The sequence below is a fragment of the Vitis riparia genome, chromosome 15 (assembly GCF_004353265.1).
Source record: "Vitis riparia cultivar Riparia Gloire de Montpellier isolate 1030 chromosome 15, EGFV_Vit.rip_1.0, whole genome shotgun sequence".
NCBI classification, from domain to species: Eukaryota; Viridiplantae; Streptophyta; class Magnoliopsida; order Vitales; family Vitaceae; genus Vitis; species Vitis riparia.
In genome coordinates this window covers 2,898,502-3,024,640 of record NC_048445.1, presented here as the reverse complement: position 1 = coordinate 3,024,640, position 126,139 = coordinate 2,898,502, and the positions used below count along the sequence as shown (strand labels likewise).

General features: G+C 33.3%; 9 protein-coding genes across 18 annotated transcripts in view; 4 read left to right on the top strand and 5 right to left on the bottom strand.

The window, feature by feature from the left end:
* Nucleotides 1-30,716: 30,716 nt before the first annotated feature.
* On the top strand, nucleotides 30,717-31,485 carry LOC117932730 (non-specific lipid-transfer protein-like). Its single transcript, XM_034854024.1, has 2 exons — nucleotides 30,717-31,125; nucleotides 31,306-31,485. Exons 1-2 carry the CDS (start codon nucleotides 30,791-30,793, stop codon nucleotides 31,316-31,318), a joined length of 348 nt encoding a protein of 115 aa, XP_034709915.1. The 5' UTR covers nucleotides 30,717-30,790; the 3' UTR covers nucleotides 31,319-31,485.
* A 1,265-nt stretch (nucleotides 31,486-32,750) lies between these two features.
* LOC117932691 (cyclic nucleotide-gated ion channel 1-like) lies at nucleotides 32,751-40,266 on the bottom strand. Its single transcript, XM_034853975.1, is given in 9 exon segments — nucleotides 32,751-33,225; nucleotides 33,227-33,317; nucleotides 33,546-33,943; nucleotides 34,070-34,315; nucleotides 34,551-34,662; nucleotides 34,785-35,092; nucleotides 35,276-35,488; nucleotides 35,642-36,119; nucleotides 40,230-40,266. Coding segments are annotated over 8 exon segments (1,965 nt in total). The 5' UTR covers nucleotides 36,029-36,119; nucleotides 40,230-40,266; the 3' UTR covers nucleotides 32,751-33,015.
* Nucleotides 40,267-40,651: 385 nt separating this feature from the next.
* LOC117932287 (cyclic nucleotide-gated ion channel 1-like) lies at nucleotides 40,652-45,962 on the bottom strand. Its single transcript, XM_034853466.1, has 10 exons — nucleotides 45,840-45,962; nucleotides 45,702-45,748; nucleotides 44,338-44,457; nucleotides 43,485-44,049; nucleotides 43,045-43,251; nucleotides 42,600-42,910; nucleotides 42,407-42,518; nucleotides 41,740-41,976; nucleotides 41,261-41,658; nucleotides 40,652-41,167 (listed from the first exon to the last, which is right to left on the bottom strand). The coding sequence occupies exons 3-10, from the start codon at nucleotides 44,361-44,363 to the stop codon at nucleotides 40,864-40,866; spliced, it is 2,160 nt and encodes a 719-aa protein (XP_034709357.1). The 5' UTR covers nucleotides 44,364-44,457; nucleotides 45,702-45,748; nucleotides 45,840-45,962; the 3' UTR covers nucleotides 40,652-40,863.
* A 5,803-nt stretch (nucleotides 45,963-51,765) lies between these two features.
* LOC117932183 lies at nucleotides 51,766-65,020 on the bottom strand. 3 transcript variants are annotated; one of them, XM_034853288.1, is made up of 10 exons: nucleotides 64,560-65,020; nucleotides 62,323-62,475; nucleotides 61,767-61,928; nucleotides 61,540-61,645; nucleotides 60,813-60,995; nucleotides 59,361-59,526; nucleotides 57,855-58,180; nucleotides 57,169-57,258; nucleotides 56,831-56,904; nucleotides 51,766-52,168 (listed from the first exon to the last, which is right to left on the bottom strand). In XM_034853288.1, the coding sequence occupies exons 2-9, from the start codon at nucleotides 62,335-62,337 to the stop codon at nucleotides 56,837-56,839; spliced, it is 1,116 nt and encodes a 371-aa protein (XP_034709179.1). In that variant the 5' UTR covers nucleotides 62,338-62,475; nucleotides 64,560-65,020; the 3' UTR covers nucleotides 51,766-52,168; nucleotides 56,831-56,836. The 3 variants fall into 3 exon arrangements, with proteins under 3 accessions (XP_034709179.1, XP_034709180.1, XP_034709181.1); XM_034853289.1 differs by lacking the exon at nucleotides 51,766-52,168 and adding an exon at nucleotides 56,457-56,573; XM_034853290.1 differs by lacking the exon at nucleotides 51,766-52,168 and having other exon boundaries at nucleotides 56,605-56,904; nucleotides 61,767-61,919; nucleotides 64,560-65,019.
* A 12,430-nt stretch (nucleotides 65,021-77,450) lies between these two features.
* Nucleotides 77,451-82,688, top strand: LOC117931871 (probable trehalose-phosphate phosphatase D). 5 transcript variants are annotated; one of them, XM_034852942.1, is made up of 12 exons: nucleotides 77,471-77,531; nucleotides 77,881-77,919; nucleotides 77,992-78,180; nucleotides 79,968-80,133; nucleotides 80,479-80,619; nucleotides 80,808-80,879; nucleotides 81,007-81,132; nucleotides 81,272-81,328; nucleotides 81,409-81,522; nucleotides 81,612-81,689; nucleotides 81,796-81,933; nucleotides 82,022-82,688. In XM_034852942.1, exons 4-12 carry the CDS (start codon nucleotides 80,020-80,022, stop codon nucleotides 82,175-82,177), a joined length of 996 nt encoding a protein of 331 aa, XP_034708833.1. In that variant the 5' UTR covers nucleotides 77,471-77,531; nucleotides 77,881-77,919; nucleotides 77,992-78,180; nucleotides 79,968-80,019; the 3' UTR covers nucleotides 82,178-82,688. The 5 variants fall into 5 exon arrangements, with proteins under 5 accessions (XP_034708832.1, XP_034708833.1, XP_034708831.1 ...); XM_034852940.1 differs by lacking the exon at nucleotides 77,992-78,180 and having other exon boundaries at nucleotides 81,409-81,510; XM_034852938.1 differs by lacking the exon at nucleotides 77,992-78,180.
* A 2,326-nt stretch (nucleotides 82,689-85,014) lies between these two features.
* Nucleotides 85,015-90,764, top strand: LOC117932311 (DEAD-box ATP-dependent RNA helicase 31-like). Its single transcript, XM_034853502.1, has 10 exons — nucleotides 85,015-86,325; nucleotides 86,516-86,622; nucleotides 87,045-87,100; nucleotides 87,777-88,001; nucleotides 88,297-88,503; nucleotides 88,584-88,670; nucleotides 88,763-88,858; nucleotides 89,206-89,421; nucleotides 89,713-89,895; nucleotides 90,112-90,764. Exons 1-10 carry the CDS (start codon nucleotides 85,181-85,183, stop codon nucleotides 90,337-90,339), a joined length of 2,550 nt encoding a protein of 849 aa, XP_034709393.1. The 5' UTR covers nucleotides 85,015-85,180; the 3' UTR covers nucleotides 90,340-90,764.
* Nucleotides 90,765-91,460: 696 nt separating this feature from the next.
* On the bottom strand, nucleotides 91,461-109,274 carry LOC117932120. 3 transcript variants are annotated; one of them, XM_034853174.1, is made up of 10 exons: nucleotides 108,308-109,274; nucleotides 99,308-99,496; nucleotides 98,531-98,623; nucleotides 98,235-98,417; nucleotides 98,051-98,153; nucleotides 97,757-97,942; nucleotides 95,458-96,525; nucleotides 94,058-95,343; nucleotides 92,902-93,488; nucleotides 91,461-91,977 (listed from the first exon to the last, which is right to left on the bottom strand). In XM_034853174.1, the coding sequence occupies exons 1-10, from the start codon at nucleotides 108,536-108,538 to the stop codon at nucleotides 91,818-91,820; spliced, it is 4,086 nt and encodes a 1,361-aa protein (XP_034709065.1). In that variant the 5' UTR covers nucleotides 108,539-109,274; the 3' UTR covers nucleotides 91,461-91,817. The 3 variants fall into 3 exon arrangements, with proteins under 3 accessions (XP_034709065.1, XP_034709064.1, XP_034709066.1); XM_034853173.1 differs by having other exon boundaries at nucleotides 94,058-96,525; XM_034853175.1 differs by having other exon boundaries at nucleotides 91,885-91,999; nucleotides 94,058-96,525.
* Nucleotides 109,275-113,909: 4,635 nt separating this feature from the next.
* On the top strand, nucleotides 113,910-123,632 carry LOC117931573 (zinc finger CCCH domain-containing protein 1-like). The gene is made up of 4 exons (XM_034852552.1): nucleotides 113,910-114,070; nucleotides 120,975-121,063; nucleotides 121,169-121,989; nucleotides 123,301-123,632. Exons 2-4 carry the CDS (start codon nucleotides 120,994-120,996, stop codon nucleotides 123,403-123,405), a joined length of 996 nt encoding a protein of 331 aa, XP_034708443.1. The 5' UTR covers nucleotides 113,910-114,070; nucleotides 120,975-120,993; the 3' UTR covers nucleotides 123,406-123,632.
* A 580-nt stretch (nucleotides 123,633-124,212) lies between these two features.
* LOC117931528 (phospholipase A1 PLIP1, chloroplastic) overlaps nucleotides 124,213-126,139 on the bottom strand; it is a 5,604-nt gene continuing 3,677 nt past the window's right edge. For both annotated transcript variants that reach the window (XM_034852493.1, XM_034852492.1), the window contains exons 6-9: nucleotides 125,677-126,139; nucleotides 125,472-125,531; nucleotides 124,974-125,390; nucleotides 124,213-124,791 (exon numbers count right to left, since the gene is read on the bottom strand). The exon at nucleotides 125,677-126,139 is cut by the window's right edge and continues 65 nt beyond it. In XM_034852493.1, the coding sequence (XP_034708384.1) occupies nucleotides 124,381-124,791; nucleotides 124,974-125,390; nucleotides 125,472-125,531; nucleotides 125,677-126,139 (1,351 nt within the window). In that variant the 3' untranslated portion in view covers nucleotides 124,213-124,380. The remainder of the gene's footprint in view (nucleotides 124,792-124,973; nucleotides 125,391-125,471; nucleotides 125,532-125,676) is intronic.

Sequence of the window (126,139 nt, the reverse complement as noted above, 5' to 3'; positions counted from 1 at the left end):
CATCCAAATATTTTCATTTCTTTTATATCTTAAATAAATAAAAATTACATTTTAGTATTGAAAGTGTGACAAATGTGCAGTATGACTTATTTTTATTATTTTTGGGGTTTTTTCAACATATATTTGAGTTTTGATGATTAATTTTTATTTTATTGATACTTTTTTTTATCAAATTTCTTAATATATCTATAAAATCTAATTAATGATATTAAATTTCATCCTTGGTTCCCATTGAGAATTCACAGCTTCTTTACTAGTCATCCAATTGAGAGCATGTATCCCATCATTGAAGCGAGAGGTGGAAATAATAGATTGATATAAATGTGTTTGTTTCCCGAGATAATAAAAAATAAAATTAAGAAATATGGAATAAAGTGTGGATATAAATGGTTGTTCGAAGTAAAATTACGGTCACAATAAAATGGTTCTTTCGAATACCCACCCCACCCCTAATAGAATGAGTTTAGAATAAAGATAAACAAGTTTATAGTAAATTTGTAAAAAAAATTTAGACCCAAGACAAGTCTAGACCCGAATGTGACTTTATTTTATTTTATATCGCCTAAATCATGTATAAAGTCAAATGGAAAAGTATTCTAGCTTTTTAAAAACTTTTTTAACATATATAAAATATCACTTTCCATAAAAACAAATTTTAGATATTTATAATATTTAGTTATTTATAACTTGTGTTTAATTTTTATAAAATTTAAAATTTAAATTGGGCAAGTGAGAATTTCCTATACCTACTACATTAGGATGAGAATAAATATAAATAGATGAGATGTAATGAAAGGGTTAAAATATTGATAAATACAGTAAATATAAATATATTGATACTTGAATTGCGAATATATCGATAAATATTTTGTCAAAATTATGTGAAAATTATTTAAAAATTATAAAAATATTTAGAATTTAAAAAAAAAATGATAAAATAAGTAAAAATGTACATATTAAAGTTATTGCATTGGAAAGATATCATTTGTAGCAATGGGTTATTGTGCTTTTATCTTGTGACATGAGTAGCAATTTGAAATTGAAAAGGTCTACTGACATCGGTGTGTGTGATTTACATGATGGAAGACATTATTCACTCCATCCTTCCCAGAAGTTGACGCCACCCCCGCTTTGGATTTTGCCTAAGTTTGTATGTAAATACATTAGTTATATTACTCTGTAATTTATTTTTTCAATTACGTAATCCTTCTACTTTTTTTTCTTCACTTCAATATATTAATAATGATGTTTAAAAATTATAAACCAGTAATTATACTTTTTTGTTAAAATATTATAAGCCACTCCTAATAGCTATTACAAAATAGCAAACAATAAGAAAAAAAAAAAACAGAATAAGAACACATAGATTTATTTGAGGAAAAATCACAAAGAAAATTCACTATATCAAAAATAGATACAAAAAAAGGAGAGATATGAACCCTAAAGGGAAAAAAATCAAGAAGGAAATTCACTATATCAAAAATAGATAAAAAAAAATGATAAAATTCACTATATCAAAAATAGATACAAAAAAGAGAGAGGTACGAAGGATTACCACATAGAACCCATACTCATAATTTTAGTAATTCGGATCACCAAACTCTAACAATAGCCAACATTTGTTATATAATTTTTTTTTCATTTTTTTTTTTTGGCTTTAATTAGATTACCTTTGAATTGACTTAGAAAAAAAAACATTATTCATTGAAAATTAATGAAAATATTTAATAATAAATCATGCTCTTAAAAATTTTAAATAAAAATTGAAACTTATTGTGTCTGTTGTATTGAATATATTTTTATAATTTAACTTTTTATGTCCTTCTAATAAATACCTAAATTTAATAATCCTGAATTTTTATTCTAAAAAAAATAAATAAAAGGTTATTTGCATAAAATCACATCAACCCACTAGACACAAATCAGCCTCCATAACACCCCAAGATAAGCTTTAGGGGTAAAATAGTAAATTATAAATTAATTAATTAACTAATTAAACTCATTAAAGTAAAAGAGTCATTTTACAATTAATAATCTTTGGTATAAATTAAAATTTTCTCTTTGTCTTCTTTATTTAGAAAACTCTATTAACAAAAAAAATCAGAGAATTGAAGAACGTAAAGTTAAAGGTTTAAAGGTCTAAAGTTTAAAATTCAGATTTTTTTTCAAATAAGATTCTAACCCTAAATTAATATATTATATTCATTAGATGGTTTTGAACACATTAAATATTTTTTAGAAAATTTTAATTTAGATTAGGGTTAGTTTAGTTAATTTATTTTAAGATCAAAAAATTGAAATTATGAATATAGGTTGTTTCATTAATAAAAATAAGAAAATTCAAAATTTGTTTAAATGAATAGATCTAAACAATGAAATATTAAAAATCAAATGAGTAAATAAATATATAATTATATGTGGCTTAAAGGATTGAAAAATAATAAGAAGAAGAATTGCATGTTTCTAGATTTTGAATTTGAGACACTATGGTGGGGTGAAAAAAAAAATATTAATATGTGACAGTGAGAGGCAAAAGGTAGTAGTAGAATAAATTAAAATAATAATAATGAGTAGAGTTGGTGGGGGGTTGTTGGAGTTGTTAAAAGTTCACAAGGTATTTTGTTAAGTAAGAAGGGACATTGGGATTAATAATAATAATAATAATAGTAAGAATTATGTGATTTTGATGCTTGTGAGTGACGCACAATAAGACTATTTGGATGTTACGAGATATCGAAAAATAGAGTAATAATAATAGTAATTGTTTTTAATAAAAGTTTTAATTTAGTTTAAGATACAAAAGAAATAAATGGTTATAATAAGATTTGGAAGAAATATGAGTTTATAAAAAATTTGGAAATTCACTAAATTATATTATTATTGTTTAAGAAATTGAAAATAATATTGGGTAGTAATAATATTAGCATGAGAAATTAATTAGGATCCCTAATACACAACAAAATATTTTTAGGATTGTCAATTTTTACCTTTAGATAATTGTGTACGATATTATATTAGGTGATGAGTAAATTCATCAAGCTAAATACTTTAAGTTTTTGATTGCTTCTTCAAGGTAAGGAAAATTAATGCAAATTTTTATAAAAGAAAATATTTTATTTTTATATTGTATTTTGAAATGTGTAAAAATATTATTTTTATCTTTACGCATTGATCAAATATATGTTTTGTATAAAAAGTATATTTGAGAATTTTCTTTGTTTATGAAAAAAATGAAAAATTAACGAGATATGATGTTTTGTTTTATAAGTTTGAATTAATGAAATAAAGTATTTTACTCTAGTTTATATGACCCTAGTCAACATATTATAATTATTGACATTTTCGGCTCTAGTCAACGGGTTATAATAGTTGACCTTATGACCCTAATCAACGGGTATAATTGTTGACATTTGGTTTTGTTCACCTTAACTAGAACAAATTTGAAACTAACTACTCATTTGTGAAGTCCCACCTAATTGCGTACTATTTGTTATTTGATAACCAGAGTAAAGATATTATGAATGTATTTTATTTGATTTTGATGAAAAGTTGTTTTGAAATGGATATGAAAAAGTTTTGTTGAAAAGTTTGAATGTATTAGTATTTTAAACTAAATTTTTTTTATGAAAATAAGTACATATTATATTTCCTATTTATAAACATAATTGAAAACGTTTGATCCATGAAACTATATTAATGTTCTTTATTGGGCTTTGAACTCATTCCTCTTTGTTGATAATCTTTCAAGTAACCTCAGTTCAAGCAATGAGTGATTGTTATGAGGAAAATTTGGCTTTATTAGGACATTTGCTTAAACTCTTTTTATTTTGGACATTGTTTAGATGTTAAAACTTAATTTCTCATTTGAATTATTTTAAGACTAGAGTTATTTGGACAATAACACTTTGATTGAAGTATTAGTCTTTTTAAAGTTGATACATGGAGATTTTAGAATTTTGTCATATTACTCTGAATAGGAATTTGGTAATTGGTAAATTTCCAGTTATAATACGAATGTTTGTGTTGTTTCCACTTTGAGCCTTAGGGCTTGAGGTACGAAATGACCGTCATGCCCTTGGAGTGAGTTTTGGGGTGTGACATCCTTCTTCTTTTATAAAAGATTGTTTTTAATTTAAAATTCCAAACTAATACGCAAAAATTAAAATTTATTATATAATCTATTAAAAAGCATGTATTGAATTATCATTAAATTAAGTAAATAAAATAAAATTAAAGGATTTCAAATGGTTTCTATACAATAAAAAATAAACATTTGTATGGGAAAGAAAAGAGAGACTTGGGTTTAGAAGTTTGTTGTAATGGAAATATTAAAATAAAAAAAAAAAAATACTTTAGAACCTTGCTCACTCAATTTCTCACATATATCATAAACAAATCTCATTTTCAAACTAGCACAATCTTCCACTTTCTTTTTCTACTCAAATTTGGGTTTCACTTTTCATATATTCCACTTCCTCCCTAGACTCCATGAAATCATACTTGCAAGCCTCTTTTTGTGTTAGCAATTTTTGGATCACCTTTTGCTTGAACTTTTGTTATTTCTAAGTTGATCTTGATCAAACATTGCTAGAGGATATGATTGAGGAGATGGATAGAGCAATCGGTTGAACATAAACTATTGGAAGAGAGAGAGAAAGAGTGTGTGTAAAGTGCTTCTCTACCGGTGAAGCCAAATTGACTCAATCGATTCCCCTCTGCCTTATCAAGTTGAACGATGTAAAGTATAGAAATGACCCCGATTTGAGGCATGGAACCTCTAGTAACCTATGTTTAACTTCACATGAAACCTTTTAGAGCAAGTTTAGAAAGAATTAAATCCAGGATTTTATCAAAATCAAGTAATCATCCATTTAAAAAAAAAAAAAAATAGATATTTTAAAGTTCAAAGAATAATGATTTTGGAATATTATTAAGTGCATGAAAAGTTTTGGACTAAAGTGCACTGACAAGTAACAATCTTACAACAAGTCTTAAGTCACTCTAAGTCTTCAGGACAATCTAAATCTTCAAGGTGTTGATCCTTTTTCATGGTTGCTCAAGCTTTCCATAAATTTTCAAAGGTAAACATGAAATGATTAATTTCTCTAAGATTTTTACGAAATTTCTCCAAAATTTTGGCAAATTTTTTATTTTTCAAACCATGGTGGTTCCCAACTAACCCCATTGCCATCCTTAAATAAAATCACATTCCATCCTCACATCCAATGAAGTAAGCTTTCAAAAAAAAAAAAAAAATTCCCTTTCCTTTTAAATGCACTCTAATTAATTGAAAAGAAACATCCCACCATGTATATAGTTTTCCTCAAAAAAAAAAAAAAAAAAAAAGGCTTTATAAATCATTTAAGTTTTCCAAAAAAAGAAAAAATTATACATCATTGAAGTTTTTGAGATAATTAATATAAACCTAATAAAATCTTAGAAGGCAGTCATATTGATTTAATTGTATTTACCCCCATGTATATTTAATTGATACTAAGTTCCTCTTGGTGATCAAAATTTAGTTTCCCATTTGTAGGTCTTCCAAGGAGTGCAAAGTACGGATTGATAATAGGCATTGGAATACTTGGGCTCTTATGCCTTATTGGGCTTTCATGTTGCATCTGCGGCCGAATCCGGACTTATGCACGACGGTGCCACCTCTCGGATACCAACTTTGCAATCTCGATCGGGCCCCTGCCCGCCGTGGTTGTGATGGGCCTCAATGGGCCGACCATCGAATCTTACCCGAAAATAGTGTTGGGTCAGAGTATGCACCTGCCCAAGCCCAGTGATGGCACTTGCCCAATCTGTCTGTCCGAGTACTAGCTACTTTATGTCTGAATTACACGTACGAGATATACTGCAGAAGCAGCAGTTAAACACAAGTTTATTCCATTGTCCATTTTATATAAACAGAAAACCATTTCCCCCATCTCTCTCACTTTCCTAAGAAAATTGCAAGAAAGACGATTGAGTTTTTTTCTGGTTCCTTGAACAAGAAATTGCAGTTTTCTAACTTTGAAGAATCAATTTCCGGCTCATGATTGTGGGCCTTTTTTCTGTCATCAATTCGGTTTTTTTTTTAAAAATTTTTATTCTCTTTGTTTAAAAAGAAGATTCAAGGCTATTTCTTTAACCCTCTCTCATTTTTTTCCTCCAGAAGTTTAATTCAGGCTTGCTTGCTAGCTTTGAAGTTGGGTGCTACATCTTCTTCTTAGTCCTCGATCATCACCAACCAAGTACGAATCTCTCAATTATTTCTTTAGTTTTCTTGCATTTCCCTAAAAAGGAACATAAATTGAACACTCTTTTCTCTCATCTCTTAATCGTTTCTTTAGCTTTCTTGCATTTTCCTGAAAAAGAACATAAACGGATCACTCTTTTCTCTCATCTCTCAATCGTTTCTTTAGTTTTCTTGCATTTCCTTGAAAAAGAACATAAACTGGTCATTTTTTTCTCTCACCCAATAGAATGAAAGAAAAATCCATATATTGTGACTATTGTCACAAAGATATCGGGGTCAGCAACTACAAAGCACACCATAATACTAATCATGCAAGCCATTGTATAAAATATGCAGAAAATGGTTGTATATTAAGGTTTGAGAACAAGTGCAACGTGCAGCTTCATATGGAAGAACGATACCCTTATTCCAGAAAAATGGTCTAAATTAGGTAATTCTATTTGACTTCACTCAAAAATTTATGAATCTTGCTCATGTTCAATTGATAGCTAAGCATAGTTGTGAAAGACGTGCCTAGGCTCCAGGCGGAGCGACGCCACCCTTTGGCGCCTCGCCTGAAGACAAGCGACGCCCCTTCACGAAGGCGTCACTTAGGCGTGACGCGATCCACAGGTGCGCCTTGATCCCCTACCTCTTTCTTCTCCTTCTCCTTCTCATTTTTTTTTTCTTCTTCTTCTCCTTCTCTTTTTCTCCAGCGTCGGGTTGCAGAGGGCAAAGAGAAGCCCTAATTTCTTTTTTTCTTTTTTGGGACCAAAACGACGTCGTTTGGTCCCTATTCTTTTAAAAGAGCATGGTCCATAACGATGTCATTTTGGCACTTTTTATTTTAAAAAGAACAGGCCAAAACAATGCCGTTTTGGAGTCCATTCTTGAAAAATAAAAAATAGGCCAAAATGACATTGTTTTGGCCCTGTTTTCCATTCCAGCCCCCTTTTTTGATTGTTTTCAACCCAATAACTCTTCCAAAATTTGCCCTAACCTCAGTCGTGCAATGGAGAAGTGAATAAGAGGAAAAATATGAGAAAAATAGTGGAAAATAGGAGGAAAAATATATATAAATTAAGGTGCGCCTCACTTCACTAAAGCGTGCGCCTTAGGTGCACCTTGCACCTCAAACTCCAATACTACTTTGTGTCTTGGTGCACCTTGAGCCTTTTAAAACTATGTAGCTAAGATGGGTAAGCATGTTATGTTATGGAAATGTTCTTTTTTTTTTTTTCTTTTTTTATAACAATCTTTGGTGCATATTTGATGGCACTTGAAAGCTTTTTAAAAGAACAAGATAGTGTTAAAAGCGCCATTGTAAATCATTATTATTTTTTGTACTATTCTATTAGATCTAATTGTCCAAGAAAATGAAGAATATCTTAATTGTTTCTTTAGTTTTCTTGCATTTCCCTGAAAATGAACATAAACTGATCACTTTTTTCTCTCATCTCTTAATCATTTCTTTAGTTTTCTTGCATTTTTGAAAAAGAACATAAACTGAACACTCTTTTCTCTCATCTCTTAATCGTTTCTTTAGTTTTCTTGCATTTCCCTGAAAAATAACATAAATTGATCATTCTTTTATCTCACCCAACAGAATGAAAGAAAAATCCATATATTGTGACTATTGTCACGAAGATATCAAGGTCAACAACTACCAAGCACACCATAATACTAATCATGCAAGCCATCGTATAAAATGTGGAGAAAATGGTTGTATATTAAGGTTTGAGAACAAGTGCGACATGCAGCTTCATATGGAGAAACGACACCCTTATTCCAGAAAGAGGGTCTAAATTAGGTAATTTTATTTGACTTTACTAAAAAATTTATGAATCTTGCACATGTTCAATAGATAGCTAAGAATAGTTGTGAAAGGCACGCCTAGACTCCAGGTGGAGCGACGCCACCCTTTGGTGCCTCGCTTGAAGGTAAACGACTCCCATTCACGAAGGCGTCACTTAGGCGTGCAAGGTGCGACACGATTCACAAGTGCGCTTCAATCCCCTACCTCTTTCTTCTCTTTTTCTTTTTTTTTTTCTTCTTCTTTTCCTTCTTTTCTTCTCCAACGTCAGGTTGCAGAGGGCAAAGAGAAGCTCTAATTTCTTTTTTTCTTTTTTGGGACCAAAACGACGTTGTTTGGTCCATATTCTTTCAAAAGTGCAGGGTCCAAAACGATGTCGTTTTGGCCCCTTTTATTTTTTAAAAAATAGGCAAAAACGACGTCTTTTTGGAGCCTGTTATTTTAAAATAAAAAATAGGCTAAAATGACACCGTTTTGGCCCTATTTTCCATTCCAACCCCCTTTCTTGGTTGTTTTCAACCCAACAACTTTTCCAAATTTTGCCCTAACCTCAGTCGTGCAGTGGACAAGTGAAGAAGATAAAGAATAAGAGAAAAAATATGAGAAAAATAGCGAAAAAATCGGAGAAAAATAGAGAAATATATATATATATATATATATACATAAATTAGGGTGCGCTTCACTTCACTAAAGCGTGCGTTTTAGGTGCGCCTTGCACCTCAAACTCCAGTACTACTTTATGTCTTGGTGCACCTTGAGCCTTTTAAAACTATGTAGCTAAGATGGGTAAGCATGTTATGTTGTGGAAATGTTCTTTTTTTTCTTTTTTTATAACAATCTTTGGTGCATATTTGATGGCACTTGAAAGCTTTTTAAAAGAACAAGATAGTGTTAAAAGCGCTATTGTAAATCATTATTATTTTTTGTATTATTCCATTAGTTCTAATTGTCCAAGAAAATGAAGAATATCTTAATTGTTTCTTTAGTTTTCTTGCATTTCCCTGAAAATGAACATAAATTGACCACTATTTTCTCTCATCTCTTTATCGTTTCTTTAGTTTTCTTGCAATTTCCTGAAAAAGAACATAAACTGATCACTCTTTTCTCTCATCTCTTAATTGTTTCTTTAGTTTTCTTACATTTCCCTGAAAAAGAACATAAATTGATCATTCTTTTCTCTCACCTAACAGAATGAAAGAAAAATCCATATATTGTGACTATTGTCACGAAGATATCAAGGTCTGCAACTACAAAACACACCATAATACTAATCATGCAAGCCATCGTATAAACTGTGGAGAAAATGGTTGTATATTAAGGTTTGAGAACAAGTGCAACGTGCAACTTCATATAGAAGAACGACACCCTTATTCCAGAAAGAGGGTCTAAATTAGGTAATTTTATTTGACTTTACTCAAAAATTTATGAATTTTGCACATGTTCAATTGATAGCTAAGCATAGTTGTGAAATGCATGCCTAGGCTCCAGCCAGAGCGACGCCACCCTTTGGCGCCTTGCCTGAAGGTAAGCGACGCCCCTTCACGAAGGCATCGCTTAGGCACGCAAGGCATGACGCAATCCACAGGTGTGCCTCGTTCCACTACTTTCTTCTTCTCTTTTTTTTTTTTTCTTCTTTTTCTCATTCTTTTCTTCTCTAGCGTCAAGTTGTAGAGGGCAAAAAAAATCTCTAATTTCTTTTTTTCTTTTTTGGGACCAAAACGACATCGTTTGGTCCCTATTTTTTTAAAAGAGCAAGGTCCAAAATGACGTCGTTTTGGAGCCTGTTATTTTAAAATAAAAAATAAGCCAAAATGACACCGTTTTGGCTATGTTTTCCATTCCAACCCCCTTTTTTGGTTGTTTTCAACTCGAAAACTTTTCCAAATTTTGCCCTAGCCTCAGTCGTGTAGTGAAGAAGACGAAGAAGAAGAAAATGAAAAATATGAGAAAAATAGAGGAAAAATATATATAAATTAGGGTGCGCCTCACTTCACTAAAGCGTGCACTTTAGGTGCGCCTTGCGCCTCAGACTCCAGTACTACTTTGTGTCTTGGTGCACCTTGAGCCTTTTAAAACTATGTAGCTAAGATGTGTAAGCATGTTATGTTGTGGAAATGTTCTTTTTTTTCTTTTCTTTTTTTTAATCTGTTTTTATAACAATCTTCGATGCATATTTGATAGCGCTTGAAAGCTTTTTAAAAGAACAAGATAGTGTTAAAAGCGCCATTGTAAATCATTATTATTTTTTGTATTATTCCATTAGTTCTAATTGTCCAAGAAAATGAAGAATATCTTAATTATTTCATTAGTTTTCTTGCATTTCCCTGAAAATGAACATAAATTGATCACTTTTTTCTCTTATCTCTTAATCGTTTCTTTAGTTTTCTTGCATTTTTCTGAAAAAGAACATAAACTGATCACTTTTTTCTCTCATCTCTTAATCGTTCTTTTAGTTTTCTTGCATTTCCCTAAAAAAGAACATAAACTGATCATTCTTTTCTCTCACCCAACAGAATGAAAGAAAAATCCATATATTGTGACTATTGTCACGAAGATATCAAGGTCAACAACTACAAAGCACACCATAATACTAATCATGCAAGCCATCGTATAAAATGTGGAGAAAATGGTTGTATATTAAGGTTTGAGGACAAGTGTGACGTGCAGCTTCATATGGAGAAACGACACCCTTATTCCAGAAAGAGGGTCTAAATTAGGTAATTGTATTTGACTTCACTCAAAAATTTATGAATCTTGCACATGTTTAATTGATAGCTAAGAATAGTTGTGAAAGACGCACCTAGGCTCCAGACGGAGTGACACCACCCTTTGGCACCTCATGTGAAGACAAGCGACGCCCCTTCACGAAGGCGTAACCTAGGCGCGCAAGGCGCAACGCAATCCATAAGTGCGCTTCGATCCCCTACCTCTTTCTTCTTCTTCTCGTTTTTTTTTTTTTCTTTTCTTTTCTTCTTTTTCTCATTCTCTTCTTCTCTAGCTTCAGGTTGCAGAGGGCAAAGAGAAGCCCTAATTTCTTTTTTTCTTTTTTGGGACCAAAACAACGTCATTTGGTTCATATTCTTTTAAAAGAGCATGGTCCAAAACAATGTCGTTTTGGCCCTTTTTATTTTAAAAAGAACAGGCCAAAACGACACAGTTTTGGAGCCTGTTCTTTTAAAATAAAAAAAATAGGCCAAAATGACGCCATTTTGGACCTATTTTCCATTACAACCCCCTTTTTTGGTTGTTTTCAATCGACAACTCTTCCAAATTTTGCCCTAACCTCAGTCGTGCAGTGGAAAAGTGAAGAAGACGAAGAAGAAGAGGAAAAATATGAGGAAAATAGAGAAAAAATAAGAGAAAAATAGAGGAAAAATATATATAAATTAGGGTGCGCCTCACTTCACTAAAGTGTATGCCTTACGCCTCAAGCTTCAGGATTACTTTGTGTCTTGGTGTGCCTTGAGCCTTTTAAAACTATGTAGCTAAGATGGGTAAGCATGTTATGTTGTGGAAATGTTTTTTTTTTCTTTTTTTTTTAATTTGTTTTTATAACAATCTTCAGTGCATATTTGATGGCACTTGAAAGTTTTTTAAAAGAACAAGATAGTGTTAAAAGCGCCATTGTAAATCATTATACTATTCCATTAGTTCTAATTGTCCAAGAAAATGAAGAGAATATCTATGTTTTGTCACACTTTCTTGGTTCTCAAATCCCAATAGCTTTTTTTTTTTTTTTTCCCATTTTTTGCTTAATTCTTGATCATATAGCTGCAATTTAGCTTACCGCTATTTCTAATGTAAATCTATTGTCCAAGAAAATTAAGAATCTTTGTGTTTTGTCACACCTTCTTTGTTCTCAAATCCCAATGGATTTTTTTTTCCTTTTTTGCTTAATTCTTGATCTTGTAGCTGCAATTTGGCCTACTATTATTGCTAATGTAAATCTATTGCAGATCTTCTGGGCATTATTTTCAATCTTTTTGGAGGTCGTTGCCATTTTTCCCCGGTTTGTTTTGTTCCAGCGAAGTAGAAATGTAGACAATTTGATGTGAAACCGTTGCCATTCTTTCCTAGTTTGTTTTGCTCCAACGAATGATAAATGTGGACAATTTGATGTCACAATATATTTTCTTTCTTGGGAATGTATTTTTCCTTTACTTAGAATGGTGTAACTCTCAGGGAGTAATGAATGTAGCTATACACGCATGCATGCATGCACGACAAAGCATATAAAGGAGAATGCAAGTGAAAAGAAAAATGAATTTGCGAAAATAAAATATTTGCATGGATAAAACTTATGTGCTCCATGGGATTGTGAACAAAAATAGCTTTTTGAATTTGCGATACTATTTGGATTGGTAAGAAAATTAGCCGGAAAAAACATATAATGTATAAACCTAAAATTTGAATCTGCATTACTGTTTGGATTGGTACACATAGGGTTTCCCTTTTTTGGAGTTACAAAAGTCTATTTTGAAAAGAGAGTAATTTTACAATTGAAAACCCTAACCTAACCAAATAGGCTCTTTATTTTCCATTATTCCCCAATTGAAGTCTATTCTTTTAAAATAAAAAACAGGCCAAAACGATGGTGTTTTGACCCTGTTTTCCATTCCAGTCCCTTTTTCTAGTTGTTTTCAACTCGACAACTCTTCCAAATTTTGCCCTAGCCTCAATCGTGCAGTGGAAAAGTGAAGAAGACGAAGAAGAAGAGGAAAAATATGAGGAATAGAGAAAAATGGGAGAAAAATAGATGAAAAATATATATAAATTAGGGTGCACCTTATTTCACTAAAGCGTGCGCCTTATGCCTCAAGTTTCAGGACTACTTTGTGTCTTGGTGCGCCTTGAGCCTTTTAAAACTATGTATCTAAGATGGGTAAACATGTTATGTTGTGGAAATGTTCTTTTTTTTTTCTTTTTTTTTTAAATCTGTTTTTATAACAATCTTTGGTGCATATTTGATGGCGCTTGAAAACTTTTTAAAAGAACAAGATAGTGTTAAAAACGCCATTGTAAATCATTATTATTTTTTATACTATTCCATTAGTTCTAATTGTCCAAGAAAATGAAGAGAATATCTGTGTTTTGTCACACTTTCTTGGTTCTCAAATCCCAATAGTTTTTTTTTTCCTTTTTTGCTTAATTCTTGATCTTGTAGCTGCAATTTGGCCTACTGCTATTGCTAATGTAAACCTATTGTCCAAGAAAATTAAGAATCTTTGTGTTTTTTCACACCTTCTTTGTTCTCAAATCCCAATGGTTTTTTTTTTTTTTTCCTTTTTTTGCTTAATTCTTGATCTTGTAGCTGCAATTTGGGATACTACTATTGCTAATGTAAATCTATTGCAGATCTTCTGAGCATTATTTTCAATCTTTTTGGAGGTCGTTGCCATGCTTCCCCAATTTGTTTTGCTCTAGCGAAGTAGAAATGTGGACAATTTGACCTGAGGCCGTTGCCATCCGTTCCCAATTTGTTTTGCTCCAGCGAATGATAAATGTGGACAATTTGACATCACAATATGTTTTCTTTCTTGGGAATGTATTTTTCCTTTACTTAGAATGGTGTAACTCTCAGGGAGTAAGGAATGTAGCTATATACACATGCATGCATGCACGACAAAGCATATAAATGAGAATGTAAGTGAAAAGAAAAATGAATTTGCGAAAATAAAATGTTTGCATGGATAAAACTTATGTGCTCCATGAGATTGTGAACAAAAATAGCTTTTTGAATCTACGGTACTGTTTGGATTGGTAAGAAAATTAGCCAGAAAAAATGCATAATGTATAAACCAAAAATTTGAATCTACGGTACTGTTTGGATTGGTACACATAAGGTTTCCCTTTTTGGAGTTACAAAAGTCTATTTTGAAAAGAGAGTAATTTTACAATTGAAAACCCTAATCTAACCAAATAGGCCCTTTATTTTCCATTATTCCCCAATTTTCTCAGCAACCAAACGTTGTTACAATTAACTCTAATCAAAACCCTGTCGAATTAGAGATTTTACCAAATCTTCAATTTTTTTGCATCAGAAGCTGAGGTCACCACCTCTGTGCCCTTTCGCTTCCCAAATCCGCCCATCGCCTCCCTCATTGATGCCTCCACCTTTACCACACACTTCACCGACTCTTCCTTATACTTCTCCACATACTTCTCCGCCACCACAGCCACCCCACTTCCATTACCACTTTTTCCCTTCTTTGTCGTCTTCTTTATTTAATCCTACGCCATCCTATCTAGCTCTCTTTCCGCCACCTTCGTCCTCCACTTCTCCAACTTCTTCTCAGCATTGACATGCCTCAGCCTCCGTCCACTCATATCCCTACACGCATCAAAATTATTCGTCTTCTTCTGCCACTTCTTCGTCGCCATCCCACGTAAGAGCGAACAAAAACCACCCTTGCCGCTAGGAAAATGCAGAAGAAGGTGCACCATTGGGAAGATATCGCTTCCCTTATCGGCGACAATTAGGGTTTCGTCATAGATTGATGTGATTGCGAAACCAAACGCTAGAGGTGGACAGAGATCGATGTGATACGGTGGAGATGGCCCTTTATGACGTTGCCGGAGATTGTGGGTGATGTAAGTCAAATGGTTAGAGTTTTTCCATCCAGGAGTTTGTCAAATAGGTGGTAGATCTCCATCATCGGGTATGTTGGGAAGAGGATAAAATTTGACTGGATAAGGGAGACGAATCGAATAAACGAATAATCGAAGCCCTAACTGATCCAATTTAGGGGAGTATTTGGAAATTGGATTATTGAAATCCTATCACAAAAAGAAATCCTATCCATATATAAATCTGGCTCATTGTTCCCCAATTATATATTGGATCTTTTGATTGATTCAAGTATTTCTTAGGTTTGGTCCCGTGAACTTGTTTTGGAGCACATGCTATGACAAAGCAATGAAGTTATTCTTGACATGCCTTAAGGACTTTGCCCATTTTGCCAATTCCAAGGATCAAGATAACAACATTCCACTGGAGAAATGTTTCAAGCAACCTTATAAGTAAGTTTCTTTTTAATTAGCCATAAACTATGCATTCCTTTGCATGTTCTGTCACGCCCCAAAACCCATTTCAAAAGCATGACGGTCATTTCACACCTCAGGCCCAAAGGCTCAAAGCGGAAACGATACAAATATTCATATTGTAATTGGAAATTTACTGATTACCAAATTGTTATTCAGAGTAGTAGGACAAAATTCTAAAATCTCCAAGTATTAACTTTAAAAAAATACTAACACATCAACCAGAGTGTTATTGTCCAAATAACTCTAAATTCAAATAATTTAAACGAGAATTAAATTTTAACATATAAACAATGTCCAAAATAAAGTTTGAACCAAAATCCTAACAAAGAAAAATTTCTCAGCTTAGCCATCATTCCTCGGTCGAACTGAGAGTACCTGAAAAATTATCAACAAAGAGACATGAGCTTAAAGCTCATTAAGGAACATCAATGCAGTTTTATAGATCAAACATTTTTAATTATAATTATAAACATGAGATATAACATATATTCATTTTCATAAAAAACTTTTGAATTCAAAATACTAATACATTCAAACTTTTCAACAAACTTTCTCACATCCATTTCAAAACAATTTCTCATCAAAACCAAATCAAATGCATTCAAAGTATCTTTACTCTAGTTATCAAATTACAAATGATGTCCAATTAGGTGAGACTTCACAAATGAGTGACTAGTTTTCAATTTGTTCTAGTTAAGGTGAATAAAACCAAATGTCAACTATTATAATCCGTTGACTAGGATCATATGGTCAACTATTATAACCCGTTGACTATGGTCATATAATATCAACTATTATAACCCGTTGACTATGGTCATATAATATCAACTATTATAACCCGTTGATTATGGCCGAATATGTCAACATTTATAACCCGTTAACTAGGGTCATAAAAATATCAACAATTATAACACTTTATTTCATTAATTCAAACTTGCAAAACAAAATATTATATCTCTAAAATTTTTCATTTTTCATAAACAAAGAAAATTCTCAAATATACTTTCCATACAAAACACATATTTGATCTATGCGAAAAGATAAAAATAATATTTTTACACATTTCAAAATACAATATAAAAAAGAAATTATTTTCTTTTATAAAAATCTACATTAATTTCCCTTATCTTGAAGAAGCACTCAAAAACTTGAAGTATTTAACTCTTGAAGAATTTTCTCCTCACCTAACATAATATCAAGCACCACATTCATTATTGATTATTTATCTAAATATATAGATTTAACAATTCTAAAAATATTTTATTTAGTTTTTATAATTCTAATTAATTTCCTATATTAACATTATTACCATCCAATATTATTTTCAAGTTCCTAAACAATAATTTATTTCTTTTTTTTTTCTAACTTATCTAAATTAAATCTTTTAAGAATAATTATTTGCATTAAACTATTATTAATATTATTTAAATCTCCTAAACTTAACAAATACCCCATACAATTTATTTTATTTTAATTTATTTATTTATTTATTTATCAACATGTCAAATCCTTCCTACGCATTTTTAATCATTTTTTATTTTTTTTCCCTCTCTAAAGTCAAAACTTTTAACCCCCATACTCACAAATTTTATGTAATTTTCACATCCGAAATTATATAATTTTTTTTTATCTAGATCTATTCATTTGAGTAATTAAATTTTATCGATCTCCATTAATAAATCAAACTATGCTCATAAATTTTTAATCTTTTTAACCTAGAAATTAATTAAACGAACTCTAATCAAAATTGAGATATTCCAAAGAATATCTAAAGTGTTCAAAACTAATTAACGAATATAAAATATTAATTTAAAGATTAAAAATATTACCTAAAAAAAAAAAATCTGAACTTCGAACTCTACACCTCCAAACCTTTAACCCTACGTTCTCAAATCCTTTGATTTTTTGTTAATAGAGTTTTCTAAATAAAGAAGATAAGAGGAAAATCTAATTTATACCTAAGATTTTAATTGTAAAAGGAGTCTTTTACCTTTAATGAGTTTAATTAATTAATTTTTAATTTACTATTTTGCCCCTAAAGTTTATTTTGAGGTGTTACATGTTCAATGAGAAATATTTTCATATTGAATTGTCGAAATGTATATGCTTTGATTAACTCATCTTTGTTGAATCAGTTCTAGGTTACACAGTGGTTAACAGTTGGAGAAAGAAAATTTGAGAATTTTTTATGTGTATGACACTTGGACTACTCCCTACACTTGATGTTTACAATGAATATTGTCTTGCTTAGGTTGTTAAACCAATTTTAACATTGCCACTTTTGTGAGATGTATTGCTATTCCATCCAGTCCTTCACTCTTCCATTCAAGGCAGAATTTAACAAATGTATTGAATCTAGATTTAAGTATTTACCAATATACTTCCATGATGGATGGATCTTAGATGTATCACCTTCAATGATCTAGGCATAACATACTCACCCTGTGTCCCATGTATTCATATTGATCTGGATCATCCCACTGCCATCCTCTAGGATTGGGAGTTTCCCTAGTGAGATGCACATGATAGCATACCTATAAAAATGTTAATAGAAGAACCACAAGTGATCGATTTAAAAGAATTGGCCTGAGTAGTAATTCTTGCATTGATATCAGTATTTTTAGATGTAAAACTGACAAATTTTGTCATGGTTTGGACTACTTGGAATCATTATACATGTTATTCAACAAAAATAGAGATTCTTGTCTCGTGGTGTAATAATCCAAGACTGGTCTTGCAGGATTGAGAACGACAACGTGGAAAACTACTCCATCACTCAAGAGCTTCAACAAGCAGGAGAATTGGACCAAAGCTCTCAAATACACCCTCTGCAATTTGAAGTGGGCTCTTTACTGGTTTGTTGGAAATACAAATTTCCAGCCCCTTTCTGCAATGGTCTCGTCACCTGAAGTTTCAGCTGTAGGCTCTTTGTACACAAAACGCACTGCTGACTCCAAATCCGAAGCTCGGAACTCATCAAACCCATGATACAGAAAAGTACATTGTGAGCAACGCCTGATGTAAATAGAAAAAAACGTAAGTAACAGTTGTCTTGTGGATTCCATGTCTGTCTAAAGAAATGAGTCGTCATTGGAGTCCATATTATTTTTCATGCTGTCTCATATTGTTTCTTTGGACCTTTCAGATAGTGAAAAACAGCAATTGTAGAGAATGTACTCATTTTTCTTAATACATGGAGAGGTCATTTCTATTAGCTCTTTGTATTGTATGTTAAGGCAAGGTATGTTTTCCTTAATTAAACCTGGTTTTTATCGGCTTTTGATGCAAAATGATTGAATATTTGGTGAAGAATTTCTAACTAGATTGAGGATAAAACGATGGCTTAGCTGAGGATGAGACAAATTGAAGGAAGATCAAGTTTAGTCTTACTTCCACACAACAAAATTGGAACCACACAAAATGTTTCATTTTCACAATCAAAAAGGCCCCAAATCTGTTGGTTTTTCAAGTCCAAAAATAGCAGAACATTGAGAATTAGGCAAATGATATGAAGCCTTAGACTCAAATGATATGAAGCCTTAGATTCAAATGCTGTTTTAGACATTGAGAATTTCTGTTGGGCTGCAACTTGGAAAACTTTGAAGAGTTAACAAGAGGGTCAGGTTGGTGTGTGCAAAGTTTGAATGGATTAGAGTCACTGTTTGGTTTAGAAAGTTGTCTTCCTTTCTTATATCTTCGCTTAATTTTTTTTTTTTTATCATAAATTCTTTTTCTTAATCTTATTTATCTAAATAAATTTTAAAGCTTCAACTTTTCTTCATTTTTTACTTTTCATGAATCTTTTATCTTAAATTTATTTCTCTAAATAATTTAAAGATTTTTTTAATATTTTTCTTTAACTTAACTTTTTCTACTGTCAATCTTTTTGTTAATTTTCTTTCACAATTAAGGACTTAAGGTATTTCATTTTATATATTTTTAAAATTTAAAATTTCTGAAATGGTGATAATGAATCAGTGAATATATATATAAACTAAATTAAATTATTTAAAATTATTTCATTTTTCAAATTCTATTTAACATATTATTAAAAATATAAAAACAGGATAATATCCTTATTAATAAGTTTTTTTATATATATTTTATGTAGTAACTAAATATAAAGGAAATATAAATTTGTAAACAAAATTATTAACATTTACAAACATAATAAATACATCCAAATATTTTCATTTCTTTTATATCTTAAATAAATAAAAATTACATTTTAGTATTGAAAGTGTGACAAATGTGCAGTATGACTTATTTTATTATTTTTGGGGTTTTTTCAACATATATTTGAGTTTTGATGATTAATTTTTATTTTATTGATACCTTTTTTATCAAAAATTCTTAATATATCTATAAAATCTAATTAATGATATTAAATTTCATCCTTGGTTTCTATTGAGAATTCACAGCTTCTTTACTAGTCATCCAATTGACAGCATGGATCCCATCATTGAAGCGAGAAAGGTGGAAATAATAGATTGATACAAATGTGTTTGTTTCTCGAGATAATAAAAAATAAAATTAAGAAATATGGAATAAAGTGTGGATATAAATGCTTGTTCGAAATAAAATTAGGGTCACAATAAAACGGTTCTTCTGAACACACACCCCACCCCTAATAGAATGAGTTTAAAATAAAGATAAACAAGTTCATGTAGATTTGCAAAAAAATTTTAAACCCAAGAAAAGTTCAAAGCATAATGTGACTTTATCTTACCTAGATTATGTATAAAGTTAAATGGAAAAGTATTATAGTTTTTTTTAAACTTTTTAACAAATATAAAATATCACTTTCCATAAAAACAAATTTTAGATATTTATAATATTTAGTTATTTATAAATTGTGTTTAATTTTTATAAAATTTAAAATTTAAATTGAGCGAGTGAGAATTTCCTACACCTACTGCATTGGGATGAGAATAAATATAAATAGATGGGATGTGATGCACAGTTGAAATATCGGTAAATACAGTAAATATAAATATATCGATACTTGAATTATGAATATCGGTAGATATTTTGCTAAAATTATGCAAAAATTATTAAAAAAAATCATTAAAATATTTAGCAAAAACTTTTTAAAAAATGATAAATTAGATTACCTTTGAATTGACTTAGAAAAAAAAACATTATTAATTCATTGAAAATATTTAATAATAAATCATGCTCTTAAAAATTTTAAATAAAAATTGAAACTTATTATGTCTGTTGTATTGAATATATTTTTATAATTTAACTTTTTATGTCCTTCTAATAAATGCCTAAATTTAATAATCCTGAATTTTTATTCTAAAAAAATAAATGAAAGGTTATTTGCATAAAATCACATCAACCCACTAGACACAAGTCAGCCTCCATAACACCCCAAAATCAGCTTTAGGGGCAAAATAGTAAATTAAAAATTAATTAATTAATTAATTAAACTCATTAAAGTGAAAGAATCATTTTACAATTAATAATCCTTAGTATAAATTAAATTTTTCTCTTGTCTTCTTTGTTTAGAAAACTCTATTAACAAAAAAAAAAAATCAGAGAATTAGATAACGTAAACTTAAAGGTTTGAAGGTCTAAAGTTTGAAGTTCAGATTTTTTCAAATAAGATTCTAACTCTAGATTAATATATTATATTTGCTGGATAGTTTTGAACACATTAGATATTTTTTAGAAAAATTTAATTTAGATTAGGGTTAGTTTAGTTAATTTATTTTAAGATCAAAAAATTGAAATTATGAATATAAGTTGTTTCATTGATAAAAATAGGGAAATTTGAAATTTTTTTAGATGAATAGATCTAAACAATGAAATATTAAAAATCAAATGAGTAAATAAATATATGATTATATGTGGCTTAAAGGATTGAAAAATAATAAGAAGAAGAATTGCATGTTTCTAGATTTTGAATTTGAGGCACTGTGGTGGGGACAAAAAAAAAACATTAATATGTAATCATGAGAGGCAAAGGGTGGTAGTGGAATAAATTAAAATAATAATAATGAGTAGAGTTTGTGGGGTTGTTGGAGTTGTTAAAAGTTTATGGGGTATTTTGTTAAGTAAGAGGGGACATTGGAATTAATAAGAATAATGATATTAATAATAATAAAATTAATAGTAAGAATTGTGTGATTTGGATGCTTGTGAGTCACGTACAATAGGGTTGTTTGGATATTGTGGGGTATCGAAAAATATAGTAATAATAATAGTAATTGTTTTTAATAAAAGTTTTAATTTAGTTTAAGAATACAAAAGAAATAAATGGTTAGAATAAGATTTGGAAGAAATATGAGTTTATAAAAAATTTGGAAATTCACTAAATTATATTATTATTGTTTAAGAAATTGAAAATAATATTGGGTAATAATAATATTAGCATGAGAAATTAATTAGGATCCCTAATACACAACAAAATATTTTTAGGATTCTCAATTTTTACTTTTAGATAATTGTGTATGATATTATATTAGGTGAGAAGTAAATTCGTCAAGCTAAATACTTTAAGTTTTTTAGCGCTTCTTCAAGATAAGGGAAACTAATGCAGATTTTTATAAAAGAAAATATTTTCTTTTTATATTGTATTTTGAAATGTATAAAAATATTATTTTTATCTTTACGCATTAATCAAATATATATTTCGTATGGAAAGTATATTTGAGAATTTTCTTTGTTTATGAAAAAAAATGAAAAATTAAGGAGATATGATGTTTAGTTTTATAAGTTTGAATTAATGAAATAAAGTATTTTACTCTAGTTTATATAGCCCTAGTCAACGGGTTATAATTGTTGATATTTTCGGCCCTAGTCAACGGGTTATAATAGTTGACCTTATGGCCCTAATCAACGAGTATAATTATTGACATTTGGTTTTGTTCACTTTAACTAGAACAAATTTGAAACCAACTACTCATTATGAAGTCTCACCTAATTTGGCACCATTTATTATTTGATAACCAGAGTAAAGATGTTTTGAATATATTTTATTTGGTTTTGATGAGAAATTGTTTTGAAATGGATATGAAAAAGTTTTGTTGAAAAGTTTGAATGTATTAGTATTTTGAACTCAAAAGTTTTCATGAAAATAAGTATATATTATATCTCCTATTTACAAACATGATTGAAAATGTTTGATCCATGAAACTATATTAATGTTCCTTATTGAGCTTTGAGCTCATTCCTCTTTGTTGATAATCTTTTAAGTAACCTCAGTTCAGGCGAGGAGTGATTGTCGAGAGGAAAATTTGGCTTTATTAGGACATTTGTTTAAACTCTTTTTATTTTGGACATTGTTTAGATTTTAAAACTTAATTCCTCGTTTGAATTATTTTAAGATTGGAGTTATTTGGACAATAACACTTTGGTTGAAGTTTTAGTTTTTTTAAAGTTGATACATGGCGATTTTAGAATTTTGTCCTACTACTCTGAATAGGAATTTGGTAATTGGTAAATTTTCAGTTATAATACGAATGTTTGTGTTGTTTCCACTTTGAGCCTTTGTGTTTGAGGTGTGAAATGACCATCATGCCCTTGGAGTGGGTTTTGGGGTGTGACAGCCTCCTTCTTTTATAGAAGATTGTTTTTAATTTAAAATTCCAAACTAATACACAAAAATTAAAATTTATTATATAATCTATAAAAAAACATGTATTGAATTACCATTAAATTAAGTAAATAAAATAAAATTAAAGGATTTCAAATGGTTTCTATACAATAAAAAATAAACATTTGTATAGGAAAAAGAAAGAGAGACTTGGGTTTAGAAGTTTGTTGTAATGGAAATATTAAAATAAAAAATAATAATATTTTAGAACCTCTTACTCACTCAATTTCTCACATATATCTAAACAAATCTCATTTTCAAACTAGCACAATCTTCCACTTTCTTTTTCTACTCAAATTTGGGTTTCACTTTTCATATATTCCACATCCTCCCTAGACTCTATAAAATCATACTTGCGAGCCTCTTTGTGTGTTAGCAATTTTGGATCACCTTTTGCTTGAACTTTTGTTATTTCCAAGTTGATCTTGATCAAACATTGCTAGAGGATATGATTGAGGAGATGGATAGAGCAATCGGTTGAACATAAACTATTGGAAGAGAGAGAGAAAGAGCGTGTGTAAAGTGCATCTCTACCGGTGAAGCCAAATTGACTCAATCGGTTCCCCTTTGCCTTATCAAGTCGAATGATGTAAAGTATAGAAATGACCCCGATTTGAGGCATGGAACCTCTAGTAACCTATGTTTAACTTCACATTTAAAGCAAGTTTAGAAAGAATTTAATCCATGATTTTATCAAAATCAAGTAATCATCCATTTAAAAAAAAATGAGATATTTTAAAGTTCAAAGAATGATGATTTTGGAATATTGTTAAGTGCATGAAAAGTTTTGGACTAAAGTGCACTGACAAGTAACAATCTTACAACAAGTCTTAAGTCACTCTAGGTGGTGTTTGTTTTTTTGGCTTTTTGCTTGAAAGCAATTTAATTTTAGAATTTAGGTTGTTTGTTTTTTTACTTTTTCATGACTTATTATAAACTTTTTACTAAATAGAAAAAGCCAAAATATGTAACTTTTTCTAAATAGAAAAAATAACATATTAGTTTTTTTTACTTTTTAATACTTAATAGAAATAAAATACTACAAAAACAAACAACCTAATATTTAACACTATTAAGTATTAAGGTTCTATTTAGAATTAAGTAAAAAAACAAACACCACTTCAAGGTATTGATCTTTTTTCATGGTTGCTTAAGCTTTCCGTAAATTTTCAAAGGTAAACATGAAATGATTAATTTCTCCAAGATTTTTGCGAAATTTCTCCAAAATTTTAGCAATTTTTTTATTTTATTTTTCAAACCATGGTGGTTCCCAACTAACCCCATTGCCATCCTTAAATAAAATCACATTCCATCCTCACATCCAATGAAATAAGATTTTTTTTTTTTTTTTTTTTTTAAAAAAATTCCCTTTCCTTTTAAATGCACTCTAATTAATTGAAAAGAAGCATCCCACCATGTATATAGTTTTCCTCAAACAAAAAAAAAAGGCTTTATAAATCATTTAAGTTTTCCAAAAAAAAAAAAATTATACATCATTAAAGTTTTTGAGATAATTAATATAAACCTAATAAAATCTTAGAAGGCAGTCATATTGATTTAATTGTAGTTACCCCATGTATATTTAATTGATACTAAGTTCCTCTTGGTGATCAAAATTTAGTTTCCCATTTGTAGGTCTTCCAAGGAGTGCAAAATACAGACTGATAGGCCCCTGCCTGCCATGGCTGTGATGGGCCTCGATGGGCCGACCATCGAATCTTACCCCAAAACAGTGTTGCGTCAGAGTATGCGCCTGCCCGAGCCCAGTGGTGGCACTTGCCCAATCTGTCTGTACGTTCCAGTACTAGCTACTTTATGTCTGAATTACACGTACGAGATAAACTGCAGAAGTCGCAGTTAAACACAAGTTTAATCCATCGTCCATTTTATATAAACAGAAAACCATCTCCCCCCTCTCTCACTTTCCTAAGAAAATTGCAAGCAAGACAATTGAGTTTTTCTCTGGTTCCTTGATCAAGAAATTGCAGTTTTCTAGCTTTGAAGAATCAACTGCTGGCTCATGATTGTGGGCCTTTATTCTGTCATCAATCCGGTATTTCTTTTTAACTTTTATTCTCTTTGTTTAAAGACAAGATTCATGGCTATTTCTTTAACCCTCTCTCATTTTTTTCCTCCAGAAGTTTAATTCAGGCTTGCTAGCTTTGAAGTTGGGCGCTACATTTTCTTCTTAGTCCTCGATCATCACCAACCAGGTATGAATCTCTTAATTGTTTCTTTAGTTTTCTTGCATTTCCCTGAAAAAGAACACAAGTTGATCACTATTTTCTCTCATCTCTTAATCTTTTTTTAGTTTTCTTGCATTTCCCTAAAAAAGAACATAAACTGATCACTCTTTTCTCTCATCTCTTAATCGTTTCTTTAGTTTTCTTGCATTTCCCTGAAAAAGAACATAAATTGATCACTCTTTTCTCTCACCTACCAGAATGAAAGAAAAATTTGTATATTGTGACTATTGTCACGAAGATATCAAGGTGAGCAACTACAAAGCACACCATAATACTAATAATACAAGCCATCGTATAAAATGTGGAGAAAATGGCTATATATTAAGGTTTGAGAACAAGTGCGACGTGCAGCTTCATATGGAGGAATGACACCCTTATTCCAGAAAGAAAGTCTAAATTAGGTAATTCTATTTGACTTCACTCAAAAATTTATGAATCTTGCACATGTTCAATTGATAGCTAAGCATAGTTGTGAAAGGTGCGCTTAAGGCGTGCCTAATGTCACGGACTTAGTCGTCTCCTAAGCTCGTGCGGCACTTAGACAAGTCAAGACATTTGATCTTGATAAGTCAGCCTTACTCTCAACGCTTAGCTTGCTAGGCTAAGATGCTCACGATTCGAAAGCTTGAGAAGACGTAGTAGGCGACTCTTAAAGAATGAAAGCTTTATTGCTTTCAAATGAAGCTATACAATGCTTAGAAGCTCACTTGCTTGATGCCTTAGCCAAATGAGACCCTCACTTATTTATAGGCACCAATGGAACTCTTTGGAACCTTGAAGGGTTCCTTACAATTCAAGAATATTATAGAACACCCTACACCATTCTATATACTAACCTATGTATAAAAATATACAAGAGACCTCTGGAATTCTCTAAAAAGCTTTGAACTCCTCTCATACTCCTCTCCTGTTTTTAAATTTCTGAAATGGTGATAATGAATCAGTGAATATATATATAAACTAAATTAAATTATTTAAAATTATTTCATTTTTCAAATTCTATTTAACATATTATTAAAAATATAAAAACATGATAATATCCTTATTAATAAGTTTTTTATATATATTTTATGTAGTAACTAAATATAAAGGAAATATAAATTTGCAAACAAAATTATTAACATTTACAAACATAATAAATACATCCAAATATTTTCATTTCTTTTATATCTTAAATAAATAAAAATTACATTTTAGTATTGAAAGTGTGACAAATGTGCAGTATGACTTATTTTATTATTTTTGGGGTTTTTTCAACATTTATTTGAGTTTTGATGATTAATTTTTATTTTATTGATACCTTTTTTATCAAAAATTTTATCAATATTTCTTAATATATCTATAAAATCTAATTAATGATATTAAATTTCATCCTTGGTTCCTATTGAGAATTCACAGCTTCTTTACTAGTCATCCAATTGAGAGCATGGATCCCATCATTGAAGCGAGAGAGGTGGAAATAATAGATCGATATAAATGTGTTTGTTTCCCGAGATAATAAAAAATAAAATTAAGAAATATGGAATAAAGTGTGGATATAAATGCTTGTTCGAAATAAAATTAGGGTCACAATAAAATGGTTCTTCCGAACACCCACCCCACCCCTAATAGAATGAGTTTAAAATAAAGATAAACAAGTTCATGGTAGATTTGCAAAAAAAATTTAAACCCAAGACAAGTTCATAGTAGAATGTGACTTTATCTTATTTTATATTGCCTAGATTATGTATAAAGTTAAATGGAAAAGTATTCTAGTTTTTTTAAAACTTTTTTAACATATATAAAATATCACTTTCCATAAAAACAAATTTTAGATATTTATAATATTTAGTTATTTATGAATTGTGTTTAATTTATATAAATTTAAAATTTAAATTGCCTGAGTGAGAATTTCCTACATGTACTGCATTAGGATGAGAATAAATATAAATAGATGGGATGTGATGCACTGTTGAAATATCGGTAAATACAGTAAATACAAATATATTGATACTTGAATTATGAATATATCGGTAGATATTTTGCTAAAATTATACAAAAATTATTTAAAAATCATAAAAATATTTAGAAAAAACTTTTTAAAAAAATGATACATTAGATTACCTTTGAATTGACTTAGAAAAAAAAACATTATTAATTCATTGAAAATATTTAATAATAAATCATGCTCTTAAAAATTTTAAATAAAAATTGAAACTTATTCTGTCTGTTATATTGAATATATTTTTATAATTTAAATTTTTATGTCCTTCTAATAAATGCCTAAATTTAATAATCCTAAATTTTTATTCTAAAAAACTAAATAAAAGGTTATTTGCATAAAATCACATCAACCCACTAGACACAAGTCAGCCTCCATAACACCCCAAAATAAGCTTTAGGGGCAAAATAGTAAATTACAAATTAATTAATTAATTAATTAATTAAACTCATTAAAGTAAAAGAGTCATTTTACAATTAATAATCCTTGGTATAAATTAAAATTTTCTCTTGTCTTCTTTATTTAGAAAACTCTATTAACAAAAAAAAAAAAAATCAAAGAATTAGATAACGTAGAGTTAAAGGTTTGAAGGTCTAAAGTTTGAAGTTCAATTTTTTTCAAATAAGATTCTAACCCTAAATTAATATATTATATTCGTTAGATAGTTTTGAACACATTAGATATTTTTTAGAAAATTTTAATTTAGATTAGGGTTAGTTTAGTTAATTTATTTTAAGATCAAAAAATTGAAATTATGAATATAAGTTGTTTCATTGATAAAAATAGGGAAATTCGAAATTTTTTTAGATGAATAGATCTAAACAATGAAATATTAAAAATCAAATGAGTAAATAAATATATGATTATATGTGGCTTAAAGGATTGAAAAATAATAAGAAGAAGAATTGCATGTTTCTAGATTTTGAATTTGAGGCACGTGGTGGGGCAAAAAAAAAAATATTAATATGTAACCGTCAGAGGCAAAGTAGTGGAATAAATTAAAATAATAATAATAAGTAGAGTTGGTGGGGTTATTGGAATTATTAAAAGTTCATGGGGTATTTTGGTAAGTAAGAAGGACATTGGGATTAATAAGAATAATGATAATAATGATATTAATAATAATTATAAGTTTGAATTAATGAAATAAAGTATTTTACTCTAGTTTATATGGCCTAGTCAACGGGTTATAATTGTTGACATTTTCAGTCCTAGTCAATGGGTTATAATAGTTGACCTTATGACCCTAATCAACGTGTATGATTGTTGACATTTGGTTTTGTTCACTTTAACTAAAACAAATTTGAAACCAACTACTCATTTGTGAAGTCTCACCTAATTGGGTACCATTTGTTATTTGATAACTAGAGTAAAAATATTTTAAATGTATTTTATTTGGTTTTGATGAGAAATTGTTTTGAAATGGATATGAAAAAGTTTTGTTGAAAAGTTTGAATGTATTAGTATTTTGAACTCAAAAGTTTTCATAAAAATAAGTATATATTATATCTCCTATTTACAAACATGATTGAAAATGTTTGATCTATAAAACCGTATTAATGTTCCTTATTGAGATTTGAGCTCAATTTTCTTTGTTGATAATCTTTCAAGTAACCTCAGTTCAGGCGATGAATGACTGTTATGAGGAAAATTTGGCTTTATTAGGACATTTGTTTAAACTCTCTTTATTTTGGACATTGTTTAGATGTTAAAACTTAATTGTTTCTTTAGTTTTCTTGTATTTCCTTGAAAAAGAACATAAGTTGATCGCTCTTTTCTCTCATCTCTTAATCGTTTCTTTAGTTTTCTTACATTTCCCTGAAAAAGAACATAAACTGATCACTCTTTTCTCTCATCTCTTAATCGTTTCTTTAGTTTTCTTGCATTTCCCTAAAAAAGAACATAAACTGATCACTCTTTTCTCTCACCCAATAGAATGAAAGAAAAATTTGTATATCGCGACTATTGTCACGAAGATATCAAGGTCAACAACTACAAAGCACACCATAATACTAATCATGCAAGCCATCGTATAAAATGTGGATAAAATGTTGTATATTAAGGTTTGAGAACAAGTGCGACGTGCAGCTTCATATGGAGGAACGACACCCTTATTCCAGAAAGAAAGTCTAAATTAGGTAATTCTATTTGACTTCACTCAAAAATTTATGAATCTTGCACATGTTCAATTGATAGCTAAGCATAGTTGTGAAAGGTGCGCCTAAGGCGTGCCTAGTGTCACGGACTTAGTCATCTCCTAAGCTCATGCGGCACTTAGACAAGTCAAGACACTTGATTTTACTAAGTCAGCCTTACTCCCAACGCTTAGCTTGCTAGGCTAAGATACTCACGACTCGAAAGTTTGAGAAGGCGTAGTAGGCGACTCTTAAATAATGGAAGCTTTATTGCTTTTAAAGGAAGCTATACAATGCTTAGAAGCTCACTTGTTTGGTGTCTTGGCCAAATGAGGCTCTCACCTATTTATAGGCACCAATGGAACTCTCTGGAACCTTGGAGGGTTCATTATAATTCAAGAATATTTTAGAACACCCTACACCATTCTATGTACAAGAATATACAAGAGACCTTTGAAATTCTCTAGAAAGCTTTGGACTCCTCTCATGCCTTCCACCATAGTGTACGTAGAGTTGTGTGGACTTCTCTAAGACTACTTCCTACACTTGATATTTACAATGAATATTGTCTTGCTTAGGTTGTTAAACCAATTTTAACATTGCCACTTTGGTGAGATGTATTGCTATTCCATCCCGTCCTTCACTCTTCCTTTCAAGGCAGAATTTAACAAATGTATTGAATCTAGATTTAAGTATTTACCAATATACTTCCATGATGGATGGATCTTAGATGTATCGCCTTCAATGATCTAGGCACAACATACTCACCCTGTGTCCCATGTATTCATATTGATCTGGATAATCCCACTGCCATCCTCTAGAATTGGGAGTTTCCCTAGTGAGATGCACATGAAAAAAATGTTAATAGAAGAACCACAAGTGATCGATTTAAAAGAATTGGCCTGAGTAGTAATTCTAGCATTGATATCAGTATTTTTAGATGTAAAACTGACAAATTTTGTCATGGTTTGGACTCCTTGGAAGTTGGATAAAGAAAAAATTTAATTCATTATACATGTTATTCAACAAATGTCAGCCAAATTCCATGTTCTTTTGTGATGATTACTTCGAGTTCTATTATTTACATGGAGGCCCTACTGACATCGGTGTGTGTGATTTACATGATGGAACGATTAGAAGACATTATTCACTCCATCCTTCCCAGAAGTTGATGCCACCCCCGTCTTGGATTTTGCCTAAGTTTGTATGTAACCATATTCCTTGTTGAATGTAAATACATTACGTATATTACTCTGTAATTTATTTTTTCAATTATGTAATCCTTTTCCTTTTTTTCTTCACTTCAATATATTAATAATGATCTTTAAAAATTATAATCCAGTAATTATACTTTTTTGTTAAATATTATAATAATAATAATAAATAATCATAATCATGGATAGCGGCTTGCTGCATCAAAATCCAAGTATTTCTCTTTTCTATCACATGAGATGCATGATAGGTGTATTCTTTTCCCATCACGGAAAAATGTCTTTCTTCACCATCTCACTGCACAAATCTCCCAAACAGTCCCTTCATTTTCTGGGCAATCATCTCCAGGAAAAGCAGCAAACACCACCCATGGAAAACGCATGATCCTAATGCAATTTCACACTCCACTGCACACCCCTCTATATATATATTTCCTTGTCTCAGTGCCATATCCAGGCTCAGGACTTGGACCTTGATCATCGTATCTCTTTTCTCAATTTGTTTCCATTAACTAACTCACCTGCACATCAGCCATGAGTCGAGTACTGGGATCTCTGATCATGGTGTTGTTAGTTTGGAGCTCAGCCATGGCTGAGCCTTCATGTCCGAGGGTGATTCGGGAGGTTGCCCCCTGCCTTCCATTCTTGCAGGATGACGGTCCTGCCAAGCCATCTAAGCGTTGTTGCGAAGGTGTTACGGAGGTAAATGGAATGGCGAAAGCCAAAAAAGATCGGGTCGCCATTTGTGAGTGCCTTGAGCAGACACTGAATTTTATTGATTACGACCCCAAGCGCATTCCTCTTCTCGGCAAACAATGTGGGTTGACCATCGATCTGCCTCCTACCGGTCAAAATACAAACTGTAGCCAGTAAAATCTCTCCCTCTCCCTCTCCCTCTATTTTTCCATTTGCGTATATATAAGCATGGCATGAAGATACAAATTAATCTCTCTCTCTCTCTCGCTCTCTCGCTCTCTTTCTCTCTCTCTTCCATTTGCATATATGCATGGCATGAAAGATACTAATTAATCTTTTATTTTCTGATGCAGGGTGGCTTATTAAGCATGGGCATGCCTCCAACTACAAAATAAATGCCTTCTCTTAATATTCGTCCTACAAAATTAAGCTTATTATGAGGGAATGATGTAACTTCATATGTATGGTTGTATGAAGGTATACATACCTTCTAGTTAATAATATTTTCTGCAAGACTTGGAATTTTAGATTTACATCCTAATTATAAAATATATCTTATTGAGATATGAAGAGTTTGTCATATCGGTATAAAAAAAAATTTCATATGATATAATGTTTTTCATGCAATCATTACCATAGCCAATATTTTTACCAACTTTAACCATTATCAATGCTTTTATTTCTGCTTTTGAGCATGTGTATAGGACTATTCTACTTTTATATAGAAGTTTTTTTTATTTTAATATAAAAATAAAAAGGTACGTAATATCCCACATTAAATAAGGGAGAAAGAAAGTTTTGACATATATAAGTTCTTTTTAACCTTATAAATGTATTTTAAAATCATAAAGACTCCTTTGAACTCAGGAGTGAACAATAATTGCACGATTATGTGTAGATCATTACAAATGGTATTAAAGTCGATTCCCGACCCCGGTGTAAGAGGCAATTTCATGGGACACAAGAAGAATGTTGTGTCAACATGAGTGGGTGTTTATAATATTTAACATTGGATAGGGAAAAAAGTTCATGGGACACAATAATGACGTTATATCAGTTCCGGACACTATATAAGTATGAGTTTTCTTAACCCTATAAGCCCATTTTATAGCTATGATGGTCTCTTTGAGCCCAAAACAGATAATATTGTCTACATGATTGAGTGTAAGTCATTACAATGTACGTCCAAACAAAACTAAATAAATTATATAATGGACTCATTTGAGACAAAAATATTTATAACATTATTAAAAAAAAAAAACAATGAAAACATACGTTTTTCTAAAAAAATAACTTGTTTTCAAAACAAATTTTCAAAGAATTATTTTCTATTAAAATTTTGTAAAACTTATTTTTTTAAATTAAAAAACTATTTTCTCTTCCAAAGAATAGAAAACTATTTTGAATAATAATTTACTATCAAAGAAATTTTCCTCTTATATGACATTTCATGTATGCTTATTGGCATTATTACTATTTTTTTATGAGAATAAGGTTAATTTCACTTAGTATCCTCAGGTTTAGGCTCTATATACCTTATTTCCGTTAGGTTAAAATTTCATCAAAAACCTACCAATAAGAATGGTAAATGAGGTTTTTGATGAAATTTCATGTTAATAAAAACCAAGTGTATTTAAACCCAAATTTCAGAAGAGGTAAATGAAACAACCCCAAGAGAATAAGATTTTGACCCGAAAACTTATCAAAACTTTGATATAATATAAGTTACCAGTTTTACTGAAAGCTTCAATCCTCTGTAGCATCCCATTCAATGTTTCTATAAGTACCTTTGAAAAGCTTAGAAAGCAAAACTACTGTTAAAAGCACTGCCTATGAGTACACAGCACAAATCCAGTTCTGTTCAAAATGGCAGTAATTCCAGCTGCAAAATGGGCATTCAAAGGGGGGAAATGATGGCTTTTGTGAATAGACTTTTCAGGGGGGTTTCTAATAAACTCATACGGCAAACCCACCTATCACAATTAGCACTACTTTTGCTAAATTACATGATTATGAGCATCTCCTTTGGTAAGTAAAAAAGTTAAGATTACAACTCACAAGCTTCAGATGGTAAGCTGGGGATCACGTGGCTTAGGAGACAGCGGGAACCATGATCTTTGTGGCAATCTGGCTCTGCTACCACCATTGTGCCTCAAGATTCGTAGCATATTGGCAGCAAACCTCGATGCATAATTAGTGGCGCCCAAGGTTGTAGAGGTTCCTACTGCTTTCGACAAAGCATCTCGCAACCTGTCTTCTGCCTCCTGCCTCCTGTAAGGCCTTATTTTGCTTCCTCTTCTGGTAACGCCACCAAGCTGCTTGTATAAAACAGGCAGCCCATGTCCTCCACCCCTGTGAGTAAAACCTGAAAGTAGGAGATTTCAAGCACATCTATCAGGGAGCTGCATCAGTTATTAATAGTGAAACCATGGCTGCTTATGTAGAAATGAATATAGAAATGAAACGATTTTGATTGCCCAAGAGACTCCGGTTTGCTTTTTGAATACTCTCTAAGGCAATATCATGTGATTTGATGAAAAACAAGAGCATTCCTTTGCTGAGTACTAGCCAGAGAGTTTTCTATGGAACGTGCCTGATACTCTGCAGAACCTTCTTTCTGTGAAGAGGATACAAGAAGTGGGAGGAGATCACAGACTTCAAGTCATGAACCGTTAGAGCAGAGGCTTCAACCTCTGTTATGGCACTTACGGTTCTGGCTGAGATGGGGTGAAATGAAGAGGACTGGGACGCCAAGGCCCATGGAAGAAGCTCTTCTCCACAGAAATCACCAGCCTTGAGATAACCTAAGTTGAAGAAGCCAATTCCACCATTTGTGCTTATGCTTGTTAGTTTGCCTCGCCCGATAAAGAGCATTTCATCAATTGGATCCCCCTCACGGACAATGTAGCTACCTTCTGTATAAAGAACTGGCTTGAGGCGATCACAAATTGCATCCAACAGTAGCTCATCAAAGCTTTCAAACACTGGCATCTAATAAATAAATCAAGTGGCATCATAGCTAAAACTCAGACAAATATTAATTGAGTAGCTTTTGAAATATATCAAGAACACACATGAACAAATATATGCATAGACAAAATTTAGGAATGCACTTACTCTCATAAGTAGAGCCAAACGGAGATGCCGCTTTATGTCTCTTCGGAGGTCCTTCGGAAGGTCATTGATAATCCCATTTTCATCAACACCCTTGGTTTTTTTCCATTTGTACTGTCTATACTGCCTAATCCGAATCCTCAGGCCCTCAGGAAGTATGCGGTGGGACATCCACAGCTCAGTGTTTTTCCTTTTCTCTCTTTCCTCTTCAATTCTAGCAGCTATGGATTGTAGATTTTGCAGATATTTCTGTAGCAGTACAAGAAACATGGACTAATGATCTTAACAGAACTCATCCAATCCAGGAATATGACAGATTTAGCTGGCAGGATTCATGGGAAGATGTGAATTGGCTCAAGCAGAAGGAGCTTGAGCAAAGAAAGAGGTATATGCACATTCTGTACCATGTAAATATCTCATTATCTTAAATGATTACATACAAAGATGAAACTGTGAAGATGCAGAATATGAATTCAGTACTTACCTGCATATTGCCAACAAGTAATGAAAATAATATCAATCCAAATATGGAAATAAAGACAGCAAACAGAACCTCTCCAATGAAAGGGCTTGTATCAAGGTTTGAACCCAGAGAACTGTAAAATAAAAATAGACAACAAAAACTACCAAACATTAATTATAATGTTGGAAATGGCACGTGTAATAATTCACCTGAGGAAAACAAAATAGATTATGAAACTCATGTATATGTACAAACCTAATATTTCGCAGACCCCACCAAAAGCAATAAGAAAACTTATATGGAAAATCTCTTGTTTCCACAACCCGAGACTGAAGAGCCTTAATGAATATTCCAAAGTTAAAAACTGTGGAATTTTCAATTCCATCTGGTTCACTAAGAGGGCAAGAAGCATTTAGTAATGCATATTGCTCAGCAAGGTCATTGTGTATTCGGTCTCCTCCACAATATAAATATGAATAACTCACATTATGTGCCCCACACCAATTACGCCAACACTGATCTTGCCTCTCTATAGACAGCAAGTACCAAAAGGCTCCGACCACCTAGAACATCAGATTGATTCAATGATCATAAAATCACAAAGAAACAATCACTAGAAATGGAACTAATAACTTCCCCAAAAGGTTAAGTTTTTAACAAACTAAACAACAATATATAGCAAGCTTACAAAGGGCTAGCCACTAGCATATAGAAATAAGGTTTAAAACAAACAAATTTAAACTCACATGACTGGCTAGCATATAGAAGAAGAGATTGATAGCAGCACCAGCCCATGCCGTTTCAATAAGCATGCCAGAAGTTGTAGTTACTTCTTTATATAGTGGATAGATCCGCACAAGTCTTGGCACTAATTGGGAGAAAATAACAAACTTCAAGAAGTCCTTCCTAATGAATGAAACTGGACTTTTCAATTGTGGGTTGACAATAAAAACTGCTACCTGAACAGATTAAGCAGAGCACATTGAATTGCTAAGCTATCATTTTGCAAAGTAAGCATGTATGAGTGAAAATTAAGAAAATAATTATTATATATATAACCTTTCTTTCGCTTCCCTTTGTTCATGATCCAATGGCTGGAAAATGACACATACCTGTGGGAGGGGTAAAATTGATAGAATGTCGATGACGAAGTAGGGCAAGTATCTTTTCGCTATAACTGAAGAATCATCAATTAATACACCATCTCCAAATACTCGAGAAGAAGGGCCAACAAAACCAGTGCGGAACTGAAAGATAATATGAAGGATGTAGAAGACGTCGATGAGTGTACGAAGAACACAAGCAACAATCTGCAATCGGTCATCCAAATCTAGGCACGTACTATGACGATTAATAACAGGGGCATAAAAGAAAAATGCATCGAGGGAAATTGCAAGCACACAAGAGACTAGAAATATTTTATTCCATGTCTGAAGAAATGATCCCTCTGGATCAAGAATTTTCTTCCTGGACCCTGGATTAACCAGCTCGAAATTCATCTCTTAAAGCTCAGTTGCTATCCAATATAAAGAGTAAACTTGAGATTCACATATGCCTTACTTCCAGCTAGAATGTACCAAAATGAAGGCCCTGCACAGTGCACACAACAACTTCAAACTGAAAATGACCTCACATAATCAAATGCACATGGTAACGACACCATGGGCTAAACTATAAAACAACTAATAAGAGTAACACAGATAATATCATTAAATCAAGAAAATGCTAAAACACATCTTTGTGCAAAAAAGTACTAGAAATTAATATGGCTAAATGAATAAATAAACAAATAATAACACCAAAATAATTCAGACACAACATCAAATATTTCCTGAATTTTGACTCTATAACATCCTCCTACAAACAAGCTCAACTCTTCAATCGTAAGTCTCAAATTTTGAAACCAAACATCAAAGGGTAACTGAGACTTAATGGATTTGGAGAGGTAGCAGGAGATAATATGAAGGAAAAATGCAAAAAGATGAGGGTGTATATGGTTTTTTTCAAGGAGGGAAGATGCACATACACAGCCATTGCTTTGATCAACATTCCCCTCTTTCATCTAATAAACATGGTTTAACATACTACAGCCGTTTCTGTAGATAGCCATTGGAACCCCATCTTCAAACCTCCAAGATTCTCGTCCCTTCATTCAAATATGGATAGGCTCAGGCTTAGGCTCTAACCTTCCCTTCTTCATTTGAAAGTTAGGTAAGGTGGATTCGTCACTGTGCCACATAAGAGGGGAAATTTATGTGTCAGTGCACAATATTGTATTGGGAAAATTATGTTTTTGGCCCAAATGGGCCCAAAAATTAAGCTATGGTTCATATATGTTCCATATTTAAGCCCAACACCCAATGAAAGAGTAGAAATTGAGGGTAAGGATATTGTCTTTAAAAAATCTCTAAAATACCCTAACAAATCACCTTACCTTTCTCATTCTCTCTTTGACTCTTTTGTCCTTCTCTCATCTATTTAACAGTGGAACCAACTTAAATCATTTTTCTTCATCAAATATGAAAGATGGTTAAAAATTATTATTACCAAATGTATTTTCAAAGTGAATAACTTTTAAATACCTCATCAAATATTATTCTTTTTTTCAAACTTACATAATATATAATAAATATTTTTTAAATATATTGAAAACTTACATAATATATAACAAATATTATTCTTTATTTCAAACTTATATTATTTCTCATATATATTAAATAATTTTTAAACACCGTTTAATATTTTGTTTGTTCTAACTTATAAATTAGATATCATCAAATATTATATTTTTTTCAAATTTATAGAACATATAATAAATACTTTTTAAATTCCTCATAAAATATTATTAATTTTTTTTTCTAATTTGCAAATTAAACACATGGTGATTATTATTTTTTCGTAAATAATGTAAACACTCACATGCATATATATATATATATATATATATATATATATATATATATATATATATATATATATATATATATATATATATATATAATATTAATCAAGAAGATAATATTTTTAAGACTAATTTACCAATCTTCCAATAATTTTGAAAGTGTAAATAGGGTAATTGACCGAATTAAGGTCTTCAAAATGTTCAAAATTTCTCAATTCCAAAATTACATAATTGCTCTCCACACTAATCCTAAATATTTTTCAATAAAGATTTAAATATTTAAAACCATTAAAATAAATACTTTCTTATTAAAGCAATTTTTTCAAAATAATAAGGTAAAATCATGAAATCTTCAAAACTATAATTACAACAAATATTTTTAACTTTAAAACTAATTTCATAATTTAAATTAATGATTTTAAAAAATAAAAATGTTATAAAAATAATTTTAGTTTATTTTTAATGCCATTTAAATATGATTTTTTTAATCTCTATTGATAACAATGAAATTATATTTATAAAGGCAAAATAGTAAAAATATATATTTCATTTAGTTTACTTAAAATGAACAATTCAAACATGATTGATTTTAATTTTATTTCCTATGTGTTAATTTTTGTAGAGAATGTCTTAATGACATAGTTTGGTAAAAAAAAAAAAACAAACAAACAAAACTATCAATAATCATCTTAATGTCAAATTCAAGTTGTTTAAAAATCGTACAAAACCTATTAGAAGTCTTGTACACCCTTGTACACTTAACACATTTCCCTTGTACAGTTAGTGTAATATCCTTATACAGTTAATGTAATACCCTTGTACAATGACATAAATTTCATATATCTCTTAATTTATATGTTCATGTAAATGTATTAATCATATTTTCAATGGTTTGGTTGAGAAAATGGTGGATGACTTAGGGTCAATTTTTTTCCCCAAATATCATTATTGGGAAAAATATTAGAATTTTCATGTGAGAGTTAAATAAAGTGCATGACATAGGTGTACAATCATTGGGTGACAAGAAAAATAAAAAAGTAGTTTAAAATCAATTAAAATCATTCACAAATGGTATTTTTGTATACCTTTGTACAATTAGTACATTTCCCTTGTACAAATAGTGTAATACGCTTGTATAATAACACAAATTTTATATCCCTCCTAAGTTATGTGTCCACGTAGGAGTATTTAACCATATTTCCAATTATTTAGTTGAGAAGATGATAGATGATTTAAGGTCAAAAAAAATTTTCTCCAAATATTATTAGTAGGAAAAATATTGGAATTTCCATACGGGAATTAAATAAAGTACATGACATATGTATACAATTCGTGAGTGATAAAAAAAATAAAGGAATGACTCATAATCGATCATTTTTACAAAGGGTAGCCTTGTACACTTAGTACATTTCCCTTGTACAGTTAGTGTAATACAATTGTACAATGGCGCAATAAATAAATAAATAAAATTTATTATTTTTTTATTTCATATAAAAAAAATAGTACTAAACAAGGTTTTCAATTTTCATTTTAAAAAATGGTTTTCATTTTTTAATTAAAAATATTTTCAAAAAGAGAATATAGAAAATAAAAATTATTTTTAAAAATAAAAAATAAAAACTAGAAAAATATTTTAAAACCAAACTCAAATATAATATATATAATTTTTAACTACTTGTTTTCATCTAAAATAAGTAAATATACCTTTCAACCATTTTATATAAGAAAAATTCAATCTCTACTATGTATTGATATAATCCACTTCTAAAGTTTGGTCATATGAAAACATTTTAATTGAGTACTTAAAATAAAAACTTTCCATTCATCCTCTTTCTTTCTTTTTCTTTTTATTATTTTAATAAATTTTCAATTAATTCAAATCATTAAAAAAAATCTTTAATAAACAAATTTATAACATTTCATGTAACTTATTACTAAAAGTCATGTTCAAAAAGTTATTAAAATAAGGAAAAAAAATTAAAAAAAATAAACTTTTTATTTTATAATAGTAAAAAAAAAAAACTTTAAAATACTTTTTAATATAAAAAAATTAAAATAGTGAATATATTTATTTTAAATAGTATTTTAATCATTAAATTATTTACTTCTAAAATGTAAAAGATAAAAATAAATGTAAAATATAATTTTTATTTATTTAAATTAATATTTTTTTTAGAAAGTATTTTCCAAAATAGTCTTTGAATCATTAATATAATTTTTTTTATAATTTAAAAATAAAAAAATAATGTTGATTTTTCAATTATTTATAAAAGAGTTTAAAAAAATAATGAAAAATCCAAAAATGGTTAAATAATAAATAATAGTGGCATGGGAAGGGTAGTAGAATAAAAACAAAAATGAGTCAAGTGGGTATTTTTATCATATCCTTGTAATCAATTATGGGTGTTTGAAGGACTCTTTATTAATTATTAAAGTCAAAAGATCTAAAGCCCAATTCTCTCTATTTTATTCAATCCCTCACTGATCAGGCTTGATAGCATTTAATTATTTAAATTAATTTCTACAGGCATTTTGATATTAATAGGAGTCTTAAATTAAATCAAACACACCAATCTTCAGCCAGGCACCAAACTAAAAAACAAATCACAAACAAACATAAACTCAAAAGCAAACAAATCTGCCATGTTTAATCCAAGATTCAGACAATGATGCTCTGTTTTTTGCTGCTAAAATGGTTTAGGCCTTCAGATTCCAAACCAAGATTTCAAATTGTGAAATTTTCTTTTCTTTTCATCCTCAGTTCTCTAGACCCCAAGCAGAAAGAGAGTAAGCTTTACCACTGTAATTGATGAGGCCGATAAAGGCGCGACTGAGGAGTGAATAACTGATTAGAAATAACTGTACCCGCAAATTGAATGAAATTTGTACTTTCAGTGAATAACTGATTAGAAATAGCAATAGAAATCAAATTTTTGTTCGTATGAAAATCAAAATTCCTTGTCTTTGAAGATATTGTGATTCAACGTGATCAACCCAAATCCTGATGGCCTAACCCACAGTCAGCCCAAACATGCACCGATGAGCTCACGTTCATCTCTGTTAATGAATGGTAGACTTAATTTAAGTACTTCAAGTTGGAACATAGGTTAAGTTGAAAATTAAAATTGTTATTAATTCAAATCGGACTTGGGTTCATCACGAACCCGACCCAACCCGCTTGAGTTGCACCCGCTATAAAAATCACATGAAAAAACCAATGTAACTGGATAAATCCTTAGGAGCTGATGGATTTTACTTGAACTTTTAGGCCATGATGAAAATCATGAAACAAAAAACAAACAGAGCTTTACAGAAAATAGCAGGACTCTGCTCAACATATACTATACACAAAAACCTCTTACACTAAAGCTTCAAGTACAAAGTACAAACAAAGCTTCCACAATCAACACAACTCTCAAAAGACTCACTTCATTACCGACCTGCCGAAGTAAAATCAGGATCAGTGGGCTTCTGAGGCATCAAAGGTGGTAGTCTCTGTGGCAATCGGGTTCTGCGTCCACCATTACGCCGCAGGGCTCGTAGAAGTTTGGCAGCAAACCTTGATGCGAAGACAGTGGCACCGAGGCTTGGAGAGGCACCTACCTCTCTTGATAAAGCATCTTGCAGCCTCTCTTCCGCCTCCTGTAAAGCCTTGTCCTGCTTCCTCCTCCTGTAACGCTGCCAAGCAGCCTGTATAAAGCAGGCTCCCCATGTCCTCCACTGCTGGGAGTAGAACCTGAAAGCAAGCATAGCCCGATTTTTCAGTTTTATGTATCAGTTATCAGCAGTAGTAGACAAGGGAATTTTTTGTTTTTGTTTTGAGGCTTGCCTGAAAGTATACTGGAGCTGCTTGCTGTGGAGACGGTAGAAGAACTGGGAGGCAACGGTTATCAGGTCATTGGACATTAGACCAAAGGCTTCAACCTCAGTTATGGCCTTTACAGTTCTGGTTGAGATGGGGAGATTGGAAGAGGATTTGGATTCCAAGGCCCATGTGAGAAGCTCATCTCCACAGAAGTCACCAGCCTTGAGATAAGTTTCATTGAAGAAGCCAGTTCTTCCACCATTGGTGGTTATAGTCGACAGCTTGCCTCGCATGATGAAGAAGATCTCATCAACAGGATCCCCCTCACGGAGAATGGTGCTGTTTTCTGTATAAAGAACTGGCTTTAGGTGATCACACAGTGCATCCAACAGTTGGCTGTCCATTTTTTCAAACATTGGCACCTAAAGGGAAACAAAGGACTATAAGGCATTGTAGCTGAAATCTAAGACAAAAGTATAAAGGAGATTTAGAAATGAACTTACTCTCATTAGCAGATTCCAGCAGAGATGGCGCCTTACGTCTCTCCTGAGGTCCTTGGGAAGATCTGAAATAAGTTTATGCTCCTGGACACCTCTGGTTTCTTGCCATTTGTATTGTTCATACCGCCTAATCCGCACCCTCAGGGGGTCAGGGAGCAATCGATGAGCCATCCACTGCTCTGCATCCTGCCTTTTTACTCTCATCTCTTCGACTCTAACAGTTGTGGATTGCAGATATTTCTGTAACAGCACACAAACATGCTTTAGTAATCTTAGTACTTTAGCTAAAATTGGTGGGGTTCATGAGAATTAGTGCCTTGGCTCCAGTAGGAGCTAGATGGGGAGAGGAAGGCCAGAGAACAGAAACACCGAGACAACAGAATGATCAAAGACTCTAGATTAGCATATGGGATGGAGTCATGGACATTTTTGTATCTCTGTTGCCAACTGTTAGACCATCCAAAACAACACCCATGACCAATATGGATAAAACTCTGATTTTCTCCAATAAGATATCCATAATTCATCAGTCCATCAGACCATTATACCATCAGGCTGTCGGTTGAAGGGTCTGAATGACAATGCAGACCATGCATACCATCTCAACATCTCATTTGTCGACATACAAATTCAAATTGTGAAGAATGCAGAACAAGAATTCAACAGTTACCTGCATATTTCCAATGAGTAGTGAAAATAAAACCAATCCAAAGATGGAGATAAACACAGCAAAGAAGATCTCCTCGATGAAAGTGCTTGTTTTGAGGTTCTGTCCCAGAGAACTGAAAAATAAGAACAATTGATTCAGCTCCAAGGAAGAATAACCATTAGAGTTAAACGTGATGCAATTCAGTTGCACGAACCTAAGATTTCTCAGACCCCACCAAAAGCAGTAAAAGAATTTATTTTGGAAATCTTTTCTTTCCACCACATGAGATTGAAGAGCATCAAAGAATATTCCAAAGTTAAACGTTGTTGAATTCACAATATCATCAGGGTCGATAAGAGGACAAGCTGCATTTAGACAATCATGAACCTGTGGAGTAATATTATTTCGTCTACTTTCTGCTCCACAGTACAAACCTACAGGATTGAAATGACATGACCGACTTCCCTTTGCCCAGCAGGTATTTTGTCGTTCTATTGCAAACAAGTACCAAAAAGCTCCAACTACCTGGTGCATCAGATTGATGAAACAATCAGAAAATCCATATGATAATTGAAATTCAACTCCATCATAGAAAACTGTCAACAAGGTATTAGTTTCTTGGTAGTGTCAAGGTTAGAGACAATCAAAATCAAACTCACATGACTGGCCAGCATATAGAGGCAGAGATTGAAAACAGCCCCAGCCCATGCGGTTTGAGTAATAATGCCAGAAGTCGTCGTCACTTCTTTATATAGTGGATAAATCCTGAGTAGTCTTGGCACATACTGGGAGAAAATGACAGACTTCAACAAGTCCTTTGTATTCAATGAAACCGGTCCTTTCACTTTGACGATCAGAATAACCAACTGAAGAGATTTAAACAGAAGCCATTGAATTGCATGACAAACAAAAAATAAATGCATCAAAAGCATGCCTCTAGGCTTCATTGAATCATATTTTCATTGTAGAGAATGAGTTTTTCTATTGAAAACAACCAGGGAATTGTGTCAAGGCATATAAATCAAACAAACAAGCATGTATTTCTACATGGATGTGAGGGCTGAGGATCTAAAAAGGCCAAGAAAATGCCACCACATACCTGTGGGAGGGGAAGGATTGAGAGAATATCGATAATGAAGTAGGTGGACAAGTATCTTTTCGCTATAGCTGAAGGGGCTTCAACTAATTCACCCCTCCCAAATACTCTAGAAGAAGGGGCGATAAACCCAGTATGGAACTGAAAGATAATATGAAGAATGTAAAAGATGTCGACAATTGAACGAAGAACACAAGCAATGACCCCCAGTTTCGTGTCCAAATCAAGGCAGGTCTCCTCGCGATGAAGAATTGGGACGTAAAAGAAAAATGGATCCAAGGCAACTGCAAGTACAGTAGAGATGAGGAATACTTTATTCCACTCCTGAAGAAACGAACCCTGGGGGTCAAGAATTTTCTTCCTGGGACTCTTCAATTCTTTTGATGGCTTTCTGGTTCTTGAAGGGAGGCTTAGTGATTTTCTCCAGCTCTGAATCCTTTCAGAAACTGTTGCAAATCCTTCCTGAATCCTCTCAAGAATTCCACTTATAGTTGCTCTAGTTCCTCTCCGGTATGGGGGGAATTGCCCCTCAGAACTCACGGATCTTGCTGGACTCCATTCCTGAAACCTGAACAGAACAATCAAAATTCGTTTCTAGAATCAGTTCAGAACAATGCCCAACAAATAAACAGCACACAGGATGATGTTAAGCATACGGCAGCCTTCTAAATCTCTACTTAAACCCGAAACCAAAGAGATGATCATAACCAACTAAACATCATTTTATTCAGAACACCAGATGAATGAACAGAACCAAAAAGGATAGATGAAATTTTTTTCAGAGAATTGAGCAGATTAGTAGAAGCAAAGTCTACAAAACAGAATGATGCAAGAACCTAAACTCCAACAAACTAACCTTACAAATTTCTGCTTGAAATTCATAACTTAAGCTCAATTCTTGTCCGACACAAAGAGTCAACTTGGGAATCAGGTGCAATTTTTTTTTATCCTGCTAGAAAGTGCTGAGATCATTGCCCTGCAAAACCCACCTTCAAGTTGAAATGGCCTTTCAACATTAAATGCAATGGCAGACTATAAATAGGTTGTTCGAAAGCAAAATAACAAATGTTAATAACACATACGATGGTAGTAATCCTTTTATCCCATGTTTGAATCAATAAGAAGGAACCAGTCAATTCATATAATAATCAATATTGTTGCTCCATGTGGACCAAAAAAATGGGAAAAAACTCAAAAAGTCAATCTGAATAACTTAAAGTGTCAGAGAAAAGGCCAAATGGCCAATGCCTTTATGAAACATACCAACCATCTGTTGTATGAATCTATTAAGAATTTGCTAAAGAAGAAAAGTAAAATTTCAATATATATATATATATATATATGAAATAGAATTTTTTAAGATATTGAGTTGGCCACAGCCACAATTGATGTAATAATGAAAACAAGAGTCAAAGATTCAGACTAAAATTTTAAACCCCCACCATTTCCATGGGCCGATTCAAGGAAACAACCGAGATTTCATATGTAGTTGAAGATAGAAAAAGGAAAAAGCGCATGAAGAAAACAAGATTTAACTTCCTGTTTGGTTGCAGAGAAAACCCAGGAGAAGAAAAGCAGATATTGGGTTTTCATGCACAATTCATGTCAGCAAAATATAATAATGGACCAAAACCAAATTTAATTTTCTGTTTGGCTGCTGAGAAAGCCCGGCATATCAACAAGCAGAGAGGAAAAAGGAACATGACTTGATTCTATTCCTTCAATAATTGAAGCCTGTAACCACTTCTTTTGATTGAAAATATCACTTCAACTAACCCTGCAACCATTTCTTTCTTTAGCCTTTTTAATTTTTAAAAAAAAAAAAATAAACAAAAAACAAAACTCTGGGTAGAAAATAAAATAATGGACGAACAAAACCAAATTTAATTTTCTGTCTAGCTGCTGAGAAAACCCGGGATAAAAACAAGCAGGGAAGGAAAAAGAAAATGATTTGATTCTATTTTTCAATAATTGAAGCCTGCAACCACTTCTTTCAATTAAAAATATCACTTCTAAAACTCAAAGAAAGTAATAAAGCTCTTTAAATTCTTTTAAAAACAAAACTCAAGGTAGAAAATTGATCGGGTGCAAAAACAACAGAACTCTCTGTTTGGTCCCCGAGAAAACTCAGGAAAAATAAATGAAACAGAAGCAAAACAGAGCTTCCAAAAGTTACATGTCTCTTGCGCGTAAAGGGTATCTAGAAAACCAAAACCCCACCTTAACTACGCCCTCGAGCAGAACCTCCGCTTTCTCCAGCTTAGTTCCTGCACTTCTCCCACACTTTCTCAGTTCCCAAACTGAACAACCACTTCAAAAACAAAAAGACCCAGTTGCCGAAATAAAAGGGGGGCGTACCAGTGCATGGTGATCTTCCATGGAAGGTCATACAACTGCGACTACACGGAGAAACTTCGTGGAGAGCCTCCAGTGGCAGTTGTAGGACGTCGTTTAAAGAGAAGAGTGAATGAGTGGTGAGGCTCCGAGAAATTGTATGAATTGTAGAGTGGGCATCCCGGTCCTATTCGATAGGACTTTCTTTGTAGGACCCTCTTCTTCTTTCTTGGCATTTGCCGAAAAATTATAAAAGCTGCCATGAAAGCTGACTTGACTTCTGATCTTTTTCCATTGAAGTGTAAGACTACTTCTACTTCTATTGTTTAGCCAATTAATTTTTAAAAAAAATTAAATTTTGGAAAATATAATTAGATGTAATTTATAATCATCACAAAAATATAATTCAATTGAATTAAATTGTTAAATTATAGATTTACAATTTTAATGATCATAATATAATCCAATGGACTTGCCTAATTATATTCGTTTGGATATATTTTTTTTTTGAAAAAAAAAAAAAGTAATAATTTGTATATAAAATGCTAAATTTATCTTAAAAGATAATAAATTTTTTAAATCGTTTAAAATTTTGAGATATTAAAAAAATTTATCTGTCACAATTTTTAAAAATTTTAAAAATATACAAGATAAATCTTTAATTTTTATATAAGAGTTAACATATTTTATATAAAAAATATATTATTATTTTTAATTTTTAAAATATAAAACAAAAATATATATGTATATTCCAAAAAGGAAATTATTTTCATTTTCTTATATGAAAAAATTATTATTATTATTATTATTTGGCTTCTTCTCCTCAAGTAAAGTTAGTAAAATAATTAAATTAATAATAAAATATGGTTGCTTTGACATCATATTTGATGTATTTTTAAAATAAAAAAAATTGCCTCAAATTTTTTTGAATGGAAAAAATTAAATTAGATAAAAATCAATTTTAAACCTCATTGAAAAACTAAATTTCCATTATACTTATACAATAAATTTAATCCATAAAATGATCGGGCTTAGTTCGGGAGTGAAATTGAAATTAAAGTCACAATTTCTAAAAGATAATATTAATATTATAAAAAATATATATTAAATATTAGAAAAACTTACCACATAAATCAAAATACAATTATTAATATAAGTAATATTTTCTTAATTTTTATATTTAATTATTTTTAAAATTATAAATTTTATCAATAAAATTAATCAAGTATAAATAAATAAAAACTCTTATTAAATTTAAAATAAAAATTTTTGGCCTCTAATAATTGCAACCAAACATACTTTTAAGGCTATGTGAAAAGTAGATTCCGTAAGGCAAGCTTTAATAAAGCAAGCAGGATTCCCTAGGCTGAAAATGTTACAAGATAAGCATCTTCCGGTTTAATCACATGCTATCAACTCCACCACAAAGTGGTGTTCGCCGTTTGATTGATTGATTTTGGAAAGTCTGATTTAGGATTGCATGACGGGGACGGTCGTGATTATGGGAAACATGGGTTATTATCGGAAGCCACATGGCATGGGATCATCAATCATTGGGATCCACAGGTTGATCAAATGTCACTGTTCTAGATAAATAACATAAGAAAAATAAAATCATTAATATGTATATCTCAAGTTCCCAACAACCTCAAGATTTTATATTATAAAATTTAATTTCCACGTATTTTTAAAAAATACAAAATTTAAAAATTAAATTTCTATTGGATAAAATCTAATATCAATGGGTCATTCTCACGTCAATGAAAATGATGCGTGTTGAGCTTCATATTTAAATATATATTTTGATTTGACGTGTAAATTATTGACCAAGTCATTTGATTTTTAATTTTTTGAAACCAATTCCAAAAATCACAATCAAAACGGATTCTTTATAATCTGCTTGATAACGATTTTAGTAAATATTTTTAATTTTTTTAATATTTAAAATTTTTAACCCTTTTAATATGGGAAGCACTTTTAATGCAAAAAATGTTTTTGAAAAAAGAAAATGAATGTTTGATAAAACTTAGGAATTGTTTTTAAAAAATTATTTATAATATTAAAAAATTACTTATAGTGTTTTCTAAATAAATAATTTATAGGTAAAGCTCTTAAAAACACTTTTGAATAAAATACTTTCATAAAAAATATGTTTAGTAAAAACACTATCAAATGCACTTTTAAAATACAGTTGGAAGTTTTCATGCTTAAAACGTTTTCAATGAAAGTGTTTTTAAAAGATTACTTAATGAAGTATTTTTTCATAAAACATTATAAATGATTTTTGAACACTATAAATGATTTTTTAAAAATGTTTCCTAAATTTTATCAAATACTTTATATTTTTTCAAAACATTCTTTTAAGGTAAAAACACTTTTTATAATTGCTGTGAAATGGATTAACATCTTAATCTGCACTTAACAAAAAGACTAAAGACAATATTGATTATCATTTGGGAAAGTCATTTTTTAGCTTATATTGGAGTCATTTCAACTTTAATTGAATGACCCTTTTTTTTACGAACAATTGTGTTTTGGACCCAATTGGACTCACAAATTAAGATTTGGTCCATAAAAGTTGCATAATTGATAGAAATGATATAAAATATGAAGAGACCAATATACTCTTTAAAACTATTTTGAGTATTTTCTACCACAATGTTTGACAAACTTTTTAATCTTAATTTTTTTTTAAATAATTATTCTGAAAATTTATTATTTTTAGAAAACTAATTTTTAAAAAAAATATATTCTAAAAATATGTCATTTAAAAAAAATAACTTTAACATATTTTTAGTTATTTTTTACATACATAATTTTAAATATATATATATTTTCCAAGATGTTTGATTTTTAAATAATAATAATAATAATTTTTTTTTTTGAAAAATTGTGTATTTTTTTCCAAATCACTTAATTAAATTAAATTTTATTGAGGTTTACAAAATGAATAAAATTTAAATTAATGTTTTTCATTTTTTTTTTCATAATCAGGTCATTTTTTGAAAGATAAAAAATTCATATCCTTTTTCTCAATTTTCACATTTTCTTTAGGTTTTTTGCTTAAATGGTCAACTTATATGGACCAAAACTTAATTTTTGGGGCCAACTAGGTTCAAAATACAATTGTCCCTTTAAAAAAAAAATTATTTGAAATCAATTTTGTGTTCAACAATAGTAAAAAATAAATCTAAATTAATGTTTTTATTTTTACATTTATAACAATCATGATTTTATCTTCAAATTCTACCTTTTAATATAAATAAGTGGGTGGGCCAACAAGATAAAAAAAAAAAAAAGTTAGTGATGATAATTTAGATTAAAAAAAAAACATCTACTTTTGATTTGAACGTATGATAAGAAATTAGAAAAATTAAAGTTAATCATATTGTCTAATTGTCTAATTGTCTCATTGTCTAATGGGTTTTCCAATTATGTGTTGGGTAGATAGGGTTCCCACTTTCCACATTTCCCTTTAAGCCTTTGGGCAGGTGGTGAATTTTCTTCTTCTTTTTTTCATTTTTTTTTAATGAAAAAAAAAAAATCAAGCTTTAAGCCTTTTTTTAACTTTTGACATGGTCCACTGGCTGAGCCCCTCCCACCCTCCGAGGCTTGACCTCCTCTTTTGTGAGTCTACGCCAGTACGCCTTCGAGACTTAACCCCGGGTTGGGAGTGTTTAGAAGGATCCGAGAAATAGCTATGATTTTTTAAAATTTTTATTTTCAAAAAAAAATATTATTTAAAAAATAAATATAAAAATATGACATTTCTTTACTATATATTAAGAATATGTTCGAAAGGAAAATGCTAAAAAAAAAATTATATATATATTTGATTGTGTTATGAAAAATATAATAAAAAATAAAAAATAATTAAAATTAATTATAAACTTACATATTTTTAATTTATATAGTCTTTATATCAAAGATTTAAAATAAGTTAAATAAATTTAAAGTACTATATATAATTTATTAATTTAAAATTTATTTTTTTTTTCTTTTATATTTTTCGAGACCCAAACACAAACTTAGTCCGAGGACTCCACACTCTTAGAGCCTATCCATATTAAGGAACCCTTTCCTTGCAAGAAAACATAGAAATTAAAATTATAATATGAATGCAGATAATTATTTTGAGGCATTTTTAGGGTTACCAGTACCTTTTTCCACACGTTAGGGCTGAAATATGCAATCACAACCATAAACTCTTTATAGTCTTCTATCAATTGAGACGACCCCATTACAGGGAAACTCAAAATTCAATGAACTTGAATGCCTTGTGTACTTAGTCCTCGAATATTTATTCATCTTTCAAACTCCATGCCCCAATTTTCATTGTCAATCACAAGTCATCTCAACATCTCAAAATTGAAATCTTGGGCTTTTTAACAAAAGTTTAGGAAAAATCTAACCAATTAGTTTTTTATCACCGTCTTATCGTCTACGATACATTTTTTAAAAAATTAAGAGTGTGTTTGATAGTGATTTTAAGAAGTGTTTTTAGTTTCTTATTTTTGTACTTGAAAAATAAAAAGTTAAAAATATTAAAAACACTTTTTAAAATTATTGTCAAACACACTCTAAGCATGTTTGATGGTGATTTTAGAAAATATTTTTAAACTTTTTTACACTTAAAAAAGTTTATTTTTCAAATATTAAAAAAATTAAAAATACTTATAAAATCGTTATCAAATGCACATTAAGCTTATTGTAAAAACAGATAAAAAAACATGGCATCTGATAGTGATTAAAGTATCATATTTTTATATTTATTTTAATAGTATCTTTAAAAAATATTTAATTAATATAAAAACAATTATGATTATTAAAAATCACACATATAACCTTATTTTAACCTATTAATATATAAAAGACGTGAAAAAGAATTAAAAATTTATAAACTTTAAATCTATTTTTGATATTTTTGTTAATTTTTTTGAAATGATGTGTATTGCATTAGCATGAAAACAACAAAACTTTTACATGACCTGTACACATCTGATAAAGAAAGCTTATAAATGGCCTGTACGCATCTAATGAAGAAAATGAACCCAATCTTGCACTAGGGTTCAAAAAAATATCTAGCTGTCTGGTTTTTCATAGGGATACAGCCATCATGGGGCCATGAGGAGGACGCTCATTCGGATAAGGAACAAGTTCGATTTCGAAGTGATTCTTAGAAAGAAAAACGTTTAAAGTGTGTTTGGTAGTTTTTTTTTTTAATAGATGGAATTACTTATTAAATAATTTAAAAAAAATATATATTATAAATGATTTTTCAAAGTTAAATTTGATTTTTTTAATTTTTAAAATTTTATATTTAAAAATTAAATTCAAAAATAAACGTTTCCTAATTGTACCCTAGGATTTGTGTGGATGGTGTGGGCCTATGTCATGTATTTGTGCCACCTCAAGTCCGGGTTTTCTATAAGAATAGTGTATTTTTTTAGAACGCAAAACATAAAAATAATAATAAATTTATAATATTTTTTAATTTTAAATAAAATTTATCTTTTTAAAAGATAAGTTCAGTATAAAAATTAATTCCTCTTCAAAGCATGAATTCAAACTAAAAAAAGTGAACTCAATCTTTAAAAAAAAAAAAAAGAATGATATCACCTTTTGAAAAGATGAGATGAATGTAAAAAGGGAATTCGTCTTTTCAAAAGAGAAATTTAGTTACAAAAAAAATATCGTCACCGGTAGTTTTGTATTTATTTTTTAAATAATTATATTTGAATAATATTTTTAAAAAGAACATTTTTATTATAAAAAAAAATCCCCTCAAATCCCATCCTATGTACCTGAAAGGGATTTTATTTCGTAACAAATTTTTAGTACATTTTTCTTTTTTTTCATTTTTATTTTCTCATGCTCCTTCAAATTAGTACTCAAATATTATGGATTTTGCAGGAGAAATTAAAATAAGAATAACTGTAGACATCTCCACTGTGAAAAGCAAAAGCGTGACAAAATCAGTCATCACCAAATCATATATTGAAAATCTAGATAAACTGGGCTCGAGAGACCTCTTTCTTACTTAATAAATAGTGCATAGATCTGATTAACAATCAGTTGAGAATCGCCATACACTGTAAGAGGATCAATCTTCATCTCCAAAGCTATACCAGCTTTCTACTTTTCTGGTGAAGATTGGACTGGTTGAGCTGCAAAAATTTTCATAAGCTGTGACCCAGGATTCCCCTAGAAGGGCACTCACAGGGCATACCAGGACTCTGGAAGTAGAGCAACTCTTTTGTGGTAAGTCGCTTCGGGATGAACACATTAGAATACAATTTTATGAGGTTCCATGAGGAGAGCATCTGTGGAAGTCAAATGCATGATTCCGCAACCTGTAAACTATTTGGTATTAATCATGACCCCTCTAGCTGGTATGACGATAAACAACCAAGTCGTCACTTTCATCTACATATATATAGTGCAATCGAGCAAGCAGTCTTTTATGTAGTATCATCAATCAAGCCTACCGCTGATTGCACGGCCATTGATTTTTCAGTTTTAAGAAGGCCCTCCAAACTAGAATTCAGGAAAAATCAATCTAAAAAAAAAAATGATCATAAAATAAAAGAAATAAATTTAAAATAACAATAATTTCTTGACTTTAAATCTTCTTTTTTTTTTTTTTTTTTTTTTTTTTGTTCTAACAAATTTTCTGAAAACTAGACATAGCTTAAAGCTTTTTCAATCTTCCCTTACCGGCCTAGGATTGCTATTGAATCCATCAATGTGGTCATAACCAAAATGAAGTGTTGAGGTAATGCAAGCCGATCTAATGAGCCAAATGTCACGGACTGTTTGTTTGGTGTCCTTGACTGTAGCGAAGTGCTCATCAAGACTAATATGTTGATTAGTTTGAGCTGAATGTAATGAGAATTGCTCTAGGGAAAGGACGTGTATGTGATGTTGGAATGCTTCTTCAAAGTTCAGGCAGGCCGACCCAGTTAAGTTTGGGGAGTTTGTCGCTAGTCAAGGACTTGACAATGAAGAGGAGCTTAGTCATCTCCTACACAAATTGGTCGAGAGCTAGAGTCATTCCCCTGATGAGTCCATGGCAGGACGAAACCAATCAGCATAGTGGCATGAAATGCATAGTGTGCAGGTTGAGCCCCTTTGATTATTGCCCATGGGGTCGTCGCATGGGTCATGTCGCTGCATTGGAACTCTAGGCCCGTGACAAGTTGGTATCAGAGCCCGGTTGCGAAGTGGGCATTGTGAAGGAAGCATGTCGGGGTCCACCGTTAAGGACACTAGTGAGCAAACCCGTTGAAGGGAGACAGAGCCTACTGCACAAGGCAGGGGTAGGAAGGATAAGTCTCATGATGTCGTAGCTAACATGGAGACAAAGTTAGTCAAGGTGGAGCTAGTTATGGCAAACACTCAGGAGGGGTTGGACTTAATCAAGCAAGGCATGGAGAAGGGTATAGAGGATCTTAAGGAACATATCCAAGACTTTCGTGAGGGGATGCTAGTCTCTCAAGTTCAACCAATGTCATATGAGGAGTTTGTGTCCTTCCAAGAGAAAGTCTTGAGCATATTTGCTAGCATGGAGTCAAGGATGGAGGCCTTGACCACCCGAATGGAGTCTCGAGACCAAGAGGTTAGGCAAGAGTTGGCCATTTACAAGGTTGTTATCTCGGCGCGGGTCATGGCCACACGGGAGGCATCTAAGGTGGAGGTGCCGAAGCCACAAGAGTTTAGTGGCAAGCAAGATGCCAAGGAGTTGGAAAACTTCTTATGGCATATGGAGTGATACTTCGAGGCTATCGCACTGACTGATGAGGCGAATAAGGTAAGGACTGTGACCCTCTACCTTACTGACACGGCTACTCTATGGTGGCATCGGAGGTTCATTGATATAGAGAAAGACATTTGCACCATAGAGACAGGAAGACTGTAAAAGGGAAATCAAAAGGCAATTCTACCCTAAAGATGTAGCCTACCTAGCTAGGAAAAACATGAGGCGTCTCAAGCACACAAGCTCGATTCGTGACTATGTCAAGGAGTTCTCTTCGCTCATGCTTGAGATTCCTAATATGACTGAGGATGAGTTGCTATTCAACTTCATGGATAACTTGTAAGGGTGGGCCGAGCAAGAATTAAGGCGTCGAAGTGTTCAAGACTTAGCCACTGCTATGGCAGTAGCGGAGTCTTTGATAGATTATAAGGGAGACTCCTCCAAGATTAAGTGTTCAGAGGATAGCCACGTCACAGGTGGGAGAAACAAGGTTTCGAAAGGCCACAATGCTCCTAGAACGAGATCAGGCAAGACGCCTAGCGTCCGAGAAGGAAGGGGTAAGGCGGAAATGAATGAGTTTACGCCTAAAATCAAATGCTTCCTAGACTATGGTCCACATTGAGCACGAGATTGTCCAAAGAGAAAGGCGCTCGATGCCATGATTGAGGAGAAATAATAAGAAGATGAAGCACATATGGGTTCGATGCAGCTACTGGGTGCCCTCCAAGTCAACCCAAAGCCTAGTACGCTTAAGACCTCCTTACTATCAGGGGTGCAAGTAAAGGAGGCAAAAGGGGAGCGAGCTGAGGTAGCCCACCCACACATAAACTAGGTCACCAAGGGAAAGGTGAACTTGATGGGCAAGAGGAAGCAACACTCCAAGCGCCAAAAGTGCAGGTGCCTACATCCATCTGAGGCCTCACGGGAGAAAGAGGTGAAGGATATCCTGGCTGAATGGGTCACCAGGAGTTAAGGGGTCCCTCCTATGATAGAGTATCTAGTTCGATGGAAAGAACTACCTAAGCGGCAAGCAAACTGGGAACGTGTGGATGCCTTGAGAAAGTTTTGGAAACACATTAAGAGGTTTCAAACTGAGGCAACGACGGGGATGTCGACGACATGGGTGGGGGAGAGTGTCACAAGATGCTCCAAATGACCCTCCCCTATGGGCTTATATAGGGGCAAGAAGCTTCTAAAGACCCCTAGAACCATCTACACTTAGCTATAAGGTGGAAGAGTGTGAAAGCTTCTAGAAAATGCTAGAGATGTCCACACATCTCTACACTTGACTAGGAGACCACTGGAAAAGTGTGGGATGTAATAAAATCTTCCAAAGTCAACTTGTACATACCCTTATACATAGACTAGTGTAGGAACTTTTAGATTATTCTTGATTTGCAAGGAATCCTTCAAGGTTCTAGGGACTTCCTAAGGTGCCTATAAATAAGTAAATGTCTCATTTGGCCAAGGCACCACCAAAATCACTTTCTAACCAAGCAAGCGAGCTTCCAAGCAGTTGGAAAGCATCATTTGAAAGTAATAAAGCTTTCTATTCTTCAAGTGTTGTCTACATGTGCATACTAGCTTACAAGTCATGTGCATCTTAGCCTAGCAAGCCAAGCATCCGGAGTACGGTTGACTTAGCAAGATCAAGTGTCTTAACTTGTCTAAGTGTCGCACGAGCTTAGAAAAAGACTAAGTTCGTGACATAAAAGCCATAATCCTCTTATAAATTTAAGGCAAATGGAGTTGCAGCTTTTCACAACCTAGGGGTCCAAATTTGGGCGAGTTGACCCCTAACCTAAAACGAATTGGATATTTGGATGGGCTTAAACAATTGTTTTTTTTACCTAAAACTCAATTTGGATTCAATTGAAAGTTCTATATTAATCCAAATCAAATGTAATGTTTTTATAATATTTATAATCTATATTATCTTATATAATAATATTCATTATTTTTAGTTATAGTATATCATTTTTTAAAAAAGATATTTACAATTATTTTTATTATTTTATTGTTATCACAATTTTTTAAAAAGAAATATTATAAATCAATTTTGAATCATACAACCTAACCAACACAAATTTAACTTGAATTCACCCCAAGATTAGAGAAATGATGTTAGATTAAACCTGTGTTGAGTACCCAAACTCAACCCTAGTTGAGAGAAATAATGTTTGATTGACTTTGTGTCGAGTATGTTAGATTGGGCTTTTGTTGAACACCTTGGATTAGAAGTCAAATTGAATTCGATTGGATTTAGATTGATCATTTATTAATTTGTGTTGGACTCAAAATAACTACCAATGCAACCAATCTAACCAAGTTGCAACCCTATTTCATACCAATGGTTGAGGACTGATCATTAAAAAAATTTATTGTTAAACGTATGTTACATGAAAATGGAGAATAGTTGAAAATAAATTCCCTGATTTTTTTAGAACAAAAATCTATTTAAAAACTAAAAATTCACACCTTATTTTATGAGGTTTTAAATATTTATTAAAAATAACTTTTATATATAATATTTATTTTCCATAAAACTCCACATTTATACAATTATTTTTTAAAACATTGAAACCAATTAAAACATGTTATCGGAAAACACCATATTTTCAAAATAGTCCTCAAAAGCCTATTTTAGAAACAATTGACTTATTCTGTTCTCAAAAAAAAAAAAAACAAACAAACAAACAAAAACAAAAACAAAAAAGATCTTGAGCACTATTTCTGAACTCTTCTGTTATAGTATTTCCACAAGCTTGTATTGTTCTCCTAGTTTGAAGGAAAAGGAAAATGGTGGAAATCAAGAAAGGAGTATATTTAATTCTTATTTAGGCAATCTATGAAGAAGAAGAAAAATGTCACCATAACAAAAAGGGGAAATAAAATGGAAATGATCCAACCAATTTGAAAAAAGGCAAGCATTTGTTTGAACTTTACAATATGCCTGAGATTTTTGAATAATAATGTCTAACATCCACTGTGTAGAGAAGGCACTACGCATAAAAAAATAAAATAAAATAAATATATGAAAAACCAAGATGATGATAAAAATAAGATAACCAGCCTCCCTGTAGACATGATAATAAAAAGACAACTAAATGAATATTCAAATGGTCTAATTTGTCAATGGCTAGAATCCAGAATTGACAGTAATTAGATGATCAATGGTTCAGTTTTCCCGTCTAGATTTTGCTCTTACATGAACCTTACCCTAGTCTAGTTATTCAAACAGAGAAGGGGTAGGCATCACCTTATTCTAGGACTTCTCCTCATCTGATTGGGCATTTGGCGGCCCTGGGACAGAATCGACAAAGAACTCCTCAACTGGAACAAAATAAAGCAATTACCATAATACCACACATCAAGATCGTGAAGAGAAATTAGCATGCACTCTTAGTATGGCCGGAGTCACTCAATGAGGTTCACCAGATTTTATTTTGTAGTCTCAAAATTCCCTTCTTCTTTTTTTTTAAACTCCTCTTGAATTGCTTATAACCATTCCATTTAGATACAAAATCATGTGTCTTCCCAGATGGAGAATTTGCATTGTGAGAAAGAAAATAGGACAGAGATGCAATTTCAAATTACCTATATCCTCTTGCTCCGGAGAATCAAGCAAAATGTCTGAATCAGAACCCAGAAAGGGAGAACCGGGGTAGTTTCCCAAAGCTCCTAGATCTGCAAACGATTTCACCACAAATCATCAAAACATGAGGTTGCTCATAATGGATTACAAAATAATCCATGCAGCAGCAGTGATATACCATATACCTTCTCATACACAGATTAAGTAGAAGTGTTTTTAGGAAAGTTACCCATCAAGTGCTTCTCCAAGAAGCGCTACAAGTAATTTTTAAGCTTTATAAAAGTGCTTTCTGAATTTCTCTAAACGCCTGATTTTTCTTCAGAAAATTTTTTTATACTAAAAGAAAGCCCAATCAAATAGACTCTAGATATTAACTGTTTCTACACATGTAGGATATCAGGATCATAAATCTATCATGCCACACCAGTATCAAAGCTATTTGTTGTCATAATAAAACCATAAGAATGAATTTGCCACCAATGGGAAAGCAAAGTTGGTACTGTGCTACTAAACATTTTTTGAAGGATTCATATAATATATATACATACACAAAATATAATGGACATCTAATCATTTTACACAAGGGTAAAATGATGCAACATTAATAATGAGTAACATAACTTACATTGCACAAGCATGTAACTGAATATCAGATGGTAGTTTCCATTAAGAACAAGCTAAAAATTACCTCCTAAGTTTGATAAATCTGCTGTTAAATCTGAAAGACTGAAATTCCATGGAATTGGAGCCAAAGCTCTGAGGGAATCTCTAGAATTCCCAGGCCCACCATCTGGAGGAAGCTGCAATCCTACTGAACTGGCCACATCAGATGTAAATGCTGTCTCAAGTGCTGATGCCTCTACTCCCATTCCTGATATATCTGATGCAGTGAAGGGGAAATGGCCACTTGATGCAACTGAAGTAGGACTAACAGGCATCTCTGACATGGATGACATGGCACTGCTAGGTGGAATAACAGGTGCTACATCTGCTGTGCTGGTGTTCCTCACCATACTTCAAAAACGAAAAAAACAATGCCATTAGCAGAACTTCAAGGAAGCAAAACATAAAACATGTTAAGAAAAACCAGGATTACTTTTCCATTAGCAACATTTTGAACATGGACTAGCCAATGTCCCCATAGGATGCAGTTTATAAAGAAGATAACATTTAACAAACGATAACATGGAAAGTTTTTTTTTTTTTTTTTTTTTATTGTACAACATCACAATTTTCTAATTTCTAATGGAAAACCATCATATCAGATTATCTTTTCCATAAGCTGCATGCTTCTTGTTTAATACCAAGGAACATGAGTCACACCTGGAAAGGGAGTCTTAAACAGTCTGATTTATGCATCCCATGTTTACATAATTATTTCAGTGTCCAGCTGACTTTATTCATTACTTAGAAAGACTAATTTATCCATTGAGCTATTGTTGACTGCTACAACTTTGACATACAAATGAGCACTACCCTTTGCATAGGCATTTACAAGCACAAAAGGAAACATGGTTGTTTAGCAGTATTAATGCAGTTGTTAATTGAATGCAGTCACATGCTAGTCACATGCTAGAGTACAAAGATATCTGTATATCAAGAGAGTTGGTAGACTACCAAGCCTTTCCTCTTTCAATCCCCAATTCTCAAGATCCAAAGGGTAACCCCAAGTAAACTCTATCTTTTGTTGCATCCCATTATTATTTGAGTTTTTGTGAGTTCTCTATTTCTGTATTTCATGCATGGAATTGGTGGAACTGGGAAGATTTAGGATCATCCTTGACTTCTAAGTTATGAAGTTTTTAAATAAATAAGGAATCTCTCTCTCATCCCTCTAAATAAGTAGGAATCATATGGTTAATGTGTAAATTTTTTTAATTGACTCTGAATTTGCCACTTTTATCGTCCATAAATAGATCAATAGAAATACATAATCAAAATAGACGTCAGCTGAAAAATATAAATGGAAAGGGGAAGGGAAAGCCTTCATGATTTTGGGGTAAAATATTGTTCATTAAGTGGGTACTCAGAGCATAAGGTGAAGGATGGGTTTATTTCTGCTGCATATTTGTTTTCATCCAACACAACTTGTCTCTCTATGCACCACTAGTTATCTTATAACACAGAATGGTTAGGGCAAAAAACTGGAGCACTTATTAACATACCCTAAGGTCAAGATAGAAAATTTTCTTACTCGTTCCCGGAATTCATCCGCATAGGGTGGAAATTGCCTGGTGCAGGGACTCCATTTACAACATGACAGCTGGATATTCCACAACCCATGGAATCAATATGAGGTTGACCAGGAGCCGGGATAGGAGGTTGTTGAAGTACAGGATATCCCATTGGTAAGTTGTTAACTGCACCGAAAACAAGCAGTCTTAAATAATAATGATAAAAATCATAAAATGATACCAAAATGCCTAATAACCATATTAAATTGGTGATCATCACCAAGAGAGTTCAGCAATACAAAAATTTCATAGATAAGAAACTTATGACAATATGATCAAAGAGCAATGCGTCCATAGTCAAGGAGAGGTTTTATTGATATTCCATAGGCTTAAGGATACACAATTCAATTAAACAAAAAGTAACATCGAACATGAGGTTAACTTATCAAACAGTATAAAGGACTAATACTACAAATTTTCCTCAAAACAAGTTGTCAAAATAACTGCAAACCAAAGATATTTTGCATGCAGGAAAACAAGTGCAAACTTTTAGAACTGGTATCAAGGAGTTTGAGTAATGAAACCATATTGGAATTGAAGGCAACATGTGCAAACTTTTAGGACCAATATGGCTGAGTTGAGTATCAACACCATATTTGAAAATCACCACCAGCTGGCCTGCATAAGTGCATGACACACTTTAAATGGTCCCGAATGAGATTGAATTTCGTAATCACTGATCTATAAATCAAGATTACCTTGTCTAGTCCATAAATTTGCATAACTAATAAGCACTCTATCTCATGAGACATGAAAGCATCCTGCCTACCCTCCCTTGCATGACTAATGAGCACCATATCTCATGAGACATGAAGGCATCCTCCCTACCATCTCTCACAAACTGGAAAAAAATATTAGCATGCAAATGACAACAATTTATAAGAGCATCCAACTGTATTAGAATGTTTTTTACTTCTTTAACTTGGTTAGAATTTTGGAAGAGAGGTTACTGTTGAACCTCCAAAACCCCACAAAGAGATACTAAAAGGGAATATGAAGTTCTGTTATCATTTCTGTTCATCTGGTAAAAATTTTCGTACATGTTAAAAAGAAATTTAGTTCATGGTTTTCTTTTCTTTTGTAGGAAAATAGATAATATATTAAGAGAACAGCACCTAACAATAAGAGGTGCACCCAATGTACACTGGTGGTATACAAAGAGCTCAAAAATTACAAAAAACATCTGATCAAGATAGCCCACAAGAAGACCTATCTATTCACATTTTAAGGCTATCTAAAAAATCAAGATTTTCAAAGTAATTTTCAAATTAAAGTCAACATAGCAATTAGTGTTTTTTTATGATGCTATGGATCATGAAAATAGTTTATATAACAGTGCTCACACAAGCATTGAAATAGTGTAGGTAATTTGAGCTTTTGCATGACTATAAAATTGTAAAGTCAATACTTACCAGGCATGGGATGGATTCCATTCTGTATGGGCGCCAAAGGAACTTTTGGAGACACATGATAATTCGTGAGATGAGCCTGATGCTCAAGCAAATGATTAAACAAAATGATTTGTTTCTTCAATTTTAATCTAATGTAATAGGCCCTGAAAAAATCAGCATTTTCTTCTTCCAACTTCTGCCATACTGAGTTAACAAAGAAAGAAGAGGACATCAGAAAACAATGCTTGCTTGGAAGCATTAGACAAACAAATATCGTATTTATTAGGCAGCTAAGCTTTTCAAAAGACAAGTTTATCCTTTATAAGAAAACAAAGGATAAACTTCTTATCACGTCAAATTTAGTTTTCCATCACATCAAAGAAGACATCAGACAATATCTATATTTTTTATCACATCAAATTTAGTTTCCACTTTATTGACTCTTGGGTCAATTTCATCCAAACACTCTAATAATGGGAAACCAGCCACTAGTTACAAGGCTCCAATAAGATTAGAAGAGTCCTATCACAGTCAGATGCAATGCAACTCCACCCAGTTGGAAAAGTGCTCGTCTTCCTAAGCAAGAGTGAGGAAGAAAGATCGACGAACCATTAATTTAATAACAAACAGAACTTCTTACATGAGCATAGATTTAAAAGAAATGGACGTTATAGTTAACAAATTAACATGATAAAATATGTGGATGTTAATGATTTTGGACTTTATGGAAAGGCCTGCCAATGCCTACCCAAAGTTGTAAATCCAGGATCTATCCTTGCACGACTCAAGAGGGTCTTCACCACTTCATCCCTGTTCATGTACAACTGTAGGCACCGTTCTATCAAATTCTGGACCTGGAGGAAAGTTTTTGCAAAAATTATTAAGCCCGACATAAGAAACAGATTTGTTGAGCTCCCTTATGGAGATCAACACAAAAAAAAAAAATCCATTAGTAGAAAGCAAATAATGTCTTACAAGTTCAATATCTTCACGCGAAACTTTCCTGTTATCATTGCTTGAAATGCATATTGAACCTGAGTCTGCCACAGGAGCCTCTGCTGTGTTGTTCTGGTGGTCACTTTGGGACTCATGTGAAACTTGGGTTGAGGACTGTATTTCCTGTGCACTCTGTGAATCCTATGGAAGGTTTCTTAGTGTTGGTCAAGAACACAAATGCAGATCAACAAACCATTTTAAGAAAAGGTTTTAAAAAATTATGCAAATAATTGCACCATGACTGGGATCAACAAGCAAATCTTAGGAGGGTTTTTTTTTCCCTTTTTTAACCAAGGGGTCACAAATGCTAATCTTCCTAATCACATCATGTGTGTATATGAATATTATAGCCTGATGACATTCCTAAAAATGTTGAGGTCTGAGGATCATGTTCCAACTCAACTAAGTTGTTTTAAGTCCATTCATCAAGGGATAGCATCTAGACTAAATGAGTAACTGACTCCTTAAAACTCAATCATGTGAGAAATAAAAATGCAAAATTTGTACTAAAGACTGGAAAATATCAATGCAGAACCTGTAAGGTCTTCATTACATCTGAATGCAAGTTGAACTCATCTCTCTGTTTAGCTCAGGTATCTCCCAGCTGCAGCTAAGGTTGTCTGATTCACTAAGTTCAAAAGTTTGCATCTAAATCTCTAATACTTCATAAAGTTGAGACAGTTTTCGCCTGGAAATAAATGAATTATGAATATATATATAGCACCATCAGGGGAGAAGCACATGGAAAAGCAAAATATGCAAGTATAAAATTATAAATAGCAAATCACAGTAAAAATCAATCATAAAATTGAAACACAGAAGAACAAAATACTTGTAAGACTAAAATAAAAGTCAACTTTAAAAACCATGCATTTAATTAGAAACTTTTGCAGGACTGAAGGAAATCAATATTATTTGTTTTGCTAATCCTCACCTGAATTCTCTTTGTGAAAAACCAAGTGAAAATTATAAGCAATTAAAAGCCTTTTCCATTTACCTACAACTTGTAGCATGAAATGCATATTTCCTTCATCTATTACAAAAATGCTTCAAAAGTACATAGATGGGTAGATAGGGAGAGAGAGAGAGAGAGAGAGCATTTTAACATGAAAGGCAATAAAAGATAGCAAAATGTGGGAAGGTGATATGCAAGAGAAAGGGTTATCCTGTGATTGACACATATGAGTGTGAGGTCATTCATGTTGGGTAGCTCATCCAATGAAATGTTTTTCACCCAATAAGACCAAGTAACAAGGCTCACTCATGTCGGATAAAAGTCAATTATCAAAACCATTATTATCACTATTCATCTCCTTCATCACAAATAACACTACTATTTCAAGGTGAAGAATCAATTATTTGCACAAAATCCAAGTTGCATAACAATATTTGATGATAATAATTAAATGGAAATCATGCCTAATCTTTCATAAACTCGATACTAAAAAAATTGAGAAATATAATAAAAGAACATAATGCCCCACCCCAATTTAATGCACCATTGGCATCATAAAAGTTATAAAAGGTAATGAAAAAGATGAGGAAAACATTCAGGCTTATGAAAGGAATATTTCATAGCTTTTTAAGTAACAAATCAAGTTTAGAAATTTTGACAAATTCACACACTAATAAGCCTCAGGCTTATGAAAGGAATATTTCATAGCTTTTTTAAGTAACAAATCAACTTTAGAAATTTTAACAAATTCAGACACTAATAAACCAGACGATTAAAATATCTACTGATTAAAACATTCAGGCTTATGAAAGGAATATTTCATGGCTTTTTAAGTAAAAAATCGAATTTAGAAATTTTAACAAATTTAGACACTAATAAACCAAACGAATAAAATACCCAATCAATCACTCTCACATGCTACATAAAAATCACCAATTCACTTTTATAATGAATAAAACATTCAAGCTTATGAAAGGAATATTTCATAGCCTTTTAAGTAACAAATCAAATTTAGAAATTTTAACAAATTCAGACACTAATAAACCAAACGATTAATATACCCAATCAATCATTCTTGCATGCTACACAAAAAATCACCAATTCAACACACCCTATGCTTCATCAACATTGAAAGACAATAATTTAACAAATAAACTGTTGCAAATATATTAAATAATTAGCATTCCAATATCCCAATTAACAAGCACCGTCTCAAGATAATATCTCGCACTAGTTTTAAATATTAGCCAAACATGAACAAATTATAATATAATTAAAATATATTTCCTAATAGAAAAGGGCGTGATGAGATATACCGACTGAAGAGCCTACCTAACTTTTTGCTGCCTGAGAAGAGTAAGGAAGATAAAATATAATATCATATAAAACTCTGTGCTATTTTCGTCACAAATTTTTGAAAATTTGTCTCAACTAACGCAACCATTTCTACTGGCGTCGGTTGAGTGGAAGGTGTTGCTTTCTTTGTTCACAAATTAAGAACGTCTAGGATTCAAATAATTAACTTCTCGGTTGATTGGGTGCTAAGAAATCGGATAAAAAAGAAAGAAAAATAAATAAATTAGTTTTTACGCTGTTTTGCATTTCAAAATTGAAAACTAAATAATTGACTCCACTCAGCTAAATAGTCGCTCAAGGCTCAGATAGTCAAGGTTTTTGCTTGCACGTCTCTCGGAAAAACAAAACTGGCTTCCAAACTCCAAATCTTTAATTCCTTTCATTTTCTTCCGTTTTCTCAGCAAACAAACGGCGGGTAAAATTAAAACACCAAGCGAAAACAAGAATTAACAATAATTTACCTTTCACCGTGCTTCCGAAAATCTCCAAAAACACGCTTCGTTTCGAGGGATTCCAAAACCCTAGCCCTTCAGAGCTTCGGATTCAAAAATAAATAATAACAACAAATGCACAACATGTTCCGAGAATCTAGAAAAGAACACAAATTCGAGGCTCAAAACATCGACAACAGCTACAAATCAAGGAACCGCAAATGAGCATGAAAGCTATATGTATAGCATTGAGGTTTCTGCGATATTTTGCGAGAAATCTGAAGATTCATACATAAAACCAAAGAGGAAAAAAACAGAGATTTCGATTCGGAAGCGTTAGAGTTGAGATCAGAAACGAAAATTTGGATGAATCGAGCGAAATTTGAGTGAAATGGTTGAAAAATTTTCTCTATGCGTTGTGAGATTTGGTGTTACAAAGTGGAGAGAAGCTGAAGAGAAACTGAGAGATAAAAATCTCACCAAACAGACGCCTTCTTTGTTTTTTGCCTTTATACTTTTTATTTTCTCGGAATATGAAAATGAAGGAAAATGAGGTGGTTAAGGACATGTTTGGGTCGTGTGTCCGGAGAATGATTTTTCTAAATTGACAAAGGGCCTACTTTGCCAGCTTTTTTATTGCTTAAATGCCCTTTTGCACTAAAGTTTGGTTTCTATCAAAGTAAAATTTATAATTGTATTGAAAATAACATATTTATACGAGACCATTTTCAGATAAAAAAAAATTATAATTAAAAATGTAAAAGTATTTTTTATAATATTTTTGGAAATTTTCAAATCGTATTTCACATGATTTTGATATTTTGTGGGAATGCATATACTTGTTTTTTAAGATTTTTCTAGATATACATCCTTGTGATTAAACCATTTTTATTTTGGAAATAAAATAAGTTAGCATTTTTAATATAAATTTAAATATAAAAAAATTTTAAATAAATTTTTAAATTTTTAAAATTAATTTTAAAATATTTATTTTAAAAAATACTTCAAAACATTAAGAATACGTTTGGTAATAATTTTAAAAAATGTTTCAAATTTTTATAATATTTAAATGATAAAAATTTTCAAAAAATAAAAATGAAGCGTTTCTTAAAATCATTTAGAAAAGGAAAAAGTCGAATTTGAAATAAGAAAATAGAATGAGTTTTCGGTTCCAAACAAGGCCTTGATTATTGAATCGCATAAAATGGGACAAAAGCGGGGATAACGCCAGAACGTTCTTTTACTGTTTCCAATCCGGTTCGGGTAGCATTAGCCAATAATTTCCCAAAATTACGTGGAAATAGCAAAAAAGTAATGGGCAATACTTTAGACACGGCTCAATCGGCTTGCGGCTCTAGCCTTTCAAGCCGACTTTATTAGTCACAAGACTTTTGTCTTGTACTTTAAATCCAATTCACCACCGTCACCTTTTTAAAAAACAAATATTTAATTCACTATTATTAAATTCACTTTTTCTTCAAAATAATCAATGACTTATAAGATTATAATATTTATTATTTATAGTGTTTAATTTACCATTATTAAATTCACATTTTCCTGGAAATAATCAAAGAAAAGACAAATATTTATAAGATTATAATATTTATTATGTATAACATTTGGGATATTTTTTTCGCACATTATAATATATCCTAATAGTTTTTGCTCAAATCTATAGATTTTTTTAGTGAAGCTAGTACCCACAAAATGCAAAAGGGGAAATGTAAGGACAAATAAATAAAAAGAAATTGTATAATAAAAATAATTTTAAATTTAATAAATTATTTTTATATTATTTCATCCCTCGTGATAAAGATGAGTAATTTTATCACATTTGAGATTTTGTTAACTATTTTCTTTATCTCTCCTATTTGTTAAGAGTGTGTTTCACAATGATTTTAAAAAGTATTTTTAGTCTTTTTAATATTTGAAAATTTTTATCTTTCAAGTATTAAAAACATTATAAATATTTTTTAAAATTATTGTCAAATATACTCTAAGTTTACTCAAGTTACAAATTATTTGATAGAATTTTAAATTAATACTAATTATATACATATATATATATATATATATAGCTTAAGATACATGAGTGAAATCATCCCTACTTATTTTATATAAAATTAATAAAATATATAAATTATGTTTTATATATTATTGAGATGAAGGATTTATTTGGTAATTATATTCAAAAATAAATTTTGATAATAATTATCGAAAATTTTTCTTTAATGTGTTGTAGAATAAAAGTTTATTTAAAAACTTATAATATTTTTAGCATGTTTTTAATATTTTAAAAATTATTTGCATGTTTTATTTTTAATCATTTACATGTTTACATAATTATTTTTTAAAATAATCTTTAAAAAAATGAAAATAACATAAAACAACTTAAAATGTTATGTGAAAGCACTTGATTTTTTTGTTCTTAACAAAAAATAGAAAATAGTTTCGATTATTAAACTTGTTTTTATGATTTTAAATTAAAAATAGTTGTCAAATGTATCATAAATAGCTCGAAAAAATAAATTAATTTTTTAATAAAATATAGTCGTTTTATGTGCTTATAGGAAACCCAAAGAATATTAAGAAAAAAAAAATAAAAAATGATTTTTTTTCATGTTTATCCATACGTCAAGCCTACCAAGAACGTATTAAAAAACGTATAAAAAATGCTAAAAAATATTTTTTTATTTTTTTATGTTTGGTTTTATAATAAAAATAAAGTATATAATTAGTAGGGTATTATTCTATGAAAATTTTATACTTTAGATAATCTTCAAATTTAATTTCATAAGATATATATATATATATATATATATATGACGTGTCAGTAAATCTATTTAACAATCTAACTAAAATCCTATATTCAAAACTCGAATAATTTTCATATTTTTTTAATAATTCTTTGGGATTCCGTAACCACCATCTCATGCTTTTCCACTTAGGATTTAGGATTAATATCCTATAATTTAACCGTGGTAGAAAGAGGTTGTGGCCACGGCGGCGCCACCATCATCAGCACCTTTTTAAAGCATTTAGAATAAAAAAAGAGAATAAAAGAGTTTTTAATTACGGGATCTGAACAAAATGACAAATAATGAATTTGATGCAATCCAAGTTGGCCATTGTTTTATTCACATTCCACACTTGCATCTACCCAAATGATTTAATATTTCTAACTTTATTCTTAAATTGTTTGATTTATTAACTTTATTGTAAATTATGATTTTGAGTAGTGGGGAGAAAATAATTCAAGATTGTAAGTCACCACTTGGGAATATTTTTTTAAAACAATTCTCAAATGATAATTTTTGAACAAATTTCTATTTAAAAAATCAAATATAAAAAATAATATTTTGGGTTTTATTTTTATAAATATTCTATACATTTTCAATTGTTGTTAATATAATTCTAAAAAATAATTAAAATTTGATCCTAAAAATGATGGATACAAATTAGATTGTTTATTTTTTTTGTCAAAAGTCTATGAAACCTATTTTATGAATTTAAAAATAATTTTATATTCTAAAGAATCAAAAATTATTTTTAAAAGTAGTTTTGGAGAGGAGCAAGGGGTTGTTTGGGGTGGCATTACACTTTTGTGTTAGCAAAAGAGAAATAGAGACAAGTTGTTTTTGGTGCTGAGTGATTGAATTTTTTATTTGGAATCATATTTTAAAAGGGTCTTTATTAAATATAAGAATAATTTTAATATATTAAAAGATCGTAATTAAATAAAAATACTGTTTGACAACCATTTTCAAAATTATTTTTTTTTTTCCATAACAAAAAATAAAGGAATTTTTTTTAACAATTCGTATTCAATTGTATATTCAAATATTTATTGTTCACTTTAAACTAGTGTCACAACTTTAAAATATATATATTAGATTAAGAAATACTTATACTTATATAGTGTTTATAAACTTTTTTTTATTTGAATATCACAAAATATTTTAAAATAATATTTTTTTTAGTTATTTTTGAATGTTTTCACTAATTTGTCTGATTGTTAGATATGCAAATCATTTTTAAAACATATTTTTAAATATTAAAAATATGTTAAAAATATTTTAGGTTTCTAAATAAACTTTTATTTTCTAAAACATCATAAATTAGTTTTCAAAAATTATTATTAAAAACAATTGACAATGAGGGGTTTGACACTTTTGGCAACACTCTATATTTTTCGCTACATTTGAAACAAAATATAAAATTATTTTAATTATTAAATAGGTTCAATTATTTTAATATGTAACACAAGCGCAATCTTTCAAATATTTTATATTTCCAATATAAACTCAAATAAAGTAATTATCCATATTAATCATTTTCTTAAATATAAAAGATCCCCCTACATGAAATAAATTACGTAGGAATTTCATAGTGGATTGTTGATGCCTTTGTTTGGCCAAGAATATTGGATACTATTCCAAGTAACAAATTATACGTCACATATATATATATATATACTTTAATTATATTTTTATGAAGGATGATAATAAGGTAGATTTAGGACGGTTACCCAATCCAAATCCCGCACAAGAAAAAAACATTTAAATAATTGTAGTGATTATGAGAATATTCCACACTATTTTTCTTTTAAGGGTTTTTTAACTTTTAAAAGTTTTAATTATATTAACATATTTATCTTTATAAGTCACAATTATAATAAATAAGGCTAAGTAACAATTAAGATTACGAAGTACTAAAGGAAATCATGATAGTAATTAAAATAAACGAGGATAAAAAGTTAAAATATAAATATGAATTATTTTTAACTTATTATATTATTGAATTATTTTATCAAATATATATTAATTTATCTAATGATTTAAATTAAATTATTAAATCATTTTAAGTTATTAATTTGATTTATCACATGCCTGCTTACTTTTACGTCAGTTGATTTGTATCTCAAACCCGTTTTATCGATGAGAGTGTAGAATACGGCAAGTATTAAAAGAAAACCCACGGATTGGATCCTAATTTCTACTTTTAGGCGTCGTCAAATGACATTGGAGGAAGACATTGATAGTTTGATACCATCCCAAAGAATATTACGATACTGGGTACCAAAGATCAAGGGTGAAAAACTTTGGATGCCATACATTACAAAGTTTAGGGCCCACCTTGGAAATCTAAAATGCCTGTCTAGCAGATCCTTGATTGTGAAATGTTATGGATTCTACTGTAGAAATATTGGGAGGACCACACCCCCACAACTAGTGGAGGTCTCTCTCCGCAATTGGGGTTGGAATGACTTTGGAGGTGTTTGGAAAGTGAGAAAAAAAGGAAAGTTATTCTTATACACCGGATGACCCATTTTGATTATTCAAATATTTTCTCCTTCTAGCATATAATTTATTTAATTTGAATATAAGTATACGAAGGAAATCATTTCAGTTTTTTATTATTATTATTATTATTTTATAAAATAGCAATTATTTTATTTAGAAATTATTTAATTTTGGATCCAAAGTCTAAAGAAATGGGTGGATTTCTTGTGAAAATTGGAAAGCTGGCTGGTGAGCCATCACGAGCCAAGAGGCAAACACGCACGTGACACTAATTCAACCCACGTGGTCTTGGATTTATAAAATAAATAAATAAGAAGTAACACCAACCAATCATAGTAAGCCACGTGTGAGACGTTCATTTGTCACACCAACCAATGAGAGCACATCACATCTTGGATGAACGACAAGTCACAATCGGAGGTTGGGGCCACGTGGCAGTCGATAAGCGGCGAATCGTGGAGTAAAAATTAGCCGTTAATTAATCAAAAAATGCCAATGATACTGAAAAGGAACGACTTCCAAAATTCCAAGCCCTAAGTTTGTCTTCACCCTGTGACCCTTTCATGGTCCGATTAACCCGGGTGTACCGTGTGTCTCCTAAATATTTATTATATTGTGGGTGTTTTAGAAAATGTTTTTTTGGTGTGTTTGAAAGCTTCTTTTTTTGTTTTTTGCTTTTAGAAAATGTTTTTAAAATTGTTTTTTTAATAAGGCTTCTCTTTTACGACTTCATCAAGAAAAGCTTTCGGTTTTGAAGCGGACCATAAACTTATAATATTTTGAATTGATTTTTTCTTGGAAAAATTTTTATATATCATAAATTTAGTATAGTTAATAAAAATTAATTTTTTTTCACGGTAATCTATTTGGTCAGAATGAATATTAGTAAATATGATCCTATAAGTAGCAAATGATAAAATAAAATAAATAAAATTCTTTTGATTTATTAGGTGAAAAAATGATATGAAATTGTGTTGGAAATTAAAAAATAATGACATGGAAATTTAAATTCATAAAAAATAGGGTTTGTTTGGTAAGGTTTTAAAAGTAATTCTTAAGAAATAAATTTAAAAACAATCTTTAATTATTTTTTTAAAAATAGAATTTTATTTGAAGTTTAAATATGAAAAATAATTTTTTTAGGCTTACATCCATAAAAGGTAGTATGTGCACTATAAAAAGAAATATTTAAAGTATTTTTATTTTTATTTTTTCCTTTTTTACTCACGATACTATAAAAAATCAATTGAAATTCAAATTATTTTTTAAAACATTTATCCTAAAAAAAAAATTATTTTCTATTAAAAGTTTGTGAAACATTTTTTTAAACTAAAAAATTGCTTTTAAAAATGCTCTAATTATTTAAATTTTATAAAAGTCTTAAAACTTATTTAATAATAATTTTAAAAAATATTTTTAATATTTCTAATATTTACAAATTTTTATTATTAAAGAGTTAAAAAAATTAAAAACACTTTTTAAAATTACTGTCAAACACACTCATAATAAAATAAGTAAATATATAACCATTTAATTATAAACTAAAGACAAAAATATATTGGAGTCGACTATTTCATTTTTAAATTAATTAAAAAAGGAAAATTCAATTTTTGAAAATGAAAGGACTCAAAATATCACAACCTTTTATGCAAAACAGGGTCCGCCAAATGAACGGTTCAGATTGATCCAACACCAAATTCATCACCAATGATCGACCTCCTCTGGTCAATTCATGGTCTTATGGTTTCCCCAAGCCCTCCAAAAGCTCATTTAAGGCTACCTTTTGTTGGTCCCCAAAGAGCAAAATCCACTGTGGCCCCCACCACAATAATTCCCTACTCGATCGACGTGGCAGTCGAACATTGGCCAAAACGAAAAAAGTCAAAAAGGTCAAAAGGGCAAAACAACTCCTCCAATGGAATGCCGCCACGTCACGAGGGTTAGCATGGACTTGGACGTAGAGTATTGTGCAGGCAGTGCAGCCCATTGGATTAAACGTCTAAATCCAACTCCTTAGTATGGAACAAAATTCAAAACAAGTTACTTTGATGAACTGGTCTGCACCTTTGGGAGGGGCCAAGGTGTAGGCCAAAGCCATAAGGGGGAATTATTGGAAGGACCACATGGCATCATATCATCTTCTTCACCTCTCCTCTTCATCTATTTGTCCATACTCCCAAGACTTAATCTCTGTGAGCCACTCGACCCTTGTGTCCACCATTGGACACGCATGTAGGGTAGTCGCCACCTTCAAATCTTAGACTGATTCGTTGGGATGATGTGACTATGTCACTCCGCAACTTCTATTACCATTTTGGTCGGTGTTTAGTTAAATGGCTAGGCCACTTTCGATTAGTCACATTGTTAGGGCCCAAAGTCTTGGTCATGGGTCTCATGTTCTCGACCTCTAAGTTCGAGTTGTTGGGTTGACTTGTGTCGTGTGGGTCGATCTTAAAGTTTGATATAATTTTCGGGTTTTTAAAGATAGTGTCATAAAGAGACTCTATTTGTTTGTTGATTGAAAATAGGTTTTTTTTTTTAAAAAATAAAAATAAATTAATGAGTAATAATTGAAAATATGAAAAATATTTTGAGAACTTTTATATTTCAGTTCATGAAGAATATGTTGAAAAAATCGCTTTGCTTTTAAAAACTATTCCTAAAAAGCTGATTTTTGAAAATGGTGTCAAACCTTTGATTCCGTGCTAAAAAATATGGATGCACCCGAGGCATGGAACGGTTGTTCTCATTGGAGTGGGCTTTTTTGGGCCAAGGTAGGTCAGGCCCAAAACACATGTTACCAAGCTTAGACACAATTTCCAGCCCAATTATTTAACTGAACAGGACCTACCGATTGTCAATGGACTATGGGGGCCAGCAATCATGGCCCCAGTGCGTAGCCCATGGAGATTTGTTTCTCAGGCAGAATCAATTGGGTCAGATTCGAATTAGCAGCCTAGAGCTTGTTCTCATGGGCTCGAATGCCAGTTGGGCTAGGCTTGCTAATAAAACATAACCTTTGAATTTTCATGGTAGGGGGGTCACATCCTTCGTGTTAGGTTGGTTTTGACTCACCACGAAAACATAATCAAGTTCATATATTTTCATAAATTGAAACAATATCAAAACCGATGTAGTTATAGAACCAAACACACCCAATTTGATTTAGAGAACGTTTGACTTGATTTTAGAAAGAGTTGACAGTGATTTTTATTTCAAATGTTAGAATTATTATAAATACTTCCTATAATAATTATTAAATGCATTTTAGAGTGTATTTGGTAGTGATTATAGGAAATGTTTTTAATATTTTTAATACTTGAAAGATAAAAAATTTTAAGCGTTAAAAAGTCTAAAAACACTTTTTAAAATCACTTAAACACATTTTTAGAGTATGTTTGATAATAATTTTAGAAAAAAATTTTAATATTTTTGAATGATAAAAATTTATAGGTATTAAAAATATTATAAATACTTTCTAAAATCACTATTCAACGAACTCTTAGTATGATTTTTCGTTTGATTAAGTTTATTCCATTTGGAGCCAAAATTGGACTCCTATATTTTTTAGAAAAATGAAAACCAATAACCTTATATTTATATTAAGTGACAAATATAAATCAAATAATTTAATAAAAAAAAAGTATAACAATATGATATAAAACATCATAAATAAGATAATTTTATCTAAAACATTACAATCATCGTGTGTTAAAACAAATCTAATTTGAAAGACCTATATAAATCATCGTTCAAGAGTTCCATTGTACATGGACAAATTTGACTTCTGTCAGTAACCCATATATTTTTGTATTAACTTTTAAAATCTCGTTCATACGTGTTTTTTTTACCGGCCTTTAATTAAAAAAAAAAATCACTTTTGCATTTTGAGTGTCTTATACTTTAAGAGTAGCTTTTGGGTTGCAATAAAGCAAACACGAATACATACCGGAATTCAAGTGGCATTCCACTAAAAATCACTAAAAAAATAACCATCGCCTCCTAAAAACAAACCTTTAAAACTATAAGATAAGTGCATGGGAGTATCAATGATTGTACCATTTCCATCTATGCCACTAAACTAAAGACACTTAATTCCTCTAAACCCTTAATGGATAACGACTTTTTATTATTCTAATCACATTCACAATCAAAAAGCAAGATAGGGCCCAAGAAGCCATTAACATTCCACTTATTCCCTAAACGATCTCATTATTGGTGTCGAAAATCGACCATGTGTGATCCTAAGAAGCCACCACATGGAAAGGTTGATAGATTAAAGGGGAGGCGATTAGTTTAATAAAGATTAGGGAGCAAAAAAGGGGGTTTGAGCACTAAATGATTATGCATTGGGTTAAAAAAATTGGCTTGGAGTCTATAATTTTATTGAGGAAAATGTTGGAAGGAGATTGTGGGGGGGTGTTTGGAAAAGTTCTCATTGGCCACTTGGAAACCCAATAGCAATGGTCGGCTACCACACTTTTGAAGAGCCACAATTGGCTTTTTCTCTAAGGAACTAAATAAATTGCATGGCTTTTGCTTTCTAGTGTTGGGGACCCCCTTTTGTTGGAACCAATAATTTTGGTGTTGGAGATCCAAACAACTCATGTTATGGGCCTTATGGCCATTCATTAAAAGGATAATAGTATAAAAATAAACATAAATAAATAAAGGAAAATGCTATTGTGGAGTTCATTAATATGTATTAATATATTTAGTATGTTAATCATTTAAAAAAAATATTAGGGTGTGTTTGGTAATTGTATTCTATAATAGTTTTTTGTTTTCCAAAATAAAAAATAAGAAAATATGTTTAATAATATAATTTTTTTTTCCTACAAATAAAAAACAGACTGTTTTCTAATAACATCTTTTAATTATTTTAAGTTATTTTCACTTATTTTTAAAAATTATTTTTAAAAATAATTATATAAACATATAAAATGATTAAAAATAAAATATTGATCATAAAAAATTATTTTTAAAACATATTTAAAAATACATTAGGTTTTTAAATAAATTTTTATTCTATAAAACATTTTCAAAAATTGTTTTCAAACTGCTTTTAAAAACAATGACTAAATATGCTATTAATGTTATATTTGGTTATTGTTTTACTTATATTTTTTTTTTCTATTTGAGAAATGTGAACTTGATATTTTATATATGCTGTCTTGTTTCTTTTTTCTTTTATTTTTGAATTTGAAACAATGAAGAAGATGGGATGGAAGGGTATTAAGGTAATTTTAAATGTCCTTTTCCTATTTTGAAAATTAAAAAAAATTGTGGGTTGTTCAAATAAAATTCCAACTTTGTTTTCAATTGTATTTTAACCTTTTATAAGTATTAAACACTTTTATTAATTTTAGTTTTATTTTTTATACTAAAAACAAAAAAATTTCAAAATCATTTTTTTAGCTGGAATTTTCAATGAATTGTTTGATAGTTTTTGGAAATTATTTTTTAGGTGGCATTCTTGTTGCTCCTTTGATAGAAAAAAAAAAAAAAAGTTAGAGATTGAATCCCAATTATTAATTCTTCACTTAATTTTTATTTATTTTTTAAAATTTGGGAATAAAAAATGATACTTTTATTTATTTTTTATTTCTCCAATCAAATTTTAAAAATAAAAGGCAAAAATAGGTTATTAAAGGCGACTTTTTTTTTTCATTTTTTTATTTTAAAATAAAAATTTGAAAGTAGAAGTGAAATCAGATTCATCATAACAATTTAATTCATGGAGTAAAATTTACATGATTGTAAATTAATTGGTAGATAATTATTTTGGGTTGCCATTGAGGTGGGCCTAGGCCTTTGCTCCGGCCCACCTAAATTTGGGCCGACAGGACCCGCCAGTAGTGGTTGACAGTCGGCATGATCGGCTGGACAAAAACGGTTTCTGCGGTCAGCCGACTTACCTGTTAACGGTTGCTGCCGAGTTTCTAGAAACTTAAGGTTATTTAGTATTTATTTTTTAGCCACTTAAATATCACCATATCTCTTTGGTGACCCTTAGAAAATCACTATTTTCTCCCATGTGGTTCAATTGAAAGGTTCAAACTGCAAAACTTAAATAAAAAGTATTTTAATATCTTATAAAAAGTGTATAAATAAAAAATGAAAAAGAACGTTTTAATCGAGTTTATTAGTGGTTGTATTTTATATCTATTATTAGAATTAATCAATTATACATTATAGTTAAATACTTATAATTGTTCAATGGATTAGAAAAAATTTCCGATACCGTATCATTTTAAACTAGTTTTGATAGTTTTTATGAAGTCATTGACCTTTAAAGCTGCATATATACCATTAATTTTCAATAATTGATTGAATACATCGATTTATATTAAATAATTTATGACTTCATTTAGAGTCCTAGTTTTCAACCATTGAAATCTATTAAAGGATGATATTCGTTGAATTATGATCGTTGGCTTCTTTAGTTAAATATGTGAAAACAAAACTTTTTATCAAAAATTATTGGTCATGAAATTAACATATTTTATTATTTTTACACTAAACGCCAGTAGACCTGCCTAACAAAATATTCTACTAATTATATAAAATAGGAAAGAAATAATTTCTTTGTTATATTTGGAAAACCAAAATATACATGTAATTCCTTTTAAAGAAAAACTCTAGACCAACTATGAATCATTATTAATTGAATTTTCCTTATATATATATATATATATATATATATTAAAATTATTTTTATTAAAAATTATTTTGATTTCCAAAAATAAATATGTACAAATTCCTTTAAATTTCAAATATTTTGAATTTTGAGGCATCCTTTTAAATGATAAATATATTTTTAAAGTGCTTTACAATAGTGACTTATAAATCCATGGCTTTCCCATTGGTTCATTGTCTTTTTCAATGGAGGGCAATTATTACAAAACCTTTTCAATTATTTTAATTATATAATTAATTAAATACATCCAAAACTTTTTTTAATACCCTACTTTTTTTTTTAATGAAACAACCATTCTAGAAATAAATATTCCCCTTGAAAAGCTTCCCACATTTTCCACAAAAATTGTCATTTTATTGTATTTATTACATTTTCCATTATAAACTTGCCAAATTAGTCATGAACGCCACCAACTTCGTATCAAAGCAATTTAGGCCCTAAAACTATTTACTCAAAGTTAGAAATATTTTTAACAAAATAAATCAAGCATTATACGTTTTCTAAAAATATTAATATTTTATTATTATTTTTTCTAATTTTTCTAATATCTATATATATAAGACAAGTCATAAATTCCATCAACCCTTTGCATAAACCCTAAAATCTAATCAGATTCTTAAAATAATCATAATGAAATCATGTTTTTTTTTTTTGGCCTTTTAAAGCTGAATTATAATAATAATAAAAAAATTATTAAATTAATTTTTAAAATTAAAAATAAGAGACATAGGTGTCATTTTGGCAAATAAGGTAAATTTTGGGGAAGGTTAAAACCTCTTACCATTTCATAAATACCCAAAGTTTAGGGGTAACATGGATTACTGATTTGTAAATATGGAAAATCCAGGCCGTGAATTTCGAGTTTTCCATAATCAATCTCTTACCAGCTCTTTAAATAAACCCTCTTCTTCTTCATTTCCACTTCTTTTCTCCATCTCTCCATAGCTTTTGAAAAAGCTCCATTTTTTCCATTGAAGCCAAAGCCTTTTCTGCGTATTGGTACGTTTTTCTTCCCTACAATTCCTCCTTTTATATACACATACAAACATCTATATCCATTTATGTATATGCATTTGCGTATGAAATCATTTCTCTTTGTGTTATTTCTGTGATCTCCGCCAACTCTTGTAAACCCACTGTTTTCATTTTTATTTTTTATCGAAACCCATTTTCAGAATTCGGTTTTCCGATCACCCATTTCTCGTTTCACTTCAATTTTTGCTGGAATATTTATATTCTGAGATGGTTTTTTTCCTGGAAAATGTCATGGGTTGGTTCTTTCTTGGTGGGTTTTGGTCCTTGTTTGGCTCCGCTCTGCATGCTTTTTTATTCTCCGGTCGTCATGCAGAGACTTCGACGACGACCGCGACAGACCATTGATGATCGGGTGAGCAAGAGAGAGAAAATTTTTTCCTTAATTTTCTCGGTGAGATTTTGCTAACATGAGCCGTGGTGGCAGGATTGCTGGAAATGAATAAATTTTCCGGTGATCGTGATTCGTGAACTCAACGGAGCTGAATCTTGAGAATCTAAATATCTGATTCTGTTTGATTATTTATTTACGTTTTTTAAAACTATTTTACAAAATTTTCAGTGCAATCTTCTTCATAAAATTTGCTGGGTTCCGCCTCCTACTTGATGTGAGTAGGTGAATTATTAGGATTTTTTTAATAATAATTCGAATGCATTATTTTTTTCTTCACGGTGCATGTTAGCAAACATGATGACGTGGCACCTCTAATTAGAAGAAGACAATAATACCATTGCCATGGAATGAGTTTCAACGGTTTTGCTGCCTTCCTGGGAAAGGGTGCTAGAGTCATTGCAAGAGGATTTCCGTTTTCTTTATTTCTATTTTTATTTATATATTTTTTGAGGTTTTCGATTTCCCTTATAATTAAGCTTCTTTGGTGTACGTTTCTTTACGATGCTTTATTTTTTTATATATGAAAAGCACTTTTTATTTCAAATTTAGAAAAAGACAATTTGAGCCATGAAATATAATTGATAATTATTTTTTGTTAAGTTAATAGATTTGAGATTAATTATTAATCATTGATTAGCTTTCTTCATTATGGCTTCTATCATTATCTCGCTTTGTTTGTATTAGTACGGTATCCAATGTTTTATGAAAGTAATATTGTTAGCATTTGTTGATGTCATTTCATCGTATAATTCATTGACCCTAATATTGTCCTTTTCTTTAGCTTCTTTAGTTATGGATCACTAATTCAAAACTAAAAGCTTTATTCTTTTTGATAGTCAAAAAGTAGTTGGATAAAAATATAGTTTTTCCTTTTTTTTTGTTTTCTAAATAGAAAACGACTTTAGAAATGGTAATTCCTAAAAATATCATTATCAAGGTATGTTATAAGAAGGATTTTTTATGGTGACAAGATAAAATTTCTCCTATTTATATCTAATTAATTGGAGCAAGATCTCTCTTACGTACATAAAGAAATTGAAAAAAACATATATTATCCGTCGTTAGCTAACAATAATGCGCATTATACTTGGTTTGAAGCTATAAATAGATGCTAACTACATCGTATTGTATTGTTCACATAATATTTACTATACCCTTCGAGCTAACAAACATTAGAAGGTTATGACTGATATAGATTTTCAAAAACAAAGTTTCAAATCTCATTTTTTAAGCACTAAACCCTAACATAAAACTAGTTTATTTTTATGATAGATCACATCGATCCTTTTCATTTTTGTTGAATCTTTCATTACGTTGAAGAAAATAATGTTTCGTGTTGGCTCATATACAGTATTCTATGTCGCCATATGGTTAACTTTTTTCAATGTATTGAATCCATTCCTAGTTTGATGCTAAAGGCTTTGTTCTTAGCTAGAAAATGATAACTCGGACACGTACTACACGTCTTTTAATTTGTGTGTTGTTTGATTTAGGGAAGATCATAAATGTGTGGCTTGAATGAGGCCTAAGGCTTGTTGTCTTTGTTTCTTAGTCCTCCACCTTTATAATGTGAGTTTCTTGATTGCAACTTGCACATAGTCTTAGATAAGATGATGTTCTTTCTTTTGGTTGGAGGATAAGGTTCTATGTACCTTCTTTTTGGCTCCCATGAAGAAAAGTATTTTAAGTTGCTATCAGTACCGAAAAGCCATGCTTTAAGCTATGATTTTATGAACCTTTTGCATGATTCAGATAATGCTACTCAACTGTCAACTATTAGTATCAAATATGTCAATTAACAAGGCTAGGGTTTGACCAACTAGATTAACAATTTGACATATTGCCTAATCAAAATAACCGGTATTTAGTCAATTTGTGACTGTTTTATTAATGGGGTACGTGACTATGATTAAATTGAATATAGATTGATATTAATGCTCATACGATATTAGATAGTTTAATTAATTAACATGACTCTATGGTGACAAATTGAGCACTTGACCTTGCAGGCTACATACCATTCCAAGAGGAACAAATCCAACTCTTGAGGGATCTATCTCAATGGGGTTTGTACACCTACCATCACAAACTCTGGACATGGACATGGAACCCATCCCAAAAACAAAGTTTGATGAGAGGGAGGATGCGATTTGGGATTCATACAGCTCTTGGATTGTAAGCTCCCCATCATCATTTATGCCTACCTCAAGTAGTACTTAATATTTGTCTAAATTTGACTTCCTTTACTCATTTTCATAATAAAACAAAATACGACAGAATAATTTTTCTTAGTATTTTTTTTATTTCTTTAATACTTTCTTAGAATTAAACATTACTTAGGGGTTAAGGTTTTGTTATAGATATTATCTACGATTTCTCATGCGATCATCGTCTACTAAAACCATCTTCTACACATTCTACTAATTGTAATAAGTTTAGTTGTGTCTGGCCATTTCCTATCTTACATTTTGTTATACCATCATGATGAGATTGGCTTATTCTTTGGTGGCTCATGAGCAGATGGAGCACCCTTCTGCATTGGATGAATTTGAGCAGATGATGAGTGCAATACAGAATAAGAAAATTGTTGTGTTTCTCGATTATGATGGGACTCTCTCAGACATTGTAGAGGATCCTGACAAGGCTTTCATGACTGAAACGGTACCTTTAATACAAAAATTTGCATATCATCACGATAACAATCATGTTAAGCTAGAATTTGGTTTCCTCTAACTATTTAGATCATTGCTCCATTATAATTCAAGTATAGAAAATTTTTAGGGTTATGCTTTTCAACATTAGCCAACAGCTGCAGCCCTACTTATGGAGATATTTGAAATGAATTGCAGATGCGATCAGCGGTTCGTGAAGTGGCTGAATGTTACCCTACCGCCATCATCAGTGGAAGGCGTCGGGAGAAGGTAAATAACACATGATTAATTGATGGAAAAGTCATGTTATATTCATAAACTTAATGCATTTGCTTAAGCATATTAACATTGTTTTGTACTTCTGTTGTTTGTATTATACTGTTTCTCTCAATTCTAGGTTCAGGACTTTGTCAAATTGGACGATATTTACTATGCAGGAAGCCATGGAATGGACATCATCTCTCCAGTATGCTCGAATAGGTTTGGAGGTCAAGAACACCATCGCAGGGTTGTCGATGAAAAGGTCAGATTGATCTTTACTTACATTTAACTCTTATTGACATGCGAAACCCTTGAATTAATACAATTTTCGGAAACAAAGTACTTTCGAAAAATGTTTTCTTATGTTTGATATGCTGATAATAAGTTTCATTTCTTTGTAGGGCAATGAGATTGTCCTCTTCCAACCTGCTGCAGACTTCTTACCTAAAGTTGAAGGGGTAAGAACATTCCCCTATGTGGCATTATTAAAAGAGACCCTACAATGCTTTTGTGTGTTTTCAATTTTTTTTTTTGGCAGATTTTCAGGCTGCTGACTACACGAACCAAGAACATAAAAGGCTCGAGGGTTGAGGACAACAAGTTCTGCGTGTCGGTTCATTTCCGATGCGTCCATCAAAAGGTAATTAGACCGGTATGCTACCCTTGGTGGATGTGTGACTCATAGACTTGAATTTAAGCTTTGTCAAACAGTATCCATTCATATGTGTTAAACTTGATCAGGACACCAACGCCCTTAAAGAAGTGGTAGAATCTGTGCTGGAAGATTATCCAGATTTTCGGGTTACTAGGGGGAAAAAGGTTTAGTAATGATCAGCCATTTCCAATGTGACAAAATTCTAAGCTAGCTATCAGAAAATTTATTTTATTTTATTTTTTTTCTGATTTTCAGAGGTTTTTTGAACAGGTCCTTGAGGTTCGCCCTCTTATAGAATGGGACAAGGGTCATGCCCTTGAGTATCTTCTCGATACGCTTGGTTTTGATAGCTCAGATGTTGTCCCTATATACTTAGGGGATGACCGTACTGATGAAGATGCATTTAAGGTATAGAATCAACAATTATTTCCTAATTTCTTGATCTGCTGTTCTTCAGGATTCATTTTTTATATTCTTCCAATATCAATGCTTCCAGATGATAACAACTCGAGGAGAGGGGTACCCGATTATTGTTTCGTCCGTCCCCAAAGAGACAAAGGCTTCCCACTCGCTGCGCGACACCAAGGAGGTGATGCAGTTCCTTCAAAATCTTGCAAGGTGGAGCACCAACTCTTCGCTGGGAAATTCATGAGTTTCAACTTAGTCCAGAAAGGATATAGGTTAGAGCTGCCTGTAGGGCTGGTGGACATGAGCTAATACAGAAGTAGTTCAGTAATTTTAACCTTCTCTTTTTCAGAACTTTGGGGAAGTAGGGGACATTGTCCCTCCATGTTCTAATGGTGACACATTTTTTTCTGTGGTCACTAGTAGACTGAAACTTTGGGGAACTTGGGAGATGAAAACTGAACAAAAACTTTAACTTTAGACTTTTGAGTATTTACAGAATCATGAAAAGGAAAGAAAGAATAGAGAAAATGGGGGAGAGGGAAAGGTACAGGGCCTTTTGTTTTTTGAGGGGTGGCCTCCATTTTTCTCCCCATACAGGACTTGGTTATAATTTCTTCAAGGACTGCTGCTTTGTTTCTGAACTACTAATTATTCTGTATTTTTTTTTTCATGGGAATCATTTTATTTCTCTGTGATGTATGGCTCATTCGTCTGGAAAATTGACTTGTTTCTGGGGCCTGAAGTTGTGCTTTCAATGGAGCTGTAAGCTCAAGAATTTTTGGTGGCCATGCTATATGTTCATGTTTAGTTTTAAAAAGTATTAAGGAAGAAAAAATTCTTTTTATGTTTAGATATTATAGAAAAAGATAAAAAAAAAATTATTGAAGAAAATAAAACAAAAGAGCAATAAAAAAAATGGTATAGCATAGGATGAAAAAAAAAATTATAGAACTTGATGTATAATTCATTATTTTTTGAGTTTATGAGACTAAAAGTATTCAAGGAGGGAACTCCTTCCCCTTGGAAACGCCTTAATATATAGAAAAGTATATATACATGTGGATGTGAAACGACTCATGCATTTGCATCGATCATAGTTTAATTAGATTCAATCTTAGTTGATCAATTTATAACAAATATAGATTGAAAGTAGTCTTGACTAACTAAATATGAACCAAATGGTGACCTTTGGTTTTTGATGCCACTTGAGAACTAGAACCATGCTAGGTTCATAGTCTTGTATTAAAGCTGAAAGGACTTAATTTTCTTATTGAGGTGGAAGAATGCTCTACATTACAACTTTTTCAAACATCAATGGTAAATGCTAGGTTCACAGTCTAGCTCAGACATTGTCCCTATATACTTATGAGAGAAGTGATAAATTATTGTACTGGTTAATTTGATTATGATAATTCATATTATTAAATTGCAATCTCATGTCATATTAGTAAACATCTCTTGGAAGTTGTGTTGTTTGAAATGCTAAATGTCTCTTTCAACTTAATCAATAGTAACTTCCATAATTATTAGTTTGATACTATTTCTTTATTGGGTATTTTTCTCCATCCACTCTTAACAAATCAATCTCTTTCTTACACACACTCTTTCTCTTTCTCTAGGAGCTAGAAGCGAGAGTATATAGGAATAACAATTATTATCACAATCATCTCAATTTTGTTACTTTACTCACCGTTAACCCGTAATAACATTGTCCACTACAATCACCGTTAGGTTTCTGTCATATAAGATCTGACCTCCCTCTTTTTCTCTTTTTACTTAGAAACGAGAGTACATAGGAATAACAATTATTATCACAATCATCTTAATTTTATTACTTTACTCACCATTAACCTGTGATGATGTTATCCACTACAATCACCGTTAGGTTTCTGTTATGTAAGTTCTGACCTTTCTCTTTTTCTCTTTTTACTTAGAAAGGAGAGTACATAGGAATAACAATTATTATCACAATTATTTCAATTTCGTTGCTTTACTTACTATTAACCCGTGATGATGTTATCCCCTACAATCATCGTTAGGTTTTTGTCATGTAAGCTCTGACCTCTCTCTTTTTTCTTCTTTTACTTTTGTCTCCAATATTGTGGAAGAAGGAAAAGAATAGGGGTCTTCTCCTCGCTCTTCTCTTATAAAGGTCTCCTCTCAAGTATCCTCCTTTTTTTTCTTTTTTCCTAATTAATCATTCTCTTATAGAATCTATTTTATACCATTACTAAAATTAAATTTTATACTTTCATAGTTATTCCATTTTTGTTTTTAAAATAAATTTTGAGGTTCATGAGTTTTTGAATAAAGTTCTATATTATTTATTTATTTATTTTAACATTAACTTTGTTTTTCCTTCCTTGAACCAAACAAAGGAAAATAAATTCTTTAATAATTTTTTTTTCCATCAATTTTTCATGGACAACCAAAGAAAATAAAAAATTTATATTTTCTTCCTTATCTTTTTCATTTTTTCTTCTACCACTAACATGGATTAAAGGCAAATCGAAAATAAGAAATTAATCTCTAAACATATTAACCATCCCAAAGATGGGAACCTTTATTTGTATATTTTCCAAATCAACCAATCAAGAAGAGATCTCCAAATCAAGTAAGAAACTTTGGAAATATTTTTTTTAACTTTTACAAACCATTGTTCTTAGCATAAGATGAATAATGTTAAAGAAAAATGATTGAAAAATTGAATTGATAATTTTATACCTTATATATATATATATATATATATATATTATAAAATTAAGAATATTTGTATTGTAAATTTAGTGAGATAAAACATTTAGACAAAATCATTTGATTTTGTACAACATTATTCATCAATCACTCAAATCCTCACATGGGAGAGGAAGGGAACATTGGATTGGATTTGAGTAATTCGACTTGTTTGATGGACCTTTGGGCCAACACCTGGCCCATAGACCCACCATTCAAGAGGGCTTAGGCTCAAATCCAACTTCTTTTGACTACACAACCCATCAAATGAGGCTTTTAAGATGTCTTTCTGAAAAGATAAATACGACGTCGTTCCATGTGCATTATATCACTTTTCCTCTTTCCCCTTAAACCCTCTCCGTGGCCGTGGCAGTCACACGACTACCTTAAACCCTAAACCCTATCCTCTCTACTCCATTCCCTCACCAAAGCCTCCGGCAAACCTTCAACTCTGGTCACATTCACCATATAAGCCAACCGGAAAACGGGAAAATCCGGCACTGGTGACTCTGCCATGCCTGTGAAAATCCTCCCACCATTCCGTTTCCTCAATCCTTGTCTTCCGGTGTCTCGTTTCCAATCCATGAACCTCAAACCCGCCAACCAATATTCTCGGACATTGCCCATTTTCGGTCGGGTTTTCCCATTTAAGCTTAAATACCTAGGGCTTGCTCCGCCGCCGAGTCACCACTTCGGTCCCCGGAGGCTCTCGACTCGCTCATCCCGACCAAGACCAAGTTCCACATCCGGATTCAGAGGAGAGGTTAAGGTTTCGAAGAGTCTCATGGAGGACGAGGCTGAACTCAGTGACTGGGTCAGCGGGTTGAAGGATGACTCGTTTCGTACTCGCTTTAACGACGATGACTCGGAGGGAGAGCGCGGTACAGGTAGAAGTGGTAGAGATTCAATGAAGAGGACGAGAGAGATTGAATCTGACGAGTTCGGTGATTTTAACAGGAGAAGAGGTCGGAGCTCAGCTGAGTCATTTTCTAGGAGTTCGAGGAAGAATGGGCCTAACTCGGTTGCCAGAACGCGATATGAGAGTGAATCAGGTATAGAGGATGATGATGACGACGATGAAATGCATTCTCGAAAGCAAATTCGCAGTTTTAGAGGTGGGAATTCGACATTGTCGAAGAGAGGTGGGAGAGATTCGGATTTGGGTTCTAGGAGAGATTTTGATTCGGGGTATAGGGGTGACCGAGGAGGTTTTGGGGGTTTGAGGAGAGGTGAAAATGAAAGAGGTGGTGGGGGTTTGAGGAGAGGTGAAAATGAAAGAGGTGGTGGGGGTTTAAGGAGAGGTGCAAATGGAAGAGGTGGTGGGGGTTTAAGGAGAGGTGAAAATGGAAGAGGTGGTGGGGGTTTAAGGAGAGGTGAAAATGGAAGAGGTGGTGGGGGTTTAAGGAGAGGTGACAGAGGGCCCCAAAAACAAGCACATTTGGTCTCGGAAGATGAGGATGAGGATGAGGAATTGAAGGGTAGTTTTAAAGGTTTGCTGAGTGAGGAAGATAGTGAAGAAGAAGAAGAAGAGGATGATGATGATGACGACCATGATGAAGTTTTGAAGAAGAATGCAAGTTCTTTGTTTGGGGCAGCTGCCAAGGAAGCGGTACCTAGGAGTTCGACTGGAAAAAGTGACTCTTACCTAAGTGAGACCAGGTATGTCTACTCAAAACACTTCTTTTCGGTTTTTGATTAATTGTATTGAAATAGGAAAGAACGCAGAATTATGGAGAAATGGTGCTTAGAATGCAAACCAATTGAGCGAAGGTTTAACTTCTATGGGAATTATGGTTACAAAGGTTTAAGGGTTGTTGCCTAAACATCTGACTTCCATGAATATTGGCAGGTTTGATCAATGTCCAATCTCTCCATTGTCATTAAAAGCAATCAAAGATGCAGGGTATGAGAAGATGACTGTGGTTCAGGAGGCAACCCTTCCTGTCATCCTCAAAGGTTTGTTTGTCTATGACCTTCGGAGAAGGGTTTCTGAATTGAAGCTATATCTTGTTTGTATTCACAGGTTTTTTTCAGATTGAGTACTAACACAGCAGTGGAAAGAAATTCTGAATTAAAATTTTCATCCCAACTTAGAAACTTGGGAATGAATGTTTTAGTTAAAGTTGCTTAAGATTTATGGTTGAATGATGATGTTTGTTGATTTTCATGACTCATGAGAGATATCAAAGCTGTCCTTGAAGAAATGTTATGAAACATAAGTGGAATTGCATGAACTAACTGCAAATGCAACCAAGAGATACCAAAAGATTATATATTTCTATTTTACCGTTGTTTATGTTCCCATTTATTCTATTTAGTATGTTTCTTTAATTCTCAGATTTCTGTGGGGCTTACTCTGGTGAGTTGTGTTTTTATAGGTAAGGATGTTCTAGCCAAAGCTAAAACAGGCACTGGGAAAACTGTCGCATTTTTGGTAAAACACTTAACTGTTATTTATGATTGAGTGCATATATGCCTATGACTGAAGGAAAGATGATCCACAGATCTTCCATCTATAATTTAGGATTTTCATGCTCCCTTTGAGTTTTTGAATGATTCCATACTCCATTTCCTTTGGCATTTTCATTTTCAAAATTATTTGTTTTCTTAAGGATTATTTATGGAACATTAAAAAAACAAAAAAAAAACTTTTTGTGTGAAGAAAGATTCATGATTGGTTGCTTGTCATGGTTGCTCAAGTGGTAAAGCACATTTCTTTGTGGCAAATTCCAGATTCAAGCCCCAATGGGAATGAAAAATTTACCTATCGATAAAAAAAAGCTGTGCTCTATTTTCTATTGTTAACTTTTTCTTTTATTTTAGAGAAATTATTTATTCTTTTTATTTTGGAAGAATTATTGATTCTAAAAGAAAAAAAACAATAAAGTAGGAAAATTTTGTTATTTTTATGAATTTGGATATCCCTGGTAAATAACAAAAAGAACGAAAGAAAGAACATGGGATTTGCCATTGTCAAGTCCGTAGAAGATTCCTAGGGTGCTGAAATTCCCTGAGCTATAAATGATGGAGATGGATGTACCTTGCCCCTATATCAGTTGTCTCTGATTAATGCCTCTGATGACACTAATTTTTTAAGTTCTTGGTTTCAGCTTCCATCAATTGAAATTCTTGTAAAATCACCTCCCATTAGCCGCGATCAAAAGCGACCCCCAATTGTTGTGCTAGTAATTTGCCCAACTCGAGAGCTTGCAAGTCAAGCTGCTGCAGAGGCTAATACCCTGTTGAAGTATCATCCCTCGCTTGGTGTTCAAGTTGTGATAGGGGGTACAAGGCTTGCTCTAGAACAGAAACGCATGCAAGCAAATCCATGCCAGGTTAGTTTCTTACCATTGAAAGAGAACAAGTTTCATGCATCAGGTGGCCATGCCCCTAGTTATTCCTTTTGCTTGGTTGGAAGCTGAGAACGGTAAAGACTGAACCCAGAAAAATAGGAGGAAAAAGGAAGAAAAATGATTCCTTGATACAACCAATCAAAAGCAGGGTCTTTGCCATTTGCATGTGCTGCACATATGCTCTGCAATCTGAAAACCTCAATAAAAGCAAATTAATTTTCATCTTGAAATTGTTAATTGGGAAATATTTTATTTGTGGGCCTTGTGATATTTACAGATTCTTGTAGCTACCCCTGGACGGCTAAAGGACCATATTGAGAATACAGCAGGATTTGCAACTCGTCTGATGGGTGTCAAAGTCCTTGTACTTGATGAAGCTGACCATTTATTAGACATGGGATTTCGTAAAGACATTGAGAAGATCATTGCTGCTGTTCCAAAACAGCGACAAACACTGCTGTTCTCTGCCACAGTCCCAGAAGAGGTTTCTTTCTGTATTTTAGTGTGTGAAATTTGTCTCTTATTGATTTAATTGAAATTCTGAAGATCCTTTTTGGTATTTAGGTTCGTCAAATCTGTCATATTGCTTTGAAAAGAGATCATGAGTTTATCAATACAGTTCAAGAGGGTAGTGAAGAGACACACTCACAGGTAGATCACTTATCAACTGTATTTGTTGTGTCGTTTTTGTACTCTTTAAATTCTATTAGTATCTCAATTCTTAAGATTTTACATGATTTCAGGTCAGGCAGACCCACATAATTGCTCCACTGGACAAGCATTTTTTACTACTGTATGCTCTTCTAAAAGATCATATTGCAGATGATGTTGACTATAAGGTACAGCTTTGTAGGCCAAAAGTTTGTTTCCTATTATCTTAACTAAAGAGGGTTTTTCTTTTCTGGGTTAAAGAAATGGGAAAATACATCTGCAAAAAGAGAAGTAAATTGTTCTAAAAAAATTAAGGTAGTTCAGAAAGGTTTAAGGATGGATGTTAGATACTGTCGTTCCAGTCAAGACGTGATTGAACCTTTCTACTTGCCATGAGTATCGATACAGGATTTGGAATCCATACATCATGGTTTTTCCTAACTAATTTTGAGACACTGAGATGTTGCTTGTGTGCATGATTTTTGTTCTCTTGACACCTATCTGAACTGTATGACCAAGTATCAGGTTTATGCAGGTTCTTGTGTTCTGCACTACTGCAATGGTCACAAGACTTGTTGCTGACCTTCTTGGTGAGCTAAACTTGAATGTTCGAGAAATCCATTCAAGAAAGCCACAGGGTTATAGAACCAGGGTGTCTGATGAATTTCGGAAGTCAAAAGGCCTTATTTTGGTGACTTCTGATGTATCAGCACGTGGAGTTGATTACCCAGATGTTACCCTTGTTATTCAGGTAATATGATGATAATTTCTTATATTTTTCTTAATAACAATTCCTGAAAATATGTTTTCTCTTGCAAATTGGCTGCATTTTATTCTTCTTGAATCTTAGTTCATTTAGAGCATTTCTGTTCCCAAGTTTGCAGTGAAGGACCCTGACTCTTTTAGTTTTTGTTTTCTCATTCTTTTATATTCAAACTAGATTTGAACTTGCTTTATGCTGTGGATTTAGTATAAAGATTTGAAGATATCTCTTCAGACTGCTATGGGCTTGAATCTAGAAAATATATTTCTGTAATTTCAGGTCGGTTTGCCATCTGATAAAGAACAGTATATACATCGACTTGGTAGAACTGGGCGTAAGGGTAAAGAAGGGCAAGGCATATTGTTACTGGCACCTTGGGAGGAATTCTTCTTGTCTACTGCCAAGGATTTGCCGATAACAAAGGCTGAAGCACCTTTAGTTGATCCCGACACAAGGAAAAAGGTGAGTGTGGGCCATCTTTCTGCTCTTGTTTTTTCATTTTCTTCCTTTTTCCCCAGGAAGGCTTCAAGAATACTTGAATAAAAATAATCCAAAACGCATATAATAATGTATTTGGCATGGAAAACACAGCTTTATCTCGTATAGCAAATTCTCAGTATTGAAATGACATACAAGATTTGATCTGTGTTATGACACACTTGCGTGTATATGTTGCAGGTGGAGCGGGCGCTGTCCCAAGTGGAGATGAAGAGCAAAGAAGCAGCATACCAAGCATGGCTTGGATACTACAATTCGAATAAGAAGGTGGGTCGGGACAAGGTCAGGCTTGTGGAGCTTGCGAATGAGTTCAGCCGAACCATGGGCCTTGACAACCCTCCAGCCATTCCAAAGCTCATTCTCGGCAAGATGGGTCTCAGGAATGTCCCTGGGTTGCGCTCCAAATAGAGAGAGAGACTCAGCTGGTGGGTGAATCTGTATTTCCCAACTATTAGTAGCTGAATGTCTAGGAGAATACCAATTCACAATTCGTACTGGAGTTCATAGGAAATTAATTTCAGAGTTTTGAAACATCCAGTGGTTTCCAAATTTTAATTTTGATTCTGTGAGCTCTGTGAAAATGTTATCCCAGAAGCTCGTAAAACATGATGTTATTATTTGAACCAATGCTTCCTTACACCATAGAAAATCAACCCTGCTTGTTAGAAATGTCATCTCAAGAGAACCTTGAGCCACTTCATTTCCGGTATGGGTGCAATGGGTGCAATTTGGCCGGCTTGGTCCGGTCAAATTTCTGTCAATGAAGATCATGATGTACTTCTTTTGGTTAGGTACAAGAAAGACATAATGAATTTACGGCCTCACTTTCCCTCGTGTTTGAGTTGAATATATTTAGTCCTCATTGGTGTGAAATTTGGTTAAAAATCTTTCTTATTATTTAATTTCATTCATTTCCTATTTAATTGAAAATAAGGGAGGTTTTCGGTAAAATTTCAAATTAATGGGGTTTAAATGGATTTTACCCAAATCTTAGGGGAGGTGAGTAAAAGTAATTCTTTAAATTTTGGTATAAATACATAAATAAATTTAATTTCTTTTTTTAAATCATTACTCAATTAACTTGAATCCAATCCAATTAAACTGAATTTAACCCAAGATTAGAAAAATAAGGTTGAATTGAATTGAACTTGGATTAAAAATTGGTTGAGATCAAATTTACGTTGATTATTTCTTAAGATTGATTGACCATCAAACTAATTCAATCCACCCAAAGTAGGGGCATTTTCTTGTATTTTGAAGAAGACAGTGAAAAGGGGTTTCTTAGAGGGCTTCTTAGCCAAATGGGAGAGGAGGTGTGGGAGAGTGTCTCTTGATTCTGTGTAACTCAATCCCCCTTGTGTTTTTTTTTTTTTGGCCTTTTTAAGTGCCTTGTATATACTTTGTATATTTTTTGTTTCCGCATTTAATACAGCTACTTTCACCTAAAAAAAAATAATAATAAAAATAAATAAATAAATAAATAAAAAAACCCACTCAAAGTAGCAGCTGGGTATGTTCCATAGGACTGCTTGGCCATCTCAACAAGGAATCTATAGAATCAACTGCCAATATCAAAAGCGTAGCCTTCTAACTCCATCAATGAAATGGATTTTGAACAAGAATGTAATACTGAGCTAGTACACAGTGGAGAAAATGAAACAAAAATGCCTAATGGTACAAACCCTGTACGAGAATTCAAACCTAAAGTTCAAAAAAGGGATGAGAAAAAGAGAAAAAGAGATAGATCTAGCCACTGAATCCTGCTTCCCTTTACCACCACTCTTCCTTAATACTGGAAAGAGGAAAGGTTGGAAGACAACTTTGTATTGTACACTGGTGCATGCAGTAAGCCAGTAGAGGAAGGACGCCATTTGTGGAGCAAAATTTTAAGAAACCGTCACATCAGAAGTGAGGGGAGAACAACAAGGCCCGTTACTGGAGGATTTCCAATTATAGTTTCTCTTGTTATGGGTTTTCCTCAGGTCTGGAATTGCAAGAGGCAGAAAATCCTCATTTTTCAACTGATAATTCCTCTGAGCCACTGATCTGGCAAAATAATCAAATCCTCCTGTTAAGATGGTACATTAAAAAGCATCACAAAATGATCCCAGTGGAAAAATGGAAACCATATGATAAAGTATAAAAGAAACAGCTTGCAAAAAACTAATAAGCGAAACTAGAGTTAAAATTCAGCCATGGCGTCAAATGTGTAACGCACGAGCTATCCAAAGTATAGATACCAACCATTCGCCTTGGAGTGACGACACGCTAAGCCATACTAAGTATGACAATGACAACATTCAAAATGGTTAGCACCCACAGAAAATTTAGGATGAATCTAAAGATCCAGTTCTAACTGAAATAAAGATGAGAAACCCTTTAAGCACAAAAGCAGGATAAGGGGCTGCCATTTGGTTAACAAACACTACTATTGAGCATGATAAAAACGAGCTATTGACTCCTCACATATGTCTCCATGATAACCTTGTTAATTAACAATGGCAGAGCAGCAAAGTATATGTCAAGCCTGGCAATAAAACTACATTGCTCATCCAATGAAAGGAAGAGATGGAAAAGCACTTGAATCCGAAGGGGTCTTGGGGCAAAGGTCCATTCAGGAGGATTCAGTACATCGACTCAAGAATCAAAGAAGACAAGAGTACATTGACTTGAGAATCAAAGAGGACTAGGGTAAATCAACTAGAGAAGCAAACAGTTAGCAAGAATCATGATCAACAAAGAGGCCACATGCAACTTTGTATCAAAGAAGCAGGACCTGCAAGCTTGGACACATTGATACTGTTGCCATATTATCGAGGTAAAAAGAAGATAGGGGACACCATATGTACCCAAAGCCCCACTCCACACACACCGGCAACTTCCAGTTACACAATTAGAACCTAGTTTTTCTTCTCAAATAACTTATTCAGTAGAGAGTACAAATTGCAACAGCAGAGGGAAACCAATTACCTTTGGCAGTGAGGTGAAGAAGGCTGGTCTGATGGAGACTGTTGACTAATGCCACTATGAAACCTTTGTTCCTCAAACGCACCTGTTCCCTCATTCAGCAGAGCTTCTTTGTTCATACCTGAGAAACCTGCAGTTCCAATGGCCCCAAACTCAGGCTGTTCAGCCTGTGAACCATAATTGGTGTTATGTTCATATGGATAGACCATGACTACAGATGGAACATTTGGTCCATTGGATGACACTTCATTGGGGTTCACTGTTGGGATTGGATACATGCCATAAGCCACACTGGCAGAACCACTCTGAGGGGAGTTCACATGCAATGGACCATTCTGGGAATGGTAGGAGGGAAATGAGTCATGTCTGTATGAGCCCCTTGGCCTGTCAGCTCGGCTCTCACTTGCTGCCAACCTATCCAGTCTTGAGCTTGATTTGTCAGCTTGGTTACGACTATGATTGCGGCCAGCAGTTCTTGATTTTGAGTTGATATTCCAGTTCCCTTCTCTGTCACCATTGTGGTTACCCCTATCATGATGATAATTCCCCCTTCTGGAATTTGAAGCATGTCGTTCCCTAGCAGACACCTTCTGAAGAAAACCAAAATAAAATTGCAGCATATTAGAAGTCAAACGTGTCCAAGCTTAAACATTGGAAGAAAAAATATGTTCATGACTCAGATGAAATGAAATACATGGGTTTGAGATATGTGCCAACCATGCTTGCTGTCAGATACATAAACAACAGTTGACTGAGACACTAATGTTATACAGAAATTTTTAAAATGAGTGAATACTTCGTCATAACCAAGGGTGCAGAAGAAGATATATGATACATTAGAACTGCAACAATTAAATCATTTACCCACATCATAAGATTTGGAAATGCATGGCTCATACAACTAAAACACACCTGAGCCAGCATGTCCACCCAGATCCTTGAAAGATTTACAACAGAATACAATTGATGTACAGGCTAATATTGATGGAAAGAATTAGGTGTGAGAAACATGCAAACCAACCCTAGGAAAACCCTATTTTCCAATCAAATAGTACTTGGACTCTCTAGTAGCATAAAAGATAAGCACCAACATATTCAACAGTGAATATACAAGAAATAAAACTGATGAACAACAAAATCTTGTGCAAGACTATCTTACAGGATTTGGTAGGTATGTCCCAGTTCCAGTACGATATCTTGTTGCTTCATCACCATAATGTTGATAAACATTGGCAGGTCTATTAGAAACAGACTGCAGAGGAGCAACAGGAACAAAGCGAGGACCATAATTCATAAGATGAGTGAAGAGGTTCATGTTGGATGAAAGAGGTCTTCCAGGACCATCCCATGGGAAATGACCCTGTAAATACATGGGGGGTACCATAATAGGTGAAGGATAAGAATGCGGACCATGAGAGTGTGGGCTTTGGCAATACCTCCCATATTGCAAATTCTGCCAATGGCTGGCAAAATCACTGTTAAGAATATCGGACTTTGGCACCTCTGAGGGTTCAACAGGAACTGCCCTTCTCATACAACCTGAAGTGTTTAAATTCCCAGACTGATCAAGCTCCTCAGATGAATCAAAGTTTTGACTAGAATCACTGTTATCCACCCCATTGTCCCCTCCAAAATGGCTTGTCGTTGCATCAGTAGCTCCTGGCTCAGTTGGGAAATTGTAAACTGGCAGCATTGTAAGAAACGTAATAGGCGGACCTGTTGGATAAAAGGCAAAGGGAACCACCCCAGAATTATCCACTGCCCTTTGCTGTGAACCAGAACCTAGAAACACTGGAGAAATGGGTATTAGCGAATCCGATCCGCCCACATGAGCTGGTTCAAAGCCTGGTATGTTATGCCTTGGGACATGCAAAGGAGCCAGAGATTGAGAGGCCATGCTTCTTTCAGCCCTTTCAGAACCCATGGTTGAAGGTGGCTTCCAGTCTTTGTCGTCATCATCTACATGAGAAGGCACATGTTCAGACACAATCTTGCCTTTTCCATACACAGTTGAAGCCTCTGCAGAAGAACTTGTTTTTCTTCCCCGTCTTTCCCTCATTGGCTTTGAAACCTTTGCTGATGATCCATCCCAGGAACTCTCGGAAGAGGTTTTGCTTCTCAAGGGGCTAGTGGGCCTAGAAGGCGAAAACCTTGGACTTGCAGTTCTGCCATCAGAATGAACTTCATTTTGTCTATTATCTTGATGGTGGAAAGCATCAACATGATCTTCCCCGGCTGATCCTAGGTTTTCTTTAATGAACTTTGGTTGAACTCCCATTGAGCCACTAGAGCCACCCACCTTAGATGCAGGCAGAAAGTTAAAACCTGATGAAGTTGGCTGTTGCTTATTATCTAACTGAAGCACCTCAAAACCTCCATTGTTAGGATCAAACCCTGCAGTAGATCCCCCATCCTGCTCATGCCAGAGATCATGATCAGCCTCCCCTGAGATAATTTCCAAAGAACCAAAATTTTCATTGCCAGTTTCAATCAACTCTTCAGAATTCAAGTTCAATCCAATGCCAGGGAAGTAATGAGTTAATGATGAAGAAACCAAACCTTGAGGAAATTGCATATTTGAGGCCCCCCAAGCAGGCTCGATCAAGGGAACATTTGTAGGAACCATGCCAGTCAAATTTCTCTGAGGATATCCCATTGAAGCTAGAATGGAAGGTGAGAATGGAAGAGGTAGGTGAGCTGGAGCTAAATTTAGCGGCAGATGGACCTGTACATTGAAATTATGAAGCGTAGAAGATGCCATCATGTTCACAAGATCTTGCTCTTCCTGATGCATCCCCTGAGTACCCATGACAGAAGAAAGTTGATCACCCATGGCACCCAAGGCTGAGCCATGATAATAACTATTTAAAGTAGTGTTTGAATCAGCTGATCCGTCAAGACTTTGATGGGATGAGACATGCCTGACAGATGAAGTATCATCAGTTGATATGGTACTATTGCTCACAAAAATTTCTGAGCCCAGGTTCTTCCTCCTGCTATTGTCCAGTCTTGTAGAAGTAATCTGGTCTTTTCCATTTTCTGGAGCTCTGTTATGCCTGCCTCGAGAAGAGCCTTTGGTATATGTGTCAGTAAGCTCGGGACTAGAGTGTGTCCTGGCAAACAGATACCTTCCCTGAAGGTCAGTGACCAATTGATCAGGCTTGAAACTTCCCTGATCTCTATCAGTATGTACCCCCTGATTAGAATTGATTTCTGGACTGATCTGATCAGGGATCCTTGAACTGTTCAGGGTCCCATGATTCTTTTGGCTTTGAGCAGGAGAGACTGCAGAAATATCACTGTTTCTAGACAGGTTTTCCCAGGAAACACCATGTGAAGCATGTGTCCTCTCAACCTCAGCTTCATGATCAGAGTTACTGTTCAATCTTTTGTTGCTTGAAATGTTCACCAAATTTTCAGACCCATGGAGTTGATTTGAATTTGAGAATCTCTTGGGCCACAAATCAGTCCTTGGAGTATCAGGACGATGACCACTGCCATGCCTTTCCCATGTGTTCATGAAAAACTGATTTACTTCAAAAATTATGTTCTCTTTGGGGCAATCAAGTAGCCTTGCCAGCCTTTTGGCGCCAAATGCAAATGCACTTCGTATCCTGAAGAAATTTCCTGGGATAAAGATATGCAATATAGTTTCATAAAAATACATACAGCCCAATAGAATATCATGCTAATAAACTATAGCCACAAGAAAAGTGATCAGAAAGTTCTTAACAGACAGGATTTAGATGATCATAAAGGCTTAAAAGAAAGGAAAAGATATCAAGCATGTAAACAAGTTTGTGTCATCATGTCTTCTTGTGAGTGCTTGCTTGCAAGTGCAAAAAAAGTTTAGAAAGCAAAGAGATCAAGAAATCCATATAGAAGGTATCTAGATTATAACATTGCCAAGTGGAATCCAACTGAGTGATGGGAATGCCCTCAGTCTAATATGACGAGTGCTGAAGTTGAAAATCCTGGATGCCCCCCTATGTACCCCAAAGGAGGCAACTAATAACTAATTTGAATAAAGAAATTGTATCATATGAAATGGATTCTGATAAGCACTAGTCTAAAACATTTGCCAAGCTGAATAATGCGTATGCTAAAATGTAATTAGTTAAGATAGAGTGAATGAGGCAGCACCTGGTGTAACACCAAATGATGAAAGTAATAGGAGCAGAAGTATGTACTATACATGAAGCATCTTAGCAAGCCTAAGACAGATCTATGACAACATCCAGGTTTATGATGGTGCTAACAAAAATATCAAAACATATATCATAAGCTTTGCATATATACCACTTAAAAATTCATCAAGAATCGCCATATGGACGCTAAATAAACAAAAGCCTCATTAATTTCTTATTAATATTACACATTACAATACATGCAAATTCAGTCTGATATTCCTGTCCTCTTAAATGCCAAAAATAGATGACATGTCACGCAAGTGAGAAAATGCACACTTTTTTTTAATCAAGATTTTTAAATTTTCATTTATTTTCCTTTTCTGTTTAATTTTCTCTTTTCTCTTGAAGGATTAAAAAAATATATATATTTTGATAAAAACCAACATAGTGACAGCTTATCAAGGAACAACATAATGGGGGCTTAAAACCAATAAGAGATCATCCCTTGCTCAGCAACTAGAATCCAGGCCATACCAGAAGAACAAGATAAGAAAAAGGAATTTAGAGGGGCAAAATTTATTTGATGCACCAGTATCAACTTATAACCAACAAAACCATGCAAATGCACCAGAGTACCAAAGACATAACATATCTGGTTAGGAAATAAAGATGAATGACTGAAAAGACTACAACCAAGGTTGAATACCAATTAGATAGAGTTCGAATACCTTTACTAACACTACGACCAAGGTTGTTGTTTACACGTAAAGGATCAATAACATTGAAATGCTTGGAAATGAAGGATTGTCCCTGGTTTTCTTGGCCACGCGGGAAAACAGCATATACTGAGATACAGGCATCTAGAAACAATTTACTAAGTAGTAGCTCTCCACTATCTTGCCGAGGAGGTTCCGCTGTAAAATATTTCCAATAAGAAAACATTAAAACTAGAAAATTGGCCAATAATTTCTGTGATGGATCAAATGATGAAGTCTTAAAACAACAATTTTGTAGCAAATTACCTGTTACATCTGGAAGTGAACTAATAGGTACAGGACCCCATAGACTAACACAAAAGTTGTCCCAGTCAAAGCTACTAAAGAACTCCAAAAAACGATAAAGGACCTGCAAGTGCAGAGAAAAGACCTCTCCAGAAGTAGGCCAAAGAAATACAACAATACCTACAGAGCAAGATTATTAAAGCACCTCAAGTGGTCCAGTAAAGGAATTGTTGAAGACGTGAAATATGTAGAGAACCAAGGTCTCCAAAGCATAAGTCGAAATAAGTCCATGGTGAGCACCCAGTATTCGGCTCTCATAATAACACCAGGCCTTGATCAATATAATGCTACGCTTGAATAAATGATTTTGATTTATCAAATGATCAACCTACATCATCAAGATTGAGTTTAGTAAAGATGAAGAAACACAATCATAGTTCCCTGTTTCAGACATGAATATTGAGTGCAAGGTGTTCAGAATGTTCAGAATATACGGCTCACCTCCTCAAGGAAACAAAGAGTGCATAACCCACCAAGCTGGTTGAATGATATGTCTACCACAATGTTTTCAACAAGACATTTTATTATCTTCACCTGTAAATGGATGAGAAACCAAGAGAACTATAATTTTTGGGTAACAAAGTGCTAGCCTCAAAACAAAAGGTGAAGAGGAAAATTTGAGATAGATTTTTTTTATTGAATAAAAGGCAGGCATCATTTTAGGTAAGTGAGTTTAAAACTTGCATAGGCAAATAGCAGTATAGCACCTTCTCAGTACAAATACAACCACAGCTAAAAAATATGCTGGCTAGTTTATTCAAAGATCTAGGTTAAGGAAACTGCTCAATAGCATGCAGAAAAGTAATGCAAGAACTTAATGTGTTGACATCAGAACCAAAGGAATCCTAGCAAAGAGAACAGGTAACAAGCAATATAGTTCTCAAATATATTCTTGAGATGGGCTTATAGAAGCATGGTTAAAAATAGGTGCAGAGGCAAATAATCTAAACATATTTATATATATACCATAATAAGCATAGCATGCTTTTATTGCACTGAGACATTTGCTCAAACAAATCAAAAGAAATGCCAGAAATTTAGCAGATGCGTAACACAGCAGTTTAACAGCAGGAAAATATAAGAATTTAGTATCCCATTCCAGTAGACTAAAAATCCAGTCCAGTCAATCCTATTAAAGTAGAAATATGATTGTAGCGGTACCTTTAAGCAGCATTGAATAAACAGAAAAAGAGTTGAGGGAACAAGAGAAGGACCTACTTCTGCTTGAATGTACTGAACCTCTTTTACACGAAATTCAGCATTCTCGTTCTTTTCCTCACTCTGTAGCATGTCACGGACCTGATTAGCCCATGTGTCCTTCAAATTTTGATTGTTACTGAAGGCTGCCAAGTCAATATCTCCATCAGGCAAATAAGTCTTGAGGGGAACAGACCCAAAAGTGAACACCTGTAGACAACAAAGAATATCAGTGTATAATGAGGAGCTAAAAAATAACACCATTGAACATGTATATGCCTAAATGATGGTGACAATGACCTCTACCATGAGAACAGAAAGCATTGTCCAACTTCACTACCATGCAAGAAATGTCCATACCAACTAAGCCTAATTCCAACTATGGGTACTTTCTTAGCTCTTGCACCAGAAATCACACCCTTTCTGCTTTTTCTGTTACCCTTGTAGCACATTTGACTTCAACTTGAGGGTTCAAACAAGCACTCCATCTTTGTGCCATAAAACAAATCACTTTAAACAACTCTAATTTCATCACCTATCAGCGCTTTCTCAAAGTTCTCGCACATACATCTGATCATCCATCCGAGCATTTGCATTAACAATGTGCATTCTATCCTAATGTTGCTTCTTAATTATTCAGCATTCTGTGTTGTGTCGTGCATGTGGGAACCATAACTTATCATTTCATATGGGACATCCATACAGTCACCACATTCCTTACCTTTTAGACTTCTTTCATGGCTCTTCAAATTCTTCTTCAGCCTATTACACCATCCTACACAATTTTGTCCACAAATTATATTTATAATCAATTTCTTTTTCCACCGGTTACATCATCATCCAAATAGCACGTGTACACATCCAATGATGCTAATAAATTTATCTTCTATCCAACTTTTCAGCATCAACAATAACTATGCTCCATTTCCTCCATAGTTCAAGCTAAAAGAGCAATATATGTTCAAAAACAAAGGGATGGAAGAATCCATGAAGACAAAAATGTGTTCAGACAAACCTAATTCAAAACAAATAGTGCATATTACTGAGTCATAATCAGATGCATTTAGTGCATTATATTATCAAAGAATGCCACAATCCTCGACAACTATAGCACCATTGTTAACTTGCTACCATAAACAACCATACATCATTATCACAATAAATTTTATCAAACAGTAACAATAGTATCAATAAGTCAGTAACAATAATAACACAATAACACCAACAGTGACAAAATTATTTTTGTAAAACAAAAAATGGAATGAAATAAAATGGTAAATAAACAATAATGGGCACACAAAGTTACATTCGCAATTTCCTTTTAAAATTCTTTAACAACTTCAAATTCTTCTTTCACCCTTTACACCTCTACAATCAACTTCTTCCATGTATTACATCCCCATTTGCAAAAGAGCGTGCACAAGTCCAATAATGCCAATAAATTTACCTTTTGCCTGACTTTTCACCTCAACATTATTTTTATTTTTATTTTTGATAGGTAAAGAAAAGTTGTATAAAAAGTAAAGAGGAGACACCAAAAATAGTGCTCTCAGAGTATACAAGAAGTATACAAAAAAAGCCTAAAGGCTCAAACCAGATGGGGAGGGAAAGAAGCAAAAAACATCACATACCCTTACTTAAAACCTAACCAATCAATGAAACTTATAAGAGAAATAGGGTTCATATCTATAGACACCTTAGACCAAGACCACAGGTTACATACAAAAGAATTTTTCCATCTTTGGAATGATAACTCCTCATTGTCAAATGCTATCAAATTCCTTTCCTTCCACACTATCCAAAATATATATAAAGGGGTGACTTGCCAAGCCTTTTTACGAGTTTTACCCACAAACAACTCATGCCACCCAAGAAGAGTTTTCTTCACTAAACAAGAAAGAATCCAAGATGCACCAAAGAAGGAGAAAAGAAAATTCCAAAGAACCCGAGTCTTTGCACAGTGAAAAAGAAGGTGATCAACCATCTTTGCTTCAAAGAGGCAAAGGAAACACCTATTTTCCAAAAAGTACCCCCTCCTTTGAAGTTGGTCCAAAGTTAAAACTCCCCCTAAGAAGCCTCCCAAGCAAAGAAAGCCACCTTAGGAGGCGCACTCGATCTCCAGGTACTACTACTAGGGAAAAAAGGGGGATCTCCGAGTTTCAAGATGGAATAGAGAGATTTGACCGAAAAGGTCCCACACCTCGAAGCTATCCAAATCACTCTATCTTCCACATCCCTAAGAATCCTAATTACTTGAATCTTTTGCAAAAAATGCTCCACCAAATCTAACTCCCAATCATTAAAGGCCCTAGAGAAAAGAAGGATCCATCCACCCCCTTCTCCTTCAGGGTTCCAAACATCTACCACCCAAGCTTCCTTAGACGAAGAAAGGGTAAATAAGGAAGGGAAGGATTCACAAAGTGACTCATCTCCACACCACTTGTCCATCCAGAATCTCACTCTTTGCCCATTGCCCACTTGGAAGGTCAACCCGCCAGTCAAATAATTCTACTCCTTCCTAATAGCTTTCCACAACCCACACCAAACCTCTCACTCACCTTGCAAGAACGCCACCTCCCTTCATCTTCACTATACTTTTGACTGATGACATGCTTCCAAAGGGCTTCCTTTTCATTGGCATACAACCAACTCCACTTGCATAAGAGGGCTATATTCATCAAAGAGAGATTTCTTACACCCAAACCACCTTTCCTTTTCTCCAAACAAACTATTTTACAACTCAAAAGATGTGGATTCTGCACAAGAGACCCACCACCCCAAAGAAAATCCCTCTGTATCTTCTCCAACCTCAACCTCCCTTTTCTTGGCATGCAAAAGAGAGACATGAAATAGATAGACATGCTAGACAAAGTGTTTCGAATTAAAATGAGTCCGCCTCCTTTTGAGATATACTGTCTTTTTCACATGGCTAACCTTTTTCGAAATCTCTCTTCAACACCATCCCAAACCGCCACAAATTTGAAATAGGCCCCCCAAGGAAGACCCAAATAGCGGGAAGGAAGGCTGCCCACTTTACACCCCAACTCCAAGGCCAAGTCCTCTATATTATGCACCATACCCACCAGAATTAGCTCACTTTTATCCAAATTGAATCTCAAACCCAAACAAGCCTCAAACCACATACGAAGCCAGCTTAGATAAGTCATCTGGTCTTGAGACGCCACACAAAACACCAAAGTATCATCAGCAAATAACAAGTGCGATAATAGAATCTCATCACCACTCCTACCCCTCACCCACCAACTAGATAAGAAGCCCCCATTAATACCCCTCCTCAAGAGATAACTAAACACCTCCATGGCTATCACGAATAAATAAGGGGAGAGGGGATCTCCTTGTCTCAAACCCTTCAAACTTTGGAAAAAACCATGAGGAGATCCATTTACTCAAACAAAAAATTTCACAATAGAGATGCACCATTCTACCCAGTTAATTCATCTCTCCTCAAAGCCCATCTTTCTTGGTACTGCAAACAAGAACTTCCAATTCACATGATCATACGCTTTCTCTATATCCAACTTGCACAACACACCACCTTCATTGCTTTTCAACCTTGAGTCCACGACCTCATTTGCAATCAAAACTGTAACTAAAATCTATCTGCCCTCCACAAAAACATTTTGGGACTCCATAATCACTTTGCCCATTACCTTTTTAAGTATATTGGCCAACACCTTAGCTAGCAACTTATAGAGGTTGCCCACATTGGAACAAGAACCAGGAAAGTAGCATTTGAAGACTTGACAAATTTGCCCCCCTCATGGAATTCCTTAAAAAAATCCAAAACCTCTGCCTTCAAACCATCCCTACAAAAAGGCCAAAACGCCATGGTGTAACCGTCTAGACCAAGAGCTTTGTCCTTGCCTAGATCCAAGAGAGCAACAAACACCTCTTCTTCCGAAAAAAGAAGCTCTAGTCTCTTTACCTCATTGCTATCTAAGCCCGCAAAGGACAACCCTTTAATACTAGGACAACACCCCTCTCTTCTAAAACTGAAAAGAGGTTATGAAACACCCCAACCACACTAGCTTTTAATTCATTCTCCTTGGTATACCAACAACTATTCACTTTTACCTTGGATAGCCAGTTCCTTCTACTCTGAGCATTCGCCATCCTGTGGAAGAATCTGGTGTTATTATCCCCCTTCTTCAACCACACTTCCCTTGATTTTTGTCTCCAAAAGATTTCCTCACTCATAACCCAATTCTTATAAGACTCCTTAGCTTCTTTTCTAGCTTCAGACTTTTCCAAATTTAGGGCAGAACCTTTCTCCTTCTCATCCCAATACACAATCTAGTTGAGAGCTTTTCCCTTTCTAGCCTCAATGAAACCAAACATTTCTTTATTCCAAGTCTTCAAAACTGCTTTTAAGGCTCTCAATTTTGCATCTAAAACAAAGTTGAAAGTCCCAGTAAAATTAAAGCTCACCCACCAATTCTTAACCTAAGCCTTGAACCCTTCTTCCTCCAACCACACATTCTCAAATCTGAAAGAGGAGGGTCCCTTTCTCAGGCCTCCTCCATCGAGCAAAACGGGGAAGTGATCAGAGACCGGTCTTGGCAAAACAACCTACACAAACCCATTAAATAGGTTGTCACAATTATCTGACACTAAAAGTGATGTAGGACAACCCTAGGATGGTTGCCTACACTCAAGGGTAGGTGGGCTAGGGTTTTATTTTTAGGGTGTAAGGAGAGGAACAAGGAATAAACTTTATGGTAGAGAAAATTATAAGATAAGAAATAGAGAGAAAGAAGAAACAATGAAGAAAATATGGAAAACCTTAGAGTCTCACTAAAGCCTTCTAGGAGTCTCACCTAGAAGAAAATCAATGGAGTCTCACCATTGAGGGTTGCAACCTTGCAATGAAAGAAAGTATAATATTATTCATCAAAATTCATTCCTTTGATTTACATTAATTAGCCTATTGATAGGCTTCTCTAAGAAATCCAAAGTCTACTAGGACTCTAATAACCTATTATGATTCTAATTCTAATTATAACATCCAAAGTCTACTAGGACTCTAATAACCTATCATGACTCAAATTCTAATTATATTATAACTCAACTAGCTAATCCTAATTAGACTCCAACAAATACCAATCCCTATTCAATTCTAATTAATATTAATCCTACTTAAAGTTTACTTAGGTCTTCCCTTTCTTCCTTGAATAAACTTTAAAAGGCTTTCCCCCATCAAAAAGCCTGTTGAGCCTAGATTGGGGTTGGTTGTTCATCCCACCCCTCCAAGTGAATGGACCTCCCTATAAAGGAATGTCCCTTAGCTCCAGCTCCTCAACACTTTTAAAAATCTCCTCATTGTTGAAGAAAACCCTCCTCCCCTACTACACTCCCTAGGAAATCTTATCATGTTGAAATCCCCACCTACACACCAAGGTCGCTCCATAAACCTCTTGCTGCCTCCAACTCATCATAGAAGTTTTCCATTTCCCTTCTGCACACAAGACCATATACACCAGTAAACACCCATGAAACACCATCTTCACAGTTTTTGAATCGGCACGAAATTGAGAACTCCCCTCTTTCCAAGCCAACCAATTCAAACACCCTATTATCCCAAAACACCAGAATGCCACTAACTGCTCCCCTTGAATTGACTGCACTCCAGCCTAAACAACTTCCCATCCCAAGGCTACGCACAAGCCCAGTAGTCATTTCTTTAATTTTGGTTTCCTACTAACACACCATGTCCACCCTTTGAGATTTAATTACTGACTTTATCATCTTCCTTTTATCCCTATCGTTTGCCCATTTAACATTCTATGGAATGTCATCCTCATTTGCACCTTGACATAGAAACCCTATCAAGTTTACCTAATCCAATACCAACCCTGGCCTTTTTGGCCTTTCTAAACACCCCATCCTGCCCCTTTTGGCCAATTATCCTCTTCATCCTCCTCAAAAGGTATAAAATTTCCTCTTCAAATCCTTCTGTCGGCATACCAAGGCACTGACTAAACTTCATGAGACAACTAGAGTTCCACCCTTCATCTCTCCCCCCCCCCCCCCCCCCCCCCCACACCACTTGCACTTGAAAATCAGTTGACTCCGGCAGAGGCCTCACTAAATCCGACCCAACCGGGACAATCGCAAGCTCAACCACACCATCACTATCTATCAAGACACAAGAAAGCTCCTTCCGGCCATCAAGGGCCAAAGCATCTACTGATGACACTACTTGTAGAGGGACCCAGTCCATTGCCACTGCCTCTGGGCTTTCCAACCCACCGGAATCCCCCTCCCGCACCATCAGAACTTCATCAGGCCCCAAGAAAGGAGTAGAAGAAGAATCACCGTGCAACCCTAAAGAAAATAGAGATTTAGAGTGAGAAACGGGGTACCTAGAGGCTCCCACCTACAGTGCCTTGTCAGTGTGCATCGGTTAGCTTGAGAGTGACCCCCCGGCAGGCAAGTCTTCGTCGACCAACACCACCAGCTCCTTCCCCGTTGCTTTAGCAACAATCTCTAGGGGAGCCTTAAGAGAAAAAAGCCACCCAAAGAAGATAGATGGGTAGTGGGCCTCTTTAAACTCAGGCCCAATAGGCCACTTAAAGCCCTTAGCACAACCCACACCCACAGGACTCAAGGAGTTAGAGCCCACTGCCCAGCCCGCTCCACCCATAGTCTTTTTCTGCACCCACACACTTGAACCCAAAACCTCTTTTCTCTTTTTCTCCACACAGCCAGCTGGCCTAGGCCCAAGCCCAAGAACCTCTGACTCCATAACAGTACCCTTAGCCGGCCTACCAGCTGCACCATTTGCACCCCTATTCCTTCCACCATACTCTAGCTGCTCCTTTGACCCTAGTTTTTGAACAATAGGCTGACTCTCCCTCACACTTTCACCAATGCATGAACTACTCACAAATTCATCCTTGACCTCTTGCCCTACGCTTCTACACGACTCAAACATTGGCACCACCTGAGAAACCATGGAGGGGCTTCCCACCACAAACAAACCGCAAAACAGGTGTGATTGGCCACCACCTGTAGTGACCCTGGTAGGTCCTTCCCAGTGGCTCTCACCAAGATTCGGGCCCATTGCAGCTAAGAAAAAAGAGTTATGTCCTCATCTACAGCCACAAAACCCCCACAATTATCCCCAATCCTCTTAAAAATATCTTTGCTCTAAAGAAGGAGTCCTACCATCCTCACCCAAACTTCCTTGGCATGGCTACCATTCCAAAAACAACCTACTTCAGGTCCCCATCTTTGCAGCTGAAACTCTCTCTCCTTAAACCATTTGTTGCCCCTTAAAAGCACCATATCAACCTCACATTTATTCTCAAACTCGAACAACAAAAAGGCCCCACCCAACTTGGAGATTCTTAAGCCCCCTTCAAAACCCACTAGGCCTGCACCAACCCCTTCAAGGATGATAAAGGAGGAACCAAGTCTGGACTGTCACCAAAACATCCAACCAAGCAGCGACTTAACTGCTCTTCCTTGCTAATAAATTCTCGATCCCCTAAATGCAACCATAAAGACTCTCTCGGTTCCCCTGTCTTCACCCTTGTAGCATCTACATAAGTTCCTTTCACTTTCTCATTGAGACTACACCCAACCTTTTCAAAGGTGGGAACACCAGGGTCAAAGAAAACTTTGCTCATTGTTGGAGTGGAGACTCCTAGGGCCCTTAACTTCTTAGCCAACAAAAACCACCCCCCAACTAAACCTTTGCCCTTTGGAAAAACAAGACAATACTTCTTAGCTTCCACATCTCGCACAGAGTAGAGTAAAAACCTTCCAACTTCATTCAATCGACAATTCAACCTGAACTTTCTTCCCCCATCTTCCCAAACTTTTAAACACCTCGAACTTGACTATCCTCTACACCAGGCTTCCACACCTTCCAGCAAGTAGCTCAAACTACTTTCTCTAAATCTTATCCAAGAAGAGAAGCCTCTACTCCTTTCCAAAACAATCCCTCTAGGTTTTCCTCGAACTACTTCAATGGAGATTGAAAGGTCTTAGACTCCAATGCAAACCAACATTTACCACCTCTCAAACCTCCTCTCGCCTTCAAAGTCATCCCTATCTCACAGTTTACTCGGAAATGCTTCAATAAGTTGTTCACCTCAACATTAATTATTCTCTACTTCCCTCCCCAATTCAAACTAGAAGAAAAATATATCTCCAAAAACTAAGGGGAAAAAGTGTCGATCAACACAATAATGGGTTTATAGGAATCTTTGAAAAAAACAAAAAAAGAGGACACATTGTACTATCATAATCATATGCACTTAATGCATTAAATTATCAAACAATGCAGCTTTCTTTGGTAACTATAATGTGATCCATTAACTTGCTACCATAAACAACAATAACATCCTCACTCACATGCACCTGCACATGGAGAAACACATAGCACAATAACAACTATAATAACTGTTAGACAACCAACTTCCCTAAAATCTTAGGCATGTAGGATTTGGACCCACAATATATATATATTGATAAGTAAAGACCCACAATATATATTATGCACTCCAACACCCTAATCCCACCCATGGAGAGTGACATAGCACACACAAGCCCGCACAATAAGCAAACCACAAACAACCTCCATTGGGTTTAATAAAGTCATGAAATAAACATCTCGTGAGGTTCAAGCATATGACCTTCTGCCAACAAAGGCTCTGATACCATATTAAACTACCAATCAATTTTCCTAAAAGTTTAAGCTTGTAGGATTTAGCCCATAATGTATATCATGCACTCCAACAATAATAACAGTATTAATAATGAAACAAAGAAACTCACCTAACAGTGGAATTAACAATCAAAATTAGACACACTTAGTTTATTTTACACTATCAAGCAATATCGCATTCCTCAATAACTATAATACAGAAATTTTTTGCTACCAGAAATTACGATAGTATCATTATCAGAACTAATGTGAATGAAAAATGACAATAGTCACAATGCAATAATAACACTGTAAGTGTAAATACTGGAACAGATAAATGGCCTCACCTGACAGGGGAAGCATTGCACAACGATTCGCTGAACATAATCAGCAACTGCATTTCGGAGCTCTTCAGAGCGTTGGTTGGGTTGAATGCAGGCGATGAGCTCTGCAGTTCTCTCCTCTGCTATTAACCATCTTTCCGTGTCGAGGACTCGAATAGCAGAAGACCCTTCATTGGGCAATAGACCATTCGGCAATAGCCCAGTTGGCTGCGCCCAGCCCTCATGTTGGCCCATGCACTCCACAACAAACTATATCTTCTTGCACCCAGAACAGCCACAGCAACAAAAAACAAAGAATAAGGAAACTAAAACACTGAAATGGTCATTGTCCAAATGGGTTTTTTTTTTTGTTGGGGGGGTGTGGGGATGGGGTGGGTTGGGTTCAATAGGAACTCAATTTCCACAGTTTTCCCGGAAAAAGGGAAAAATTTTCAAATGGCTTCAACTTTAATATTGAAAATACAACCCCAGAAAAAGATTATACAATTTGAAGTTTCAAATGACAATTACAGAAAAAGCTACAAAAAAATCTGAGCATTTGCGATAAAAGAGGAAACGCAGAACCCTAAACAACATTGAAAACGCACAATCTATTTTTCAAAGACTTTTTAAAAATTTTCTCAACCTGAACAAGCACGAAAAAAGGAAAGAAAAAAAAAATTGAAACCCTAGAAATCAAAAGGAAAACCCAGGTGAGGAATGGGCCAATCGTGATTATACAGGCGGTAAGAGAGCCAAAGCCCTCCAGAATTGGGGGTGAGAGCAAGGATACTTTCGGAAATGGGCGAAATATCGGCGAATAGGAAACGAGAAATCGGGGTGGGGGTTGAAATTCTGGGGGGAATGAGAAGCAGAGAATTATGGCATTGATGAAATGGGGAATACGAACTTTACGAAGAACGAAATGAGAATTGCAGAATCAAAACGCCGCGTTTTGGAGGAGGAATTGAAAGAGAAAAAGGGAAGAGAAAGAGAGGGATAACCGTTTAAATGAACAAAATTCCCATATAATTGCAAAAGTAACCTCCCACTTTTAATAGCCTCAAAAGTGACCGTACCAACCCGGCCCATTTTCCCTTCAACTATTTATATTTTTTTCACATTTTTTTCTTTCATTTTTTTATTTATTGAATATTTTCAAACCTTTAATGAAATGTAATAAATATTTAAATAAGTTGGAAATTGTTTTAATTTTTTGATATCATTTACAATAATGAAAAACGGAGTTAGAAGAAGGAAACGATCAAATAAACTTGATACCAATGCATCCATACAAAATAAACTCGATACTTATTAAGTTAAGATAAAATATGATAACCGTGAAATAGTCTAAGATTTAACATATTTCATATTTGTTCATAGTTAACTTGATAGTAGTTACGTTCAAGTGTTTTGTGAAGATTGTGGACTTAACTACCTTCAAATTTGTATACAAAACGACTTAACAATAGTTAAGTTCAGATTAAAATGTCAACTGTAAACATAACTTCATCTATACAAAATCAACTCAATACTTGTTAAGTCTAGATTAAATATGATACATTAAACAAACTTAGGACTTAATAACTTTTAAGTTTGTTCATAATTAACTTAATAGTAGTTACGTTTAAATATTTTATGAATAGCATGGTCTTAATTACTTTCAAGCTTGTGTATAAAATAACTTGATGACGATTAAGTTAAGTTTAAATTATCAACTATGGACATAACTTTCAATGATTTTATACAAAATCAACTTAATACCTGTTAAAATCACATTAAGTTTGATAAGTTTAGAATGACCACAACTTATTTATAGTATGTCCACAAATAATTTGTTACCTAAAAAGTCCACAGTAATATTATTGATAACTTTAAAATAACATTGTCATTCAATTAGAAACCTACTATCATGAAGCTACATTTAAATTTATATTGACATATATCAAATTGTCCATCTACATATTTCAAAATGTCCAAATACATATGTCAAAATGTCTAATTACATATATCACAATGTCCAATTACATTAGTATAATTAATAAAAAGGTCATTCTCTAGTAATTTAAATTGGTTCCATTTCTAGTCATGTTTAATTCATTTTACTTGAGCATTTTGCCATATAGAATACAGTTAACATACATGAATAAATAACCAAGACCATGAGATTCATTATTACAAAAAATAAAAAATGATAACAAAAAGTCAAACAACTTCTCAAATGAGGAGCAAGTTTGGAATATGAAAATTGCATTTCCAACCATTAAACCAAACACTCAAAATTATAAGCATCCCAATGAAACTTCTACCAAAAGCCTATCAATCAAGATGGTATAATTTCCTCGAAACTTCCATCGGAGGTGTTTCACTTGCATTACCATCTTACCATCTATGCGGGTGGCAAGGAAAGGGTTGTCTACACCGATTGTGTCACATTCAATTGATAGATTATGGTTTTGGTCATTGTCCTGAAATTGAGCCTTAGTGTCATACAACTTATTTCCAAAAATGTGTTCCTTCTTAATGACAAAAATGACATTGTAAAAACCAAGGGCAACATTAGTCTTTTTGAATGGTTCTTTCCAATTATCCCTAAGAAGTAGAACCATCTCTCCATTAAACATTATTGCTAAGTAGAAACCCTTCAATGGCTCATGCCCAGATTTTAATTTTGCTAAAGAGAGGTCCCAATACATGTCAACTTGAATGGAAGTAATCTCAAAACTCTTAGACCATTTTCTTTTGGCGAACAACCATGACTTTATATCAAATTTACAAAGACACTAATTCATCCAATCATTGATTTCAATATAAAGGCACTGACTCACCAAACTTTTGCTCCATGATATTATTATAAAGTAAGAATTGGTTCTTAATTTACATGAACAAACGCATGTGACCAATTTTTTAAGTAGTACTTCTAGAGACACCTAAAGAAGTAAAATAAACTACTTGAACCCCATTTTCACAAAAACAAGATAGGAAGTCTCTAACACTAACACAAGAGGAAAAACCAAAGATCTTCATGTTTCTTAGCACATTGAGTGACAATTTGGCCCTTCGTACTGTTTTTTTCTTCTATTTGGAAACCGAAAAAAAGAAGAAGAAAATCTATGGTTTCCTGACAAATAAAAGGAATCTAATGAAATAAAAAAGGAAAAAAACTTAATAAAGAAAATAAAAATAGTGCATCGTATCAGAATGGAAATCAAAAGAAAAGTGATGAATCCCATGTTGTGTTCCAAATGACCAAGAAAGAATCTCGTAAGGGTCTCAAGTCTCGAGTAAGGGTTTGGATTGATGGAGAAGAAAGATGAGCATTTGTGATAGAAGAAATAATAATAATAATAAAAAGTGAAAAAGGGGAAATAAAATTAGAATAAGAGGGAAAAAGGGGTGAAGTAATTGAGGAGTATTTGTGTCCAAGTTGAGTCATTTTTTAGGGTATTAAAAATAGGGGGTTAGTTTTGCAATGTGAGGGAATTTTATCCCTTTTAATAAGTCATCCCTTTTTCAAAATGTTGTGCTGAGGAAGGATGATAGAATCACCAAAAAGTAAAATTAATATATATATATATTAAAAAAAATTGCCTTTATTTAAGTAAAATAATACAATATGAGAAAATTTAATAAAATGGCAATTGCAAACTAGAGTGATCCCATTTCTGGGGTAGTTGCCATGGGGAAAAATGTATATTTTTATATTTAATGTTTGGGATTAATTTTTAAATATTTAATATTCAACGTTAAAAAGAATAAATAAATCAATATCTTGGCAATTTTATTTTATTTTCAATGAGTCAAGCTAATTATTATAATAGTTGTATAATATCTATTTCTATTTTTGGAAATGAGTCAATTTTCTTTTTTCTTTCCCTTTTTTCATACGGTTGAGTTTAGAGTAGATAAATTAATTATGTCAAATATTTGAAAAAATTACTAGTAATTTTATAAATCAAAACATTTATAACAATAACATAAAAATAGATATAAAATTTAATTTTTCACTGGAAATACAAAAATTATTAGGGTTAATTCTATAATCATTGACAATTACTCTCACAAGTGAATAACTTTTCTGCAGATTGTTCTGACTCTGGGGTGTACAATCTACAAGATAGGCAGATTACAGTTATACCCTTCCACATTCTCAAAGGTTGATGCCACCCCCAATTTGGATTTCCCCCACATTTGATTCTTGTAACTTATTAGTCAATATTTAACATTTTTTTTTTTTCCATTTCAACAAATGAAATTACATGTTCTATTTCAATGAAATTAGAATTAATTTTATTATCACATGATCATGGAAAAGCTCATGTGTTTTCGGTTACCCAAAAAAATTATAAGTTTAAAACTCGTGTGATTTAAAAATAGTATTTTATTTTTAAAAATAAAAAATTATTTTTAAATTTTGATAGTGGATGGTTGTTCTCTATTTTTAAAAGTTATAAAAGCAAATAAAATTAAATATGATATCTTTATTTTTCTCTCTTTAAGATGTCAAAAATTTATATTTCATTGAATTTCCTTTTAACTTTTTTAAAATTTTCGTTAAATAAATAAATATCAAATCAAGCAATATTGGGTATATAAAATTTATTAATGTTAAAAATAATTTAAAATTCAATAATCAATTTAATTAGTATTAAAAAAACCATAAAATTCAATGTTTATAACAAAAAAAACTTTAAAACATTTTATATGAAAAAAAAGTACTTGAAAGTATTTTAAAATTTAATGAAGAAAAACTTTTTTTCAAAATAAGAAAACAAGATATCTTGTACTTTGTACACAAGATTATTATTATTTTAAAAAAAAATAGAAAACATATGGAAATACCATCTCCCTGATGTTCGCCACCACTAGAATTGCTTTCTTATGGCTACCAAAACTCTTTTTTTCTTTGAATAATTGTTTCTATATAAATTAAAAGAAAATCTAAACTCAAAAAATATTGTTTTTCTATATGAAAGATACCGTTTCAAGAGATGTACAAATTTAATTGTATCTATAAATTTTTTAAAAATATTTTATTATATTTAGACTAATGTTGTTTTTTCTTTTTCTTTTTTTAAATTTTCTTATTAAAAATAAATTACTTTCAGATTTAGATCTTTTGGTTTTTTTGGAAATAATAATAATAATAATAATAAATATAATATTTGAATAAAGTTTTCCATAAAGTTTTGTTAATCACACTTATTTCTTTTCTTTTTTTTAAATGGTATGAAACTCTAAATCCTAGGTGGATTAAAATGGGGTGAAATTAAATTAAATTAAATATAAATTTTTATTGAAAATTTAAAACCGAAATATATCATTTTTGAAAAAAATTATAAAACAGAAAAGGGACTATTAAATATAAATCTATACTAATTCTTAAATAGCTAACTTTGCCAATATTTTTTAATTTGTGGGTGTGTTTTTTTTTTAAATAATGTAAATAATAATAATAATAATAATAATAATAATAATAATTTTTTAATAAGTGGGTTTTCGATAAATTAATTTGATGATTTAATATGATTTAATGGATTAAATTAAGTCATTAAGTTGCTTAATAATATGACTTAAAATAAAAACCAACAACTGAAAACAACAATTACCTTGCTCTTGATCCCGTATCTTCTTTATACCATTTTCCCCCCCTATTTGCCCAATTCACCTCCTCCGCATCCACAACGTCCATTGTTACTCGACCTCAGCTACCGCTCCACCTCCACTACTGCTTCAAATCTCCTTGGCTCTAAGATCTCGCCAGCACGATCACAGCTTCGTCAAGAGGTTAAATTCATTTGTCATTTTTCAATTGAAGTCCTAGATGTGAAAATTGCTTCTCATATTTTTAGATTCTGCTTGATTGTTTTTCTTTCTCCTCTTTTTGGGGTTGATTTTGAGGTCATGTTTGCTGACCGAGAAAGCTACAAGAAAAAAAAAAAAAAAAACTGTGTTTGGTGGCTGAGAAAGATGAGAAACTCGAGACTCTGATAGAAGTGCTTTCAGTGTTTGTTTTAGGGCTTTTTTTGTACTGATTATTGTTAAAATTTTTTGAAATACACGTCAAATACTCTCTCCTACAAAACATGATGCACAATAGATAAGCGGGAGGGGAAAAAAATCTGTTTACTACGATTACTGTACTTCAATAATTTGATTATTTCTTTTACGACTATTTCCATCTGTTTGAATCCCTATTAACATTCGTAATTAACGGTTCTTGTTTTTATTTTTATTTTCCTACAATCATGCTAGTTATTTTTTAAAATAATACTTTGGATTTATGTTCTTAAATTCTTTTAATTTATAAAATAAAAATAAAAATCTGTTAGCGGATAGATTTGGAATTTGGGAGATAAGGGTTATAGTGAAGCACATCAAGACCGGTGAAGATGTGGCGGTGTTAGCTTTTGGGTTTCAGGATGCTTTGTTTGACAATTCTGATCGTTGCCTTGAGTTTTCTGGCAACAACTATGGAGCTTTGTGGCCAGGGGATGGCAAGCCTGGGTTGTGGTTGAATGCAATATCAAGAATGGGTACGTTTTAATTGTTGCTAGTGAGGGAGGAGGAGATTTGCATGGAAGAGGGTAAAAAGGGTTTGTGGGGTGTAGAGAAGCAAGTAGAAACCAGAGATTTTGTAAGTTGCATTATAAATATTGTTTGATTTTTTTAATATTAATTTTAATATAATATGTTGTGTATTTATTTAATAGTTAGTGCTTTTTACGATTTATGGTTTATTTTGTTATTAGGATTTTGTGGTTTGTTTGATTGTTGTGATTTTTGTGGTTTGTTGGATTATTATGATTTTATGGTTTGTTTGATTGTTGAAACCTAAAGGAAAATATAAGAAAATTTTGGGTTTAATCTTATTGATTTCATATTATAGTTTGTTGGGTAGAGCATTTGCGCTCAAACTGTTTGTTAGGATGCCCATGAGAGTTCTTAGACCTTGTGGAGACCTATCTATAAAAAATAATCTTGCCCATGTTCCTGGAGACCCAACTTTTATTTTCTCTTTGTTGTAAATGGTCAGGGAATTCAGAACTTATGTTCCGGGTGGAAAGAGTAGGGAATATGTGATGAGAATTTTCAATTGTTTGATTGCTTCTTGTTTCCTAAATAAACAGGTTCTTTAGGGTATACATGATGGAAAATACATTCTCATTTCCACATGAATGGGAAATCTTTTTCCTTTTTTTTTTTTTTTCACTGCCACATTTATGTTATTTTGAAATTTCTATTTTATTTATTTGAAACCTGGAGTTTGAAAATTTTGAACCTTGTTATTGAATCCAAGCTGTCTCAAAACTCAATAGGGTTTGACCTTAATGCCCAATTTTTGGTTCTGTGGCGCTGTCAACAAAGCAGAGCTTGCCCCCTTCCACTTTCCCCTCTCTCCAATCACACACATATACCCAGTCATTAACCCACAACAGGTTTCTTCCTAATTTTCACCTTGTTTTTCTAGTTATCCATATTTGTAAAAACATCCAACAGTCCATGCCTATTTGTATTATAAGAGAACCTTTTATTTGTAGGCATGGGAGTGGAGCCCATCAGGGTAAAAATAGGAAGGTTTCCAATGAATAGTTTATAGATTCATGGCTACTCTTCTTCCTTGTAGAGAATAGATAGAAGTATACCACCTTGAAGATCTCTGCAGAGCATGGATGATTTTCAAAAGCATGGTGGCAAACTCAACTTTCTGACAGTAGTATGGAGGGTATTGGCATTTTTTTGAACTTTGGAAATGAAGTTAAAAGGCATTTTCCTCTATGGCATATCAGTATGGAAGTTAAGAACCTCCTATGTCTCACTGCTGGTTGCCTCTATGGCAATGTGTAACTATATGGAGTAGCTACTAGTTTTAATGCAATTTCATGAATTCAACTGCTTGTTTGGCATATCAGGTTCTGAAACCACCCACAACCCCTAACAGTTACTCGGATAGTTACAGTACTTGAAATTATTCCAGTCATTGGCCAAACTTTAGGCTACCTGTTGGAAATTTGCAAAAAGTGACTGAGGTCTGCAGCCCCACATACAATAAAAACCAAAAACTCTCCTGGATGTCCTTTCTTCACCAAAGAGGCAATGCAGTCATCTAACATCTCCTGGATGGTCTTGAACTTGAACCCCTAGCTCTTCAACTTTGAAGTGTTGAACTCATAGTATTGTCTGTCCAGGACATCAAACCTGATATTCCCATACAGATAGATATCCTCAGCATGATAATGGTTTATAGAAACTCCAGCAACCCCAAGAACCCCACATAGTATCTGGTTATATACAAAACAGAAAATTGATACAGAGAATCCTAACCACATGAATATTAATAATTTTTATGTAAAATATAGGAAGTATTTACTAGTCTTATGTGTTTAAAAATTATTTTTAATATTTTTTTTAATTTGAAAAGTAAAAAAATTTAATACCTCAAAATTTTTAACAAATTTTAAAATTTACTATATTTTTGTTGAGAGAGAGAAAGAAGAAAGACTTTGATTCTCATTAATGTGATGATCTACTTACAATTGAGAAATATATATATATATACAAGGCTAGGAGTCCTAACTACCATACATGTCCTACCATATATGTGTCCTATATTAACAAGGAAAGGTTATACACTATAAATACATTATATTCAACACTCCCCCTCAAGCTGGAGCATATACGTCATATGCACCAAGCTTGTTACAAATATATTTAATCCTAGGACCTCTGAGAGATTTAGTGAAGATGTCAGCTAGTTGATCATTTGAATTAACAAAACTTGTAGCAACACATCCTGATGCGATCTTCTCTCTAATGAAATGACAGTCAACTTCAATATGTTTGGTTCTTTCATGAAAGACTGGATTGGATGCAATATGTAATGCGGCCTGGTTATCACATATGAGTTTCATCTGTTCATCCTTTCCAAATCTCAACTCTCGAAGAAGATGTCTCAACCATATGAGTTCACATGTTGCCAAAGCCATAGCTCGATACTCGGCTTCAGCGCTAGATCTGGCCACTACATCTTGTTTCTTACTCTTCCAAGATATTAGATTACCTCCAATAAAAACACAGTACCCTGAAGTGGAACGTCTATCTGTGGGTGAGCTAGCCCAATCTGCATCTGTGTAGCCAACAACCTGAGTATGACCTTGTTCTCGTACAACACACCTTGGCCTGGTGTACTTTTGATATATTGAAGAATGCGGATTACAGCATCCCAATGGCTATCACATGGTGACTGTAGGAATTGACTAACAACACTCACAGGAAAAGAAATGTCTGGACGAGTAATGGTGAGATAGTTCAATTTACCTACGAGCCGTCGATATCTCCCGGGGTCTCCTAAAGGCTCCCCCTGTCCTGGTACAAGTTTGACATTCGGATCCATAGGTGTGTCTACCGGTTTACAGTTTAACATATCGGTTTCTTCCAGGATGTCTAAAGCATACTTCCTTTGGGAAATGACCACAGCAGAACTGGATTGAGCTATCTCAATTCCCAAGAAATACTTGAGTTTCCCCAAGTCTTTGGTCTGGGTAAAAAGGTGTTGCTTTAGTTTCTGAATACCATCCTGATCACTGCTTGTAATGACGATGTTGTCCACATAAACAACCATAAATACACTGCCCCAAAGAGTTATGATGATAAAAAATTGAATGGTCTGCTGTACTGCGAAGCATGCCAAACTCTTGAACAACAGAACTAAAACAGCCAAACCATGCCCGAGGAGATTGTTTCAAGCCATATAGAGAACGGCGTAACCTGCATACTAAACCAGACTCCCCCTGAGCAACAAAACCAGGAGGTTGCTCCATATAAACCTCCTCGGCAAGATCACCATGAAGGAAGGCATTTTTAATATCCAATTGATAAAGAGGCCAAGAACACATGGCAGCCATGGAGAGAAGCAGACGGACAGAAGCAATCTTGGCAACAGGAGAGAATGTGTCACCATAATCAGAACCATAAACCTGAGTATAGCCTTTAGCAACTAAGCGGGCCTTAAGGCGATCAACCTGACCATCAGGACCAACCTTAACTGCGTAGACCCAACGACAGCCAATGGTAGATTTACCCGAGGGTAAAACAACAAGATCCCAAGTGCCATTAGAGTGCAGAGCAGCCATTTCATCCACCATTGTTTGTCGCCAGCCTGGATGGGAAAGAGCTTCATGGGTGCTCTTTGGAAGAGAAACAGAGGATATAGCAGAAACAAAAGCAGAATAGGGTGAAGATAATCGATGATAACTCAAAAAATTGTAAATAGGATGAGGATTACGAGTAGAGCGAGTACCTTTCCGAACAGTAATGGGTAAGTCATTAGGAGAAGGCAGAGCCGGGGTAGGTGAAGCCGAAGGGATAGGAAGTGAGTTAGCAGGTGCCTCAGCAAAAGGGAGAGGAGCAACGACACGAGGGCGACGATGATAAACCTGAAGTGGTCGAGGAGGCATAGCATCAGGTGGGGAGACAATGGGAATAGGCAAGACTTCAGAAACAGGAAGAGACTCAGAAGTGGTGGAAAAGAATGGTGAGTCCTCAAAGAAGGTGACATCAGCGGAGATAAAGTATTGATGAGTCTCAAGGGAATAACAACGATAACCCTTCTAAAGTCTGGAGTATCCCAAGAAGAGACACTTCATGGCTTTGGCGGAAAGCTTGTCCTGTCCAAGAGTGAGAATATGAACAAAGCAAGTACAACCAAAGACACGAGGAGGAAGGAAATAAAGTGGTTGGTCAGGGAAGAGAAGGGAGTGAGGGCCTCAGATCGCGGCGTGGTACCACCAGAAAGGTAGAAGAACACTTCCCAAGGCACGTGCAGGGATTGAAGTGGAGAAAAAGTAGTCGGAGCTTCGCCGGAAAGTTGTTTGGAGGGCCGACGGAGACAAAAATCCCCAAAAGAGGTACGTGCAGGGCTCGGATGGGAGAACTAGGGAGGTAGGGAGGCTGGTCGGCGTCAGGCGAAGCTGGAGGAGGAGGCGCGTCGCCGGAAAAGGCCTCACGCGCAGGCCGGAAAATTGCGCGTGGAGGCTCTTTTGGTGCCGGTGCCTTCACAAAAGTTGGATATCTCCTCTAGGCGCTCCTTCTGGTATGGTCGGTGTCGGAAAAATACGTCGCCGGAAAGTTCACCGGAAAGTTCGCCGGAAAGTTTCGCTGGAAAATTTCGCCGGCGGTGAGTGGTTTCTGTCGACGATCCGAATGACCGGAAAGTATTGGGAGATGGGGAAGGTGATCGGAATGAAACACGATCACCGGAAGGTTTCCCGGAGTTGATGACACGGGAAACAGGAAAGAATTAGGTTTTCTTCCTTGGCTCTGATACCATGTTGAGAGAGAGAAAGAAGAAAGACCTTGATTCTCATTAATGTGATGATCTACTTACAATTGAGAAATATATATATATACAAGGCTAGGAGTCCTAACTACCATACATGTGTCCTACCATATATGTGTCCTATATTAACAAGGAAAGGTTATACACTATAAATACATTATATTCAACAATTTTTTTTAAGGTAAATCTCAAAAAATTATTATATTTTATGTAAAAAAATTTATCAAATTAAAAAATAGAAAATATGAAATATATCCAAATTATTTTATCTTCCTCGCCCCATTTTCAGCCAATCAAATAAAATGCTTGTGTTTTTTTGTTTCTAAAATCAAACGTAAAAAAGAATTTGTGTAGGACTAGGATGCATAACCTGTTGGGACTTCACATAAAATGTCTTGTTATTGTATTATTAGCGTGTTTCATCTTTTATCAAATTTTAAAAAAATGATAATGCAACCTTCCATTGGACCCATTAACATAAAAAAAGCCATAGATTTGCTAAAAAACATGTCTTTAGGGCCTGTCAAAGTAAAACCATGTTTTCCATGTATTTATGGGTTCAGTTGAAACATGAAAATCATCCTGCGTTGCTGCTTGAGTTTTTTCAATTTCTAAGTTTCATCCAAAGCTAAAAGCCCGAAATATCAAAACCCATGGTATCTAAAAATCCAACAATAACAGTTCCAACTTTGAACCCAGAAACAACAATTTATTCCATTGCCATAAGTATATATTATACTCAAAAGTCTTTTTAAGAGCTGTTGGATGCTTCAGTGCTTTTCCTCAACCCATGTTTTTGAGAGTTAGGACAGGAGACCATATCCCATCTTGGTTTATGTTGTAAGGTCCAGCCAGTGTCTTTAAATTCCGTCTGTGTTCTAAAATTTCCAGCTTTTAATGGAAAACCTCTTCCATATTTGTTTCTACAAGTTTTAGAGAGGAGATGATACATTTGGAGGAGGTGGTTTCAGTTGTTTGTATTTAGGATTTGTAGGCTTTGTATGTATCTTCAGTTTCTACCAATGAATATGCTGTTATTGTCAATATCTCCAGTAAAACAAAATGAATGCTTCAGTATTCATTTCATTGGACCCAATCAAATATTTAAATTGATGTTGAAATAATGTATGTTCTTTCTGCTTCTTTTTTAGCTTAAAATATTTTTTCTCTTTTGGTGGGCTTTGTTTCCTTTCTTTTGGAATTGGGGTATCAATGTCTCAAAATTTGGTGGGTTGTTCTTGGTGGTTGAAATGGTCTCTGATTTGCTTATTTTCATGTGGACTTTTCATCATCACCGGCCAATAGATAGAAGGCATCATCTGATATCATTCTGGGCACTATTTGTTTTTGCAGTGATATACTGTGCTTATTGATGGCAGATTCGGGTGAAATTCAGCCTACTGAAACAGTGGACACAGGAGAAAAGCAGCAGTCCGAGCCAGGTTTGAATCTCTTTTTGTGAAGTGATTTGTGAAATTGGGATTTCATTTTTGTTTTTTCATTTGCTTTTCATATATTTATTTGCTTCTTTTTTTGGTGTTCAACAGTATGCAATTTCTTTAGAAAGCCAACAAAAAACAAGAACATTAGGAAAAGGACGCACGACGAAGATGAAAATGAAGACTCAAAAACTGGGACTTCAGTGCTGCATCAGCAGAAGAAGCCTCCCAAACCTGATAATAGGCTGTATTTTTCAACTGGGTCATCTAGAAAATCGACAACAGATGAACCCAACAAAGAATCTGAGCCAATTTTTCAATTTGAGTCTTCAAAGGAGATTCAAGTCCAACATGATAGTAGGGCAACGGCAACTCTTGAGACTGAGACTGATTTTTCAAGAGATGCTCGAGCAATTCGAGAGAGAGTTCTTAAGCAATCACAAGACGCATTAAAGGGGAAAAACAAGAGTGATGAAAAGTTGTATAAAGGGATTCATGGATATACCGATTACAAGGCGGGATTCCGAAGAGAGCAAACAGTTGCCAGTGAGAAAGCTGGTGGGGCACATGGTCCTCTAAGGGCTTCTGCTCACATTAGGGCATCTGCAAGGTTTGATTATCAGCCCGACATTTGTAAGGATTATAAAGAAACGGGGTACTGTGGGTTTGGAGATGCTTGTAAATTTATGCATGACCGGGGGGATTACAAGTCAGGGTGGCAGATGGAGAAAGAGTGGGAAGAAGCAGAGAAAGCAAGGAAGAGAAATTTGGCTATGGGAGGAGATGATGCAGATGAGGGAGGTGGAGGACAGAGCGATGAAGATGACGATGATGCATTGCCATTTGCCTGTTTCATTTGCAGGCAGCCTTTTGTAGATCCTGTTGTAACCAAGTGCAAGCACTTTTTCTGCGAGCATTGCGCTTTAAGGGTAAGCCTTTTTGCACTTTGATCAATCATCAATATAGTAAGCATGATTATGTTTTGACTGTTTATTTTCCATCTCACATTAGCATCATTATCTGTTAATAATTTTAAACATATAGATTTTTGGAATACTATTGGTTAAAAAAAAAAGGCTCCCAGAAATGGTTTACTCTTGAAAGATAATAAAATTGGTCTTTTGCTTGTCCCTGCTCGCCTACCCAGGGAAAGAAACATGACACACATGAGATGTGATTCTGGAAATAACAGAAGCTTACTAATGACATAAAAGGTTATACTGTCAGGTCTAGTAATTGATTACATCCACTGATGGCTGCTTATCATTAAGGGATTTTAGAAACAAAGCTTGTCGGTTGTACAATTGCCTAGCCGATGAATAAAATGAGCAAGAAAACTAGGATTGTTTAGAAGTTGACCAGGATCTGTTGGGAAAATCTCATGTTTATTTTGCTTTCTGTTATTGGGTTCTTCGACAAATGGAAATGGCTGAGGTGTTGAAATAGAATGAGGTGGAAGCAATGGTGTTGCTTTTCAGAAATGTGCATTGTTCCTAATAATGTTTGTTCAAAGTTTATTGTTTTGTGGGTGGATGATGGCAGGGGTTGTCACACCCTCTAGTGTCAAATATTCGTGTTTCTTATTTTTTGCTCTCCCTTACCTGCCTCTCACTGGGTGGCCAGGTGTAGAAACATCAACAATTGAAAACGATTTGATGTGAGAGATCATACTGCTGATACCATGGAAAGCTTATCATTCACTTAGTTCAATTAAATAGAAGAATGAGCTTATATTTTCTTTTATGAAGTATTTGAAATGATTTGTTTCAATACTAGTCCAAGATCATTCTTACAATTTCAAGAAATAAATCTGAAGTTTATGTTATCATTTTTGGTTATGATTCTGTTTCTCCCCTTTTTTTCCTTTACTTCTCTAGAAATTTTCAGTTTGAAGTATGGATTTGTCCATTTACATGTATTAACGGAAGGACATGGAGTCATTTCATTTCCTTCTGGTTGTTGATTGCCTTCTAATGTGATCAATCTATTATTGCAATAGCATCTTTGAGGTGGAACCGAGTAGTGGACAATCGTCGTCTCAAGCTCATTTCCCAGATGATATTGTTGCCTTCTCTCGTCCCTAGCAATTGATCTTGTATTTTTATTTTGTTTTTGTGTTCAGCAATGCTTTAAATCACAATATTACGCTTCGAAAGCTGAATTCATGCTGTATTATCATCACGTTGCATATGTTTCTTCCTGATTTAAGCTTAATCCAACTTAATCCTTTTGGTCCACAGCACCATTCTAAGAACAAGAAGTGCTTTGTCTGCAACCAGCCCACCCTTGGCATGTTCAACACGGCGCATGAGATACGGAAGAAGATGGCTGCAGAGAGAAAATGACAGGTCTGTGAGTTTTGTTTTATCACCTCTTAACCTTGTTTTCTTGGCTACTGTTGCATTATAGGTTAAAGTTTTTTAGTTTTCCTTGAAGTTCTGTAATTGGAATTTAGAAATGTAGAACACTTTTGTTGAGCTGGAGGATATCAAATCAACACATTGATGAGCTCCGTCTGTTAATATGGGCATGCAACTTGGTCTCAGAAACCATTTTAATTATTTTGGTTCCACTTTTCCGATCAAATAGAAAGAGAAAGATGGATATGATACTGTGGTTATTGCATTATAATATACATTGAGGGTCTAAATTCAAACATCTTCGGTTTTTAGGAAAATTAGGGGTCTGTTTGATCATGTTTTTTGAAACTTATTTTTAAAAACTGTTTTTAAGTTACAGAACAAAAAACCGTTTTTTAGTATTTTTTATAAAAGTTACTTTTGGGATAGCTTCTTATTTTTTGCTTTTAGTTAAAAGCTAAAGTTAAAATTATAATTTTTTTAAGGGATAATATTAATATGATAAAAGTTTATTACATATAAAATAGTTTCTTGTATCGAAATAGAGCTTTTACAATAAATACTATTTCCTATTTTCACAGATTTGACTTTGACATTAGAAGCCCGAAGGCAATTACCTATCTGATTGTTTCAAAGTTGCTTTGTTCGATGGTTAATGCTAGTTATGTTGTTTGGGTTGGGTTGTTTGTTTCGTAATCTCATAAGGTAATCTCATAAGGTGCTGCGTTTAAAGTTGAAGTATGCCCGTGATGGGGCATGTTAGGACTATAAAGAACCCCTTGATTTATCTTCTGTGAGGGAAATAAGCATTTTATATAGAGCATTGGAAAATGTATCATAATGGATTGAATATCGAGTGAATACATGGATACAAAGGTGATTAATAAGATACAAGTAAATGTACATAAAACAGACGAAAGAACCTAGCCCTAGACTCGATGTTTTCCTGTGGAGTAGACTTCAAGCCCCTGTTGTTAACTCTTTCCTTGTATTGTCCAAACTTTCTTCGTGATTCCATGCATGTGGGGAGGGTGAAGTCAGTAGTGGCCACATAAGGTTCCCCTGTCTTCTCACTCGCCGAAGAACCGTCTTTGTATGTTGCCTCAGAACCCCGTTAACTGCCTTGAGATAGTTGCTTGAGTCATGGTCTCTGAGAATTGTACCTTCTGAACCATAGGCTGTAGGATCGCTTAGGGTTTCCAGTGGGTGGGGACAATTGATAAAAGCCCTGATGGCACTTGCAGGACAAGCACATTGGGTCTTGTCGAGTGCATAGAGTGCATTCCCTGAAGGGAGAAACGGGTGAGAAGGAGATGACTTCTCATCAGGTTGAAGAATGAAGATTTTGCCCATTGGAGAATACAACAGTTTCTGCACAGGAGGAAGACAGATGAAATGAGAAATGACCCTAAATATACCATTCCATAAAATTAGGAGGAGCAGGACAGGGGAGTTGGAATGGGAGCCACAACCCTATTATTTTGAGCCTGTAAAGCTCGATAAATAGTGTCAATGATTTTGAATGGGAAAAGGGGGATAAAGAAGGTACTTACATTTTTATTTAGGCAAGGGTGGGATCGGAAAGCTCCACTCAAACTCTTGAGGACTTGGGCCACATGGTTAGGATAGTTGCAGGAGAAGGCTCTGGGCACAATATCCCTATGCATCATCACACAATGGACATGATTGTCATCCAATCCCAACTCCCCAAGGATCCTTTCGCCTCCACAGAACACAAATGGTGATCCAAATGTGACAACTGGTAGAAGATTGGAGGGTTTGACGACCTTCCTAGACAGTAGCATCAAGTTGACTAAAAGAGAGAGACTACCCCCAAGGGAATGACCAGTGAATTGAAGTTTAGCACGATCCCCATATCTGTTAAGATGGTATATAATTTCTGGCATGAATTGCTCGTATATTCCCTTTGCAGCTTCATAAATTCCTCTATGAACAATCACATCTGTCCCCTAGAACAAACAACAATTCTCGTTGATTTTAGCTTTTTTTCTCTTTCCAGTAACGTTCCAAAGTTTTGCATTTACACATACCTCAAATTGAGTTGGATCAAAGAAGAGGTTTGCCTGCCAAGACGCCAGGGAGTCTGAACCCTGCAAACCATGAACTATGATTTTAAGCATTTTAGAAGGCTCTCTAACATCATGCATCTTCTAGAAGTTTTGTGATTACTTGATCTGGTGCCATATTATTTGCTTATGTGATGTAAAATGGGATGAAGGTATGATGATTGATTACCTGGATGACAAAGCAGCGAGTATATGTACTTGAATCATCACAAACAAACCATTCACAAGGTGCAGAATGGAGTGATTGAAGGTCCTTTGCTGCCTCCTGCTTTTCCTTCTCCCCTGCGGCAACCACTGCAGTCATAGTAGATGCTGCCACAAATGCGGCCACCTCAGACTTATAAACTCGAGAGGGAGACCTCTCTCCCTCATCTCGAATTTGATCTTCACTCTCACATCCATGCACATCATCAGCCTCCTGCTGGGGCTCAGACTCGGGTGATAGAAGGTCCTTAGTGCAAGAATGGACATAAGAGGCAGCAGAAGCAGCTATCTCATAAGCAACGGATGGGCGGAACAGAGGTTTCTGCTCAGAGTCCATGGCTTTCTCTGAACTGGATCCAGTATCTGCAGGGTCAGGTATGGGCACACGAGTGGAATCATGATCAAGTTTCACTTTGATAGCAGCTGCC

Bases quoted from the DNA above. Each gene is read 5' to 3' on its own strand.
- LOC117931573 (XM_034852552.1), top strand. From the start codon at position 120,994: ATGGCAGATTCGGGTGAAATTCAGCCTACTGAAACAGTGGACACAGGA. The intron at 121,064-121,168 runs GTTTGAATCTCT...GGTGTTCAACAG, and splicing joins AAAGCAGCAGTCCGAGCCAG to TATGCAATTTCTTTAGAAAG. The intron at 121,990-123,300 runs GTAAGCCTTTTT...TTTGGTCCACAG, and splicing joins GCGAGCATTGCGCTTTAAGG to CACCATTCTAAGAACAAGAA.
- LOC117932120 (XM_034853173.1), bottom strand. From the start codon at position 108,538: ATGGGCCAACATGAGGGCTGGGCGCAGCCAACTGGGCTATTGCCGAAT. The intron at 99,497-108,307 runs GTGAGGCCATTT...TGTTGTCTACAG, and splicing joins TGCAATGCTTCCCCTGTCAG to GTGTTCACTTTTGGGTCTGT. The intron at 98,624-99,307 runs GTAGGTCCTTCT...ATCCATTTACAG, and splicing joins TTCAGTACATTCAAGCAGAA to GTGAAGATAATAAAATGTCT.
- LOC117932287 (XM_034853466.1), bottom strand. From the start codon at position 44,363: ATGAATTTCAAGCAGAAATTTGTAAG. The intron at 42,911-43,044 runs GTGAGTTTGATT...CTGATGCACCAG, and splicing joins TCTATATGCTGGCCAGTCAT to GTAGTTGGAGCTTTTTGGTA. The intron at 42,519-42,599 runs GTTCGTGCAACT...CTTATTTTTCAG, and splicing joins TGGGGTCTGAGAAATCTTAG to TTCTCTGGGACAGAACCTCA.
- LOC117932730 (XM_034854024.1), top strand. From the start codon at position 30,791: ATGAGTCGAGTACTGGGATCTCTGATCATGGTGTTGTTAGTTTGGAGC.
- LOC117931871 (XM_034852938.1), top strand. The intron at 80,134-80,478 runs GTAAGCTCCCCA...GCTCATGAGCAG, and splicing joins ATTCATACAGCTCTTGGATT to ATGGAGCACCCTTCTGCATT. The intron at 81,133-81,271 runs GTCAGATTGATC...ATTTCTTTGTAG, and splicing joins GCAGGGTTGTCGATGAAAAG to GGCAATGAGATTGTCCTCTT.
- LOC117932311 (XM_034853502.1), top strand. From the start codon at position 85,181: ATGCCTGTGAAAATCCTCCCACCATTCCGTTTCCTCAATCCTTGTCTT. The intron at 87,101-87,776 runs GTAAAACACTTA...TCTTGGTTTCAG, and splicing joins GGAAAACTGTCGCATTTTTG to CTTCCATCAATTGAAATTCT. The intron at 88,002-88,296 runs GTTAGTTTCTTA...TGATATTTACAG, and splicing joins TGCAAGCAAATCCATGCCAG to ATTCTTGTAGCTACCCCTGG.
- LOC117932183 (XM_034853288.1), bottom strand. The intron at 59,527-60,812 runs GTAAGTATTGAC...TTTTCGGTGCAG, and splicing joins TGGAATCCATCCCATGCCTG to TTAACAACTTACCAATGGGA. The intron at 58,181-59,360 runs GTAAGAAAATTT...TCGTTTTTGAAG, and splicing joins CGGATGAATTCCGGGAACGA to TATGGTGAGGAACACCAGCA.